The 111,466-nt window shown below is 45.2% G+C and overlaps 2 protein-coding genes across 5 annotated transcripts; both read right to left on the reverse strand.

Moving 5' to 3' along the window:
* Positions 1–2,794: 2,794 nt before the first annotated feature.
* On the reverse strand, positions 2,795–103,745 carry GNB1 (G protein subunit beta 1). Of its 4 annotated transcripts, XM_041770271.1 has the most exons (13): positions 103,489–103,743; positions 61,925–62,000; positions 54,117–54,165; positions 36,645–36,747; positions 31,255–31,293; positions 29,481–29,587; positions 24,266–24,329; positions 23,117–23,279; positions 11,228–11,294; positions 8,910–9,111; positions 7,920–8,136; positions 4,782–4,897; positions 2,795–4,560 (listed from the first exon to the last, which is right to left on the reverse strand). In XM_041770271.1, exons 4-12 carry the CDS (start codon positions 36,699–36,701, stop codon positions 4,791–4,793), a joined length of 1,023 nt encoding a protein of 340 aa, XP_041626205.1. In that variant the 5' UTR covers positions 36,702–36,747; positions 54,117–54,165; positions 61,925–62,000; positions 103,489–103,743; the 3' UTR covers positions 2,795–4,560; positions 4,782–4,790. The 4 variants fall into 4 exon arrangements, with proteins under 4 accessions (XP_041626205.1, XP_041626207.1, XP_041626203.1 ...); XM_041770273.1 differs by lacking the exon at positions 61,925–62,000 and having other exon boundaries at positions 2,795–3,026; positions 103,489–103,745; XM_041770269.1 differs by lacking the exon at positions 61,925–62,000.
* LOC121499546 (ATP synthase subunit f, mitochondrial-like) lies at positions 83,005–83,452 on the reverse strand. The gene has a single exon (XM_041770274.1). The coding sequence runs from the start codon at positions 83,401–83,403 to the stop codon at positions 83,137–83,139; it is 267 nt and encodes an 88-aa protein (XP_041626208.1). The 5' UTR covers positions 83,404–83,452; the 3' UTR covers positions 83,005–83,136.
* Positions 103,746–111,466: the final 7,721 nt, after the last annotated feature.

The raw sequence follows: 111,466 nt of genomic DNA on the forward strand, positions 1-111,466 counted from the left end.
AGGGCAGACTTGTTTGGGCTGGGCGTAGGATGGGGGTTATGCCTCAGAGGATCTCAGGTAACCTTTCCCAGCACTAATATTTGTTTCCTTGTATTTTTCTGAAATGTGACTTGTGACTCCTGTTTTGAGCCTCAGATTCCTAAAACCTAGATGCACTGTCTTCTGAAGGTTGAATGAGGGGGGAGAGCAGAGTGGGTGGGTTAGGTGGCAGAAGGAAGCTTGGGCTATGGAAGGTGGAGCCAGAGGCTGCCTGCTCAGAGGTGGACTCATTCAGGTAGGGTGGTGGTCCCAGATTCTGAGTGCAGCCTGTGAGGCGGCTCTAGGATGGAAGGGGTTCCCCTCAGAGTCCTGCTTCCAGCTCATAGGGAAGTTGGCCTCAACTGTGCCTGGCAGGGGTGAGAGGGGGCTGAACAGAGGCTGCCCAGCATTGAGAAGGGGAAGTGGCCTGGAGCCTGGGTGACAGGGGTGGCACGGAGGGGCCAAGGCTTCTTGTGAAGGAGGGGGGCGTCCTGGGGTGTGCAGAAGTCATCTCATCCATTCCCCAGCCTCAGTCCTCTAGCCAGCACGTGAGGACAAGTCCAGCCCCTCTTGCCTGGCCTTACCTACTCCTCCCCATGGGCCAGGGTCTAGAATTGCCAATGTGGCAGTGTCCTGTTTGCAGTGAGGCAGCCCCTGTTCTTGCAGGCCCGCTAAGTGCCAGGCACATGGTTCAGCAGGGAACAAGACCTTGGAGTAGACTGTAAGCCACTCACCAGGATAGCCAGTGAAGGGGTATGAACTGCTAGCAGCTAGGAGCTCCTGAGGCATAGGCAGTGCCAGCCTGGGCTGGGGGGATCTGGCACCTGCACACAGGGGACTCAGTGGATTCTCACAAGGCTTCTAGAAAGCAGGTGTTCTTCTCTGCATGGTGTGCAGGGTACAGACAGGCCAAGTGACCTGCAGTGAGGTCATCAGGGGCACAGTCTGGCCTTGGCTCTGGAAAGAGCTTTGACTGGACTCATGGAGCAGGCAGGGGTGAGAGTAGACTGAAGCACTAGAAAGAGGGAGACCCGGGATCCCTGGGTGGCGCAGTGGTTTGGCGCCTGCCTTTGGCCCAGGGCGGATCCTGGAGACCCGGGATCGAATCCCACATAGGGCTCCTGGTGCATGGAGCCTGTTTGTCCCTCTGCCTGTGTCTCTGCCTCTCTCTCTGTGTGACTATCATAAATTTAAAAAAAAAAAAAGAGGAAGAAAGAGGGAGACCCTGCCTGGATATAGCACACCCCGTGGGGCAGCCCCAGGGCTAGTGTGGCCAGGTTGAGGGTCAGGCGCTGTAGGAGGTGGCAGGAGAACCTGGTATCCATTTGGGGCGCAACACTGGGTAGGAGGGGACAGGCACCAAGAAGTCAGAGAGGCCTCAATTGGAGTCCAGCCTCCACGGGCTCTGTATGAAGACATAACAGTGGACCTGAAGCAGGTGTGCCCCCAAGGGCAGGGCCATGACTAGAACAGGAGGGTCAGAAGTTGCACGGGCGATCAGAGGAAGACAAGGGAGCAGGGTAGGCATCATGGAGGGGACACCTGGCACAGAGCAAAATGTCACTTCCCAGGACTGTCCAAGCAGCAGAGGCCAAATGCTAAAGGGTCCACCTAGTTCATGCAAGGTTGAGTTTTCCACCTGAAGGTTGAGAAGGAGCACAGTCCACCCTGTAGTACAGGGGTCCCTTTCTAGACGCCCCTACTGATGCCTGTTTCTAGTGACTGCTTTGCTGAGAAAGTGGGACAGTAATCTCAGCCAGCAGAGGACAGCACTATGCAGTGGCCATGTCAGTCTAGGGGCACAGGAGACGGAACAAGAAGACATTTGGGGACGACCAGCCGTGGGCTGAGGTCCCATTTTACCCCATGCCCACTTTGTGTCCATCCTAGGGTGTGCCCCTGGGCAGGCTTACTTGCCTCCTCCTGCTTTCTCATCTGAGGAGAACCTCCCTCCCGAGGACTCAGCTGTCAGCTCCAGGGGCACCTCAGATGCTCTCTGGCATTTTGTAAGACAGCTGACAGTATCTTTGAGGAAGCTGTGGGGGAGGAGGTTGAAGCCAGGCAAACCCACCATTCAGGCTACCGGGTCTCTAAGGCACCCCTGATCCTAACAGAAATGCACAATAGGCCCCCCGCTGCTCCATCTTACTGGCAATTAGAAAACAGAGCCTGAAGTGTGAGTATTTCCCATGGAGAGCAGTCTTCACTAAGTACCAGCATTTAACCCATGAGAACTACCAAGTTACCTTGGACAGCCTGATAGAATAAGGAAGGGACAGGGCCTGGGTGGGGGTCCTTAAGCACACTCCTCTAACTTGTTTCTCACACTTTGGTGGCAGCTGCTCACTTTTCTTCCAAGATGCAATTCTGTTTACTCAGACTGAGATTAAAACTTTAGTCAGAATGCAATTGTGTCTCTGAAGTAACATCCTCAGACATCTTACAGAGAAAGGGGAAGCAAGGGCCTCAGGCCCAGAAGACGAGACTGGAGGGACGGTCACCTGGGGACACTCCACACACCCTGGGCAGTGGCCTGGTGGGAGGCGGAGAGGGCATGGTTTGGTGGTGGCAGAACTGCTGGGCCCCTGCTGAGGGCCCAACCCTCCTTTCACGGATTCTTGGTGATGGAGATGAAAGACATGGCAGAGAAGCGAGCAGCCATGGCACCACCCACACGACCAGATCAAGCTGATGTCACCAAGCAGGGTGGCCGGGGAAGATGGCTGTCGTCACGAACCCAAACAGCCTGGCAAACAAGCAGCCACACCAAAGTCCCTCATGTCAAACTGCTTTATTACATCTTAAATAACAGTACAGTTTAATATAGTATCTATCTTGCATCCAGCCTCCTTGCAATACACTGACTTTAAAATTAAATACAAACAGTGAAGGGCACAGGGTGCAGAGAGCTCTACAGAGGTGTCGATGGAAAGGAAGGAGGGCTCGTGTTTATTCTCTCTGCCAGATCCAGGCCTACTGCATGTCACAGCACAGTTCTGTACAGGATGCTGCAGAAACAGAACAGAGAGAAGCCACCACTGCTGCTGTGGAGTGGGCTCGGGTACAGGGAGGCAGCCCATGGCACTGCCGTCCAAACACTGCTGCCGGACACTGGCCTCCAGTGGGACCAAGGAGGTCTGTGTATTAGAGAATGATCTGCCTCAGATGCAAAAGGCTGGTTCTATGGCAGAGACAGGCCATGAGGAATTTATAGAGGAAGGCCAGGGTCTCCATCCCCTGCCCCCACCCCCACCCACAAATCCAACAACGTTCATTTGGAACAGGGCTTTTTTTTTTTTTCTTTTTTTTTTTTTTAAAGAAAGAAAGAAACAGTGACTAATCCCGCTGCCCAAGCGTGTAGCGCTGCTGGCTGCACTGCTTCCAACACTTGTGCACAGAATAGCAGCAGTGAGTGGACAGAGCCGCAGTGGTTACAACTGTAAAGAGGTTATTTCTTAAAAGAAAAAGAACATCTAAGGACTGAGTCCTATATGCGCTTTTGAGCATTTCTACAGCATGCGATTCTAAGAGTAAACCCACCCAATATGGCAAACGATCAAATTTTTTAAAATTTAACTTAGAAAGTTTGAGATCATTATTTTCAAAACATTGATTTGTACATGGTTTCATACACAAATAATTGACTGACTATCCAAGCACAGGACGGGCGCCTCTCTGGAAAACAGAGGTTCCTGACGGTGGGGGCAGGGCGCAGGGTAGTGTTAGGCTATTATTACGAACTTCCCTCTGACTTCACAAGGAAACCCAAGGCGAGATTAAGAACTGAACTGAGAAGACAGGGAGGACAGGTCAGGGAGCAGACGGTGCCTAATCTGAGTTTACTATTCATCACGCATTCAAGACCATCCATAGCATGTGCTTGGTTCCTTTCCTTATTAGCATCTTCCTTTCTATGTCATGTTTGTGCGTAACAATTATGTGACACGAGACAAAAAAAAAAACAAAAAAACAAGGGACTCAATTTACATCATTAACAATTTCAGAGAGGCTGCACCAGACCCTCTTCCTCTGTGTAACTACTGAATGTAAAGGAATAGATTTTAAAAAGGAAATATGAATGTTTTGCAAAATCCTGTTACAAACACAACCTGAAATTTAGAACCAATTACAAGATAAAATCCTCAACTTGTTTTGCATGAACAGCACAAAATAGGGTCACTGACCTAGAATTCAAATGAACTAGTGAAAAGGTGTGTCTGCCTCACAATTACACTCAAGTTTACCTTCTGGTTAGCACACGTTTATTATAGTATTTCCTTTTAAATTCATCCAAGACAAAAAAGGAAACAAAGACAATGGTCCCGGGAGGAATGCACAATTTGTTTGAGTTTACAGCACAGAGGTTCTTCTCTTCATGGGAATTGTGCTCTTGATTTCAGCAATAAGTGAAGGAAAAGGTCTTGCCCTTTTGAAGTTCTGAGGGGGTGCAGGGCGTCCACGTTAGTAGGGGTGGATTGGAAATGCTATCACTGTAACGCTTCAAGGTTGGAATGATCTTCCAGTCGCCACGACGTCTACCTGCTGTTTTAAACAGAGTTTAAAGAAATGTAAAAAGAAGACCTGAAGTCAGTGCTCCTGGCTCTTCCTACCGCCCTGCCCGTCTGCCGCTGAGGGCACATTTCAGGTGGATACACTACAATTCCAAATCTACAGCAAAATTAATCTAGCAACTGTCAGCCCCTCTGTGCTGTGAGAAGTACACAGAGTTGCATGCAGGGAGGGCACCTGCACTGTTGTGTTACCTGTCAGCGTTAGTTCCAGATCTTGAGGAAGCTATCCCAGGACCCCGTCGCCACGGCCATCCCATCGTCAGTCACCCCCAGGCAGCTGACACGGTTGTCATGCCCAGCCAAGACACCTGAGAGCAAATGACAGGCCCGTCACTCCTGAACCCAGTGGAGCCCCACTCAGCAGTGATGTGGTGATGCTATGCAGGGCTGGGTGGCAGGGTCACACGCAGAAAGGAAAGCCCTGAACCCCAAAGCCCAGAGCCTGCAATGCCTCTATGGCAATAAATGACATTAGGAGGAAGAAAAGCCACGCTCATCTAAGGCAAGTAAGGCTCAATACAGTCCTCTATTGAAATAATGTGAAGGCACCTATAGCCAGGGGAAGTACTCAAACAAAATAAAGATAAATTGGGGCACCCAGTAAGGTTGTTATTAAGACAGCATGATGACAAGGAACAGACACAATAAAAAGACACAAAACACACAGTGAATGACTCAGGGCCTCTTGCACCAACTCCCGAGTATCCTCATGATGGTAAGAAGCTTAAATAAGGAGCACATGGGTGGCTCAGGCAGTTGAGCATCTAACTCTTGATTTCCACTCAGGTCATGATCTGAAGGTGGTGAGATTGAGCCCTGCATCCAGCTCTATGCTCAATGTGGTATCTGTTTAAGACTCTCTCTCTCCCATGGGACGCCTGGGTGGCTCAGTGGTTGAGCATCTGCCTTCAGCTCAAGGCATGATCCTGGAGTCCCGGGACCGAGTCCCACATTGGCCCCAGGCAGGGGCCTGTTTCTTCCTCTGCCTATGTCTCTGCCCCTGCCCCCACCTCTCTGTCTCATGAATAAATAAAATCTTAAAAAAAAGAAAAAAGACTCTCCCTTTCCCTCTGCCCCTCCCATTCATGCTCTCTCTAAAATAAATGAATCTTAAAAAAAAAAAAAAATTCCAACCATTCCAATCTCAGGGCAATTATAACCAATTTTCATTTGGGTTCTTCATTTGTTTATAATCCCTAAAGCCTAGCACAGGGCACAAAACACAGAGGGCTGGTACAGATGTAAGAGGGAGAGGGCCAATGGGATGTTACACAGTAACCTCATGCTGACCTCAGAGTTAAATAAGCCTCCTGCTGATACTCAGCATCTGTGCTTAGATAATTATCACTCAGGACACTCCACATCCATCCAGAAGAAGCTGATGGCTAATTTCAGAGGACCCTTGTCCATTTCCTATACTACTTAGTGTCACAGCTGAGTAAAGAGACAGCTTCAGCCAGATGCAACAGTAACCTCTGCTGTGGCACCATGACCAAGGAACTATCAGGGCAGAGATAGTGGGAGCAAGGGGTCTGCGAGAAGGAGCAGGGGGAGCAAAGGGTAAGCTCAGCCCAGGGTGGGAAAAGATGCATCAAAAAGTGGGAGGTCATGGGATCCCTGGGTGGCGCAGTGGTTTAGCGCCTGCCTTTGGCCCAGGGCGCGATCCTGGAGACCCGGGATCGAATCCCACGTCGGCCTCCCGGTGCATGGAGCCTGCTTCTCCCTCTGCCTGTGTCTCTGCCTCTCTCTCTCTCTCTCTCTCTCTCTCTCTCTCTGTGACTATCATAAATAAATAAAAATTAAAAAAAAAAAAAAAAAAGTGGGAGGTCAGATGAGAACCCTAGAAGATCCCAAGCCATGCTCCCCTTCTTCCCCTTGCCAAGATTAACAGAGTTGAAAGATTCTGAAAGTACCAGTTCAATTCAGTTACCTGACATGTTTAATGCAGGAAGTTTTTCATCTTTTGTGCAACTTGTGTTTTATTTTTTTTAAGATTTTATTTATTCATTTGCGAGAGACCGAGAGAGAACACAAGCATGAGTTGGGGGAGGAACAAAGGGAGAGGAAGCCCAGACTCCCCACTGAGCAGGGAGCCCCAAGTGGGACTCAATCCCAGGACCCTGAGATCATGACATGAGCTGAAGGCAGACACTTCACCAACTGAGCCACCCAGGTGCCCCTATTTTTTTTTTTAAGATTTAATTTATGGGGTACCTGGGTAGCTCAGTTAAGTGTCTGACTTTTGGTTTTGTCTCAGGTCATGACCTCAGGGTCATGAGATTGAGCCCCATGTCTGGCTCCACACTCAGTGGGTAAGCCTGCTTCTCCCTCGCTTTCTCTCTAAAACAAATAAATCTTGGGACACCTGGACGGCTCAGTGGTTGAGTGTCTGTCTACCTTTGTCTCAGGTTGTGATTCTGGGGTCCTGGGATTGAGTCCTGCATCAGGCTCCCCATGAGGAACCTGCTTCTGACTCTCTCTCTCTGTGTCTCTCCTGAATAAATAAATAAAATATTTTTTAAAAATTAAAATTAAATTTAGGGATCCCTGGGTGGCGCAGCGGTTTGGCGCCTGCCTTTGGCCCAGGGCGCGATCCTGGAGACCTGGGATCGAATCCCACGTCGGGTTCCCGGTGCATGGAACCTGCTTCTCCCTCTGCCTGTGTCTCTGCCTCTCTCTCTCTCTGTGACTATCATAAATAAAGAAAAATTAAAAAATCAAATAAATAAATAAATAAATAAATAAATAAAATTTAAAATTAAGTGTAAAAATCTTTAAAAATATATATTTTATTTTAAATTCACCCAACATGGGGCTTGAACTAACAACTCTGAGATCAAGAGTTGCACACTTCACCAACTGAGTCAGCCGGGCACTCCTGTACAAGCTGTGTTTTAATGCTTTAAAACTTTACAACCACAACTTGCCCTTTATGTGTGAACTTTAGACTTTGTACTTCACTGGGCACACCACAGTTCTAATGCATACAGCCAGAGGGGAGAGAAAGTAAGGCAACAGTCTCAAACACCCAGCAGTTCACTCTGTCCTGTGCACTGTGGCTGTGTGCACTGTACAGAGTCCGTGTAGGGAGAGCTTCTGGTCCTAAAAAAGCCCACATAAACCCGAGTAAGAATACCCTGGCCTGTCACCCATCTCTCTGCTGGGGCACGCCACGGTGCAGGCAGGTGTACCTGGGCTCGGCACATGTTTCTTAGCAGCATGATGGGCTACAAACCTAAACATTTCAGCCTTGGTGCATTATGGTCATCCTGAAAGGTGTCACCCAGGAGGAGTGCCCAGTAGGCCCAGGAAGGCCCAACAAGTACCTACCTGCTCTGTCGGCCTTGAGTGCATCCCACACATTGCAGTTGAAGTCATCGTACCCTGCGAGGAGGAGGCGCCCGCTCTTGGAGAAAGACACGGAGGTGATCCCACAGATGATATTGTCATGGGAGTAAGTCATAAGCTCCTGGTCTGCACGAAGGTCGAACAGCCTGCAGGTGGCATCATCCGAGCCAGTGGCAAATGCATTGCCATTCGGAAAGAACTAGAAAGCAAGTCAAGAGAGTATGCAAATGTACAAAGAGAAGTACCGGAAACAGGCCTGCCCAACAGCAGGGCTGCTGCTGGCACAGGAGGGAAAGGTCAGCAAGGACTGGGCTCTAGCAGACACAGAGGGGGTTGGAGTGGCAGCTGCCCAGGTACCTGGAAGTGAGGGCATTGGTACTGGGGCAGACATAGCCACTGTCCTCCCAAAAGAGAAGACTTCATTTCATGATTAACTGTTTTCCAAGAAGCAGGAAGAGCATGGTTACCCCTGAGGGCAACGAGCAGCCAGATTAGCCTTGTGGAGAAGGGACCCCCAGACCCAACCAACCAGATACCATGCTTCACATCTCACAAAAACCCCTTTCACATCATCGGCTATGCCCCAACCACTGGGCTGAGGGCATGAGGTTCCTGCTCAAAACTCAGCCTCTGCTTCCTGTTCCTAAGAGGCTGTATTGCCTTGTTTGCCAAGGCAAACGAGAGGGAAGCCAAGTACCAATCACTGGATTGTCCCAGAGCTGGGAGCAGATCCCTGCACAACAGGCTCAACGCCAATGTCTGTGAGATGAACGAGTTAACACAGAATTAGCTGGCTTCACAAGGACAGACCATATCACACTTTTCTATAAAGAGTTTTTGTAAAGTTGGTTATAGTTGATAGAAAAAAACAGAACATCTAACCCTGAAAACATTTTATGACTTAATGGTGTGTTCTGCAGCACACAAAAAGTAATCTAACTTGCAAACAGCTGTAAAAGGACCCCGACTCACACAGATGGCATTGATGTCGGACTCGTGGCCAGTGAAAGTTTGCCGGCACATCCCTTCTCGCACATCCCAGAGTTTGGCTGAAGCATCACAAGCACCAGAGACAAACAGTCTGGTGTCGGGAGCGAGTGAAAGGCTCATAACATCCCCAGTGTGTCCAGTGAACGTGGTTGTCTGCTGGCCGGTCTCGATGTCCCACAGAGCACTATAGCAGGAACACAGGACAAGCAGTCATCTAACTTTGTCAGACAACCAGTCATGTGACTAACACTCCTTCAAACTACCCAGGACCACAGTAAACCTCCGCACTTTTTTTCCTGACAAATCTAAATTTTGTAATGTGACTTTGTTTAGAAAAGAAGCAAAGCAAACAAAATACAGATTAGAATGTGGCCCCAGGGTTTGGAGCAATGGTTATCTCTATGTCAACTTAAACACCTGCAAAGAGGGAGCCAGTGACCTGTACTGTGTGTGGGCTTGTCAGGAGCAACAGGGAGCTCCTGGAGGTACCCCCAATGGGGCAGAGAATGTGAATCTACTGCTGCCAGTATCAATGCCAGAAGCTAGGACAGAGACAACACCAGGTAAACAAATGGTTCAGAGCAACACTGAGGTCCCATGGCCCCTCCCTGGAGCAACAGACAGGAGATGGCTAATGTGCCATGGTGGCAGCCCTGACTTTGGTGCTCCCCGCAGCTGTCAGTGTGAGCAGCTACTTGAGAGCTGCAAAAGTAAGATGTGGACAGTGCTTCAACCCTAGGAAGCACCAGCACTGAACACTGCTCTGCTCATTCCAGCCTCCCAGGAAATCTGGTTGAAACGCAAATCCAGTCACACGGTTTACTGGATACCATGCAGGGGTTTCCGTGCCAGGGACTGCGGGACTATGAGGAGAAAATAAGATGTGCCTACGACTCTGAAAAACACTTACTCATAAGTGAAAAAGCTTTAAAAAGTATTTTCTAGGTGCACCTGGGTGGCTCAGTTCATTAGGTGTCTTCGGCTCAGGTCATGACCTCAGGTCCTGCATCAGGCTCCCAGGAGCAGGGAGCTTGATCTTTAAAAATATATATCTTCTAATACAGAAATTCTTCCTAAAATTGATGTTGATTATAAACCTTTTATGAACTTATAAAATTTATACGAAGAGAACACTGTAGAACAGGAAAGGCTGGATATGGGAGTCAGGACCTGGTGCAGGGCATGTCTCCACATCATGCCTCAGAGACCAGAAAAGCTTTCAAGGACAGCTTAAATCTAAAATGACTCATAAAATACCTATTGGAACCAAACAAACAATGTAAAAACCCTTAAGTCAAACTTCTGGCCTTAGCAGATGGCTTACTCTTTTATTTTTTAAAGATTGTATTTATTTATTGGAGACAGAGCAACCATAATTGGGGTGAATTGCAGAAGCAGAGGGAGAAACAGACTCCCCTTTGAGTAGGGAGCCTGACGTGGCGCTCGATCCCAGGACCCTGAGATCATGACCCGACCCCAAGGCAGAAAGAAGCCTCAGGGACTGAGCTGCCCAGGTGCCCCTGGGCTTTTAAACAGGAAACTAGGGGATCCCTGGGTGGCTCAGCGGTTTGGCGCCTGCCTTTGGCCCAGGGCGCGATCCTGGAGTCCCGGGATCAAGTCCCGCGTCAGGCTCCCGGCATGGAGCCTGCTTCTCCCTCTGCCTGTGTCTCTGCCTCTCTCTCTCTCTCTCTCATGAATAAATAAATTTAAATAAACAAACAAACAAACAAACAAACAGGAAACTATTAAGAATGTGTTCTACATCCAAAACCAACCAACCAATCCACCACCTATCTGATCATTTAAATTGTATGCTCTGGTGACACAAATGAAAATTCTAGAGATTCTTTAAGTGGGCTTCTAACTCTAAGTGAGGTAACAGCTCAAACTCAGGAATTCTGACACAGTCAACTTGAAACAATAAGCTCTGCTCCTCAGCCCTGCTCAGTGTCCACATGGCACAGTGCTAAGAGGGGATGGAAACACACTCACTCCCCTCCACCCCTCAAAGGGCTGCTGAGTGTCACCCAGCCAGGGAGTGTGTGCTGGGGAAACAAAAGCAGGCACTTCTAGTACAGTTGCAGCTTCAATGGCCCTGAGTCAGTCCTCCCTTGTTCCAAATTAAACTGAGCTTTTAAATCTACACAGTACCATGAACTCCCTAACACTCACACACTTGTGTTTGATGCCTCACAGACACTTTATCTTAATAAAAAATTGGCCTAATTAATGTCAAGAATCTTATTTCCTACACATCCAAGGCAGGCAGTATAAGAAAGGCATGGCGCTCGGATGCTCACCAAGTGGTGTCCCCAGAGCTGGTGACGATCTGATTGTCATCCAGGAAGCGGCAGCAGGACAGATAACCTGGAAAACAAACAAAGATGATGACCCTGACCTGATTCTGAGGTCCTGTAAATAGAAACACACACTGGCAGAATGATTACACCTCAAAGTCCTACATGAAGGTGAAGACTGCTGCCTCGTCAGGGACCCCTGGCCCTGGTCTCCCACTCAGTAATAAATAAAGTAGCGAAGCCCTCAGGCCATTGACTGACAGCACACAGTGCGGGGGGTGGTGGTGGTGGTGGTGGTGGTGGTGGTGATGGTGGTAGACAACAGGGCAAAAGGCAGGCGGTGAGCAGAGTGGCCCACACACTGGCAGACACTGAGCAGGTGCAAGAACTCCTTCCATCTCTGCTCCTCTGATCCACATGTGGGGACAATAGGTTCCCTTCCCACTCAGACACCCACTCATCCCACAAGAACTTAACCCTGGCACCTGGAACACATAGCGATTAGGAGTGCTTCTTTCCCTCCTGGAGCCCACACTCCAGTAGGGAGAGAAAGTGTGTGAAGGAAGGGGAGAGAGATACCTGCTGAGGCCTCCTGAACTCTCCAGGAAGACATAGCCAGAGCTGCGATCGGGGTGCCAAGCAGAGCAGTACAGTTGTTTTCTACAGGACACTCTAACAGGCAAGTTGGCGAGGAAATGGCTAAGTGTTGCCTGAGCACCCAACCTGCCAAGCGTGTGGGAGGTGAGGCAGAGCTGTGGAGCTGAGATGTAGAGGGTAGGAGGTACTGAAATCCCTAACTTTGATCAGCTTTTGGTATGAGGAAAAGTGAAACAGAAAACCAACTCTGCAGTACCTACACATTATGGTTTCTAATTAGTTAAGCTTTGTTTAGTAGTTTATAGTTTTGTTCTACTATGAGTGCCCTTAAGGACTAGAAGTGCAGGGTAAACAAATCTAACCCCAAAAGGAGTGTGCCCAATGGGCTGGCCAGGATGGTACCAGAGCTGTCCCCACCCCAGCTGGCTAGGCAGTCAGAAGGAAGGTGCAGCAGCACTTGCCACTCTTGCAAAGATGAAACACCCTTGTAAGGTATGCCCTGAAACCTTTCTTCTCAGTCCACACGAGAGCCATGTATGATGTTGTGCAAACCAGTAAAACAAACAAAATACAAAGAAGAAAGCTACAGAAGAGTTCTGGTATGTAAAGTAAATATTTGGAGATGATAATTTTTATTTTTTATTTTTTATTTTTTATTTTTATTTTTTTTAAATTTTTATTTATTTATGATAGTCACACAGAGAAAGAGAGAGAGAGAGAGGGAGAGACGCAGGCAGAGGGAGAAGCAGGCTCCATGCACCGGGAGCCCGATGTGGGATTCGATCCCGGGTCTCCAGGATCGCGCCCTGGGCCAAAGGCAGGCGCCAAACCGCTGCGCCACCGAGGGATCCCCGAGATGATAATTTTTAAATATTAGCTATGTGTCTAAAAAATGATGTATGGTCAAATACTTCCCAGAGCCCATGTCATGTCAATCCACAGGGACATTAAGGACCCCAGCAGTGAATCAATGTCCAGCTGGGTGAGGAGTGGCCTTTGCTGAAATCGCCTGATGACAAAGTCACACTGTGCACCTGACCCATGGCCCCCACGGCATGCCTCTCCAAAAACAGCATTTGCTTCTTGGTGCCTTCTTATATTGTTCAAGTCAGCTCAAACTCCCCTCCTTTCCAGAAGTTGGCACTGCATGTCCAGCCCCATCTAGTGAGGTACGCAGTGGACCCTACACTGACCCTTACTCTGCACCATCATAGCCTCTGCCTGAGGAGTGCAGGGAAGGTGGGATAGAGTCATGGAGACACCAGCAGGGCCAGGCAGGACACACGTACGCCAATGGCCCAAAGAAACATGACCTCTGGGTGCCTGGGTGGCTCAGAGGTTCAGAATCTGCCTTTGGCTCAGGGCATGATTCTGGGGTCCTGGGATTGAGTCCTGCATTGGGCTCCCCGCAGGGAGCCTGCTTCTCCCTCTACCTAAGTCTCAGTCTCTTTCTTTCTGTCTCTCATGAATAAATAAATAAAATCTTTAAAAAAAAAGAAAGAAAAAAATATGAGCTCCAAGACAGTGTCTGTCCACCTCATGTATCATGCAGGTTGTGGTCTAGCCAGGCAGAGCACATGAACGTCCCACCTCCAGGACCAGAGATGGCATGCTGACACATCAGCTCCACCGCTGGTAAAGTCAGGTGGACTCTGTGGAGCCTCAGATGATCAGCAAGTGTCAGGTAAGCTTAGGGGCCGGGAAGGTCATGGGAAATTATTACATTTACAAAACAACGTATGGCCCCAGACAGTCATGGAAACTCTCCGCACTAAGACCCCTCAGGTGAAGAGAACGCACAAGACAATGTCCCCTCTCTGGGTCCTAAAGGCCTGCTGGCAGCACAAACAGTGCTCATGCAGACAGGGGTGGGAGGCACTGTTGGGGAAGGTGGCTTTTACATTCATTCCCTGTCTGTAGTTGGAGCTTTCAAAATACATACACAAATATTACTTTTAATTAAAATCAGGGTTGCCTGATCACAATCTTGTAACTTACTTCTTGGTCCTCTTTGAATTTTATACATTGAGAGACAAAAAAAAAAAAAAAAAAAAAAGCCACATAGATACTATATATATATATACACACCTGTATTTTTTTAGATATTACATTGTTTGTTTTTTTAAGATTTTCTTTATTTATTCATGAGAGACAGAGAGAAAGAGAGAGAGGGTTAGACATAGACAGAGGGAGAAACAGGTTCCTCGCAGGGAGCCTGATGTGGGACTCGATCCTGGACCCCAGGCGGGAATCACACCCTGAGCCACACACACCAGATGCTCAACCACGGAGCCACCCAGGTGTCCTAGCCAGATATTATGTTTTTTTTTATAACGTTTTATTCTTCCATAAAGAAAAAGTAGAAACCTAACTTTTAAATAGGGCTAACATACAAGTATTGCGCATCAGTGTTCAAGAGCACTGTGATGGGGCCCATCTAATACAAACACTGGGTCGTCTGGCCTGTGAGCATGGCAGATGGTATGGGCGACAACAGTCTCAGAAGGGCCCAACAGCGCTCCCTATGGGGACCAGGACAGCCTCACAGGAGCCATCTGGCTGAACATAGTGGCTTCAGAATGTGGGCTCTGAGGGGGCATCTGAGTGGCTCAGTAGGTTAGTGATCGACTCTTAATTCTGGCTTAGGTCACAATCTCAGGGTAAGAAGGCTCTATGCTGGGCAGGGAGTCTGCTCCTCACTTTTGCTCCCCCCAGTCTCACTCCTCTTTTTTATTTTATTTTTTTAAAGATTTTATTTATTCATGAGAGACAGAGACAGAGACAGAGACAGAGAGAGAGAGAGGTAGAGACACAGGCAGAGGAAGAAGCAGGCTCCATGCAGGGAGCTGGATGTGGGACTTGATCCCGGGACTCCAGGATCACGGCCTGGGCCAAAGGCAGGTACTAAACCACTAAGCCACCCAGGCAACCCTTGTTCTCTCTTTCAAAAACAAACAAACAAACAAAAGAACAAAAGAATAGGGGGCAGCCCAGGTGGCTCAGCGGCGTTCTTTGAGGAATTGCAGCCTCTTCTTGAACTGGGGATGGTCTCAGGGAACTCTTGGGAAGATCACAGCTATCTGTGCACTCAAAAAGTTCTAACAATCAGTGGCAGTGACCATCTTTGTTAATGAAGAATGAATAAATTACCTGGAGGGCTGTGTTTACATATACATGTGTATATGTGTGTGCGGTGGGGTTACCTCGGGTGAAGAAGGCCCCCCACCAGAGGTGTGTGTGTGTGTTTGTGTGTATGTGCGGGGGTTTGCCTCAGGTAAAGAGAAGCCCCTCCCCAGGTTTGAGTGTGCTACAGAGTGTGCTACACAGTGGCCAGCCAGTGGTGCTGCTGTCCTTTGGAAGCTTAGAGAGCAGCTGGGAATACAGACCCCCAACAGACATGGGTGCCAGGTCTAGAGATGCAAGGGCACAAGGGTGTCCCTGTGCACCTCACAGAGACCATGGGTGACAGTAACAGGACATGCTAGGGAACAGCCTTGTCCAGAGACAGGAGGCTTGAAATGAGGCAGTACAGAGAGTAGGTACTTGGGTCAAGGACCATGGGGGGAGACCCAGGGGTTTTGTCTGTTGAGGCCTGGAGGACAGAGGCAGGATGTCCTGACAGAGTATGTTGCCTGCTTGGGAATCTGTTGCCAGAGGAGCAAATACACTTACTTCTGCATGTAGAGAAGCTACTGGCCCAAAGAGAGCAAAGCCAAGAGTACCAATGTGGGTAGAAGAGTGACTCACATGGCCTGCCAAGACCAAAAGGCCCAGCTAAGAAAATGGCTATAAGCTGAGGGGTCATTCATCCATAAGAATGTTCACACTACGGACAAACTGGAGACTGCAGACATCCAGCAACAGAGACGCATCAGCACACAATGGGACTCTCAACTCTTCAGAAACATCATAGTTCTGGGTGAGACTATAGATTAAAAACACAAAAGAAGAGAATTTAAAGTTATTTTCCCAAATTTTCATAGTGAGCACATTGGTGGCTTCAGCCAGCCTACCCCTAGAAAGCACCAATGCACCAAACTGGGTGCCTGGGCTAAGTCAAAGTTGCAGTCGGACACACAAGGCCCCACCGTGGGTGGCCACCAAGCAGGTACTTGTGCAGCATCCGATGCAGCTTCTGTTCTGGGAGGGAGTACAGTTCAGCCCAGAGATAGAGGGAAAGCCAGCTGCCCCACACCCTGGTACACATGGCAGCCAGAGAGCAAAGACAGTGAGAAAACACTGTTCAAGTAGTTTGGTTAAAATGGGGTAAATACATGATGAAGTAACCTAAAGATGTGAGAATGAGGAAATGCCAAAGAAGGGTTTTATTAAGAGTTAGGAGAGCTTAGGAGCGCCAGGATGACTTAGTCGGTGAAGCATCTGACTCTTGATTTAGGCTCAGGTGGTGATCTCAGGGCTGTGGGATCGAGCCCCGCATCAGTCTCTATACCAGGTATGGAGCCTACCTGGGATTCTTCCTCGCTCCTTGGTCCCTCCTCCCCCGCCCTTCTCTAAAATAAATGAGTTAAGAGAGTTTATTTTTTATTTTTATTTTTTTTATTAAAAGATTTTATTTATTTATTCTTGAGAGATAGAAGGAGAGACAGAGCCAGAGACACAGGCAGAGGGAGAAGCAGGCTCCATGCACCGGGAGCCCGACGTGGGATTCGATCCCGAGTCTCCAGGATCGCGCCCTGGGCCAAAGGCAGGCGCCAAACCGCTGCGCCACCCAGGGATCCCAGTTAAGAGAGTTTATAAAGCATTAATGGCACTAGATGAAATCAGATGAAAACATAAGCAACCTAGAAACACCTTCAGATGCATTCATAAGGCTGTGTGGCCTCGTCCTCTCAAAGCTCAGGGTTTTGGGCAGTTTGCCATCATCCTTCCAGGATGGTATGAAATCTGGATCCAGGTAGTCAATCCAGGAGGCTGGATGGGGTGGGTGTGGGACCCAGTGTGGCCCATGGCAGGCACAGCCAGGACTTGTGGCAACCCTAGGAAGAGGCTCCTTCTGTGTATGGCTGCTGAGCAGGCAGAGAGGTGGCAAGGGGGCCATCCAGAAGGCAGCCAAGGGGCAAGCAGCACACATTCCAGACAGGACCATGAGCCCCTGCACCCAGCCAGGCATCAGGCAGCCGGGCTCCCCAGGAATGGTCCATGAGATTATTTAGTGAACAGTGAGACCTGACTTTCCCAGACTGTAACACTAACACACACACACACACACACACACACACACACACACACACACACACAAACCCTAAAGCATGTGTCCTGTTAAATCTAACTAACTGCCAATGAAGTGGGTGCCAAAGAGCAGCCCTATTATAACCCCTGAGGCAGAATTATGGGGAGACATCTTTCCCCCTATAGCCAAGTGTGCTGCAGTATGCCAGAAAAACAAGCGATTAGCAGACAATGTGTCCAGTTCACTGTGCTTTCACAGGAGTGTAAAATATTCAGCTTCAGATTATAGGAATAAACTATCCCTAGAAAATGAAGTTGCCACCACAGCTGGTTTGGCAGGAATGATAGGCAGTCACTGAGCAACATACCACAGTTGTATACCCAGAAAAACTCTGGCTAAACTCTTATCAAAATGTTTATACCTCTGAGGCCATCTTGAGCAGATGATCCTGGGAAGGCAGTGTGTCCACACTGCAATGAGACATTGAGGAAGGAAGGTACCTTTATGAGCAAGTGTCAATTCTTTCCTTGTTAGCATGAAGGGACCTGCTCTGAGAATAGATCTGTGACACCAGGTCTGACACTTCCATCAGATGTGAGTCCTCAGTGAGTTCCTCATTTCTTAAATATAGGGATTTCCACCAAAACAGCAGTCAGAAAGTTGTACTCTGTATGTAATACATTTATACTAGTGATAATAAATGTCCCATCTCAATTTCCATGAATTCAGTCCATTAGCCATTTCCAGAGGGCATCCTTTACTCTGTAAGACAGAGCAGCACCTGAGGGTTCCTCTCTGAAGTACTGCCAAAGAACTTCCAAACCCTGGGTAGCTGTTTATTCCATATGGGCCCTTACATCCCATGGAAACAACAACAGGAAACAACTGATTACCAAGAGCCTTATCCCTGAAGCTGAGTGCCTAGGATTCCTGTCCCAGGACTATCAAACATGATTAGGAAGGATTCAGTACACCTGATAACGGCACTCAAAGGCGTATTTAGTGTAACTGCATTTCTAAGATGATACAAGAAAATGTCCCTACCATGGCTTAAACACGAGTTCTCAAGCTAATGCTCAGGCCAGAGAGACGTATAAGTGATGAACGGACATTCAGGCCTGAGACAAGACAAAGATAGCAAACCCTCAAATGTGTGGAACCCTTTAACAGTTCACACTTTAACCCTCTGACTAAAACAAGACTATTTTAAGCTTATGAAATTGTAACCTTTATTGACTTGAAGCTGAAAATTATGTATCATGTCTGAAGAAAGCAACACTCTTTTAAGGGCCAAACGTGTTGTGTGTGTGTGTTTTTTTTAAAGATTTTATTTATTCATGAGACACACAGAGAGAGAGGTAGAGACACAGGCAGAGGAGAACAGGCTCCATGCAGGGCGCCCAACATGGAACCTGATCCTGGGACTCCAGGATCACACCCTGAGCCGAAGGCAGATGCTCAACTGCTGAGCCACCCAGGTGTCCCTTAAGAGGCCAAATGTTTTTAAGAAACCACTCAACTCCCAGGAAGTAAAATTTTATGACATATGAAGGAAAAAAAAATTTCAGAACATTTCCTCTAATACTAATTTTGTTTTTGTTTTGATAAGTGCAGTGTTAAAAACCTAAAGTCTTAATTAAAAATGCAATCAATGTATTGAATCTGATTATAAATCAGCAATTGATAAACATTAAGAATGTATGTGTGTTGGAAGTTCATCAACGTGGTAACAAAGTGGTTTATGAAGTGTGCTCATTAGATAGAATCACCCTGCTTGCAAGGACCATGTAGATATAGTCTACCCCAGCTTCTGGCAGGGGGGTAGCAGTTCTATCCACAGGAGCCAATTTCCAACAGAAAATAACTATGAGCTCTGGATAAACATAAAAACAAATAGGAGCACGTGGTTAGGTCATTCAGTTAAATAAATAGCTCTTAATCTCAGGATCATGAGGAGTTTGAGCCTCATGTTGGGTTTGAGACTGCTTAAAAATGAAATCCTTAACACAAAAAACAAATATCTAAAGACACAGGAAAGAGAAACAGACAAAATGAAGGGAAGCCTACACTTGGAAAAAAAAGAAAAGTACTGAGTTTGTTTTTATGGCAGGTCCCCATCTGAGACACCACATGGGTAAGACCTTCTTGAATCGCCAGCAGACAGATTTGCGGGCAACCACAGTCAGAAAGTGAAAGAAGAGAACCTAGAAAGGAGAAAGCCACAGAAGAGGAGACTTCAGTCATGCACCTAAGTGCTTGAAGCTTACATCTGAACCACACAAAGAGCAGGCTCCACATGACCTGGCTGATGGGAAAAGGACAGACGTGGCTTCTGTGGCTGCCTGAAAGGACACAGCATGGCCATGTCAGAGCACAAGAACACAGTCTCTGCAACACAACACTTCACAATATCCAGGGGATAGTTCAAAATTACCGATCGTACTAAGAGGAAGTGTCACCCCCTACTGAAGAGAAAAGAGTCACCAAGACCAACCTCTAGAGGGATTAGCTGCTGAAATGGCAGACAAAAATTCTCAAGGCAGCTCTCGTAACTACAATGAAGGATACCCAATATATATGTAATAAAAAACAAGACAGGAAATCTCAACAGAAACGTAACAAATATGTTTTTAAAAAGCAAACAAAATCCTAGAATCTAAAAACAGAACATCTGACATATACAGGTTCCTCAGTGGTGAGAGTATTGGGGGTGACAGAAGTCACATAAGCCCAAGGACAGATTTGTAGAAGAGGGAGACTACAGGAAAAGGCGGAGAGCCACAGGAACCCACAGGACCATAGGAAAACCCACACACTGCAGTGCAAAACGAGGGGAGGCTACAGAACAGAAAATATATTTGAGGACATGGCCTAAAATGTCCTCAATTTAGTAAAAGATAAAACTTTACAAATTCAAGATGTTGAAGCATAATAAATACAAAAAAATCTAAGTGCTAAAAGAAAAAATGTCAACCCCAGAAATCAAAATATTCAGCAAAAATACTATTCAAAAATGAAGGAAAACAGGAGCACCCGGCTGGCTTCATCTCAGGGTGCTCAGCATGGAGCACCCAACACTTCATCTCAGGGTTGTGAGTTCAAGCTCCATGTTGGGTGTAGAATTTTCTTAAATAAAATAAAGGGGCGCCTGGGTGGCTCAGTGGTTGAGCATCTGCCTTCAGCTCAGGGTGTGATAACGGGGTCCTGGGATCAAGTCCTGCATCAGGCTCTCCCCACAGGGAGCCTGCTTCTCCCTCTGCTGTGCCTCTCATGAATAAATATATAAAATCTTTAAAAATAATAACAATAAAGTAAAATAAAAACTTAAAAAAAAAAAAAAAACCTCTTTGGCGTCCCTGGGTGGCTCAGTTGGTCGAGTGTCCAACTCTTGGTTTCTTGCTCAGATCATGACCTCAGGGTGTGAGACTGAGCCTAGCGTTGGGCTCTGTGCTGGGTGTGGAGTCTCATTAAGATTCTCTCTCCCTCTGACCCTCCCTGTTTGTGCTCTCATTCTTTGGAAACAAAAAAAAAAGAACTTTTAAGAATGAGGAAGGGTAGGAATGCCTGGGTGGCTCAACAGTTGAGTGTCTGGCTTTGGCTCCAGGATTGAGTCCTGCATCTGGCTCCCTCCCTGTGAGAAGCCTGCTTCTCCCTCTGCCTATGTCTCCCCTCCCTCCCTCCCTCCATGTCTCTCATGAATAAATACATAAAATCTTAAAAAAAAAAAAAAATGAGGAAGGGCATAAAAATAGGCCTTTCCAGCTGCAAGACTCTACTATTTTATATGAATTGATACAATATTAACTGAGTGGACCGTGAAAAGTTATGAATGTACATTGTAATCCCTAGATAAACCACTAGAAATTACTGCAAAAAGGAAACCAAACGAGCCAACAGATAAACTCAACTAGTATTCTAAGAATTTAGGTTAGTAAACTAACCCAAAGGAAGGCAGGGAAGCAAAGCAAGTGGTGACACGACAGAGCTAAATCCAACTGTATGCACATCACATGAAACAGGAATGAACCAATACCACTGACAGGCAGAACCCTTTAGAATGGATAAAAGGCAAGACCCAATTATATGCTGTCATAAGGAACCCTACTTACAAAGATACAGTTATGTTGAAAGAAAATGGATGGAAAAAAAACCATGAAAACAACAGAAATCAGGCGTGCCTCTATTGACATCAAATAAAGTAGACTTACAACAAAAAATATTAATAATATTCTGAGAGGAAAAGGGGAATTTCATCATGTTAAGAGGAACAATTCATCAGGAAGACATGACACCCATAAATGTATATGCTCTACTAACAGAACTCAAAACATATGAAGCAAAAATTGCCAAAATTAAAGGAAGAAAGTATTAAATCCATAATCAGGGCCCTTAACATCTACTGCCAGCAGGTCACAGAGATGAAGTTTTGGGAGATGTGAACAGGATCAAAAGTCTGGCTTGAATGAATACACTTGGAACATTGCCCAGCAACTGCAAAATAGACCTGGTTTCCAAGTGTATGTGACATGCTCATCTTGACAGACTCTCTGCTCCATTAAATACAAGTCTCAACAAACTGAAAAGACTCGACACAGAATATATTCTCTGAACATAATGGAATTTAATTATAAATAAATTATTTAAGGAATAAATAAATAAAAACTCCAGGTACTTGAAAATTAAACTTCATACTTCTAAATAACCCATGAATCAAAGAAATAATCAAAAGGGTATTAAAAATACTTCAAGCTGAATGATAATACAGTTAAAGCCCTGTTCAAAGGGAAATTTATAGCTTTAAGTGCTACTATTTGAAAAGGAAAGGTCTAAGATTCCACCTTAAGAAGCTAGAAAATCAAGAAGAAAGCAACCCCAAAGCAAGCAGAGGGTGGGATAATGCAGGGCAGAAATTAATGAAATACAGGGAGCATATCTTTTTTTTTTTAAGACTTTACTTATTCATGAGAGACAGAGAGAGAGAGAGAGAGAGAGAGAGAGAGAGAGAGAGAGAGGCAGAGACACAGGCAGAGGGAGAAGCAGGCTCCATGCAGGGAGCCCGATGTGGGACTCGACCCCAGGACTACAGGATCAAGGAGGGCTGAAGGCAGGTGCTAAACCGCTGAGCCACCCAGGGATCCCCCCAGGGAACATATCTTTAAAAAGGATAACTGTATGATTTAATGGTGGTGGCCAGAGGGGAGGGTGAAGAGGGAGGGAGGAAACAGATAAACAGGGTTAAGCACACTTACTGTGGTGAGCACTGAGAGATGTATACAAGTGTTAAATGATTATACCTGAAACTCTATTATATTACACACCTAAAACTAACAGAATACCATATGCTAGTTATACTTTAATACAAACAAAAAAAAAATCACACAAATTAAAAAAAAAGGGACCATGCACATATTCTTATCTGGCTAAAATTAATTTAACAGAAGGCTTAACTAGAGTCAAAAGTAGTATTATTCATTACTTTTGATCATTTCTTTGGCTGCAGGTGTAGTAGGTGAGTCTAGCAGGGTGTAGACGGCCATATAAGTAAAATATTAGGATGAGACCTCTTTTTGTTATGAACAAGTGTCACAGGTAAACTAAACTTGGCAAAATAATAACCATTTAACTCTTAAAGCTGGCTGTATTCAAAGGAACAGCCTACAAGACTCTTCTGTTTCCTTTTCAACAAGAGTGCTCATTGGTACAAAGTGTATTAGAGGACCAGGTTGGATCCATACATGTATATGTGTGTGTACACATATGTATATATGTGTATAAATGCACGTGTAGATTAGGAAACCCTCCTGGAAAGGCACTCATGAATACAAGATGGTTTAGAAGAAGGTAACAGATTAAGCAATGTTTCTATAAAATAAAAAAAGGTGGCTGTCAGGATGAGGCAGTGATCCCTAAGATCCTCAATCCAAAGGCTTCTTCCCAGTGAAGGCATATCAAAAGCCTATCTTTGATTTCATTTTCAGAATGTTTCTCGCTATTATTACAACCAACCTTATTAAATAATTATTGATAAGAGTTGAGTGTCCAAAGCATATAACACACAGCAGGCAAACATCTCCAACTATGAGGTTACTGGTGAGAACATGTACCTGTATGTCCGGCCAGTTCACGGCTCACACGTACATTCCCTTCACGAGTTTTCAGATTGTAAATGGAGCAAATGTTATCCAGGCCACCACAGGCCACATAGTTCCCAGAAGGGGCATATGCACAGGTCATGACCCATGAGGAACGCAGAGGGATGGCATGGACCTAAGTGACAGAACACAGATGAGGCAGACACACTCAAGTTCAAAAACATTAACTAGGGACACTATGATTCTATTTCTAGTCTACAACTTTCATAGCATAGAATGCAATAGAGCCAAACAACAGCCAGAGTCATTTTGAAAATAATTTATACATGTGACTAGTCAGATAAAGTACTAATTACAAATCCACGTGCCGCCTGGGTGGCTCAGCTGGTTAAGCATCTGACTCTTGATTTCAGCTTTAAAAAAAATATCCACTGCTGCACAACAAATTTAATCTACAGTTTTGTTAAGGTCACAATTTATGGTTAGGTATGCACCTAAGTAATAGCTTTAGAGCCTCCTAATCCAGGTTATATGTTAAAAAGAAAACAGTTCACTGGCCTGTCAAAATGGCTCTACACTGACTTATGAAACAAAATGTTTTTAGTGAAATAACCAGACTAGACATTGTAATTAATCCTGCCACAGACTTCCCCATATTTAGGATAGACTCATTACAAATACTGCAATCTTAGATCTCCAGTAAAATACGACAGAGTCTGATCTTCTAATATATATGGACCCAGTGACAGTACTTTGGACTGTTTAAAAGGATATAATTTATACTTGAAAGTATACTTACTGCCTTTCAGGTTATCTCTTGTAAAAACTAATAACTAAACGAAAAGCTGGATTTCTACATCTTTAAATAAAACATGAAATTTCTCAGCCTGAGCTAACTCTGGAATCCATATCTCTCAGAACTATTAAGGAGGGACTTACCTCCCCCGCTGCCCTGCAACAAGACCATGAAGTGCAGCAGAAGAGACCAATAGCATGCTAAACTAGCATGCACTAGTTATCTGATTGGGCTTCACACTAAAAACAAAATTCACTGTGATCCCCTCCCTATCCTGTATGATGTGTTTTACACAAGTGGACAGGAAGTTAGAAGCCTACTGCCTCCTGAGTGGGTTTGTCAGGAAGGGACCCTGCCATCCTTACCTTGTTTGTGGTGTAGCTATCCCAGATGATCAGTTTGCCATCCTGTGAGGCACTGACCAGAAGCCTACAAGGAGAGGACAATAGAAAACTCATCAGTACCAGAGCAACACAGGTATCACACAAAGTCAACCGTATAAACTGAATCTTAGTGACTGTGAACACACACTTCAGTGTCACACTTGTTTGAGACAAAGCACACTGATTTATAAAATAAATAAAAAGGTCTAAATTGTTAACTCAACTTTGAAAGCATGAAAGAAAATACTCCCACAAATAATAGTTCAAATTCAAGAGTGCTTGTCTTCAAATGAAGACTAGATCACCAAAGCCACTCTGGTGAGCTAAGACAGGTTTGTTTGTTTCTTTTTTTTTTTTTTTTTTCCTTTAAATTTTTATTTACTTATGATAGTCACAGAGAGAGAGAGGCAGAGACACAGGCGGAGGGAGAAGCAGGCTCCATGCACCGGGAGCCCGACGTGGGATTCGATCCCGGGTCTCCAGGATCGCGCCCTGGGCCAAAGGCAGGCGCTAAACCGCTGCGCCACCCAGGGATCCCTGTTTCTTTTTTTAATTAAAAAAAATTTTTATTTATTTGACAGAGAGAGACAGACAGATAGACAGACAAACACACCATGCCCACAAGGAGGGGAAACGGTAGGCAGAGGGAGAGGGAAAAGCAGGCTCCCTGCCAAGGAGAGAACCTCACACGGGGCTCGATCCCAGGATCCTGGGACCATGACCTGAGCCGAAGGCAGACGCTTCACTGACTGAGCCACTCAGGCGCCCTAAGACATACAAATCTTTCAAGAACTAAAGGTGGCAGAAAATATTCAGTATATAACTTTATGTTCCATTTGACACATAGAAAGCTTAGATAGTAAAGAATAATCAGCTTTTAGATATTCCAAATTTGTGAGACATTTCTCATAAAAAAAAAAAACCCAAAACGAAACAAAACTAAAACCATGAAAATTTCCCAGACAGAGCTAAATCTGGAATCCAGGTCTCCTAGAAACGTTAAGGAGGTGCTTAACCTCCCACCTGCTTTGCAAAGAGATGACAAACTACAGCAGAATCGTGTCTTGTCCGGCAGTAGAGAATAGTAACTATCATGAATTTTCTTCAAGACTATTTTCTTGCTTTGGGTAACTGCTAAGTTTGGGATCCTGTGTTGAAAAGTTGCTGTCTATATTTGTAGAATTAAGTTAGGATACTGCAGAAGGAAAGCATGACTAATGGGCAAAGGGACAGAGTAATTCTGGGAACCAAGCTACTCCTAAGACTCCCTAAGAACTCTGTCCTATAGAATGTGCTATTTTGAAAGAATGGCAAGGAGGCTCTATTCATAATGCTAGGCAGAGATACACCACAGCATGGTAAAATAACAATAGATTAAATTTTTTTCTTTTTCTTTTTTTTTTAACATCCTGGCCATGCCCCCAGGGTTTCCCACCTCCCCCAAGGACATGTGCACAGGGCCAGGCTTCATATGGCCCCTCCTACTACAGGAGAGAACAGTGGCAGGGGCAGACCAGGGGGAGAAGGACCAGGCCTCTGAACACCCCATAAGCCCAACTGTCCCAATTGGAGGGGAACAGGTGCCCCCATCAAGGGTCTTTAAACCTCTGCCCCAGGACATCTAGGTACCTGCAAACAGGACATTGGGTGAGGTGAGGACAGGGCCACATGGCCACCACCCCAAGAGATTTTTAATTGTAAAGATTTTAATCAAACACAGGTTTTGATCATTTCAGCCAAGAGCATATTTGGCTTAATAAACTGATCAAAACCTAGAGGTAAAACTTACTCAAGATATTCTGACAGCTGTGACATTTTCCATCAAATTCCATGTTCTGATGCTCAAACTTCCTTTATAAGGAGTCAACAATGAGTTTGGCAAATAACACAAATGTTTTCAGTGGTGCACAGCAAAATTTATCACAGAACCAAAGTAAGTGCAGGTCAAATCCTATCATTTTTCAGATGCAGTTTCTTAAAGCCAAGTCCTGCACCTGGGTTCAGTGACAAACATATTAGGCACTTAAAAGCGATTTCCTGCCACATAAAAGAATAAGGCTCACTCTGCTGCTCAATTTCTGGCTAGCCCTTTACACAGGCTTTGAAGGGAATATTCAAGCCAATGTAAAGAAGCTCATCCTCTAGGAGGGTCACCTTTAGAAAAGGTCTCCTGGTCAGAGAGCTTAATATATGCTGACTCACCCAGGGGTTAGAGAAATGTTAAGCTGTCTGATGATCCTCCAGAAGGTGACAGAGGACACTTCTTAATCTGAGACAGAACAAATGCTGGAGAACTGGGTTCATTCTACCCCTGGAGCCTTCAGCTATTCACAAGTCAGTTACTATGAGGCACCATCTACCCAGGACACACAGGCAAGAACCGGCAAGGAAGTGAGGGCTCCAGGAAGCTGAGAACAGAGGCTGAATAGAGGCCCACATCCAAATGCCTCTGACCCCTCATTTACTTGGAGGACGGAGGGCTCTCAGGCCTAGCTGGGCCAGCTGTTTTTCCCTCTCAATTATAACAAGAACTTCAGCAGACTTTAGAAAGGGGAGAAAAAGTTTCACATTAACTCATGAAACTGAAATAGACTCAACTATTCTAAAAAGTAGAATTAAGTATAAATTATTATGTTGATAAACATAAAGATATACATAATATACATCGACACATGCATATGCACGAATCTCTTGTGGGCTCTCCTTGTGGTTTTGAAAATAAACTACTAATCAGTACAACAATTTGGAAGTATCTATAAACTATACAAACATGATAAGAAAATTGGTATTCGGGATCCCTGGGTGGCGCAGCGGTTTGGCGCCTGCCTTTGGCCCAGGGCGCGATCCTGGAGACCCGGGATCGAATCCCACATCGGGCTCCCGGTGCATGGAGCCTGCTTCTCCCTCTGCCTGTGTCTCTGCCTCTCTCTCTCTCTCTGTGACTATCATAAATAAATAAAAAAAAATTAAAAAAAAAAAAAGAAAAAGAAAATTGGTATTCATGAATTTACAGCCTTGTATCACGAAAAAATATTTTGGACTTTTTAAGAGACAAAAATTTACCTATCTGGAAAAATACAGCTATCCAGAAAAAATAATGTCTGAAAGGCTCTGGATAGTAGAGATCCTCTGTAATATCATTTTTCATTTTCTTTTGTTTGTAATTATACAATAGGGTCCTCACATAAGGGTACTATGAAACACAGCTGTGCAGTTTCAAAAACAGCTATAAAACAAGTACACATGTGCCCACCACGCCATCCAAGAAACAGAACAAGACCATAACACCACCCACCAACCCCCACAAGGTCTTCCATGTTACCCCCCCTTTTTATTATTATTATTTTTTTTAAGATTTTATTTATTTATTCATGAGAGATACACAGAGAGAGGGAGAGGCAGAGACATAGGCAGAGGGAGAAGCAGGCGCCATGCAGGGAGCCTGACATGGGACTTGATCCCGGGTCTCCAGGATCAGCCCTGGGCCAAAGGCGACACTGAACTGCTGAACCACCCGGGCTGCCTTTTTATTTTTATTTTTTTTTAATTTACTTTGATCGATCGATTGATTGATTTTTAAAGTATGTTACCCCTCCTTTAAGGGGTGACCATCATCCTGAATTTGGTGATACTTATTCATGCCCTTGCTCTTCTTCCTTCTGACTCTGAAGCTTTCAAAGTGCAATTTGTGTTTGAATCAGATGGAACATAAAGCCTTGCACATGTGATTGGGAAGCTAGATGATCTAGTGTCCATCTGCCCTCCTGCCTCACGCTGTGCCCTCTCTTCATTCGCAGAAGTGCCTGCAGATTGCCCTGTAGCTCCCAGTGACTCTGAGACACAAGTGACATGTCACCTCTGCAACTCCCCAAACTAGAGCCCAGTTGTTGCAAGAAAGCAAACTGCTTAGTGAGCCAAGAGTACCAGCTTCCCAAGGACTGGGCTAGACTGGCTCTTAGTTTAACCGAGCTGTAGTACTACCTAGTAAATGTCCTGTCAGACCAGGACATTGATATTCCAACAGATGGAAGAAAAGCCCTGGAGGCAATATACCATTTGGTTACTGTCTTCTTTTGATAACAAATTCCAAGGTAGACTGATTAGCAAGGGCATTTTCTTTCCCTTTTCTTAGTTTTTCTGATTATTGCCATCATTAAAATGATCAAAGTTAGCTCTCATTTGCATTTGAAATTGTATGGAACAGTGTATAGAACAAACTAAAGATAGATTCTTTTGTTCTGTAGCTGTTTACACTCTATAGCAGACAATTTCATGAACAAAGAGAAAACCAAGCAATTCCTCTCTGACACACACACAAAATAATGCGACTCAAACAAAGGCATTTTGAAAATCATACATCGGGTATTAGAAAGAGCATGTTATAGCCACTAAATCACACAGCTTGTTATTTAATTATTCAGGTGGAAAAGGCAGAAGAGAGAGATTCTCCAGCAGCCTCTAAGGGAAAGAAGTGTGGAGAGGGATGGGAAGGAAGGACCAGGTCATGATGGAGATGAACCACCCAGAGGGAAAGAAGTCCCAATAAGGAGAAGTTAAAAGCAAAGAGCATCTGAGGGGGATTTTCTTGTTGGGACAATAGATAAAAGGAAGGTAGGCAGACAGGCCAGAGGACAGAATGATGGGAGCAGCTAAGACATGCACTCCCACACGTCTGCTCTACATGGGCTCCAAGAAAACCAGTAGCAAACCTGTGCACAGTGCTCAGGATGCTTTTACTCGCTGCTATAAGGCTCAACACACTTAATCTTCCTCACACCACTGGGCAGGTTTATGATCCCTGAGCCAGGACCCTGAAACCACAAGAGGGTAGGGGCCACGGAGTCATGAGGAACAGGCTGGAGAGACAGGGAGCCATGGCGTAGAGATGCTGTGTAACCTTCTCAAGGTCACACAGGCATAGCACAGTGGAGCTGGGAGTGCAAAGGTGGAGGTCACAGCTCATAGAGATGTGATGAGGGTGGTAAAGAAGTGACAGTGTACCATTAGCCCAGGTGAGTGGAACCAAGGACAGGGAATCTGCATTTGTGATGCTATCTATACCTGGCCTGCCCAGATATCTGACAACCTCATTTTTCCCATATAAGTAACAGCAGATGAGTTCAGGTTGTATTTCCTCAAAATCCAGAACAATCCTCGAATGTATCAAGCACTATGTTTTGTTCATGTTCCCACACACCTGGAATCCGTGCCCCAATGCATGGCATAAATTTTGGCCAAATGCCCCCTCAGCGTTCTCCTGGTGCGCATCTGGATTCTTCCTACTGGGTCGATGTTGTTTGTGATCTTAAAAATAAAAGTTACCGCAAATTAACAATCTGTCCGAAGTGACCTCACCTGAGGCCTCCTCTCCTCTCCCACCACCCTCATTCTGGCTATGCAGCTCACTCATGGTGCTGTGTCCACCCCTCACCCCCACCCCTGGTTCCTGCCAGACACCTAGGCAGCTCTGCACCAGGACTTCTCCTGTAACCCATGGCACCCTCCTTCCTGTCCTGATGTGTATAAGGTCCACTGTTCTACTCGTTCTTCAGGATCTCTGATCCCCCAACCCCTGTGTGGGTCCATAGGTGTGTTGACTTCCCCAACGCTCCCTCCTTCCTCTAACTGTTTAGCCAGGCCCAACTCCTCCTGCCCCTAGTCCTTGTACGCTTGCTCTCCTTCCAAATTACAGTTCCATCAGCCTCCATCACACTGAACACAGGCCTGCTGCTCACACACTATCCACAGCGACCAGGCTGGGCACTAATCTGGACAACACCCAGCAGTGACTAGAAATAGTGTTGCTTATGGCACAGAATTGGACATGGAAACCTGCGAACTCACCCCAACATGTAAAGAATGGACATTAACAATTCTCAGTTGCCAAATGGACTAAGTGTATGACAATAATGGTTTGTGTCTTAAATTTAAGGTTTTATTTTTAAGTAATCTCTACTTAAATCCCCAATGTGGGGCTCAAACTTACAACCCCGAAATCAAGAGTTCATGATCTATTGCCTCAGCCAATCAAGCACCTCAATAATGAGTTTAAAAAATGTACAATTCAAAGTACACAAAGTATATATGAGAATTCAAATTTGGGAACTCTATGCAGTGTAAGTTTCTCTTTAACTTACTGTTTAACCCCAATTAAAGTGCATACCCTAAAGCACTGGGACGTAAAACATTTAATCAGCCTCAGAAGAAGTAGGAATGTAATTTTTCTTTCACATTTCTGTTTAATTCTTTGGATAAAAACTTTTTTTGAGATGAGATTCACCATTTTAAAGTGAACAGTTCCATGGTGTTTAGCACATTATCACCTCTGTACAACCACCACATCACCTCCACCTAGTTCCAGCATGTTTTCATACCCCAGCAGGAAACCCCATAGTCATTCTCCACCCCATTCCTAACTCCTGGCACCACTCATAAACTTTTTGTCTCCTTGGATCTGCCTGCTCTGGACCTTTCCTATCTGTGGGATTCTACACTATGTGACCTTATATGTCTGCTTTCACTGGGATCTTGTTTGAGGTTCATCCATGATACTAAACATATCAGTAAAGCATTCTTTGTTATGGCTAAAGAATATTCTGCTATGTGAATGGACCACCTCGTTATTCGCTCTTCTGTTCACAGAGACTGTAGTTGTCTCCACCTTTTGGAAACTGTGAAGAGTGCTGTTGCTAAGAACATAAGAACACATATGTACATGTACTTGTCTGAGCACCAGTTTTGGGTATATATCTAGGAGCAGAACTGTTGTTCACAATTTATGTGCAACTTTTTGAGGATCTGCCAAACTGGACTTCAGAAAGGCTTGTGAGACATTTATTTTTCATCCAAAAAACACTATTTCCTGTGCCTTCTGAATGAAAATGTCTCAAGCACAGATCACTTTCAAGGTACTAAGTGTAGGTAGGCCAGCCCAATGCCAGGCAGGTGCCTCTGCATAAATGGGTCCTTACCTGAGAGAGAGTTGCATCTGCACATGCTTTTCTAGCATCCTAAGAAATAAGAAGGACAAAGGGGAAGTTAGTAACGTTTCATATATGTTCAATCCCAGGTCTTCACATCAGAGTTTCAGAGCACCTCTACAAACTGTTAGAAGCAAAAGTAGAAAGGAAGAGGATGGCATCCTCTCTCCATTGCTCTGTTCAGACACAGTCTAGGGCCACTGGCAGTCCTGCTATATGTGTTCCAAGTTACAATGAATAGAGTATCAATGGCACCCAATACATTTGAGGCCAGCAGATCATCTTATAACCAGTACAACACCTCTGTGACTCCAGAAATGGAGCCTGTGCTGGGAGGACCACACTGGAAGCTGGGTGGCATCAGAGAAACCCCACAAGTGGGTGCTGCTTCCTCTCCTGCCTGCCAAGCCTCCTGTACTTTTCCACAGACCTGCATGTGGACCTCGCTTACTTTAACAGCCCAGGAGCCACGGGGCCCAGAGAAAAAAGTCCAAAAAAGTACTGGATGTCCCTCCGATCATGTTAACTAAGGATTTTGCTTCCAAGGCCAACAATACCTGACGTTAAAGTCTATGAGCAAAGGATCTGGAGTCAAGATAGTCAAATTCAGGTAAGACTTTCTGGCTGTCATAGCTGTTATCTGTGTTTTCTTTTCTATTTTTTTTTTTTAAGATTTTATTTATTTATTCATGAGAGACACACTGAGAGAGAGGCAGAGACACAGGCAGAGAGAGAAGCAGGCTCCATGCAGGGAGACCATGTGGGACTCAATCCTGGGACTCCAGGACCACGCCCTGGGCCAAAGGCAGATGCTTAGCTGAGCCATCTGGGGATCCCCCTGTTATCTGTTTTCTTATCTATAAAATGATATTGTGAAGCAGGTAACAACTATAAAGGGATATTCTAAGGCTAACTAAGAAGTTTTTATTGTTCCTAAGTGATCAAATTTACTAGGAAATACACAAAATAGAAAGTCATACATTATGAAGGAAAATGAAACAATAGTTTGAAAGGGGTAAAAATATGAGTGCAGGAGTAATTTCAAAGGAAATTATGACAAATTTCTAATATGAAAAAATGTTTCTATTATGCAGTCATCTCATTATGTACTTATGAAAGTGTGCATTTGCACATACCTACAGGCTCGCAGGTGGTGGGGACTGGCGGGGGGTGGGGGGGGTCCCAAGACACCGTTCTCTAGGGACAAACTACCTTACTGTGAATTATTTTTATTGCATGAAACTGGAGGGAATATTTATTAGCAGAGAACATGGAAATGTACTCAAAGACATTATTATAAACATACCAAAGATCTAAATTTCAAATTCAGCTTTTTTTTTTTATTTTTTATTTTTTTTATTTATGATAGTCACAGAGAGAGAGAGAGAGAGGCAGAGACACAGGCGGAGGGAGAAGCAGGCTCCATGCACCGGGAGCCTGACGTGGGATTCGATCCCGGTTCTCCAGGATCGCGCCCTGGGCCAAAGGCAGGCGCCAAACCGCTGCGCCACCCAGGGATCCCTTCAAATTCAGCTTTAATTATCCTATTAGAAGTCATTCTGCTTAATTAATTCTACTTAATGGATTAAATAATTAAAACACCAAAAATTGTATCATCAAGTACTTCTATGCCAGCACCTAAATTTGGGGTAAGGAGTAAGCAGATGGAAGGTCCGGAGTAGCAAGTCTTTCATCAGGGGATCTGACAACTACTGAGTTTATTAACTTTATTTCTGAACACCACTCTTACTAATGTTATACATGGATTTTAGTTTTAAAAAAGAATAATGAGAATTTTTTAAGTGAAAAAATAAATCAAGGGACTTAAGCAACTTCACCTTGATTAGCATCCAAAGATCAACCTGGATTTCACACTGCACCATACAACAGACCGTGGTGATACTATCGGTAAAAGGAGGGAAAAGCCATTTTAAAACTAAACACCAAGAACCCTAATTCAGTCTTCATTTTAACCAAATGTCTATGCCACTGAGTGCAGCATTTCTCAGAACAAGCTGGAAGAATTCTCCTTTTTTTTTTTTTTTTTTTGGAAGAATTCTCCTAATGGAAGAAATCTCTGTTAACTGCTTCCTAAAGACAAATTTCTACCATCTTTCAGATTAATTTCCAATTGAATGGACCGGTGAAAATGTGGATAATGGATAAATTATTTATGCAAAGGTTTCTATGCTGGCTGTGATGAGAAATGCCATTGAAGACAACAATGGCCCTCTCTTTTGTTTCCTTAAACCAGAGTACATCCAAGGCAGTGACCACTCAGTTCCCTGCAGAGTGAGGTTTCTTCCTACTTGGCCCCAGGGAAATCACCTGATCTGCTCAGTTGCTGGACAGTTAACACTTGGGACTGTCACAAACTCAGTCTCCTCACTTGCATGGGTTGGTACAGTGGCTTTGTAAACAATTTGCACCGTACATTTCCGAGTTTTTCTATAATCCATCAATTAGCTCATGTACTTTAAGTCATGCAATGGTTTGATCAGTATCTTTTTGAGAATTTGTGTTCCCTCACAATCTAAAGTGGGATGAGGGCTGCCTCAGTGGCTCAGTCAGTTAAACGCCCAACTCTTGATCTCAGCTCAGGTCTTGATTACAGGGTTGCAAGTTCAAGTCCCGTGCCAGGCTCCACACTGAATGTGGAGCCTGCATGCACGCATTCATAAAGAAATAAATAATGGGATGAGATGGCCCTTGGCATCTTTCAGCTTAAAAAAAAAAAAAAATCTAAGAAAACCAAAGCCTCGGGGGATCACTGGGTGGCTCAGCGGTTTAACGCCTGCCTTCAGCCCAGGGCGTGATCCTGGGGTCCTGGGATCCAGTCCCGCGTCGGGCTCCCTGCATGGAGGCTGCTTCTCCCTCTGCCTGTGTCCCTGCCTCTCTCTCTCTCTCTCATCAATAAATAAATAAATAAATGAATAAATGAATAAATAAATAAATAAAACCAAAGCCTCTTAGAATCATCCACTACTGCTTGTTTGATTTCCTGTTCCCTGCATTCTTTAACAAGTATGTATTTCTTGGGCATTCAGGAAAAAAAGGGCATTTTTTTAAAAATGTTTTCTTTCTGAAAGAAAGTCACCTATTTGGTGCAATAGACTTTGCTGTCCGACCCTGTGCTGTAAAAAGAAACCAGCACAGACTTACTTAGCTCCTGAGACTGGCCTGGGCTGGTGGGTGTACAGAATGCTGCAGTTCAGGAGCAATCCTCAGGATGGTCCAGAGTGGAGCCACAAGAACATGAAATATAGCAAGACAAGCTGAGGCCTGTCGTTCACTGTAGGACACACTGAAATCTCAAGGCTTGGTATAAAAATAGGAATATGAAATAATAAAAACACCTATTTTTAAATTTTTATTTTTAAAAGATTTTATTTTGGGGGTGCCTAGGTGGCTTACTTGGTTGGAAGTCTGCCTTTGGCTTGGGGTCATGATCTCAGGGTCCTGGGACAGAGCCCTGCAAGGGCTCCCTACTCAGTGGGGAGTCTGTTTCTTCCTCTGCCCCTCCTTCCCACTCAAGAGTGCATGCACTCTTTCTCTTTCAAATAAATAAATAAATAAATAAACAAACAAAAATCTTTTAAAAAAAATAATAACAAAAAGATTTTGTTTTTAAGTAATCTCTACATCCAACATGGGACTCGAACTTACAACCCTGAGATCAAGAGTTGCATGCTCTTCTGACTGACCTGGCCACATCTATTAAAAATGGATTCCACATATTTCTCACATTTTTATTTTTAATTTTTTCTAGATTTTAAGTAATCTTTCTATCCAAAGTGGGATTCAAACTCACAACCCCCAGACCAAGAGTCACATGCTTCCCCAACTGTGCCAGCCAGGCGCCCCTCTATTCACACTTTCAAACCCCACAGCTGGCTACAGGATAGCCCTGTCTCCTAGGAGGATGGCCTGCAGTTCACAGTATAACTGGCTCTACAAAGTGGGAAAAAATATAACATTAACTCTCAGGCTTTCTCCCCCGCCCAAACTTGGATGTCTTTCACCTATGCCACACAAACCTCCTTTATCTGCCATGAACAGATCCAAATCCACTAAGAACAACTTCTAAGTAATAATTTATAGCTACTAGAAAAACAAAATTCTGATTTCTATATTCTGGAAGGTAGACAGCCATATTAAACAAGTCTGATCAGAGCAAACCACTAAAAACACCAAGTCTTCCTTATTTTTATTGAGCTATATCCAATCATTTGAATGTTAGGATTTAAAACCTGAAAGACACTTTGTTTTCTCTTGGCTGTAGATCTTTAAAAAATTCATTATCTTTTCTCAAGCTTAAAAAAAAAAAAAAAACTTGGCTACCCTGATGCTGAGGCTCCTTTCCCCAGTTATCACCAGGCTTTCTGAACACAGAGCTGGTCCTTTTGGAAGGGATTGGGCTCCATCCTTACAGTGGACTCAGAAAAATAAACTGCTATTTAGACACATACTGAAAAATGATGCTCTGAGAAGAGCTGGGCCTGAGAAGCCCCTTCATCAAATGGACATAAATCTGCCTCAATGTCCTCAGGATGGTTTTTCTGGGGGTCCACCCCTCCTTTTCTTAGTCTTCTTATAAACAGTGTGAGAATAGGTACAAGTACTTGTATTTAATGTTTCTCTAGAAAGTGTTCATTTCAAGTACTGTCTCACAAAATGGGAGAACAGAATCCATGACTTCAGATTCCTCCCAGTCCTGCCTTTTCAGAAGTGTATGGGCTCTACGGGGGGACATCACACACCAGTGACAGGCTGGGATTAAAAGCTGTAGAACTCTGGGAGCTACTTGTTGTACAGGGTGGCTAAATGACATGTAGGTGTTTGTATCTCCAGCTAGATGTGCCTGCTCTCATTTAACAGCCTACGTAAACTTGCAGGTGCCAGCATCCAGCCCAGGATCCTTGGATACCCTGGGCACACCTGAGACACCTTCCACCATCGTTGTTAATACTCTTTCTTTTATTTTTTTATTTTTTTATTTTTTTTTAATATTCTTTTTTTTTAAACAAGTTTCCTGTCCTCAACAGTCACAAGGGAGGAAAGCAAACACCACATTCTACAGTGACCAAAATAATGTCATGAATGAATTCCCAAGGTTAAGAAAATAATATATAGAGAGACATTTACAAATTCTATGAAAACATTGTAGGTATTAACCATATACTGGAAAACAAAACCCTGAAAACCATGTGCTAGGCCAAATATCTGGTTCTAATTAGCAAATCCTGGGCCAGTGAAAATTCAGTTTCAATCCAAAACACTGAATACTTATTTTGAAATCCACCTTTCCCAAAACAGATAAACATCTCACCTGAAATCCAAATGATTTATAAAATAAGCTAAGCACACATGTAGCTACCTACCCTAATTTGGTTTTTAAGCTGCTCGGCCTCCTGCCGTAACTGGTCAAGTTCACTCATCTTCGGTTCCTAGTGCTCTTCAATACCAACTCAAGGAATCTGAGATCTGAAACAGAAATACAAGCATAAAAAAATTAATAAACAATGGTTGAGTAACTTAGGAAAGCAGACGACAAAAGGAAATTGGGATTTTAAGAGCTGTAATTTTATTAGAGGTCAGAGCACTTTTCTTCAGCATTCATCAGAACTTCTAAAGTGCCTACCAAGGGCTGGATTAATAAAATATGACTATCATCCACTAGCTTTTACAATGACAATGTCTAACAGACCACTCAATAGATGGTGGGGGGCTAAAGAAGGAAAAATCTGATAAGCATTTTTCATGAAGGATCAGAGTCTCATTATAAACCCAAGAACATAAGACTGACATTAGATCTAGAAGATCTCTCATACAGAAAACCAGGGATAGTCAAGTTCAGGAAACGAGCAGAGTGGCAACTTGACAACCCAGTACCTCAATACCATGTTGACAATCTTGAACCCGTGATCCCCACAGAGGATGTCAGAATGTTTACAGAGCAATTCTGAAAGGACTCAGCATGGTATCCAGCAAGCCTCTGGGTCAGGGACATCTCACTCTCCCACCAAAATGGGCCCTGAGATCCCAATAAACTCAGAAGCAGTAACTCCATCCTTACAGTCATAGGCCAAATTAGGCTCAGTACAAGTACCCCTAACCCGGTCTCATGAGACAGTGTTCCTGAAATCAGACTCAAAATAAAATCACCCTTTAAGCTAGACACTTATTTTCTAAAGGGAATGTGGTAATCAGGGTTTGCATTTCTGACTGTTAAATCAGTGGTAATTATGACCAGTGTATCACAAAGCTGAAGATAAAATTACCAGCCTCTCTTTAAAAAAAAAAAAAAAAAAAAAGATTGATTGATTGATTTAGGATAGACAGAGAGAGAGAAAGAAAGAGAGAGAGGCAGAGACACAGGAGGAGGGAGAAGCAGGCTCCATGCCGGAAGCCCGACTCAGGACTCGATCCCGGGACTCCAGGATCACGCCCTGGGCCAAAGGCAAGTGCTAAACCGCTGAGCCACCCAGGGATCCCCCAACCTCTCTTAATCACTTAAGACTACAATGAGCTCCTACATGCAAATATTGCTTATCCAAGGGCCTCAACACCCAATGCAAACACATATCAGAGATTTTATGCAAAACTGACAGAGTTAATATTGTATACACCAGATACTTATTTAACAATAGCTATTTTCTTGAGATTGAAATGGTTCGGGGAAATTGTCTGGAGGACCCAGGAAGTATTATTTGTTAAGAGTTACTAGATAAACTTCCCTACTCTGCACAAAAGCATTCAAATAAATTTACCTGGCTTACATTACAGAAACTTAATGTATACTTACTGATAAAAACAAAAATATCTTTGCCAATAAGGAATATATATATTTTTTAAATTTTTTAAATTTATTTATATTTATGATAGTCACAGACAGAGAGAGAGAGGCAGAGACACAGGCAGAGGGAGAAGCAGGCTCCATGCACCGGGAGCCCGATGTGGGATTTGATCCCGGGTCTCCAGGATCGCGCCCTGGGCCAAAGGCAGGCGCCAAACCGTTGCGCCACCCAGGGATCCCAAGGAATATATTTAAAAAGTGTGTTTGTTAGTTATTGCTTTCAGCTATGCTGCCTGTTCACAGCTACAAAACAGGACAGGCAGGAGGCAGAGGGGTGATTGCGGTGCATGCTGAATCTCCAGAAAGCAATCTCAAGTTGCTAGCACTGACCTTCAAAGTCTGTAGAACCATCAGGAAAGGCCTTATCGGGACAGGATGGGATGTGAAGGCACCTCTGGGAAGGCGATACACGGTGACACAGTTTCAGAAATATTTCTGACCAAAATAGTTGTTTCTAAAGGCATTATTTTAAGTGGATGCTGGAAGCATGTAGAAAGCTTCAAAGAATATCTCGCCAAAAGGAGCGCTGCTGAAGCTTGATGTAGGAGAGGCTACACTGCAGACACTTTATCCCTGTAACATCATTGTTAATACTCTCTCCAGTCTTCATATACAAACTCTTCAGAATTGCAATTTATGAATATTAAGGTATGCAACAGTCACAGTGCCAAGAAAATACAAGATAATTTTTAAAACAAAAAGCTGTGATGATGTGTCCTCTGAGTTTATGGACTGCTTTGTGTTCTTTCTGCCAGCCAGGACATCCTACCACCACTCACACACATTTATATGTAATCCTATTACACTCACACACAATTATGCAGGGTTGGGGGTAGTCTTATTCCAGCAACACCACCCTACCCCTCATGGTAAAGAAGGTCTGTAAAGCCACTTTATTCAGGGGATCCCTGGGTGGCTCAGCGGTTTAGTGACTGCCTTTGGCCCAGGGTGGGATCCTGGAGTCCCGGGATCGAGTCCTACATCGGGCTCCCTGCCGGAGCCTGCCTCTCCCTCTGTGTGTCTGCCTCTCTCTCTCTCTCTCTCTCTCATGAATAAATAAATGGAATCTTTAAAATAAATACATATATAAAAATAAAAAGCCACTTTTTTCAATCCTTCCAAAATCAATGTTGAAGAAAAATAACAGCTTATGGTTGTCATGGGGTAAAAACTCAATTGTTAAGTTTTATAAATAAGTACTTTTTTTTTATTTTTAAAGATTTTATTTATTCATTCATGAGACACAGAGAGAGAGAGGCAGAGACACAGGCAGAGGGAAAAGCAGGCTACATGCAGGGAGCCCGACATGAGACTCAATCCCAGGTCTCCAGGATCACACCCTGGGCTGAAGGTGGCACTAAACCGCTGAGCCATCTGGGCTGCCCTAAATAAGTATTTTTAAGAGGGTGGTGGTGCCTGGGTGCCTCAGTCGTTTGAGCATCCAACTCTTGGGTTTCAGCTCAGGTCATGATTTCTGGGTCCCATGTGGGGCTCCGTACTCCGTGGGGAGTCTGCTTGAGAATATCTCTCCCTCTGCCCCTCCCCTGACTCGTATGAGCACTCTCACTTTCTCTCTAAAATAAATAAAATCTTAGATTATCAGTTTTATTTTTTTTTTAAGATTTTATATATTTATTTGAGAGAGAGAGAGAGCAAAGCACAAGTAGGGGGCAGAGGGCAAGGGAGAAGCAGGCTCCTTGCTGAGCAGAGAGCCTGATACGGGATTCAATCAGGATAATCATCACCCAGTTATACTGTTCTAAACTAGAGAAATGAATTAATTGAAAACCTAAGTGTCTGGGGATCCCTGGGTGGCTCAGCAGTTTAGCGCCTGCCTTTGGCCCAGGGCCCGAACCTGGAGTTCCGGGATCGAGTCCCACGTCGGGCTCCTGGCATGGAGCCTGCTTCTCCCTCCTCCTGTGTCTCTGCCTCTCTCTCTATCTTTATGACTATCATAAATAAATAAATAAATAAATCTTAAAAAAAAAAAAAAGAAAAGAAAGAAAACCTAAGTGTCTTTAAAACGAGAAGATCCATTTAACTCAGTACTCCACGGAATTTCAGAAGCAACATACCAATACTTGCTGACTTGAGTCTTTACTCACGAGCAAAGAGAACAAAACCAGATCTATTTCTCTTTTATCAGTAAATAGCATAAATTATTAATGCTACCTTTTAATTACAGATCCCTTTATAATCAGTGTCTACATTTGAGTCTCAACAGAGAGACTCAAAATCCCCATTTGTTCATTCTTAAGAAAACAGGTATTCCTATGGCTACTAGCAATAAAAATAAATGTCCTGTAAGACCCTATTTAATCTATACTATTGGCTGGGTGAGAAAGAGAAACCTAGTTAAACATCTGAAAGTTTTTTTAAATTACATTCTCTATTCTCCATGTCAAAGGTGTATTTTCTGAAATCGAATCTGGAAAAGAAGGTTTTTTTTTTTTAATAGATAGATGGACTTTCACTGATGAAGGGGCACTCAGGATCTCCAGCACCCTGGCCTTCCTGCCCCTGAGTGAGCACTGTCTAGGACCTCCTTGATGAGATATGTGTGCACATTCTTTGCTCGAAGCCAATGGACACTGACCCAGCACTAGAGCCTGAGCATGAAGAGGCTGGACAACACAGAAAACCAGGTAGTCAATGCTCCTCCAAAGCGAAACTGGCAGCCCACAGACAGCAAGGAGCACACATACTCAAATAGAGTGCAAGTAAGAAGAAGCAAAAAACGTTCTAACCCCATAAATTAAAAGCTTACCCCAAATGCTCTTCTATGAGGACACGGTAAATAGACAAGGTACAGAACAGAGTATAAATGATGCCAAGTTGCTCTTTGTGGACCTAAAAAGGATAAACATCTATGCTAATGAGAGGAATGTTTCTTCTCTGCATGTGAGAAAATATTAATACTGGTTGTTTTCAGAGAATGATAGGAATAGTGGGGGATGCCTGGGTGGCTCAGTGGTTGCGCATCTGCCTTTGGCTCAGGTTGTGATCCCAAGGTCCTGGGATCAAGTCCCACATGGGGCTCCTCACAGGGACCCTGCTTATCCCTCTGCCTGTGTCTCTACCTCTGTGTGTGTGTCTCTCATGAATAAGTAAATAAAATCTTAAAAAAAAAAAAAAAAAAAGGAATAGTGGGGCAGCTTTTACTTTTCACACTATCTTTTATGCATATACTTTATCTTTCAAAAAAAAAAATGTTAACAGGTTATCTGGGCCCTGAAACCAAGAAGTGTTCATATTATTTTGCCCATACTTTTCAGTTTTAAAAACAAAACTACTTGATGTTAACTTTTATTTATTTATTTTTTTTTAATTTTTTTTTTTTAATTTTTATTTATTTATGATAGTCACAGAGAGAGAGAGAGAGGCAGAGACACAGGCAGAGGGAGAAGCAGGCTCCATGCACCGGGAGCCCGACGTGGGATTCGATCCCGGGTCTCCAGGATCGCGCCCTGGGCCAAAGGCAGGCGCCAAACCGCTGCGCCACCCAGGGATCCCTGATGTTAACTTTTAACTGAAAGAACTATTACATATTGCTAAGAACAATAACGAAGATGGAATAAACACCTGGAAAAATGCCTGACATATATTAAATCAAAATCAAAGTTGTGTGTAATAATCTTAGCTATTTTACAAGATTATTTTAGTATAAAAAAGGCATTTAAAAAGACTAATAGCATTTTGTTAGATTATTGGCCATATTTTCCTCTTCATTTTCCAAGCATTGATTACACAGTTTATGTTACTCGGACAAAAAAAATACGTACATTTTAAAAGTCTTACTTACATGGAGTCACTATGCTTTTCTCTTCACTATCCTTAGATCCCCAGAGCCTTCTGAAAGCCCCACCATCAGGTTCCCAGGGCCTGGGCTCCTTCTCTTCTCCCGTGCCAAAGTCGCGGCTAAGCTCTGGCCTTGCTGACTCAGTGCATTCACCAGTCTAATCCACTAAGACAGGACCTGCTGAGAGCCTCACATCTGTTCTTTATGACCCACATTGCCATTAGCTTCTATTTAGAACTTCTATTCTAGATATACTTTTCATAGAAATTTAAATAACTTAAAAGTATATGATCTACCCTAATTTAGATTAAATCCAAGGTACCTTTGTAAGTCAAAGTGTTAACACAAATTTTTTATTCAAATACTTCACATTTGCAATATACCGTGCTTCTGGTGGCCCCCATTGCTTCACTTCCCTCTCAGAGACCCTAGTAAGGTATGGGAAGAACTTCAAGGGTGCCCCCAGCACCCCAAAGTCACTAACAATGACATTCAGGCTCCAAGTTTGTTAATGACAAAATGGGGTGATTATATAAAAAAATGATTCCAAGTTTTGGTTCTGCCACATACAAAGAATTGTGACATTAGATCACTTTTCAGTCTGGTCCGTCTGCGAATGGGGTTATCTACATCCACAGAGCTGAAATGAAAATTAAATGAGACAGCTAGAAAGTGCTCCATAAGCCTTTCAGCAATTAGACTATGAAGTATACTTACCTTTCAACAGAGCAGCCACAATGCATACATGTGGTTTCACAGGCAAAGAGAGGGCAGCCCAAGACATTAGCAACTGGCATACCCCTGGGCCATGGTGGTGCTACATTGAAACGTAACAGCAGTAGCACCTGTTAACCTTTAAAATAAAACTGCTATTTTACCACCAAAAGATGGGTTTACTGGGGAACAACAGAGAATTGCCAATTCCGGACAAGCAAGCCACAGCAAATCCAAAGGCAAGTCCAACAAATACAGGAAAGGAGGAACCTGGGAGGGTTGTTTTGAATGAACGTCCACTGGAGAGAAGCAGGGGTTCAGCATAATGATGGCTTCTCACTGGCTGAGTTGCAGGGCCAGTGGATCTCTTCTCTTCTCTTTCTCCCTGCCATTGACATTGAGTGGCACCAGCTCCCTCTATCAACTTCCTCTTCTAGTACCCCCAGACTATGTTTGTGAGATTTCCCACAATGTTCACACATCTCTGAAACTTCATAAATCAAAACCAGCCCCACCGAGCAACCCATCACATGAAGCAGAAGGTGGCTAACTAGCTCAGCCACAAAAGTACCACAATTCAAAGCTGAAGAAGCATTTTGAGAGAAAGGCATTTGCATGAGGAATTTAAATCAATTTCATCAGTTTTTCTATTTTTCATTCATTCCCAAATCCAAGTTAATCTCCAAATTACAACCATGCAAATCTAAAGGGCAATAGAAAGTACATAAACTCTCTTTATGTTACACTCTTACTGTCCTGACAAAACGGGGAGCAGCACAAAGCAGCAGAACAAGGACACCAGGCTCAGTAAACAAGTGATATGCCTGAGCAGATCCAGTGTCGTACACTGTGGACACTCCATCCAGGACTTATCCACAGCCTTCGCTGTCACTTAGAAGTATACAGCAACATGTCTAAGAAAACTTCAAATGAAGTTTGCTTTACAACAACCAAAAAGGAGGAAAACAGGCGAAGGCATATATATAAAACAAGATTGGTTGTGAGTTGGTTATTGTTGTAGTTTGATGATGAAGTTCCTATACTATTAACTTTTGTATTTACTTCAACTTTTCATTAAAAGTTTTTTTTTAATGTTAGATGATGGATCTTATTCAAAATCCAAATATACACACTTTATTTTTTTAAGTGTTTATTTATTCATGAGAAAGAGAGAGAGAGAGAGAGAGAGAGAGAGAGAGAAGCAAGTTCCATGCAGGAAGCCCAATGTGGGACTTGATCTCAGGACCCCAGGATCACGCCCTGAGCCAAAGGCAGATGCTCAACCACTGAGCCACCCAGGCATCCATAAATATACACATTTTAGAGAAAATCAGAAAATCTGAATCTGGTTTGGGTGTTTGGTGGCATGAAAGAGTTGCTGTTCCTTTGTTTGGTGTCACAGTGGGAATAAAGTCCATGGTGTTAGAAATATTCCTTACTTATGCGTGAAATGATGTGATTTTGGGATTTGCTTTAAAATACTCCAGAATAGGGGCACCTGGGTGGCTCCAGTCATTGTGTCTGCCTTCAGCTCAGGTCATGATCCCAAGCCTGCTTCTCCTTCTGCCTGTGTCTCTGCCTGTCTCTTTCATGAATAAATTAAAAAATATATATTTAAAGAAAATAAAAATAAAATACTCCAAGATAAAAAGGAAGGAAGGAGGGAGAAGATTAAACAAAATTAGAAAAATAATGTAAATTTTGGAGATGAGTGATTACATGTTTTTTTATCTACGTTTGAACATTCCCATAATACATTTTTTCAAAGTCAGTATTTCCTGGTATGGTCTGACTGTATTATAAACCTATATTAAATCTGTCATAAGCCTCTTGATTTAGAAGTCTGGAAGCACAGGGGCACCTGGGGGGCTAAGTCAATTGACTGAATGACTCTTGATTTTGGTTTGAGTCATGATCTCTGAGTTGTGGAATGGAGCCCCACACTGAGCTCTACGCTGGGCACAGGGTCTGCTTGGGATTCTCTCTCCCTCTTCTTCTGCCCCCCACCTCTGCTCTCTCTCTCTCTCTGACAAATAAATAAAATCTTATAAAAAAAAAAAGTTTTTTGTTTTGTTTTTTACAGAGAGAGAGAGTGCACAAGCAGGAGTGGCAGGCAGAGTAAGAGGGAGAAGCAGGTTCCTTGTGAAGTAGGGAGCCCAATATGGGGCTCAAACCCAGAACCCTGGGATCACAACCTGAGCCGAATGCAGACATTTAACAGACTGAGCCACCCAGACACCCTAAATAAATAAAACCTTAAAAAAAGAAAAATAGTCTGGGAACAAAGGCATCCTCCAGGCAGATCATGCAGTGTCCTCAGACTTTTTTCCTGCAATGACACAGACTGCCTGCCACTTCAGCCGGTTTTGAGAAGGACTCAATCCCAGTAATTCCCAAATATGTCTGAACAACAGAATGGTCAACCTTAGAGGCTTATATATCCATGTTTCAAAAGTGATAAAAAATAGTATTATTTTGATGATATATTACCACCAAATCAGCTTCTATAAAGTATCAGATACCAGAATATTCAATGAAATAAAAAGTAAACCATAACTAGTTTTTATATAGGGAACCAGATGGTAATGAAGATACAGAAAGGAAATGCAACCACGTGTTACACCCTCATTTGGCTCTGGTTTAACGATCCAGCAAACTTTTACATGTTATTTGAAAAGTACTCTATTAGGATGCAGTATATTTAAATAGTCTGCCCTCAACATCTCGGATGTCTCCTCAAATTTCCCTGCTTCTCAATTTTCTGATGCAAATTTTAAACAGCCCCCTGCTTAAATGCTTACTATTAGATAATGCATACACAAGCAACTTCTCCTTTGCACACTTTACATTTATGGACAATGGAGTTTATAATTTTCTTAATTTACTGCTTAACCCCATTTTAAAGCACATCCCCTAAAGCATTAGGACAAAGTAAAAAACTTAATCATCCTCAGTAGAAATAAATTCACACAACAATCATCTTTTCTGTAAACAGAAAAATAAGACGTAAGAAACAATCTCTACATATGCTGAATGTACCTACTAGCCCTACAAAGAATGTGACCGCTCCTGGGTCCCCAGCTGACATTTTAGAAAACAGGAGGAACCTCACTCACTTCAGTTTACTACCTTTCAAAAATAAAAGTTCTTACACTTTTCAAATGTCAACAAAACCTTCATAGATAATTCATGAAGTTACCAGTAGCCAAATGCCACTCATACTTAAACTGAATTTTTGGGAACCTAACGTGTCCTTCTAGAAGTCTGTGCTCAACCCTGACACCAATGTAGTGGAAAAGCCTGCTGCCCTGTGAACAGCTGCAACACCACTCTGAAACACATGCCCCCAATTTTCTAGCTCTCTGCCAATGTTCAAGTGAGGAGTTATAATAGAGCCTATGTGCACCAAAAAGAACTGTCTGACAAAAATCAACCACGCACCTGGGAACAACAAGAAAGTAATCCAGCTCTATGGAGATTATACAACAGTTTCTCTTACAACCAAAAGCAAGACAAATCAGTTTTGTAAGATACCCCTACCCCCTCTAAACACAAAGATGTGCTTGACTGAGGTGGCAATATCAATAATTACAAATTGAAGATTCCTTTATTTTTTTTCTTAATTTTATTTTTTAGCAACATCCCTTTAAACCTATTACTCAGGGGATCCCTGGGTGGCTCAGCGGTTTGGTGCCACCCTTTGGCCCAGGGCGCGATGCTGGAGTCCCGGAATCGAGTCCCACATCGGGCTCCTGGCATGGATCCTGCTTCTCCCTCCTCCTGTGTCTCTGCCTCCCTCTCTCTCTCTAGGTCTATCATAAATAAATCTTAAATAAAATAAAATAAACCCATTACTCAGAAGACACTATTTTTACCTATACGTGCAAGTTATATACAAGCTGCCATGCAATGCTACATTTAAAAAATACTTTAAAGAATTTATACTTCAGGGCAGCCCAGGTGGCTCAGCGGTTTAGTGCCGCTTTCAGCCCAGGGTATGATCCTGGCGACCCGGGATTGAGTCTCGTGTCAGGCTCCCTGCATGAAGCCTGCTTCTCCCTCTCCCTGTGTCTCTGCCTCCCTGTGTCTCTCATGAATAAATAAATAAAATCTTTTTTTAAAAAAATAAAGAATTTGGGATCCCTGGGTGGCGCAGCGGTTTGGCGCCTGCCTTTGGCCCAGGGCGCGATCCTGGAGACCCGGGATCGAATCCCACGTCGGGCTCCCGGTGCATGGAGCCTGCTTCTCCCTCTGCCTGTGTCTCTGCCTCTCTCTCTCTCTCTCTCTGTGACTATCATAAATAAATAAATAAATTTAAAAAAAATAAAAATTAAAAAATTAAAAATAAAAAAATAAAGAATTTATACTTCAGAACATATTTAAATTCAATCTATGGCACCTGGATGGCTCAGTTGGTTAAGTGTCTGCCTTCAGCTCAGGTCATGATCCCAGGGACCTGGGATTGAGTCCTGAGATGGGCTTCCTACTCAGTGGGGAGTCTGCTTGCTTCTCCCTCTTCCTCTGCCCATCCCCCTGCTTGCACATTCTCCCTCTCTAAAATAAATAAATCACCCTTAAAAAAATATACAGGGGGCGCCTGGGTGGCTCAGTGGATTGGGCATCTGCCTTTGGCTCAGGTCAGGACCCTGGTGTCCTGGGATCAAGCCCCTGCACCAAGCTCCCTGCTTAGCAGGGAGCCTGCTTCTCCCTTTCTCCCCTGCTTGTGCTCTCTCTCAAATAAATAACTAAAATCTTAAAAATAAATAAATTAAAAAAATGCTGGGCAGTACTGTAAATATATTTTCACTTTCCTGTGATTTCCTTAGTAATGTTCTCTTTTCTCTAGCTTATTTTATTCTAAGAATACAGTATATAACACATTTATAAAGTATGTGTTAATTGACTTGTCCGTAAGTCTTCTGGTCAACAGTGGGCTCTCAGTAGTTATGTGTTTGGAAACTCAGAAGTTATATGCGGATTATCAACGCACGAACTGGGGGACTGGCATGTCACCCAAGGGTTAACTGTATCCTAGGACTATACTAATTTTTAAAAAATATTTTATTTAGGGATCCCTGGGTGGCGCAGCAGTTTAGCGCCTGCCTTTGGCCCAGGGCGCAATCCTGGAGACCCGGGATCGAATCCCACGTCGGGCTCCCGGTGCATGGAGCCTGCTTCTCCCTCTGCCTGTGTCTCTGTCTCTCTCTGTGTGTCTCTCATTAATAAATAAATAAAATGTTTTTATTTTTATTTTTTTAAATTTTTATTTATTTATGATAGTCACACACACACACACAGAGAGAGAGAGAGAGAGAGAGAGAGAGGGGCAGAGACATAGGCAGAGGGAGAAGCAGGCTCCATGCAGGGACCCTGACGTGGGACTCGATCCCGCGGCTCCAGGATCACGCCCTGGGCTGAAGGCGGCGCTGAACAGCTGAGCCACCCGGGATTTTCGATAATTTTTTTTTTTTTTCCGATAATTTTTTAAACAAGAACACTTATTGGGTGGCTACTTGTTGAAATCCTTATGAGGAGCTGGGTGCCGTGACAGCTGTCCTCTTGGGTTGAGGTGCTGATCCTTCATGGAATCCAGACCTAAATCTGCAGTGCACAATTTTTAGTTGGCTCACTGAACTAATCCTAACAGTTCCATCTTTCAGCCTTGATACTCCAGGTCAAGGTCCTTCCGCGTGGCAGAGCTGCCACTTTTACCATAGGTTGACTTCTGAAGGCCACAGGCCTCAGAGACACAGCGGTAGGCACGTGTGCAGCTTACCAGAACACTTTCCAAATGACAGCAACCCCTTCATCATCTACTGTCTGCAGCTGAGACCAAAGAGGCCAGGAAAGAAGGTACTTTATTATTTTCTGTCTGTACTAAATAATTTTAAACTCAGGCTTATTTAAACTTGAACTAGACAAGGACTTGAAACTTTGTCCACTTCATATTTCTAGCTGGCAGAACACCAAACTGAACCTGGAGGACCCCTGGGGACCTCCCAGCAATTGACAGAGTCCGAGAACTGAATCCAGAGCCTCTTCTGCAGTGCTGCCTCCTGGAGGGGGGGTGGGGGGTGTCATGGAAGGGGAAGAGACCACTTGTGCCCAGCTCCAGCCTCGGTCTCTTACTCAGCCCCCGCCCTACAAGTCCCAGGAAGCCAAAGGAAGTGCGACATGCTGATGATGGCTTGTCTCTGCCCAGGAGCTTCTAGGGACATCCTTCACACTCTCCCACTCCTTGCCAAATATCCCTCAACTTATAACAGCCCTTCTGCCCCCAATATGCAGCTCCTCTGATGTGCCTCTTCCAGAGCCAGATGTATAAGCTCATTCATGGAGACTCTCCACCTGTGCCCAGGCTGTCTTTACATTGCCTTCTAAGGCTGCCATGATTCTTCCTTCCCACCTGAAGGCAATGGCCAAGGACTGTCCACGGTTTGAAAAGCAGGCCATGAGAGGAAAAACACATACGTACAGGCTGCATAAATACATTCCTATTGACAGGGGTCAAAGATGATCTAACTGACACCCCAGGGAACCAATGTCTAGGTGAGCAGAGCTATCCTAACCTGTTCCTCTCAAAACTGATTATAAATTCAGAGAGCCCGTAGCTTGCATCAACCCCCAAAATTACAGAAGCCGAAAGCATGACTCATAGTCATCAATATATATTAATTTCTTCTGAATATGTCTTCATTTTCATCAAACAATGCTGTGATACAACACCAGATCATTTCTGTTGCAATGGTTAACAGGCGCAGCCTACTTGCTTCCTGATCAGGCGTCATGTCCAGTTTGAGTTCAAAGAACTAGAATTCTTCTTTTATTAGAGGCTCTATTAGCCTTGCTTGACAAACACCTTATTCACTCACTCACATTGGTTTATTAACCACCTGCTATGGACAGAGGACACCATGGTGAAAAACACAAACTCTGTCCTCAGGAATCAGTATCTAAAAGAGCGACAGTCAAATGTCCTCCTAAGGATCTGGCTCAGAAAGTCTCTATGGTTTCACCACTTGGATACCTAAGCACTTTGAAGTAACAGGAGTTTTACAATCTACTCCCAGGTTATAGCTGTGACTCAGGAGCACATACTGTGTCCTCACACATGTCTTCACCATCTCAGGAAGAGGTCCTATCAATGGTACACATGGTAAACAAGAGATGTGGATGGAGTCACAAAAGGCAAGGCCACGATTCTGCTTGCAGGCTACCTCCTGAGTTACCTATGCCAGGCGCTGTACAGTCCGACTAGCTGGCAATGTTCACAGGACCATTAAAAAAAAGTTTCACTTCCTTGTCACCTGCACCCACTATTACCCCACCAGGGCAAGCTCTCTGACACTGATGCAACAGAAGTTAACACCTCAAGACAGCCTTCTGACCTGGATAGTGTGGAGACCTTTCTTCTTCCTGTTGCAGACACTCCATCAGGGGTAAGAGATCTTAGTTTCTCCACTTCTAGGGGAAGCATCTTAAAATTGCTTTCCAGCTAAATATCATCAGTTCAGGAGAACCTCAATAGGTGTAAGAGTTTCTGGATATCACTCACCAGCCCCCACACTCACAGGCTCCTATATCTCATTCAATCGGCTTGCCAGTGCTAGTGCTGTCCAACAGAAACACAATGTGAACCACATATGAAAGTTTTCAAAAAAAAAAAAAGTTTTCATTCTCTAGTATCCATATTAAAAAAGTAAAAAGAAACAGGTTAACAGTAATTTTAATAATATATTTATTTAAACCAATGTCTCAAAAATGTTATTCCAACACGTAAACAATATAAAACAATTATAAATGGATATTTCACATTCATGTGTCATACTAAGTTTTTTATATCCAGTGTGTATTTTACATTTCGATTTGGACTAGCCTCACTCCAAATGCTCCTCAATCACACTTGTCCACTGGCCACCAACTACCACAGTGGCCAGCAGAGTAGTGAGCCCTTCCTCATCTCTTCATTCCCATGGGAGAGCCTCAACTGGGGGTGAATTCACTTCAGCATCTTTCTAGAAAAGCAGGAATCGGGCTCTCCCTCTACAAAGCCAATCCCTGTCCTCCCAATCAGAAACCAAGAGAGGCACAGTTCCCATACATCCATTCTGCGGTATGCCATTCCCTCTGGCATCACCTCTTGTGCATCATCTGACCAATCACCCACCCAGCAGATGGTGGCAATCAGGGGTAACAGTGGTGGGAGACTGTACAATACTTGGGGAAGGGCAGTTCATGGAACAAGATGAAAAGATCAGGATGAGTTGGTGTTGGAGAGCAGGTAGGCATTATCTTCACTGAGGTCACTTCTCCCTCTGGAATCACAGGAAATGGCCAGTGAGACTTTCTCCTCAATCCTATGTCTGGTGCACCATGAAAACCACCTGTTATATACATGTTCAGTATCTCACCCCATTAGCTTTTGGCATCTTTTTGCTTCCAAGGTTAAGCAAAGAACCCAGAACATACTATTTGATCAAAAATTGAACTACAGGGATCCCTGGGTGGCGCAGCGGTTTGGCGCCTGCCTTTGGCCCAGGGCACGATCCTGGGGACCCGGGATCGAATCCCACGTCGGGCTTCCGGTGCATGGAGCCTGCTTCTCCCTCTGCCTGTGTCTCTGCCTCTCTCTCTCATAAATAAATAAAAATTAAAAAAAATAATAAAAAATAAAAAAAATAAAAAATAAATAAAAAATTGAACTACAGTAAATTCTCACTAAATAGGACTCGTAAAAGTGGTAGCAAGATTTTTTGGCCTAAAATGATTTAAGAAAATTACCTCCTCCTTTATCTGCCAGACTACCTGTCAGTGGAGTAGGCCCCACTGCAGAAATTAAGAACACAATTAACAGTGGCAACCAGTGAAACAGGGAGGGGTTCACCAGGTTCATCACTTTCTAATTGTTCATTTAGTTTTTATTTAATTTGTTTTTATTTTTTAAAAGATATTTATTTATTTATTCATGAGAGACAAGAAAGAGACAGAGACACAGGCAGAGGGAGAAGCAGGCTCCCTGTGGGGAGCCTGATGTGAGACTCGATCTCAGGACTCTGGGATCATGACCTGAGTTGAAGGCAGATGCTCAACTATGAGCCAGCCAGGTGCCCCCTGTTTTTTTTATCCTAGACTTTATTAGACAGAGAGAATGGGGGGTGGGGAGAGAAGCAGACGCTCCACTGAGCAGGAAGCTCAATGCAGAGATGCAGGGATGCGGGACCATGCAGGGATGCGGGACCATGACCGGAGCCAAAGGCTCAACCACTGAGCCACCAAGGTACCCCATTCATTTAGTTTTTAAAACATAAAATATCTTCATTGAAGTGCAAGTCACACAATAAATATGTACAACCTAATACCTAACACATGTCTGAAACCACCAACACAATTCAGGTAATGAACCTACCCATTATCCCCAGAAGTCTTCCTTGTGCCCATCTGGAGTCCACTCACTCCCTCCTCTAGGCAGCATTCATCTGTGTTCTGTTACTCTGCACCAGTGTGCACTTCCAGAATTTTATGTACACGGAGTCACATCGTATCTACTTTCTTATGGGCTGGCTCTGTTCATTTGACATTATTTTGACACTTAGCCATGTTACTGCATGTACAAGTCTTTATATGGACATCTGCTTTCGTTTCTCTTTGGGACACACTGAGGAGTGGAGCATATATGGTAGGTATATGCTTAACAGTTTAAGAAACCGTCAAACTGTTTTTAAAGTGCTTACACCATTTTCACCCCAAAAGCAGTGCCTGAGAGTCTGGTTCCTGCATGTCCTCGTCAGTACTGGATGCAATCACCTGTTGATCCATCAAGTAGCTGGACAGTGGTATCTCCTTACGGATTTAATTTCCATCCCACAACAGCTAATGATTTTAGCCATCTTTTCAAACATGCTTATCTGCTATCTCTCTATATACTCTCTGGCGAAGTGTCTGTTCATATCACTTGCTTCCTTCACATTGAATTTTAAGAATTTTAAGAGTTCTTTACTTATGCCGTATACAACTCATCTAGGACGTGTCACATGTTAGCACTTTCTGTCAGCCTGAGGCTTGTCTTTTCATTCTCTTAACAGTGTCTTTGAAGGAGCAGAGGCTTTTATTAATCTTGACAAAGTCTAATCTATAAATGTTCTCTTTATGGATTATATCTTTGATGTCATAATTGAGAAATCTTTGCCAAACCCAAAGTCTTAACAATCTTCAATATCTTCTGTTTAGGGTTAATATTTAAGCTCTATGACTCACTTTTTTTGTCTAGGTGCCAAATTCACCTTCTGCATAGGGACAACCAATTGTTCAAGCAATGAAGTCATTTAATATAGTTTTGCTTTTTCTTGTTTGTTTCTAAAGATTTTACTTATTTATTTGAGAGACAGTGTACACGCACACACAGAGGGAGAAGCAGAAGCAGGCTCTCTGCTGAGCAGGTGGCCCGACATGGGGCTCGATCCCAAGACCCTGGGATCATGACCTGAGCCAAATACAGATGCTTAACCAACTAAGCCACCCAGGTGCCCCTAATTTAGTTTTGCTTTTCAAAATTCTTTTCTTTTAAGATTTTATTTATTTATTCATGAGAGACACACACAGAGAGAGGCAGAGACACAGGAGAGGGAGAGGCAGGCTTCATGCAGGGAGCCCAATGTGGGACTCAATCCCGGGATCCCAGGATCATGAGCTGAGCAAAAGGCAGATAACTCAAGCACTGAGCCACCCAAGCATCCCTCAAAATTCTTTCAACTTGGGCTGTCTGGGTGGCTCACTCAGTTAAATGTCTGGCTCTTGGCTTCAGCTCAGTTTGTGATCTTAGGGTCAGAGGATCAAGTCCCACGTTGTGCTCCCACCTCAGGGAAGAATCTGCTTGGGACTCTCTCCTGTTCCCTCTCCCTCCCCTTCTGCCCCTCTCTCCACCTGCGTGTGCAGTCTTGCTTTCTCAAATACATAAAATCTTAAAAAATAAAAAAAAAAAAACCTTTCAACTTACAAAGTTGTAAGAATTACAAAAAACTGTGTACCCTCAACTAGATTCACTGACCCCTGACCTTGTGTCACATTTGCTTTATCATTCCCACTTCACACAAATTTATGGGGACTTTTTTTCTGAGTCACGTGGCTTCACTTTTATCTCTACCATCTGCTGTTATTCTAACTAAGATCTGATTTGAAAAGAAGGCTCTCCTGTTTCCTAATGAAAAAAGTTAGGAGAAATTCTGCTCTTATCCAGAATGTGAACCATAATCTCTGGGACCTTAATGCTTCTTTCTGAACACTGGATAGAGCCTTTCAAGAAAAAAAACATGCTTCCCAGGAACAACTGTTCTGAACACCAACCATAGGCTTAAAAAAGAGATGGGCAAAACTAAAAAAAAACAAAAAACAAAAACAAAAAACGCAAATCATTAAAAATAAGAAACCCTGAAGAAATTTAAACATTGTACTTTAAAGACTGACAAGGATCAATTACACCAACATTACCTTAATTCAGAAGTGCTTCTGGTCTGGTCTCCAATGCATGAAAAATTGTCTGCAACAGACAGAGAAAAGACTATATATACATTGCATTCAGGTTGCGAGGAACATTCCATACATTTGAAGGAGTATATAATCATCCCTTCCCTATCACCATTTCTTGCCCCAAATCATTTCACTTACTACTTTGTATTTGGCTTTCCCGTGTGGAAAAGAACTCTGATCTCAATTTCTTTTTAAAAATCCTTAGCAATGGGGATCCCTGGGTGGCTCAAGCGATTCAGCGCCTGCCTTTGACCCAGGGCGCGATCCTGGAGACCCGGGATCGAGTCCTACGTTGGGCTCCCTGCATGGAGTCTGCTTCTCCCTCCTCCTGTGTCTCTGCCTCTCTCTGTCTCTCTCTCTCTCTCTCATAAATAAATAACAAACAAACAAATACATCTTAAAAAAATCCTTAGCAATGCCTCATGGAAAATACTTTGAATCCAAGTGAACAGTACTATGGAGAAGGCATGTTATTAGAAAAATTACAGTAACAGTAAAAACAATCACTGCAATTCAAGAATCTATCAAAATACTCTTACCCAGACTCTGCCATTCAGCATGTAAAGGACCTCACCTGAATCACAAAGAAGACCTGGACAGTTTCCAAGTGTGACTGGTCTACTAGGGTACACATGCAACCCCCACCCCTGGGGCCATTCACACCACCAGCCTGAGCCCTGGTAGCCAGGAGGCCCTCCGGAAGAGCCTTTGATTCTGCTCTCCCAGAACCAAAGTACACTTAGTTCTAGATTTCTTCTGTAATATCTGCTTGTTCTTTCTCAGAAACTAAGTTTCAAAACATTGAAATAGTCTTTTGTGATCTCTCCAAATTAAACTAGGTATGAAAAGCACCCCTACCCCCAGCCCAAATCCCATTCTGGATGTTTCACAGACTACCACCTGCCTGTTGATGGAGTCACCATCTCGTGAGTCTAAAACTCCTAGTGATACATGGTCTGGCGATCAGGAGAAATATTAACAAGCTGAAATGTCCTCCAGTTGAATTATGAATTCTAAGGCATTTATTTCACAAAATAGTTTTATTTTGTAATTATGTTGTATGTATGTATTATGAGCTAGTGCAAGCTTTTCTGACAGTAAAAGTGTGGAAAGAAAATAATATAGAGGTTCTTCAAAAAGTTAAAAAACAGATTTGACATATCCTGCAAGCCCACTCCTGCAAGCCCACTCCTAGGCATACACCTTAAAGAACTGAAAACTGGTATTCACACGCATACAAACATTTCATAGCAGCACTACTCATAATGGCCAAAAGGTGGCAAGAGCCCAATGTCCATAAATAAATAAATAGATAAATAAATGTTATTCAGCCATGAAAAGGAGTGAAATACTGCCACAATACAGTATGGATGATGGTCCCTGAAAACACTATGCTACATGAAGAAGCTAGACATAAAATCATAAAGTATATGATTCCATTTATATGAAATATCCATTTTATATGAATTATGAAACATTCTGTTTATTTGAAAGAGGCAAATCCACAGAGACAGAATGCAGCGGTTGCTAAGGGCTCTGTGTACGCATGTGTGGGATGAAAGCTGCTTAACAGGTATAGGGCTCCCTTTGGGAAGAAGGAATCTTCTGTAACGAAACAGAGCTCTATGTTGCACAACATAGTGAATGTGCTAAATGACATTACATTGTCCACATTAAACTGGTTCCTTTAATGTTATACGAATCTTACCTCAAAAAAGAGGGAGGAGGGACCCCTGGGTGGCTCAGCGGCTTAGCGCCTGCCTTCAACCCAGGGCGCGATCCTGGAGTCTCAAGATCGAGTCCCACATCAGGCACCCTGCATGGAGTCTGCTTCTCCCTCTGCCTGTATCTTCTCTGCCTCTCTCTCTGTCTCTCAAGAATAAGTAAATAAAATCTTAAAAAAAAAAAAAAAAAAAAAGAGCAAGGGACGCCTGGATAGCTCAGTTGGTAAAGTGTCTGCTTTTGGCTCAGGTCATGATCCCAGAGTCCTGGGATCAAGTCCCACATGGGGTTCCTTGCTCAGCAGGGAGTCTGCTACTCACTCTCCCTTCTCCTGCTTGTGTGTGCATGCTCGCGCTCTCTCTCGCTCTGACAAATAAATACTAGCATACATTTTTCCATTTTTATTTTTTCCCCTCTATCTCTTGATGTGGCAAGTACTTGAAATTATCCCAATCTTCAAATACAAATCCTTTCAGGTACTTGTCACATTGAGACAGAAGGGGGAAATTTTTTTTTTTAAGATTTTATTTTTTATTCATGATAGACACAGAGAGAGAAAGAGAGGCAGAGACACAGGCAGAGGAGAAGCAGGCTCCACGCAGGGAGCCTGATGCGGGACTCAATCCTGGGACCCCAGGATCACGCCCTGGGCCAAAGGCAGGCTCTAAACCGCTCAGCCACCCAGGGATCCCCAGAAGGGAAAAAATTAAAATGGAAAAATGTATCAGAGTTTGGTCTAATTCAAATACCTAGCCTGTCTTGTGGCTCAAGGCATGAAACAAAGTTAAAGTTCCCTATTCTTTTTCTTTGGAAGAAGAAAATGGGGAGCTGATCCCAAATGAGCAGTTGCCATGAAGCTCCTATGGGTATGACCATGGTGCGAGAGAGGGCATGGAGACTGTCTCAGCCTGGATTCACATGTACAGTTGTCTGAACTCGTTTCTGGCTAAAAATAAGACTCAAGTGGGGCTCTTCTGACTATCTAGCCCAGAGGACAAGATCACTATCCTAGACAGCAGCACACATTAATGTGATCCGAAACCAGGAGCATCACCCTTGTAGAAAATCAAGAAACTGGGGATTTAACAAAACCAAAGCCTTAGTTTCACAACCCTACTCTGCCTCCTGGAGGCAAAGTAAGAGGAGAGACAAGGCATATCTTTAGACTCTGAGGAGCTGATGACAGATCACAGAGACTAGCTGACTCGCATCTAGGGAGCACAAGGGGGGAAGGGGCATTGCCTGCCCAGATGTGAGAAAATATGTTTCTCAGGGCAGGCAGGGAAGGACCCTCCCTGCTTACAAGGAAGAGATGTTGCTATAGAAGTGGAAATAAGGAGTGACATACATACATGCTGAATTTTTCTCTCATCTTTTTAAGAAAGCAATCCATAAAGGAAGCTGGAAGAAGATAAAGGAAGATTTAGACATAGAATTCAAGAAAAATGTTAAATGGTTTATACAGCCAATTCTAATAAAAAATTTAAAATAGGGATCCCCGGGTGGCGCAGCGGTTTAGCGCCTGCCTTTGGCCCAGGGCGCGATCCTGGAGACCCGGGATCGAATCCCACATCGGGCTCCCGGTGCATGGAGCCTGCTTCTCCCTCTGCCTGTGTCTCTGCCTCTCTCTCTCTCTCTCTCTCTCTCTCTCTCTCTCTGTGACTATCATAAATAAATAAAAATTTAAAAAAAATTTAAAAAAAATTTCAAATCAAGCAAAGGTACATTTGCTGGGCATGATTTCTTCTATATCAACATAACTCTAAGACAGAAAGAACATTACTTACCTGCAATTCTGAGACCACCAAATCAGAGCAGAACAGACACGAAGGCATTCATTGGTCGTGATCCTATTCAGTGGGGGCAGTTATGTTTTATCAGAGGCTTTACATTGTTTGATGACAAGCCCTGCTGGAGGTAGTGTGCATCTGTGATACAAACACCACTTTATCTTTCTAAACACTGAAAAAGGCAGAACTCTAGAACACATCCAGCCTTCAGAGTTGTCCATGAAGGACTGGGGGCTTGTAAGAAACACAGTAAGCTTCTCATTTCTGAATAATTCTCTAGTACAAAGATGTTCTGAACAGGAAGATGAAATGATAATGTAAAAGAGTCTCCTAGCCGAATTGAGGAAAATCTGAGGGTAAAATGGAATATATTTTTCTTTTAAAGATTTTATTTATTTACTCATGAGAGACACAGAGAGAGAGAGGCAGAGACACAGGCAGAGGGAGAAGCAGACTCCCCACAGGGAGCCCAAAGCGGGACTCGATCCTAAGACCTCGGGACCACGATTTGAGCCACAGGCAGACACTCAACCAATGAGCCACCCAGGTGCCCCCAAATGGAATATATCATTGAAAACACACACAGTAACACTCAAAAAATAAAGAAACAAGAGGAAAGATAAAGCTTTTCTTTATGAAGGAACACAAATGGACATATAAGGAATGACAGACCTAGAAAACTATGTGGGGGCCCCTAAACTAGTAACACGTTCAGGCAAAGATCACGGACAGAGTCTACCATGTGCTAGGTTAGAAGATACAAGGTCTACAAGTGCCACTCATAGATCATTTCCTAATTATAAAAAGGAAAAGGTATTATCTGACAGACACCACCTTTTTTTTTTTAATTTTTTAAATTTATTTATGATAGTCACACAGAGAGAGAGAGAGAGAGGCAGAGACACAGGCAGAGGGAGAAGCAGGCTCCATGCACCGGGAGCCCGATGTGGGATTCGATCCCGGGTCTCCAGGATTGCGCCCTGGGCCAAAGGCAGGCGCCAAACCGCTGCGCCACCCAGGGTTCCCTGACAGACACCACCTTAATCAAATGATTATACTTAGTATTACCAAGAATGGAACAAATTAACATTAGGTATCTCATGATATGATTAAATGAGAAGTATTGGTCACCTATAGAGCATTTTTGCCAAAAATGTTGAGCCTGAATCCAATCACAAGGAAACGTTTATTAAACTCCAGAATGTGAGGGGTGCTTAAGTGGCTCACTCAGTTAAGCATCTGACTCTTGATTTTGGCTGGGGTCATGATCTCAGTGTCCTGGGATGGAGCTCCACTTCTAGCTCTCTGCTCAGTGGGGAGTCTGCTTCTTCTGTTCCCTCTGCCCCTCTCCTGCTCACATGCACACACGTGCTCTTTCTCTAAAATAAATAAATAAGCCTTTTTTAAAAATCCAGAATGTGAGACATTACAAAAAACTGGTCTAAACACTTCAAAAATGTCACTGTCGTGACAGCACAAAAGGTGGGAAGACTACTCAAGATGTGGTGAGCCTAATAAGGAGACATGATAATCAAACATGCAACCCATGAATTTGATTATGCCCTGAATGTGAAAAAGAGTATGAAGACATTTGAGAGAACACTGAAGAATCTTAAATGTGGACTGGATTAGGCATTATTGAATCTATGTTAACGTTTGGGATATAACGATACTATTACGGAAATGTAAAAGAATATCCTTGTTCTTGAGACAGTAACCTGGAGTTATAAGGAATAAAAGTATCCTGACGTCTGCAACAATCTAATGGTTCACCAAAAAGCACTGAGAAAGAGAAAATATGGACTTCCCAAAAAGTTACAAACTACTTGGTAAAATGTATAGAATGGGGATGGATTCCTAGGGTGGCTCAGCAGTTTAGCGCCTGCCTTTGGCCCAGGGCGTGACCCCTGGAGTCCCGGGATCAAGTCCCACATCGGGCTCCCTGCGTGGAGCCTGCTTCTCCCTCTGCCTCTGTGTGTCTCTGCCTCACTATCTCTCTGGGTCTCATGAATAAATAAATAAAATCTTAAAAAAAAAAAAAAAGGTACAGAATGTTCACTGACCTTTTTTTCAACTTTCTGTAGCTTCAAAATTATTCAAAATTAAAAGTTAGGGAGAAGGATATAATATCCTTCAATGAAAAGAAAATATAGGAATATAGCGGCACCTGGGTGGCTCAGTGGGTTGGGTGGTTGGGTGTCTGCCTTTGGCACAAGTTATGATCTCAGGGTCCTGGCATTGAGAGGAAGAGTCCTCCCTGCTCAGTGGAAAGTCTGCTTCTCCCTCTGCCCCTTCCCTTGCTCGTGCTCTCTCTCTCAAATGAGTAAATCTTAAAAAGAGAAAAATATAAATTTTCTTTTAAAATACCCTTGACCGGGACACCTGGGTGGTTCAACAGTTGAGTGTTTGCCTTCAGCTTAGGGCGTGATCCCAGGATCCGGGATCAAGTCCTACAACAGGCTCCTTGCAGGGAGCCTGCTTCTCCCTCTGCCTGTGTCACACTCTGCCTTCTCTCTCTTGATCATGAATAAATAAACAAAATATTTTTTAAAAATAAAATAAAATGCCCTTGACCTTATCTTTTTTTTTTTTTTTAATTTTTATTTATTTATGATAGTCACAGAGAGAGAGAGAGGCAGAGACACAGGCAGAGGGAGAAGCAGGCTCCATGCGCTGGGAGCCCGATGTGGGATTCGATCCCGGGTCTCCAGGATTGCGCCCTGGGCCAAAGGCAGGCGCCAAACCGCTGCGCCACCCAGGGATCCCCCCTTGACCTTATCTAACAAAAGATGAGACTGCCTACAGATCAATCAGAGGAAATTACTGTTGTTTCTGTAACTCTCTCAACTCCTCACTGCCCGCCCTCCTCCCCAACTGATGGAACCAGGGAAGCTCCTTCAGTAGCCAGGAAACTTGGCACAGCATATGTCCCTGACTTACTGACACCATCAGTGAGCACATTTTGGTTTCTAAGGCCACTTTGAAAACCAGATGAATCAATATTTCATGTTTAATTTTCATATTTAATTTTTCCTCCTTTTAACAGTGCTTCAGTGTTTTTTCTCAGGCTGGCTAGAGATGTATCAATTTAATCTTTTCAAAACACCAATTTTCAGTGTCACTGATTTTTTCTGCCATGTCTATTTTCACTTTCATGGATGTCTCCTCTTACCTTCATTATTTCCTCTTCCTGCCTGCTTTGTGTTCAATGTGCCAGCAGGCAACAAAGCAGAAGCTTAGCTGGCTGAGGCCTCATTTGTTTCTACAGCACACACTTCATCGCATCACAGCCTCTGTGGCACAGCTCTCACCAAGACCCACAAATGCTGAGGGGTTTGTTTCACTTTCACTCAAATGAAAATATTTTCAAATTTCCCTTATGACGTCATCTTTGACTTTGATTTAATTTCTAGATACTTGAGGATTTTCCAGACAGTGTTCTGTTACTTATTTCTACTGTAATTCAACAACCACCACGTTATTCTGAAGCCTATCTGACAGTTCCCACATCTGGGTCACCACCAATGTCGCTTCATGGATCTCTCTTTCAACAACAGATCCCTTTGTATATATTGCACTATTTTTTGCTGAGTGCCAAAGAAGATCAACAGCAACAGAAACGAACAGTGTCTGCAGAGAAAAACAGCACACCTCTTCCCCTGCCAGGCCTGGTACAGACAGGTTAAGTCCACCAAGGCTCTGGCTGAGCAGCATCTGTGTGCACAACAGGCTTCAAACCACTCCCCAGTAAGCTGCCTTAACCTTCACACCAGAACATTTTTCTCACAAATTATCGGCCAAAAGAGAAACAACTTCCACATCTGCTGCAAGCTGGACATGAGGCAGAAAAGCAAACCCTTCTGCGCTCAAAATTCATACTCACATCAAGTCGCCTCACTGTAAGGATGTGCCTTCATTTTATTTTGACAGAACATGAATGTCTATTAAATTGAGAGAGCACGCAAAGGACTCAGCAACAAGTGAGTGTCCTATACCGTGCCATGTACGTGGTCTCCGGCTCATTCTCCCTGCCCCACAGCTACAGGGCTCTCCCACGACCCCATCCTCCCAACGGGCTGAGGCTCTGCCTCACTTCCCTTGTGCATCCAAGGGTTCCTCAGTAACTGTCTTCAGGAGCTACACTTTAGACTGTACAAACCTACACCTGCCTGGAAACCATACCAGCCGGACTTCCAAACTCAAACCCTACAACGACTTCAAACAGTGATACATTGAGAATCTGATATTCATACTCACTTTTTCTCCAGCCTTGAGAAATATAAGAACACACTGGAGCTGCAGTCTCAACCATCAAAGTGTGGGGTGAATCCGGCTGTGTAATAAGGGATGCCAGGGGATGTTAGAAGCACATTTAAACAGTAGTGATAGTTCCTATGTGAAATAATTTTGGCTGATCCTAATTGCTAATTGCTAAGTAATAAATTTCTAAACATGTTCAGTTGTTTTTTTTAGTTATCCTGTATTTTCCTATGTTCATAAAAAGTTTTGTTTTTTTTTTTTTTTGACACTTATTTCATTGTAGTTTCTGTATGGGACAAAGTAAATCTTTTAAGGAAGAGTTATGTTGGAAATGCTTTATTTTTTACAGAAGGGTATTGATTATGCATTAAGCACTGAAAAGATCTCTCCAACTTTCTCTCAAATTAGGTCTTGCCTAGATGAACAGCTCAAATTTGGCAATAAAAAAGCAATTTTGCCATCAAGCACAGTAGTTACCACTAAACATCCAACATGTTTTTGGAAGAACCAAGAAAATACATCAATAGGAAAAGAGTATAAAAGGCAGCAATACACTCAGAGCACTTTAAACTCAATAAAGAACCAGGGATGGGGATCCCTGGGCGGCGCAGCGGTTTGGCGCCTGCCTTTGGCCCAGGGCGCGGTCCTGGAGACCCGGGATCGAATCCCACATCGGGCTCCCGGTGCATGGAGCCTGCTTCTCCCTCCGCCTGTGTCTCTGCCTCTCTCTCTCTCTCTCTCTGTGACTACCATAAATAAATTAAAAAAAAAAAAAAAAAAAAAAGAACCAGGGAGGCACGAGCAAGACACCACCTCCTGTGGCTGAGGACTTCCTTCTAGAGGCACCTGAGGCCCCTCCAGACTGAGAAGACCCACCAGGACCAGCATAATGGATGAAAAGAGACTGCCCTCAAGACATGTCATATTTCAGAACACTAGGGACACAATTAAGATCCTACAAGTATCCAGATGGAAAAACTGGTGATACAAAAAGGACCAAAAGTCAATGACATCCAACTTGCCAACAGCAACACTGGACATTGGGAAGAATACAGGACAATGTCTTGAAAGAATTCCAAAGAATTCCATACTCAACAAAATTATCAAGTGTAAGGTCAGAATAAAGAGATATAAAGCTTAGGATGCTATTAGGGGATATTTCCTCCCCAAAGGGGAACAAATGGGGAAGACACCCCATCCTTAACCAAGGAAGGTCCAGAGGAGACAGGGTTGTCTTTAAGATTTTTTAATTTATTTATTCATGGAAGACAGAGAGAGAGAGGGAGAGGCAGAGACACAGGCAGAGGAAGAAGCAGGCTCCATGCAGGGAGCCTGACGTGGGACTCGATCCCCGGACTTCAGGATCACGCCCTGGGCTGAAGGCAGCGCCAAACCACTGAGCCACCCAGGCTGCCCGAGGGTTTTCTTTCTTGGTCCCTCCTAGTTGATGGGCCACAGTGTTCACGAATGCAACAGCCACACAAGGAAGAGCTGATCCATGTGGCTATCAGGTGTCTCTCAGGCACTGCTACATGCATCTTTGCTGTCATTCAGTGAAGGCACAATTTAGTGAGTAAGCCTTATGAGTAGACTGTTATGTTAGGGATCACTAAATAGACTTAGCCTAAGCTACCAAACTAGATTTTAAAAGTATAGCTAGAAAGAAGATACAGCTTAAATTATTTTTAGTCAACCTTAAAATTCATCAAGGACTTATATGCCAGCTGTTACAGTACTAAGTACTCTTTGCATCACCTGATTAACCCCTCAGGAACCCAATGAGTATCAATGGTCATCATTCCTTATAATTTTAAACCTGTAAAATCATAAAAGAAAAATATCTGAGGTTAAAAAAAAGGTCAGAACTAGCTCAAAGTTGTTCAAACAGTTAGTATTACACCCAGCAACTAGACAAGCCCAGGGGCTTATGCTGACACTACACTTACTCTCATTTTAAGACAATGAGTCTACATATAAAAGTTTTTTTAAACATTTATTTATTTAGGGGTGCCTGGGTGGCTCAGTTGGTTAAGCATCTGCTTTCAGCACGGGTCCTGGGATTGAGGTCTATGTCGGGCTCCCTGTGCCTTGCCTCTCCCTCTGCTTATGCTCTCCCTGTGAAATAAAAAAATAAAATCTTTTTTAAAAAAAGATTTATTACAGGGACGCCTGGGTGGCTCAGCAGTTAAGTATCTGCCTTCAGCTCAGGGGGTAAACCTGGGGTCCCAGGATTGAGTCCCACATCAGGCTCCCTACATGCAGCCTGCTTCTCCCTCTGCCTGTATCTCTGCCTCTCTGTGTGTCTCTCATTAATAAATAAATAAAAATTCAAAAATTTGTTTGTTTATTTATTTATTTGGAGGGGAGAGATAGCACACAGGAGCATGAGTGTAAGGGGAAGAGCAGAAGGAGAGGATCTTCAAGCAGGAACTCTTCCCCCTCAGTGTGGAACTCGCCAATGAGGTCGACAATGACAAGGACAACAATGCAGGGCTTGACCTCACAACCCATGAAATCATGACCTCAGCCAAAACCAAGAGTCAGACACTTAATTGAGTGAGCCACCTAGGTGCCCCATGTCTATATAAAATTTTTAAAAAGTAAAAAAAAAAAAAAAAAAAGTAAGAGGGCACCTGGGTGGCTCGGTGGTTGAGCGTCTGCCTTTGGCTCAGGTCACAATCCCAGGGTCCCTCTGGGGAGCCTGCTTCTCCCTCTGCCTGTGTCTACCTCTCTCTGTGTCTCAAATAAATAAATAATAAATAAACTCTTAAAAAAACTTTTAAGCAGGAAAACAGATGAAAAAATGAAGACTTGTCCCCTTGCTCATACTTTTCCCAAGTCTAAATATTCTTTGTCCTCTCCCTCTTCCTGCTGGGAAATATCATTCAACCATAAAATCAGAGCTTAAAGACACATCTTCCCTAAATGTTCCTGACCACCCCTCTCCCAGCTAACCACCCTCTTTTGCGTTCTCCTGATCCATTTCTATTTTTCTATCCTACAAGGTTGTAAGCAGGGACTGTGCCTTGCCTTCACTGCTATTTTGGACATTTGTTTTGAGTTGGGGAGTGATCTGTTCACCTTATAAACAACCTTTTCTAGGAGCTACCCCATGGTTCCTCTTCCCAACCTGTCCTGGGGTGATCCACCAGCTCCTGACAGCATGTTTACACTACACAAACCTGTCTCCTCACCACTGACCCAGTCATAGCTGACCAGACCAGGAATAGGTACCCAGCTCAAGTCAGAACAAACTTTATCCCCCGATAATGTGGAAACGGAAACTGCTAATGGGGCGGACTGTCCAGGTCTGGAAGTGGGACATGAACTTGAGAACTGCAGCTGGCTACCCTTCACACCTTGGACACAGCTCTCTTAGCAGCAGAAAGAGCAACACAGATGCACAAGAGGAGCACACTTGCTACTGTCTCTGTTCCTGTGTCTGTTCAGGCTCCTCTATATTCTAGTCATTGTCATTAATTCTTCCTGTGTTTTGTTAATCTAGAGCTTCAGTTATTTGCTTCTTGCAATCAAGTAAATCTAATAAAATGATCTGTACACCATATCTGTGCCCTCACCAAGAACCCATTTCCTAGGTGCATGCAAAAAAGTACACAAACTCCTCATTTTATGGCTTCACCAATGGTCTCTGGAAGAGGTCTCCCAAATTCCCACTGGTCTTCCTTTCCAAGCTGGAATGCTTTGCCTGCAATTACATACCCTATGGTCTGTCTCCCACCTGGATGATGGCAATATCTGCCATACCTAATCCCTTCCTCCTCCTTGAGTCTCATCTCCAACCGGTTTAAAGGATACCATTCTCTAGTACTTCCTATTCCCCTGACCACACTCAATTTTTAGAATCCTACACCCTGCAGTGCCCTGCAGGTTCAATCTCCTGCTATCTTTACAGGCCTTACCTTTCCAAACTGACTAATGGTGGCTTTACCACACTCAAGGACAGACTCAGACCCTTCCCAGCAGGCTGCCATTCAATTCTAACAGTCCTGTCTCCCACCCTCTGCACTCCACCCCCACTGCCCCTGGCCTCCATCTCTGACTAGCCTGCTCTGACTTGCTCCCCCAGCTGTCTCTTTCCCTCTTCAATCCACCCTACACATCACTGCCTGATTTATCTTCCTGAAGGACAGCTCTGACATCTGACTCCTCCGCTCAAGTCTTCAAACACTCCTCCCACGGAAGAAAATCAAACTTTTCAGCCCAGCCTAATTTAAAGCTCTCCACCTTACCCACTGTGTCCCAGGTGTCCCCTCCTCCCCAGGGCTCCGAGCATTAAGTCTGGAGACGGCCAGACAGATGTACACAAACAGGCCAAGAAAGTCTGCTACTCTGCCAGATTTGGACCAAGATCCTGACCACTTCAACAGATTTCTCTTAAACATAAGTCCTAGAAACACAAATGCATTTTTGCCTTAAAGAACTAAAGACAATTTTTAAAAAGTATGATAAACTCCACAGTGAAAATTAAGACATGCTCCCAACACGTATGAGCTGAAGACACGAGTATCAGATTTCCTTTAAAAACTACAAAACAAGGCGATCCGTGGGTGGCTCAGCAGTTTAGCACCTGCCTGCCTTCGGCCCAGGGTGTGATCCTGGAGTCCCAGGATCAAGTCCCACATGGGGCTCCCTGCATGGAGCCTGCCTCTCCCTCTTGCCTGGGTCTCTGCCTCTCTCAGTCTCTCTCTCTCTCGAATAAACAAAATCTTAAAAAAAATAAAAATAAAAACTACAAAACACAGAAAGCACTCTGAACTGAAAGTGTTTCTATAACTCATTTTCCTAAATCAGTTGTGACTTGTGGTGGGAACTGGAAAGAAGCAAGAATACAGATTCTATACCTTCAGACTATTTAAAATTATGCACTGTTCTTTACTGTACAGCTATGTAGACATCTATATCTATTATGTGGTCACTGTTAGAAAAGGATTTACTGAGCCCATCCTTGTGCCAGGCACTCGTTTAGGCCACTCTGAAGTAAACAGGAATATTCCATTCTGAGGACATGTACAAGCCATACTACACGATAGCACTAAAAGTGGATGGAAGTTTTAAATTGTTGATAAAAGATTTAACAATATAATGGCCTTGATATCTGGGTTCATATTTGTGAGTCCAGCTCACATATTCATTCATTCAACAAATACTCACCAAACCTCTCTTATCCATGCACTGAAGCAAGTATGTTCCTCAGTAAACAAGACAGTCCTTGCTGCTAGGGAGCTTACTTTCTAGTTCAGGAGGGCATAAGTAAATACACTATGTATGATGCTGTCCAGTGTTAAGGAAAAACAAAACTGGGTGAGATGGTGAGGTGAAGTGGGATGAGGGGATCCTTTATAAGGGTGGCTTAAGAAAGTGTGGAGACGATTAGAGTCCGAGGAGTGGGGTAAGTGCAAAGTCCCTGGGACACCAAGTTCTTCCTGCCACTCAAGTTCCTACCTCCTTAGAGACTCGCTGATAACCCTGTCTCTCACTTATCTCTGAATGTGACAGCAAGTTGACAAATTAACTTTTTTTTTGTCCCTCTCTGGATGTTCAATCCAACTGCTATCCCCCCCTCTCTTTTTTTTTAAAGACTTTATTTATTCATGAGAGATACAAAGAGAGAGAGAGAGAGAGAGAGAGAGAGAGAGAGAGAGAGGCAGAGACACAGGCAGAGGGAGAAGCAGGCTCCATGCAGGAAGGACATGGGACTAGATCCCAGGTCTCCAGGATCACACCCCAGGCTAAAGGCGGTACTAAACCGCTGAGCCACTGGGGCTGCCCTGCTATCCCTCTCTTAAAAGAAATCTTGTTGGTACAAAAAGCTAAGTCATAAAAAATGGGGGAAGGTAGGGGAACATAGCAAAGCAGCAAATATTCAAGTAAGATAAAATTCCTTGATCAAAGAATCCTTAGTCATTAGGAATTCACCAAGGAGCTTACTGAATGTAAGAAAACCAAATTCCATCTAAGTTATTCATTAATCAGGAATGTTTAAAAAGCCAAGGAGACAAACAAGACCCCTAGAGAAGGGATAACAGATAGAGTCACTGTGAGCTATGTAGGCAGGAAAGCACTTGGAGATCATTTGCTGTTTCCTGGCTTGGTGGGGGGCAGGGGGGCCCTTCCACAGAACTGGATAGTGTGAAGTGAGGTGACTCTGAGCTGGGGGAGACTGCAGGGAGGACAGCACCTGGACAGTGGTGCTCAGGACCACGGCCACTCCAGCTCTGTCTTCATGCAGTTCTCAGTGTCTGGGCCTGGCACCAAGCAGCCTCCCAAACATCTAATATCAGTTTACTCCTTTCTTCAGTGAATGATTTTGCCTCCTCTCAATCCTACCTAATGTAGTAATTAGCAATGTGATGACGCATTGGGCCAATCACGCATCTAAATTCTGACAATAGTTGATTTTTCTTTTAAAGCCACAAATAGCATTGATTCAAAAAGCATAAGAGGCTCACATATCATTGAACCTTCTGAGGAAAAAGTCCTAGAAAACAATGACATAGAAAAGGCACCCAAGAATGGTTCCAAAGAGAGCATATTCTGATTTTTTAACCACTTCATATATTTTCATGGAATAAATTCATCTGATTATCTGTCCTGTTTGCCAATAAAAAACCTCACATTGGGATCCCTGGGTGGCGCAGCGGTTTGGCGCCTGCCTTTGGCCCAGGGCGCGATCCTGGAGACCCAGGATCGAATCCCACGTCGAGCTCCCGGTGCATGGAGCCTGCTTCTCCCTCTGCCTGTGTCTCTGCCTCTCTCTCTCTCTCTGTGACTATCATAAATAAATAATAATAATAAAAAATTTAAAAAAAAAACAAAAAACCTCACATTAAAAAAGAAATGTTGGGGGCAGCCCCGGTGGCGCACCAGTTTAGCGCCGCCTGTACCCCAGGGCCTGATCCTGGAGACCCGGGATCGAGTCCCACGTCGGGCTCCCTGCGTGGAGCCTACTTCTCCCTCTGCCTATGTTTCTGCGCCTTTCTCTCTCTCTGTGTCTCTCATGAATAAATAAAATCTTTAAAAATAATGAAAGAAATGTCATTAACAGCTCCATCTTTTGGGAAATGGTTAACTCTAGAAGTGAAAAATTAAAATGATTCCTATTTCCTCCTAACTACCCTGCCTTACCCCCCAAAAGTTAACTGGCCTAGTCAAGGCTCTCTTGTTTGCTAATAAGAACTCCCACTGGGGGATCCCCAGGTGGCTCAGCGGTTTAGCGCCTGCCTTCAGCCCAGGGCGTGGTCCTGGAGACCCGGGATCGAGAACCACTTCGGGCTCCCTGCATGGAGCCTAATTCTCCCTCCGCCTGTGTCTCTGCCTCTCAATCTCTCTCTCTCTCTCTCATCAGTAAATAAATAAAATCTTAAAAAAAAAAAAAAAAAAAAAAAGAACTCCCACTGGAAACTGAAAAGGGACCTCACAGTTACTGAAGCCAGGAAGCATGGTGGGCTCCAGGAAAAGTTTCTGTTTTTCTGGGTATAATCTCTCTATCCTTCTATCACCCTCTCTCCAGACCATCTACTGTCATCTTGTGCACAGTCCAAAGCCACCTACAATTCACATCCTAACCACCATCCAATGCCAGCCATGTCTGTTTCTAGAGATTCCTCTGCCCCAGCTCACTGGCTCACTGTCCTCAGACCAGGCGGCCAGCCAGCTATGCCACAGGAGAAGATGGCAGGCCCTTCCACAGGTGCTACAGATGGGGTCTGGAGAAGGGAATATGGGTAGGACCAAGCAGTAACTGGTATCTTTACTATAATAACAATCATCCCCCTTTAAGTTATATAAGCATTTATTCCTTTACTCAGTCACCATTTAACCAGTTGAAAAGGATGAGTCATAAAGTACCATATACAAATCCAAACACATAATTCGGTTCCCCAAAACTTACGGTTAACAGATAACATGTGGCACTAAAAAATAAAAAAGACAAGTAAAAGATCTCTTTAAATCTTTTTTTTTTTCTTTACAGGAATTCATGAATATCCCCAAGGTCTTATCCATTTATTGTGCCAAATCTAGGAGAAAGGGCCATGGCCAGAATTGGAGAGCATCTAAGAAAAGATGCCACTTGCTCTTTTCCTACACCACACATTTTCATGTTCATCTGTCACAAATGTCAAGAAAAACTAGACACAACCTCCCAAAAGACCATTTTTAAGTAGTTTCTTGGAAGATAAATTCCATTTTTCTCTAGAAGCTACGTTAGGAATGCAGGTGAGGTCTCTTTAGTCCACATCTGCTGGTTGTTTCTGAGTGTCCTCCAACTTCCCCTCTGCACCAGACAGCACCAGCAGGACTTCACTTTGACTTCTGCCCTCACGCAGACTTCCGGTGGGCTAGCCCCTTCTCATAGGAACACACCACCTCCAGGCTTCAGTGACTAGTTTAGGCCAACCATGAGTCGTGAAAACCTCAGCTCCTCAACTGCAGTGAGGTGCCTGGGACATTGCAGTGAACTCACGGCACACCCGAAGATACTTTATTTTTATTTATTTATTTATTTTATTTTATTTTATTTTATTTTTTTATGATAGTCACAGAGAGAGAGAGAGAGAGGCAGAGACACAGGGGGAGGGAGAAGCAGGCTCCATGCACCGGGAGCCTGATGTGGGACTCGATCCTGGGTCTCCAGGATCGCGCCCTGGGCCAAAGGCAGGCGCCAAACCGCTGCGCCACCCAGGGATCCCCCCGAAGATACTTTAAAGTTGACACACACTCAGCGAAACCCACCAGATGACAGACGGCAGAGGGAGCAGGCTAGATGAGCGTCTAGGTCACAGCTCCACCAGCAGATGGCATTACAGCCTCTGTGATGACGTCACATCCTCGCAAAGCTAAGTTTTCAGTGGTTGCTTTGAGAAAAAAGCAAGCGTTGCAAGAAAATCAACATGGAACAGGAAATGAAGGTGGCGGTATCCAGTCTCAATGAAGTCTGAGAAGCTATACAGACTATTAGTTAGCAGTGGTTTATTTTAGAATAGGATAAAAAAAACAGGTTTTAAAAATTTATGGATAGGGCAGCCCCAGTGGCACAGTGGTTTAGCGCTGCCTGCGGCCCAGGGTGTGATCCTGGAAACCCGGGATCGAGTCCCACATGGAGCCCACTTCTCCCTCTACCTGTGTCTCTGCCTCTCTGTCTGTCTCTATGAATAAATAAATAAAATCTTTAAAAAAATAAAAATAAAAACAAAAATGTATGGATATAATTTTTCTTCAAATAACTACTAAGCTCTTGGGGCACAAATCCTCCAGTTGTTTTGAACTAATGAGTCAGTAAATAAATACCTAACTTTAGGTATTTATTTTGGTGTAGGGGCACTGTGAAAATTCTAGTGGCACTGAAGGGGCCACAAATGTGAGAATCTTTACATTAAGACTCAAACATAGGCCTTGGGAAGATGGGGAGGGGGTGCGGCACCTCCTGAACCTACACCACCACACTGGGCTCCAACTCCATTCAAAGAGCCTCACCTCTCTCCCTGCTCCCCTGCTACAGGTGGGCTGTAAATCAAACAATAAACTATAAATTCATCAAGAGTGGGAACTTTGTATTCTCTGAACAAAACCCAAGAGGGACTTAGTAACTGCTTACTGAAAGACATGTTCCCAGGGGAAGCAAGATCTGCAATGCAGCCTTGAGGATAGTGCATATCAAAGACCGTAGATCCTTGGGGAGACAGAAGGGCTGGAAAGGAAAGGAAAGGAAAGTCACGGAAGAGCTGAAGCTGGCTTCCCAGTGGGCCCCACATAAGCAAGGCAGCTGAAGCCAAGAGCTGGCACAGAGGAAGACAGGAGAAACAAGCCAAGCCTTGAGGGTTTCAGACATGACCCTTCAAGCAGCGCAGAGTACCAGAAACACTAAAGAGAGACCACCGGGGGACACAGCCTTTCTATGGTCTTCTGCCCAAAATGCAAAACCTGAATCTAACCATTAGGAAGCCCAAACAGATCCAAAGTTGGGTCAAAACCAGCCTGTAATCTTTAAAATGTCAAGAGCAAGACAGACAAAGAAAGAAAGGCTGTTCCAGATTAAAGAATAGACATGATCTCTGAACGTGTAGGAGTGCCTGGGTGACTCAGTTGGTGAAGCATCTACCTTGGGCTCAGGTCATGATCCCAGGGTCCTGGAATGAGTCCTGTATCAGGCTCCTTGCTCAGCAGGGGGTCTGCTTCTCCCTCTCTCCCTCTCAAATAAATAAATAAAAATCTTTTTAAAAAATAATAGAATAAATACAACATGTGTTCTGGACTGATGACCCCAGAACAGGAAGAACTGCCATAAAAGGCATTATGGGGACAATTAACAAAACATAAAATAGAAAACAGCTTAGTAACAGTGTTAATTTACAAATTTTGACGAGTGAACTGTGGTTTTATATAAACACATCTGTGTTCTCAAAAAATACACACTGATGTATTTAGTGGTGGTGGTGGGGAAACTGATGTGAATTTTGCATTCTACTTCTTAGTAAATTCACATTTTTTTTAAAGATTTTATTTATTATTCATGAGACGCACAGAGAGAGAGAGGCAGAACATAGGCAGGCTCCATGCAGGGAGCCAGATGTGGGACTCGATCCCGAGACTCCAGGATAACACCCCCAGCAGAAGGCAGATGCTCAACCACTGAGCCACCCAGGCGTCCCTCACATTTGTTTTAAAACAAAAGTCATGTACATTACAGGAGAGCAACCTGGCAATCACGTGTAGGATGAACTAGACAATGAGGAGCACATCCTCTGTTACCCAGTCTGCCACTCAGTGACTACTGGGGACACCCTCTCCTCTCCCAGTCCTGGCAGCAGCCCCAGAGCCACCCCTTCTAGCAGGAAGGAGGATCTCAGCCAGAGGGGCTGGCTCCCTGGTTAAGAATGGAGTGCTCTGAACACAAGCCAACAAGATTGGCAAACTGGGCAATCAGGAGACTAACAACAATCTGAACAGGGTGTGGCCACCCATTAATACCTCCTCACAGCATGGGGACCATGCTCCCCACTTCCTAAATATACTACCCAATGGTGCAAAGTACTTCATTTTTATGGAAGTAGAACTAATGAGCTCAGCAGGAAGATAAACCAATGAAAACTCAGTGGAGTGCATGGAATCATCCCTTGGAGACTTGCAGAAACATCAATGGGAGGGAAGGCAATGCAATTCAAACTGCAGTGGACCAAGGCCACACAAACCGCCTCCACACACCGAAGGGGAACCCTACACAGCCCACAGTCCTCGACCCTACAAAAGCACACGGTAGACCGCAGGCACAAAACAGGTCCCCGCCAAGGCACTGCTCACACTGGGAGGTCCTGTGTACTGCAGGGAGCTGGGCAGCACCCCTGGCCTCTACCCACTAGATACCAGGAGCACACCCTAAGTTGTAACAACCCCAAATGTCCCTCTGAGAATTCAGTCACTGTTCCTCTCTGCAGCCTATCAACAGAATCCATGAATGGGCTATAGTTTTCCAATCAACCAATAGAGTCTGAGCAGTCCAGGTGGACAGGCTGAGGAGAAATGCTGGGTAGACACAGCATCAAGGGTAGAGAGAACAGAGTAAGTGACAAATGCCCAACCCCATGAACTGTGGGACAACTTATGACTGATATAAGTGATACTCTAGGTAAACATGAAAGCACAGCAGCCAATCCAGAAAACTAGTGACACCTAAGTGCCTGCCACACTGGAAAGGAGGTGGGAGGAGACACCGGCCACACTACAGACATGTTTACAGACTTAATACCTTCTTTACAGGAGTGCCTCCTCAGAGATAGGAATGCTGTTCTCATGCCTAAACCCATAGTGATTAAGTCCCAACATGATCCAGACATTGTCCAGGGAACTACAAAAGAATTTTAAAAAATAAATACAAAGAACTCACTCCCCAGGGGATCCCTGGGTGGCTTAGCGGTTTGGCGCCTGCCTTTGGCCCAGGGCGCGATCCTGGAGTCCCGGGATCGAGTCCCGCGTCGGGCTCCTGGCGTGGAGCCTGCTTCTCCCTTTGCCTGTGTCTCCGCCTCTCTCTCTCTCTCTCTCTGTATATCATGAATAAATAAATCTTAAAAAAAAAAAAACTCACTCCTCATCATCAGTTAGTTTTTCAGACCCTCCTCAGTTCAACTGTCCCAGAGGGATTCTCCTTCCAAGAAGAAGGGACTTCCCTTACATGAACTTCCAAATTTCAAACATCACAGTAAGCCTCCAAAAGAAATTTAAACTGGAAAACTTTAGAAAACCTATCTATAGTTCTTTGTATATAAAATACTCTATTAACTTTGTGTTAGCACATAACTGATAAAAGAACATATTTTTAAGATTTTGCTTATTTATTCACAAGAGACACACACAGAGAGAGGCACAGAGGGAGAATCAGGCTCCATTCCACGCAGGGAGTCTGATGTAGGACTCGATCTCGGGTCTCCAGGACCACACCTGGGGGCTGAAGGTGGCATTAAACCACTGAGCCACCCGGGCTGCCCTAACAGAACATTTTTGAAGGTAAACAACTCACAGCAGTGTTTCTGTGGAGGTCGTGCTGCACAGCAGGTTGCTCAGGGTCTGAGATCAGAAAGTGTATTTGGGTCCCAACTCTGGGACCCCAGGTCAACTGCTTAACCCTCACACCTTAGCTCTGCTGCTAAGAGGTCAAAAGATGCCTTGCTGGTCAAGAGCTCAGAGCAGGAAGGGCAGTTTTTTCCATAGAGGGCTAGACAGCACAAGTCTGAGCCCCTGAAATACTATAACTAGTCAGTCGTGCTATGGATTCCGCAGTCACAAAAGCAGCCACAGACAACACGTGAGGGATGGCAGCTGTGCTCTGTTACGATCTAAACACAGACTTGAATTTCTCATAACTTTTGCATGTCATAAAGTATTCTTCCTTTGATTTAATAATTTAAAAACTTTAAAAAAATAAAATAAAAAAATAAAAACTTTAAAAATAATTCTTAGTTTGTGGGCCATACAAAAAGGATGGCAGACTGTATGTAGCTTGCCAGCTTCTGGTTGAGAGTATATAATGTCCGGCACCCAGCAGGCAGTCAATCCACAGTTACAGTTACTACCTTGAAAGCTTACAGAACACAATAACTACGTGCTGTAAATCACAAATCTTAGAACCAAAAACGGATCCCCAATATCCTCAAGAGCTGGGCTGCTCCCACCTACCAATTCTGTTCCTAGCCATTGTGCTTTGCAGTGACTTCTGCTGGCCTGAAGAATAAACTCACTTCAGATACACCTAGCAGGGGCAGCCCGGTGGCTCAGCAGTTTAGCACTGCCTTCAGCCCAGGGCGTGATCCTGGAGTCCTGGGATCAAGTCCCACGTCGGGCACCTTGCACGGAGCCTGCTTCCCCCTCTGCCTGTGTCTCTGCCTCTCTCTCTCTCTCATGAATAAATAAATAAAATATAAAAAAGATACACCTAGCACTCCTCCACTCCAAGAAACGAACTTTTGATTCTTTAAAATTATGTCATCTTGCTAATCAATCTGGAAAATATACTATATGAAAGACTCCCCCCCACAAATTTATACTTTAACTGGAATTCTACCTCTAACAATTTATATGTAACCAAGAGGTTACATTTTAGCTGAACATCTACCCATATCTTTTGCTCTCTACATCTTAGGTCCATGACAGGTGTTGACACTTCTCCCCTTTCACATGACCTAAAATCTTCATCAGCCACACTGGGCTTCACTGATTAAATGCCATTTTGTCTTTGGTTTGGCCTGACTGCCTTGTACAGACTGACTGTACAGTGCTACTATCTGACGTCAACTGAAAAGTATGGCTATTAAAAAGCACCAGGGGTGCCGGTGGCTCAGTCAGTGGAACATGCAACCCCAGATTTCACCTCAGGTCCTGATCTCAGGGTCAAGGGATCAAGCCCCAAGCTGGGCTCCACACTCAGCAGGAGTCTGCTGGGGTATTCTCTCCCTCTGTTCCCCGCCCCCCTGCTGGTGTTCACACCTCCTCTCTTAAATAAATAAATCTTAAAAAAAAAAACAGAAAAAAAACACAACTAAAGATACCAAGAGAAGAAATACAAAATCTCAATAGTTAATTCCTATTTAAAAATTAAACATAAAATGTAAAACATTTCCATGAAGAAAATTCCAGGTCCACAGGGCTTAACTGAATTCTTCCAAATAATTAAGTTAGAATATCAATTTCATGTAAAATCTTCTCAAGAATTATTTTTTTAAAGATTATTTATTTATTCATGAGAGACACAGAGAGCGTGCGAGGCAGAGACATAGGCAGAGAGAGAGAAGCAGGCTCCATGCAGGGAGCCTGATGTGGGACTCAATCCCAGGACTCCAGGATCACGCCCCGGGCCTAAGGCAGGGGCAGGCGCTAAAACACTGAGCCACCCAGGCGTCCCTCTTCTCAAGAATTAAAATAAAAGTTCATTTAATTTTATAAGGCCAATATACCTACACCTAAATTCTGACAGTGACATTACAAAATAGGAGAATAGGGATCCCTGGGTGGCGCAGCGGTTTGGCGCCTGCCTTTGGCCCAGGGCACAATCCTGGAGACCCGGGATCGAATCCCACGTCGGGCTCCCGGTGCATGGGGCCTGCTTCTCCTCCCTCTGCCTGTGTCTCTGCCCCCCCCGCCTCTCTCTCTGTGTGACTATCATAAATAAATAAAAATTAAAAAAAAAAAAACAAAAACAAAACAAAACAAAAAAAACAAAATAGGAGAATAGGCCAATCTCTCTCACAAATACAGTGTGCTTGAGACTCTCTCTCCCTCTGTCCCTCCCCCACTTTCCCTCTCTTTATTTTTTTTTTAAATAGTAGCTGTTGTTTTTATTTTTTTTTTCTTTATTTATTTATGATAGTCACACAGAGAGAGAGAGAGAGGCAGAGACACAGGCAGAGGGAGAAGCAGGCTCCATGCACCAGGAGCCCGATGTGGGACTCGATCCCGGGTCTCCAGGGTCAGGATCGCGCCCTGGGCCAAAGGCAGGCGCCAAACCACTGCGCCACCCAGGGATCCCCTTTCCCTCTCTTTAAAATATGAAAGTTAGAATCTTCAAAAACAAAAAAAAACAAAAAAACACCAGACTGCAGTTGTTATATGTCAATTATGACAATTCCCATGGCATCAATTCTTTTGCAAAAAAATAATGAAAAAATGCAGGGGGAAAAAAAAGGCAAGCCATGAGCGTAAGATGTACTGAAAGAGCAAACTACAGCACCAATAAAAACTTTCACCTTGGGACACGTGGGTGGCTCAGTGTCTGAGCGTCTGTCTGCCTTTGGCCCAGGGTGAAATCCTGGAGTCCCAGTATCAAGTCCCACATCGGGCTCCCTACATGGAGCCTGCTTTTCCCTCTGCCTATGTCTCTACCTCTCTATGTATCTCATGAAATAAATAAATAAAATCTTTAAAATAAAATATGGAGAAAACAGTATCTTACTATAACATGTTCCTTGCCCCCATCAACCCATAGGAGTGAAGATGGGCCTGTATTTCTTCCAGACTTTGATTACACAGGTGCATAATTTTTCATGAATGAATCAAATGATATATCATACATACTCTGAAAATTCTTCTCACCCCCGCATTTACTACACTGTGGTCATCTCATAACCATAAAGAAGGGTCATTTTAAGTTTTTTTTTAACAGCTGTACAGTATTCTGTGGGTAGCCAATTCCTACTAACAGGCAGTTAGAGTCAACCATTCATTCATTCCACAAATATTTGAGATATACTACAGCAAAAGCACTGTCAGAGTATGTATCATGGAGATCTCTGCCCTTGTAGAATTTATATTCTAGTTACCACTGACAATTTTTTGCTTTTACCTCAAAAATTTAAGGTGAGGGGGTTTCTAACAGAGACTTTTTAATATTCTGTTTTTGTAATTAATAAGTAATTTTTCCCCTTTTGAAAGAATTCTTAAAACTAAAATTGCTAGAATAACTTACTTTGAAAATGCCTCTTTTAATACTAAGGATATCCACCCTTTATCATACGTATTTCTAATATTTCCTCCAATATGCCTGCCTTTGAGCTATAGTTCAAAGGTCCTCTATGAGGTGTCTTTTGGTATAGATATGTTCTGAGTATTTCAGCAGATAATCTTTTTATGGCTTATAGCCTTAATGTCAGATGAAGAAACCCTTGCCCCATACACCCCACCTCAAAGGTTGTAAAATATACCCCCAATATTTTTCTAGTACTTGTTTTTATAATTTTTAAATTTAAACCTTTTTTTTTTTTTTTAATTTAAATCTTTAACCCATTCTGGGGATCCCTGAGTGGCCCAGTGGTTTAGCGCCTGTCTTCAGCCCAGGGCGTGATCCTGGGGTAACAGGATCAAGTCCCACATCGGGCTCCCTGCATGGAGCCTGCTTCTCCCTCTGCCAGTGTCTCTGCCTCTCTCTGTCATAAATAAATAAAATCAATAAAATAAGATCTTTAAATAAATAAATAAATAAATCTTTAACCCATCCAGAATCTGTATGTGCTATGAAATGTAGTCTTCCACTTTTATTTTTTCCAGCATACTACCACTTGATCCAATATCTTTCACATCATAATTCATCCATTCCCAACTGATTTCACTTTTTTTTAAAGATTTTATTTATTTATTCATTAGAGACACAAAAAGAGAGAGAGGGAAAGACATAGGCAGAGGGAGAAGCAGGCTCCATGAAGGGAGCCGGACATGGGACTTGATCAGGGGACTCCAGGATCACACCACACCCCAAGCTGAAAGCAGGTGCTAAACCACTGAGCCACCCAGGTGTCCCCCCAACTGATTTCAGATGCCATACTTATTGTGAACTAAATTCCCATAAGGCTACAGATCATTATCTTGACTACCTTGTTCCACCTACCTATGTTTTATAGTACTTTTAAATGGAATACTTTCCCTCTCATCTTTTTTTTTTTCCCCTCTCATCTTTTATAGAATGGACTCCTCTCAAATATTTATTCCTCCTAGGGGTGCCTGGGTGGCTCAGTCAGTGAAGCATCTGCCTTAGGCTCAGGTCATGATCCCAGAGTCCTGGGATCCAGCACACGTGGGGCTCCCTGTTCAGTGGGGAGTCTGCCTATCCCTCTGCTCCTTACCCCCATTCATGCATGCGCTCTCTCAAATACATAAATCTTAAAAATATATTCATTTATTCCTCTCCAATTAAGGGCCATTTTTAAAATATGCCAGCCTATGTATGCAGGAAAACTGCATTCATATCTATTCAAGTTCTCTTTTCTTTCTTCAAGAATGCATCTAAGTTTTCTTCATACAGTCTTATGACTGACTTAAATATGCTTTTCTCTTTAAAAAGAAAAGATTCAGGCCTAATAAACATAAAAAATGAGAGTAATCTACTTGCCTAATATAAAAAGTTATTTTTAAAGTTAGTATTTATAAAAGAGTAATTTACAAAAAAGCCAACTTTTTTTTCTTTTTAAGATTTTATTTAGTGGGACGCCTTGAGTGGCTCGGCAGCTGGGCATCCGCCTTTGGCTCGGGTCGTGATCCCAAGAGTCCGGGATCTCGAAAGGCAGAGATGCTCAACCACTGAGCCACCCAGGAGTCCCCACAAAAAAACAAATTATAAAGACTCATGGCTCTTGTCATGAACCTCTGCTCCTTTGTGTTTTCTATTCATTATTTAAGACACATGACTTAAGTTACTGACTTTTGTAATAACACTAAAAACAGAACTTCACTAAAAAGCAACAAGGGCAGCCCAGGTGGCTCAGCGGTTTAGCGCCACCTTTGGCCCAGGGCGTGATCCTGGAGACCTGGGATTGAGTCCCACATCAGGCTCCCTGCATGGAGCCTGCTTCTCCCTCTGCCTGTGTCTTTGTCTCTCTCCCTCTGTGTGTGTGTGTGTCTCATGAATGAATAAACAAAATATGATTGATAAATAAATAAATAAATAAATAAATAATAAATCAAGCAAGCAACCAACCAACCAGAAAGTTTATTTCAGCTAAATATCCAGGATGAACAGCTTAATTACAGGCTTCCGTGGTCTTTATCCTTTTGGTTATCTCTAAGATGGGATAAGGTCAATGGAAGGGGCAGGAGCACCAATACAGGTGCACCTGGAGCTGGAGCCTTCTTATTGTCTTTGCTTCCTCCCTTGGCCAATCTCAGCCATCTCACTCACAGAAATAAAAAGCAAGAAAGGCAAGGGGGTGTCACTAAGAGGAACCTGTTTGTCTAATCACAGTTATTCATCATGCTGGTACCTCCTTTCTGCCTCTTCTTCCAGATGATCCAAATACGCTCCAACTTTCTTCCCCAAGAATGTCCCCGATTTTATAATAGGTCAATATGTGTAAGACTTCAGAGCTACTTATATTCAGTTTATCAAGGAGTATCTAAAGTAACCTGCAGGGCGGCCCAGGTGGCTCAGCGGTTTAGCGCTGCCTTCAGCCCAGGGCGTGACCCTGGAGACCCGGGATCGAGTCCCACGTCGGGCTCCTGGCATGGAGCCTGCTTCTCCCTCTGCCTGTGTCTCTGCCTCTCTCTTTCTGTAACTCTCATTAATAAATAAATTTTGAAAACAAAACAAACAAAAACAAACCTTTTGTTTGAAACTCAATCCCACCCCCCTCCCAATCATCAAAGCCATCTTTTTTTTAAGTAGGTTCCATGCCCAACACAGGGCTTGAACTCATACCTACAGACAAGAGTCACATGCTTTACCAACTGAGCCAATGTGGCACCCCTTAAAGCCAGCTTTCTTAATCTCACTGTGTCTCTTCCACAGCTTCAAATCATGAGTTTAGGGATGCCTGGGTGGCTCAGCGGTTTGGTGCCTGCATTTGGCCCAGGGCGTGATCCTGGAGACCTGGGATCAAGCCCCACATTCGGCTCCCTGCATGGAGCTGCCTTCTCTCTCTGCTGATGTCTCTGCCTCTCTGTCACTCATGAATAAATAAATAAAATCTTAAAAAAAAAATCTTGAGCTTATTAGCAAACACACTATGCAGATTTATGCACAGGAGAGCTGCTGAAATGACAATAAGGTACTGTTTGCTAAAAGGTCATTGGTTCAACCCACTGCTCAGATATAAAACAAATTTTATATTAAGTCAAACTGCTGCTGAACCTCACAAGAGTTAATGATAACAGGTCTATCACAAGTCCCAGGTCACAGCTAACTTGTTCAACTGGACAGAAGAGCATACTGATTAGGACATATCTGAAAGCTGTGAGACCAGCAGAAATGAAAGGCCAATCCAAAGAGCTGGCACCAAGGATGAGATATACCTGGGGTTATACAGACAGATGAGAACCCCCTGGCTTCATGGAGGTTAGCCTGCTGTTAACCCCCTTTCTCCACCACACCTATTTCCTTTACCAGTTATTTCTATCTGTGCTTGCTTCTCAGTGTCCAGTTCAGGGACCAGCAATAAGCCAGAGGCACCCTGGGGCCTGTTAGAAGGCCAACTGGCCCCACTCTACTAATTGAATCAGGATCTGCATCTTACAAGATCCTGAGGGATTCATATGGACCCAAATAAATATACGGCTTAAAAGTCTCCCTCTTCAAAAATACAACACTCTGTACCCACATGACCTTCCAATGCTTCACCTCTCTTCCTGCCCCCTTCCATACAAAGCTTCTTGTCACCTCATCTACATAGCTGGCCTCCCCTTCCTCATTTCCCATGTTCCAACTCACTCCAATCGACTCTGCTCACCACGCCACCTCGAGGGCCCTCTAGTACCTGTAGTCCTTAAGTCAAAGAGACCCTTCTCCAGTCCTTTCCACCAGACTCATCAACAGCACTCTAAGCAGTGGCTACCCACCCGCCCTCCTTACTGAAGAGCTGTCCCTGGGTCCATGCCGCCTGTTTCAGACCTCTGATGGCTATATTCCTGTCCCCTTTCACTACTGCCAGGCACAGGTGTTAGCATCTCCGCACAAGAATCTGAATCCCGGGATCCCTGGGTGGCGCGGTGGTTTAGCGCCTGCCTTTGGCCCAGGGCACGATCCTGGAGACCCGGGATCAAATCCCACATCGGGCTCCCGGTGCATGGAGTCTGCTTCTCCCTCTACCTATGTCTCTGGCTCTCTCTCTCTCTCTCTCTCTCTGTGACTATCATAAATAAATAAAAATTAAAAAAAAAAAAAAAGAATCTGAATCCCATCTCTGATTTCCAGACGGGACTCTAGGCCAGTAACACTGACACTTTCACTTGTCTTATGGCCATTTGGAACTTCAAATGTTCCAATCCTCACTAACAGCCAACAAACCTCTCCACCCATTTGGCCTCATCTCAGTGCCCACATCACCATCCCCTAAGTCTAGAAAGTAACCACTTAGCAGTCATCCTAGATCCCTTCCTTTCTCTGGTCCTCTATGCCTGGCCCATCAGCACAGGTCTCTGGTTAGCTCAACCACCAGAGCAGACCAGAATCTACCCATTTCTTTCATCTCCTCACCCCTTATCCTTAGTCAAGCCACATCATTTCTCATCAACAGTCTCCTTTAAATGATCTTTGTCTGTATTTTCCCCCCTAAACAACCCAATCTGAAGCAATATGAACAATCTTAAAATTCACATCTTGTCATTTCCTGCTTAAACTGTTCAATGGCTTCTCACTACACTGAGAAAAAATTCCAACTTTTTTCCATAGTGTGTAGCCACAATATGCACTGTCCACACCAGAGCACATCTCAAAGTCAAGGGTACTGACGAGACAGAACCCCAGCTCACCAGGCGTAAACTGATACTGTCCTGAGCAGACTGGGTCAGGTGACTGAGAATGTCTTCCCTCTAAGCTTTGGCTATGCAGTTCTCCCCATCTAAAGGCCTTGTCAATCACTGCTCTCTACCCTCACCTACCTGGATCCCTCTCACCCTTCAGATGTCTTCTACTCACCAGACCTTCTCCATTTGCCCTAAACCAAGCCCCTCTCCCTCCATACAGCACTCACCCTAACATTAGAAATTTGTCTCCCCCATGAGAATAAAATTAGAAGCTATTTCCTAGTATCAACAAGCACCATGTATGACTCTAAGTATTTGCCAAGTATTTGGTAAATAAATTGAAATAATTTTTTTTTTTTTTTTTTTACCAATCAACTTTTATTGGATATTAATTGTGAATTAAGCAATGGAAGGATTCAAGGAGGCCAGGCAAAAGTCATGGTCAAGAATGCCAAATGTGCTTCCACACTGGGCCCTCTTCAGTGGTACTTGCGTAGCCGTTCATGTTTGAGCTCTTTGTAAGAACGACAGTAGTTGAAAAGCACATAAGCAGCCAGCACCATAGAAATCCCAGCAACGCCCCCTTTCTTCACATTGATATACTTGTTGTAATACTGGTAGTAACCTCTTTGAAATGCTCCAGCAATGCCCTTAGGGGTGAAATCCCGCATCAGTATCCAGCCTGGCAGCTCTCCTAGTTTCACCTCCATGAGCTTCTTTTCCTTCACTGGTACGAGCGAAGCCATCTTGGAGTCCTGGGTGTCCGCCGAAATAAATTGTTTTTATAAAGAGTTCATTTTTAGACTCCATTCCACATATTATTATTATTAACTGGACATCCTAAAAGATTTAGCTAAACCGCTAAATGCCATGCTATAGGAGGGTCTGTGATGGGTTTTCAAAAATGGCCACAGATTCTTCGCAGCAACTTCAATCAAGATCCAGAGTCTAGGGGATCCCTGGGTGGCTCAGCGGTTTAGCGCCTGCCTTTGGCCCAGGGCGCGATCCTGGAGTCCCGGGATCGAGTCCCACGTCGGGCTCGCGGCATGGAGCCTGCTTCTCCCTCCTCCTGTGTCTCTGCCTCTCTCTCTCTTTATGTCTATCATGAATAAATAAATAAATCTTTAAAAAAAAAAAAAAAAGATCCAGAGTCTATTTCCCTACACTTACCGTCTGAGCTGGACCTTGTAATTTGGCTTTGACCAAGAGAATGCAGCTATGGTGACACTGTGTGACTTGTAAGCATGGCTTTATGAAGCCTAGCAATTTCTGCTCCTGCCCTCTTGGAACTCAGCTACCACACGATGGCTGGGCTGGCCTGCTGGAGAGGTCACATGGAGAACAGAGGCACCCTGGCTAAAAGTCCAGGCAGGTGAGGCATGCAGGACACGCAGACCCCAGCCCACTTGCCAAATGACCGCCAATGCACAAGTGAGCAACAGACAACAGTACGCAGAGCAGAAACGAGCTCTCCTAGCCAAACTCTGCCCTGACACAAAGATGAACTCACTGGCATTGTTACTGGTTTACATTATTATGTTTGAAGCAGTTTGCTGTTATGCAGCATCTGACGTAGGGCCATGATGAATTTCTGTAACTGCAGGATGCACATTAGTTTACATTAGTCCCCAACACTGCCACTGCTGACAACCTGGGCTGGCTGACCCTTTGTTGTGGAGTAACGGTCCTACAGCACACCCCATGCTGTGACAACTACAAATGCCCCCAGACAAAAACCAAGAGCAAAGGAGCACCTGGGGGGTTCTGTCAGTTAAGCATCTGACCCTTGATTTCAGCTCAGGTTAAGATCTTAGGGCCATGAGATCGAGCCCTACTGGGCTCTACACTGAGCCTGGAGCCTGCTTGAGATTCTCTCTGTGTCCATTTCCCCCCCACACCACTTCCCCTGAGCAAGAGAAGAATATTATCAGTAGCTCCAGGGGAACTGGCACTTCCACAAGGGAAGGAAGAATTTGTTGCTTTGGGGGGCACTCTTTGTCTCTTTCCATTAACTTCTGATCTGGGTTGATACATATGTTCTTTTCCTCCTCACTGGTCCCCGAAGGACAATTAGTGAAACAGACATTGGTGGTAGCCTCTCTACCTAATCCTTTGAAAATTACCCAAAAGGCCATCACTCTTCAGTTCCCACAAAGGAAACAAGACAGATGCAAAGAACATGAAGTACCTCAAGGGCCCTTTCAGCACAGTGCCTGGCCCACAATAGATACTCAAACTCCAGCTACTGAGTGAATTCTAAAGACCCCAGGAAGACAAAAACAGCTAAAACTAGCCAAAACCAAGATCTAAGATCCTTTAAATCCAGCAAGTTTAGGAACCATGTATATTAAAAAAAAAAAAAAAAAAAAGTAAAATATTTTAAAGTAAATTAAGGGATGCCTAGGTGACTCAGAGGTTGAACGTCTGCCTTTGGCTCAGGGCGTGATCCCGGGGTCCAAGGATCAAGTCTCACATCGGGCTCCCTCCAAGGAGCCTGCTTCTCCCTCTGCCTATGTCTCTGCCTCTCTGTGTTTCTCATGAATAAATAAAATCTTTTAAAAAATAATAAAAACAAAAAATAAAAATAAATTTAATTAGGGAGCCTGGGTGGCTCAGTGGGTTAAACATCTGACTGTCTCTTGATTTTGGCCCACGTCGCGACCTCAGAGTTGTGAGACTGAGCCCTATTTTGGGCTCAGTGCAGAGTCTGCTTGAGAGTCTCTCCCCCCTGACTGCGCCCCCCCCCCCCCCCCACCCGCCCAGCTCACATGCTCACTTGTGTGCTTTCTCTCTCTGAAGTAAGTAAATAGGGAATTCCTGGGTGGTTCAGCGGTTTAGTTCCTGCTTTCAGCCCAGGGCATGATCCTGGAAACCCAGGATCAAGTCCCACATTGGGCTCCCTGCATAGAGCCTGCTTCTCCCTCTGCCTGTCTCTGCCTCTCTTTCTCTCTGCGTCTCTCATGAATAAATAAATAAAACCTTAAAAAATAAAAAAATAAAAAATAAAATGAGTAAATAAAAGCTGTTTTTTTAAAGTAAATTTGACCTGCAAAATTCCAATTCTATATACGATATAAACTATTCTTTTAAACATACATTTATCACAGGGCTGCCTGGGTGGCTCAGTCAGTTAAGCAACCAACTCTTGGTTTTGATTCAGGTCATGTTCTCTCGATTATGGGATCGAGCCCTGTGTCAGACTCCATGCTTACTGTAGAATCTGCTTGAGATTCTTTCCCTCTCCCCCCCTCTCTGTACCTCCTTCCCCCACCACTTGCATGCATGCCCTCTCTCTCAAAATAAATAAAAATTTAAACATACACTTAACCACATTTGACAAACACCCCAAAATTTACACAATATAGGTTCCTAACTACGATATGCAAGGACTGCTAAATAGAAGTTCTGAATGGGCTTCAATTTCCCAAATTCTCATCCCCCTTAAAATAGAGACTTTTCCTCATACCTCCCAAATTTCTACTAATGGCAACCCAGATGCTCAGTCTAGGACTGTGCTATCCAATACAGTAGTTATTAGCCACGTGTGTGTGGTTTTTTTTTTAAGATTTTTATTTATCTATTCATGAGAAACACAGAGAGAGAGGCAGAGACATAGGCAGAGGGAGAAGCAGGCTCCTTGCGAGGAGCCCAGCCTGATCCAATGTGGGACTCGATCCCGGGACCTGGGATCACACCCTGAGCCGGAGGCAGATGCTCAACTGCCGAGCTACCCAGGCATCCCTTATGTGTTTTTATAAACTTAGGTATATTAAAACTAAATAGGGCAGCCCCGGTGGCACAGCAGTTTAGCGCCGCCTGCAGCCCAGGGCATGATCCTGGAGACCCTGGATCAAGTCCCATGTCGGGCTCTCTGCATGATGCCTGCTTCTGTCTCTGCCTCTCTCTGTGTGTCTCTATAAATAAATAAAATCTTAAAAAAAAAAATAAAACTAAATAAAAACTAAAAGTTTTTTTTTTTTTTTAAGACTTATTTATTCATGATAGACATAGAGAGAGAGAGAGGCAGAGACACAGGAGGAGGGAGAGGCAGGCTCCATGCTGGGAGCCCGATGCGGGACTCGATCCCGGGACTCCAGGATCGCGCCGCGCCCCGGGCCAAAGGCAGGCGCCAAACCGCTGAGCCACCCAGGGATCCCCCAAAAAACTAAAAGTTTCTTAGTCACTTGAGCCACATTTCAAGTGCTCAATAGCCACATGAGGCTAGGAGCTACCATACTGAAAGATGTAGATGATAAAAGATTGCCATCACTGAAAAAAATTCTATTGTACAAGGCTGATCTGAAAGAAATTAAAAGCAAAGTAAAAAAGCTTTTTACTGGAGATGGAGAAATGTACTACTTCCAGGAGTGCCACAATGTTTCTTCCATCCAGAGTGCTCACTGCTGCATACCAACACATGTATGGTTATTTAAAAATCTAACATAGACCCAAAAGGTGCACTTTTTATATAAATACCTACATGTTGTTAAGCTCTTCGAATCAAGTATAGTAACCACCGCTACAAGGCTGCTCTGGTATTTAAAAAAAAAAAAAGAATGATTTATCCACTGACTTCCAACATTAATTGCAACAATTTTATAAGCTTTTAATTTTATTATTATGTTTTTAAGTTAGCATTATCTAAATCTGGGAGCAAATGTTGGACCAGAAGAGATGCTATTTTAAAGCTCTTCTTTCACAGCTGCAAGGAACTTCCTCAAAGTGCAGCCTGCTCCTCAGCAGCTCAGCATCTTCCTGAATATGTCAAATTTTAAATTACAGGAAATGTGTGTTGGTCAGTTCCCATATTTTAAGAAACCCACAGAGAGTACAATGGGCACTTACTGATTCAAAAAGCACATTTTAAATGTCTTCCCAATCAGTGTAAGGAACCTAGACTCCTCTACTCTGATTCCAAAAACACCCAGGAAACCTCTCCCACCTCTTTTCTCATATCTCTGGGTCTATAGCAGCACCCACAAACCCAAATCCCATTGATAGGGGACCTAAGTAAAGCCTTGCCAATAACTCTTACCCATTCTCAAGTAAACTGCCTAGAGGTTCATGTCCTCATTATATGGTTTCACAAGCCACGGTCCCCAAACTTGACCGAATATATAGCAGATTCACTTGGGGCAGTTCTCTAAAACACCCCAAGTCCAGGGCTTACAAATGGACACATTTCCAAGGGAGTCCTGACTCACAGGTTCAAGAACTAACCCTGCCCACATAAACAACTCAACTAGTGTGCCCTTTGCTTCCAACCTGGGCTGGTTAGGGAGAAAAAGAGGCAGGGCGTCACCACTACCACATGAGGCAAGTGCCATGAAGGGGTACCTGTGGTCAATGTGACCAGGAACAGGGGGGACCAGGAAAAGTCTATTTGAGGAGGAGACACTCAAGCTGAGACCTAAAGGATTAAGGACAAGGTACTGCAAACAGCAAAAGGAATTGGGATGAGAGGTGAACAAGCCCTATGGATGATCTAGGAGTCAGAAAGGCTAGAGAAAGTTATAAATTTTGGAGTCATCAGAACAATCAGTAAACAGTATGTGAAACAGACAACAGATGGGAACAGAAATGATCACCTAAGCAGAGCCCAAGAACAGAGAGAATCCTGGACTCAAGACTGAGAAATGCCAGACAACTGAGGGTATGCAAAAGAGGAACCCTGGAAGAAAACCAAGGACAAACAAAAGGTAAGCATGAGAACCAGGAACTAAGAGAGAGGAGAGTGTTTTAAAGAGGTGGTGGTAGTCAACTGAGTTCAATGCCAAGACACAGAATATGCTGAAAAAAAAAAGGAGAGGGGAAAAAAAGACCATTTCAGAGAGCTTTCTCACCTCAAGCAGAAGCAGAGTGCTTCCAGACAAGGAAAATAGAAAGGAGATGGGCAGAAACTCTCAAATGTTTTTTTTCATCCCCGACCTGAAAAGCCCAGCTCTATTCCTGAACTTCAGTTCTGTGAGACGAGAATCCTTATAAAACATTTACCTTTCTATTTGAGTTCTCTCTTAATGATTTCTTCAACTTGCAACTGAGACTTCTGTTTACAACTTTGGCCATGAAGGGAAGGGAAGGACAGAGTAGACAGGGAGTTAGAAACCCAAGGAGAACAGGGTTAAGGATGAAGTTCTAGGTAACTATAGTGGGCTTTTCTAACAGTATCCCCGGAAAATTACTGTCCATCTCTAAGTGTGACTTTATTTGCAGAAAAGGTCTTTGCAAATATCATTAGCATGGGTCCTAATCCAATGACTGGCATGCTTATAATAGTAGAAACATGCATTGAGAGAAAGTCAAGTGAAAACAGAGGCAAAACTAGACTGCTGGCAACCACCAGAAGCTAGAAAGAAGTATCAGAGGGAGCTGCCCAGCCAACACCCTGGTTTCAGACTTCTAGCCTCCTAAATTCTGAGAGGGTAAATCTGTTTTCACCCCTCAATTTGATAATTTATTATAGCATCCACAGGAACATAAGAGAGTAGTACTGTTTCAAAGTCAAACACAAGAACCCCTGAAAACTTTAAGAGAACAGGAAAAAAGAGAATGGGTCCACCTGGAGAAGCACCTCAGCAAAGGAGGAAGGCAAAGGGGCCAAATATCCTAAGTAGCAGTGGTAATGGAAGCAAACATTCCAGCTCTTACACCATCTCATTTAATCCTCACAACTGCCCGAAATGAGAAAACTGGGACAGAAATAATAAGCTTAAGGGGTGCCTGAGAGGCTCTGTTGGTCAAACATCCAACTTTTGGTTTCAGCTTGGGTCATGATCTCGAGCCCTGTACAGACCCATGCTCAGTGGAGAGTCTGCTGGTTTCTCTCTCCCTCTACCCCTCCCCCTGGCTCCTGCTCGTGAGCACACATATGCACAAGCTCTTTCTCAAATAAAATTTTTAAGATTTTATTTATTTATTTATGAGAGACACAGAGAGAGAGAGAGAGAGAGAGAGAGAGGCAGAGACACAGGCAGAGGGAGAAGCAGGCCCCATGCAGGGAGCCTGACGTGGAACTCGATCCCGGGTCTCCAGGATCACACCCTGGGCTGCAGGCGGTGCCAAACCACTGAGCCACTGGGACTGCTCCATAAATAAATTTTTAAAAAATAACTCACTCAAGGCCTCAAAGCTGAGAATCAGCAAAATCAGGATATCCTGCATACATGTATAGCTAATCTACAGGGAAAAGGGAGACCTTTGCTATAGTTACTAATGTTTTCAAAGATGAGTATTATTCAGAAATATATACAAAATGCAACAAAGCAGAAAAATTAAAATTAAAAAGCCTATATATGAAAAAAAAATTTTTTTAAAAAGCCTATATATGGAGTGTGATCCCCCCCATCTGGGGAAAACATCTCTGCACCCATATGTATGAGCAATACAAAAGAAATATATGAATATAACAGATAATATATAGTAAATAAAATGTAACAATCTTGTATTTTTAAGATTTTATTTATCTACTAGAGAGAGACCACAAGCAGGAGAGAGGAGTAGAAGGAAATGCAGACTCCCCACTGAGCAGGGAACTTTTTTTTTTTTTTTTAATTTTTTTTTTTAATTTTTATTTACTTATGATAGTCACACAGAGAGAGAGAGAGGCAGAGACACAGGCAGAGGGAGAAGCAGGCTCCATGCACCGGGAGCCCGACGTGGGATTCGATCCCAGGACTCCAGGATCGCGCCCTGGGCCAAAGGCAGACGCTAAACCACTGCGCCACCCAGGGATCCCCTGAGCAGGGAACTTAATGCAGGACTCAATCCCAGGACCCTGGGACCATGACCCAAGCAGAAGGCAGCCACTTCACCAACTGAGCCACCCAGGTGCCCCAAAGTGTAATAACAATCTTATGTGGTGGCAGCCCCAGTGGCTCAGCGGTTTAGTGCCACCTTCAGTCCAAGGCATGATCCTGGAGACCCAGGATCGAGTCCCAGGTCAGGCTCCCTGAGTGGAGCCTGCTTCTCCCTCTGTGTCTCTGCCTCTTTCTCTCTGTGTGTCTCTCATAAGTAAATATTTAAAAAAAAAAAATCTTATGTGGTTATTTCCTGAATCAGAAATTATATTTTTCCCTCATTTTGTGGCCCTAATTTTCTTTTTCTAATTTTCTATAATAAACATTTTATTTTTAAAATGTAAAAGTTAAAAAAAATAAAATAAAATACAAAAGTTAAAGATGTCAAAAATAAAATCAATTTCCTGGAAAGGACATCTTTTAAAAAAAAAGATTTTATTTATTTGGAGGGGGGAGGCAGAGATCCCTGGGTGGCGCAGCGGTCTGGCGCCTGCCTTTGGCCCAGGGCGCGATCCTGGAGACCCGGGATCGAATCCCACATCAGGCTCCCGGTGCATGGAGCCTGCTTCTCCCTCCGCCTGTGTCTCTGCCTCTCTCTCTCTGTGACTATCATAAATAAATAAAAATTAAGAAAAAAAAAATGGAGGCGGGAGGCAGACTCAGCAGATGCCCCGCTGAGTAGGAAGCCCAACACAGGGCTCAATCCCAAGACCCTGGGATCATGACCTGAGCTGAAGGCAAAAGCTTAACCAACTGAGCCACTTACATGTCCTGAAAAGGACATCTTTATAAAACAACATTGGTGGCTGAGGGGGTATGGGAACAAAGATCCTCAAGAGAACAAGGAGAGGACAGAGATATGAAGCAGTAGAAACAGATCCCCTGCCCAGGGACCGGCTGAAATATACCAAGATTAACTAGAGGGTTAAATTATAAAAGACTTAGTCATCTTACGGGTGTGGGGCTGGCTCAGTGGGAAGAGCATATGACTCGTTTCAGGATCGTGAGTTCAAGCCCCACGTTGGGTGTAGAGATTACTTAAATAAAACTTTAAAAAAAAAAAAAAGGCCTTCTCATGTTTCAAGGTAGAACAAGCCCCAAAAGAAACTAAAAACTGTCGTTAAGTGTTTTCAAGTGGAGGAGTCTTCCCTTTAATAATATATGAAGAAGCAGATGCAGACAGACACAAGTCTTCCAAGATGAAAGAGTAAGGGAGAAGAGCACATGTTAGAGGGTCTAACAGTGTAATAATTAGAGCACAGGCTCTGGAGGCAAATGACTCAAGTTCAAATATGGGTCCCACTGCCTAATCCCCATCAGTTTAACCATCTGTGAAATGGGGTTATTCATAGTACCTGCCTCAGAGCTGAAGTGAGAATCACACGATAATAACAAAGTTCTTAGTGTGGTGTCTGGCATAATATGCACCCAACAAACATGAGCTAATAGCATTGGGATCACCAACAGAGCAAAAGTAAAGTACATCTACTGCCAAGGAATGCCATGTGAGGGTACCACACCAAGGTTTGAAGGAATATATTTCAACAGGGAAATCCTAAAGTACTTCTCCTAATATACTTTATATGTATAAACATCTATGCCAAGTGGAGGTTATCAATCCAAGCATAGTCCTGCCTTAGGGCTTCTCTTTGTCATCCTCCATCTCCTGCTTGCTGCTCAAATACTTTAACCTCTGACTTTAGTTTTTTTTTTTTTAAAGATTTTATTGATTTATTCATGAAAGACAGAGAGAGAGAGAGAGAGAGAGAGAGAGAGGCAGAGACACAGGCAGAGGGAGAAGCAGGCTCCACACAGGGAGCCTGACGTGGGACGCAATCCCGGGTCTCGAGGATCACACTCTGAGCCAAAGGTGGCGCTAAACCGCTGAGCCACCTAGGCTGCCCAACCTCTGACTTTAAAAAACGAAATTCTAGCGGGTGCCTGGGTGGCTCAGTTGGTTAAGCATCTGCCTTCCGGTCAGGTCATGATCTTGGGGTCCTGGGATGGAGCCCCACATTGGGCACCCTGCTCAGCAGGGAGTCTGCTTGTCCTTCTCCCTCTGCCCCTCCCCCCACTGTGCTCGTGCGTGTGCTTGCTCACTGCTCACGTGAGTGTGCTCTCTAATAAATAAAATCTTTTTTAAAAAAAGATTTATTTTTATTTATGATAGACAGAGAGAGAGAGAGAGAGAGGCAGAGACACAGGCAGAGGGAGAAGCAGGCTCCATGCCAGGAGCCCGACACGGGACTCGATCCCCGGACTCCAGCATCGCGCCCTGGGCCAAAGGCAGGCGCAAAACCGCTGAGCCACCCAGGGATTCCCTAAAATCTTTTTAAAAAATTGAAATTCTAGGGGCAGCCTCGGTGGCTCAGCGGTTTAGGGCCCCCTTCCACCCAGGGTGTGATCCTGGAGACCCGGGATTGAGTCCCACGTCGGGCTCCCTGCATGGAGCCTGCTTCTCCCTCTGCCTATGTCTCGGCCTGTCTCTCTCTCTGCATCTCTCATGAATAAATAAATCTTTAAAAAAAAAAGAAAAGAAAAGAAAAAAACTGAAATTCTAGCAACCACCACGGACCTGCTCTGCCCTGTTTTTCAGCATGGTCTTTTCCACCACCTGACAGACATCCTTCTCACAGGGCAGCGTTGACGTCTCTCCTCACTGCCCCAACAGCCGCTGCTCCTTGGCACTGCTCTGCCCTTAAATAAGCATGTTACCGCTGCTCTGCCTTCTCCTCTATAGGGTCCTTCCTCTCCACACCTGACAATGTTCTAGCTACTCTATCTAAAATCAGGGCAGAAAAGAGCCCTCTAAAAAAAAAAAAAAAAAGAAAGAAAAGAAAAGAAAAGAGCCCTCTCTCCTCAGTGCCTCTCCACCCCTTTCCTTCAGAGCCTCTCATTGTTGATCCTAGGCCCTGGGGAATACTGGCACTGAATTCTCTGGTCTACTTCTCCTAGCCAAATTTGCTCCCCTGCCCACCCCTACCCAACCCTGCCCAAGACTATCCCAGGCTCTAACACTATATTCTAATACTCTGACAACTTCTGATCATTCTTTTAAGAGCTGCTCTTCCTCTACTTACCCTTATTTTTTTTTTAAAGACTTTATTTATTTATACATGAGACACACAGAGGGGGTGGGGGCAGAGATAGGCAGAGGGAGAAGCAGGCTCCATGCAAGGCGCCCGATGTGGGACTCAATCCATCCCGGATCTCCAGGATCACGTGCCGGGCCGAAGGCAGCCCTAAACTGCTAAGCCACCTGGGCTGCCCTCTACTCACCCTTAAAGCCACACCCTCCCACACCCCCCAAAGGCTCTGTCCCAAGGCCTCTTGTCAAGCTACACCACTGGGTTTTCAACCTTTAGAGAAATCTCTGGGTTCTTCTCCCTAGGAAAAGGCAATATCCTATACCTATAATGCTCAAACAGCAAGGAGAGGAGGACAGATGGACACATCAGAACAGAGTGCCTATCTCCAGATGAGGACCTCTCTGGTGCCTGCAGGCACCCTGGGCCAATAACTTAGATGTAGCCCAGTGGGTTTAACCACTGCCCTGATCTCCAAATTGCTGCTGTTCAGAAAGCTTGTTCTTAGGCTCCCTCCACACTCTTAAATACTGAGGATCAGAGGGCTTCTGTTTCTGTGGGTTATATCTATGGATATTTACTATTTTGAAATTTAAACAAAGAGGGCAGCCCCAGTGGCTCAGCAGTTTAGTGCCTACCTTCAGCCCAGGGCGTGATCCTGGAGACCCAGGATCGAGTCCCACGTCAGGCTCCCTGCATGGAGCCTGCTTCTCCCTCTGCCCGTGTCTCTGCCTCTCTCTCTCTCTCTGTGTGTCTGTCATGAATAAATAAATAAAATCTTTTATAAAAAATAAATAAAATAAAACAGAGAAGATTTTTAAATGTTTAATAAACCTATTACATATTACCATAAAGAACATTTGTATAAAAATTAGCTTTAGGGGATCCCTGGGTAGCTCAGCGGTTTAGCGCCTGCCTTTGGCCCAGAGCACGATCCTGGAGTCCCAGGATCGAGTCCGACGTCAGGCTCCCGGCATGGAGCCTGCTTTTCTCTCTGCCTGTGTCTCTGCCTCTATGTCTATCATAAATAAATAAATAAATAAATAAATAAATAAATAAATAAATAATCTTTTTTTTAAAAATTAGCTTTAAAAAAATGGGGTGCCTGAGTGGCTCAGTCGGTTGAGCATCTGCCTTCAGCTCAGGTTGCAATCCCAGGGTTCTGGGATGGAACCCTGCATCAGGTTCCCTGCTCTGCGGGGAGCAGCTTCCTCTCCCTCAGCCTACTGCTCCCCTGATTGTGCCTGCTCTCTGTCAAATAAATAAATAAATAAAATCTTTTTAAAAAATAACTAAGAAATAATTCGATGAGAAGAGCAGCAGTATTTTACATTTTAGCCCCCACTTCTTTAACGTCCACCTAAACAAGGAAGAGCTGAATTCAGTTGGAAAAGGAAGAAGTATTTTTAAGAACCTTTTCAAATAAATGTGCACAGCCTTCTTTGATACTACATCAAAACTTGACAAGTGGTAAGTTTCCTAAAGGGAAGTTCTGATGTGGAATCTGAAACTGTGTCAGTTCATTTTAATACCATTATATTAAATTCCACAGGATTTATTCCATTCTTGTGTTCTGAATAGATCTTTTACCATCTGTGCGTTAGTAGCATCACACACAGGCCATTGGGAAACTATCAGTTCACTGAATTAAGCAAATCTTGCAAATGTTGACACATTTTATTACATAATATTAAAAAGAAACATTTCCTAAGTATCACCTACGAGAAAAGTCTTTAAATACTGGGAAGCTGTCAAGCTCAGGATAGCAGAGTCAAGTTTTCCAAAATTCTAATTTCCATTTGAAAGCTCAAATTTTATCACTGCCAACAATATTGTCAGTTACATTCCTTGAAATATCTGGTTCACTTCGTTCATTTTCAAGAAAGTATCTGCCATATAAAGAACACATCTAAAGGACGATCCTTTTCTGTAAGCTGTTCTTTCAGTGCTATGGCAAAGCCGCTTGTCCAGGAGACTGCTATTGTACTTTGGGATACACTGGGATACTGTGATTCTTTCTGCTTGCTTCCCATTTCATCTCACAGACAGGAAAAAATGGGTATTCAGGGTTAAAGTTTAATAAAAATTAATTTTTACACTTCATCAAAGATATTAAACTGCATTTTTCTAACCACAAGTTCATGGTGGTGAAGAATACTATGACTACAATAACTACTATAACTGGTTGGATGCCACACCCTTGGTTTGTGTTAAAGAAACAGCAGTTTTACCTACCACTGCTTCTGTACCATCCATGCAGTGAATATCAAATAGCATCTTGATTACTGTGTAAGTATCTCTGACCCAATGGACCCAATGGGTCTCAGGGACCCCCAGGGTCCAAAGATCATACCTTAAGACCCCCTGCTCTCAGTATCATTATTCCCAAAACTTCAATTACCTTCTAAATACTGTTAACTCTGAAAGTTCTGCCTCCAATCCAGACCACTTCTCCAGAGCTTCACATACACATATACAAAATCCAAATAAGGGGATCCCTGGGTGGCGCAGCGGTTTGGCGCCTGCCTTTGGCCCAGGGCGCGATCCTGGAGACCCGGGATCGAATCCCACGTCGGGCTCCCGGTGCATGGAGCCTGCTTCTCCCTTTGCCTGTGTCTCTGCCTCTCTCTCTCTCTCTCTCTCTCTCTCTCTCTCTCTCTGTGACTATCATAAAAAAATAAAAATAAATAAATAAAAAATCCAAATAATTAATGAGCATCCATTTCAGAGGTTGGTAATATTGTAGTGAACTAAATTCCTGTCTTCATGGAGCTTAAAACTACTGGGGAGATGAGCACAAGGACTAGGGAAGCAGAGCAAGATAAAATGGCAGAGACTGAGGAGATAAGAGAATGCCCTCTGAGAAAGGGGTATTTGAACAAAAACCTGAATGAAGGCAGTGAACTGTACAAAACCAACCTCTAGGAGAAGAGCTTTACAGGGAGAGGAGCCAAAAGCCTAAGGACTGATCTACCCTTGATGGAAGATTTCCTAGAGTCCTCAAACCCAACATGCATAAACTGAACTCATTATCCTCTCCACTGAACCACTGCTCCTTATTTCAGTAAATGCCAAACAGCCACCCAGATGCCCAGGACAAGCATACACTGTGATCATCTTCTCTTCTTGCCTTCCATGCAGCCATCAGGTCTTCTAGTCACCAGCTTTACATCCTAGTCTGGATCCCTTCCTCTCTATACTAGCACCCCATATGGCCGTCTATGGCCATAGTGTTCCTCCTTCATCTGAACATGCTCTGAGCTCAAGTACCATGGCCATGGTCAATCTCCTCTTTAAAATCCTTTAAAGGGGGGGGCGGGGGGGGTAAAAAAAAAAATAAAAAAATAAAAATAAAATCCTTTAAAGGCTCCCAAGAGCCCTCAAGATAAAAGCACTACTCCTTCCTTTTTTTTTTTTTTTTTAAAGCACTACTCCTTCCTAAGGCTCTGACCCTCAGTGTCCATTTCTCACCACCCTCCAGCCCTTTGGAACTTCCATCCCTCATGAGCCGTGCCTTCTTTCATTCAATAATTACTGAGCATCTGGGATCCCTGGGTGGCGCAGCGGTTTGGCGCCTGCCTTTGGCCCAGGGCGCGATCCTGGAGACCCGGGATCGAATCCCACGTCGGGCTCCCGGTGCATGGAGCCTGCTTCTCCCTCTGCCTATGTCTCTGCCTCTCTCTCTCTCTCTCTCTCTCTGTGTGTGTGTGACTACCATAAATAAATAAAATTTTTTTAAAAATAATAGTAATTACTGAGCATCTACCACTACCACACAATAGACACAGTTCTGGGTGCTGGAGACATAGGGGGTGAAAGAGGCTAATTGGTGGCTGCATGAAAAACACTCACACCACCTCCTCAGCTTCAAACACTCCTTCCTGGGGATCCCGGGGTGGCGCAGCGGTTTGGTGCCTGCCTTTGGCCCAGGGCACGATCCTGGAGACCCAGGATCGAATCCCACGTCGGGCTCCTGGTGCATGGAGCCTGCTTCTCCCTCTGCCTGTGTCTCTGCCTCTCTCTCTCTATCATAAATTTAAAAAAACAAAAAACAAAAAAAAAAACAAAAAAAAACTCCTTCCTTCTCCTCCATGCGCTAACTGCATGCCAGACAGGCTCCAACCAGAGGGTCCTTCGGGTTTTTTTTTTTTTTAATATTTTTTTTAATTTTTATTTATTTATGATAGTCACAGAGAGATAGAGAGAGGCACAGACACAGGCAGAGGGAGAAGCAGGCTTTATGCACCGGGAGCCTGACGTGGGATTCGATCCCGCGTCTCCAGGATCGCGCCCTGGGCCAAAGGCAGGCGCCAAACCGCTGCGCCACCCAGGGATCCCTCGGGTTTCAACTTAAAATACACTTCACTCCTGGGGCACCTGGGTGGCTCAGTCAGTTAAACATCCAACTCAGTCATGATCTCTAGCTGTCTCTATAACCTACTGCCCTTGAATTTCTCCTTTGCACCTCCTTGTTAGGCTGTCTATTAAACTATAAACTCAGTGAGGCCCTGGGACACACCCATTCTACAGCAGTTGATAGCCTTAGCACCTACCAGAGAAGGTGCTGAATAAGCACCTGTTAAACAAATTTCCAGTTACAGTATTTTATTGTTATTATCACTATTTGGCAAATCAGAGGACAAGAAGTTTTGTCCAGGTGTCCCTGGGTGGCTCAGCGGTTGAGCATCTGCCTCTGGCTCAGGGTGTGATCCTGGGGTACCGGGACTGAGTTCCACATTGGGCTCCCTACATGGAGCCTGCTTCTCGCTCTGTCTCTGCCTCTCTCTTTCTCTGTGTCTCTCGAGTAAACAAATAAAATCTTAAAAAAAAAAAAAAAATTGGGCAGCCTGGGTGGCTCAGAGGTTTAGAGCAGCCTTCGGCCCAGGGCATGATCCTGGGGACCTGGGATCAAGTTGCACATCGGGCTCCCTGCATGGACCCTGCTTCTCCCTCTACCTGTGTCTCTGCCCCCTCTCTCTCTGTGAGTCTCTCATGAATAAATAAAATCTTTAAAAAAAAATTACCCTAGATAATCTTGACTTATTTTATTTGTTTGTTTGTTTGTTTGTTTATTAACCTCTACTCTCAACATGGGCCTCAAACTCCCAACCCCAAGATCAGGAGTCTCAAACTCTACCTGATCCAGCCAGGTGCCCCTGGTCTTTTAAATCCATGTTTGTAGAAATAGCTTTCCCCAAAACTTTAATAAGTCAAATAACTGAATACTTACTAAGTCTGAGAAAAAGAAAGCAACAGAGACAACTGGGTGGCTCAGTGGTTGAGCGTCTGCCTTCGGCTCAGGTCATGATCCCGGGGTCCTGGGATGGAGTCCCACATTGGGCTCTCCGCAGGGAGCCTGCTTCTCCCTCTGCCTGTGTCTCTGCCTCTCTCTGTGTGTCTCTCATGAATGAATGAATAAAATCTTTAAAAAAAGGAAAAGAAGAAAGCAACATTGCTCTATTAAAGAAGCTTTTCTATTACTAGAAACCAGCAGGAATTTCTTTCCACCAATTAGTGTGGCATCTAATGCAAGATACTACCACAAGAACAGGACTAAAAGGTTTAAAAAGCTTTTGGCATTCCTCTGACCAATTTGGATGTCTATAGACTGCCTATATTTCCTAAATAAGAGCTCTGGAACAAAATGCATAGCTTAGAAAGAAATGATGCTTCATTTTTTTTTTTTTTACCAGAATAGTCAACATGATGTTGCATTACCCAATGTATGCACACCCACCCCACATACATTTAGACCAGCCCTTCATTCCAGCATTACACCTTCTGTTTGTGAAATGTGTCTCTGACCTCAGTGTCAACTTAAGCTTCTTTTTATCCCTTCATTCTATGTTCACTAAACCAAACACTTAACTCACCCATCTCACTTCATAATTTCTCTAACCATTCAGCAATGAATCCAAACCAGAAATCTTTTTTCCCAGGCCTAAAAGATCCTGTTCATTGTCTTACTCGACTTATGCTAACAGAGGTTTCAAAATAATATAGCATGCCATATGGTCAAGCCCAGATAATAACATTGAGAATATCTGTTACCAATCCACTAATGCTTTTAAAGGCCAAAGTCTGTAGACAGTAAGAATTTAATCCAATTTGGAGACCAACATGAGCCAGAGAAAGCAAAATGGGCAAAGAAAAAACAATCCAATGAAAAAACTATAATAAATGCCAATACTGTATGTCTAAAATAAAATCAACATTAGTCATTAAACAATGTATTAGCTAAAAAGCCAACTGGGGATCCCTGGGTGGCTCAGTGGTTTAGTGCCTGCCTTTGGCCCAGGGCGCGATCCTGGAGTCCCGGGATCGAGTCCCGAGCTGGGCTCCCAGCATGGAGCCTGCTTCTCCCTCTGCCTGTGTCTGCCTCTCCCTCTCTCTATGTCTATCATGAATAAGTAAATTTAAAAAAAAAAAAAATCTTTAAAAAAAATACAAAATAAAAAATAAAATAAATAAAAAGCTAACTGATAGTGGGTAAGTCTACAGATATCCTGAAGACCTCTTTTTTTTTTAAGATTTTATTTATTAATGAGACAGAGAGAGAGAGAGAGAGAGAGAGAGGCAGAGACACAGGCAAAGGGAGAAACAGGCTCCATGCAGGGAGCCTGACATGGGACTCAATCCCGGGTCTCCAGAATAAGGCCCTGGACTGAAGGCGGCACTAAACCGCTGAGCCACCCAGGCTGTCCGTGAAGAACTTTCTCAAGGTGATTTGGAGAAATACAACTTTTTCAATCAAACCAATGGATAGCATAGAAATTTTTAACAAAGTAGGGCGCTTGAGTGGCTCAGTCGGTTAAGCATCTTCCTTACACTTTGACTTGGGTCACGATCTTGGGAATGAGCCCCTGTTGGGCTCCCTGCTCACCTGGAGTCCTCTTTTCCCTCTGCCCATACCCCACCCCCGCTTGTATGCTGTCAAATAAACAAAATCTTAAATTAATTTTATTTATTTTTTTAGCAAACTAAAAAGTAACAGAACAGAGCTTTGAAAAATAAGTTAACGCCTTATAAAATCAGTCCCATTCTCAGGCTGTCACTCTTGAGTCTACCAAGGTGATTTAAGCTTTACAATCAAAGTCACTAGGCATGAAAAAAATCTGAAAAGAACTTTTAAGTTTTACTCTTAAAAAAAGGGAGTATTGGGGGATCCCTGGGTGGCTCAGCGGTTTAGCGCCTGCCTTTGGCCCGGGGCGCGATCCTGGAGTCCCGGGATCAAGTCCCACATCCGGCTCCTGGCATGGAGCCTCCCTCTGCCTGTGTCTCTACCTCTCTCTATCATGAATAAATAAATAAAATCTTTAAAAAAAAAAAAGGAGGGGGGGAGTATCAGGGCACCTAGGGGCCTCAGTCAAGTGTCTGACTTTGGCTGGGGTCAGGATCTCAGGGTCCTGCCCTCCCTCACATTCAGCAGGGAGTCTACATCAGGGAGTCTACTTGTCCCTCTCCCTCTTCCCCCACTAGTGCTCTCACTCAAATAAATATAACCATTAAAAAACAAATTACTATGCAGTCTTTTAACAGTCTTCTAAACCTGTTCTCTGATGAAAATTATATCTGAGGAAACTTACTTCAACTCCTCTCAAAACAGAACTCAAAATATTAAACAAAGATAAATCTTTATTAAGGTATCATTAATGTCCTTCAAAGGACATTAGACAGCTGAGTATTTATGTGAGGATACATATACAGCCCCTTGGTAAACTCCAGTATCATACTGCAGGAGTAATTTTTGTCCAAGAGGTGTTTGAGAGAGTATCAGTTCTGAGTCAGAACTACATAGTTGGACATGCAAACTCTGGAATCATTCCAACAGAAGAAGAAATGTAGCCCCAACACTGGTCCCCCCACAAAAAGGGGAATAAGCCACAGGCAAAAATCACAAAACTTTACTTTGCTTTCCTAAATTCTCACTGCTAAGAAAAACTTGTAGCACTTACAATACCCGTGAATCTGGACACAGGTAAGCCTGGAGTCTCCAGCTGGACAGAGGCCTGGAAGTCCAGCCTCAAGGTGGGGGAGATCCCACCCCCCCACCCCCTACAAGGTCTGACAGATTGGCCTCTAACCAACCATTCCAGTTGCTTTCCATTTCTAGACAGTTCTAGTTGTTAGAAAGTTAGACGGAGCCAAAAGCTACCATCCAGTTGTGCTGTGCAGAGTTCTCAGACCTGTTTCCATGTTGGTGGCACCAACTCTGTCCCCACCCACACACCCAATATTAGTAAGGAAGCAAAAAAGGAACTGCCTATTCACTTTCTTGTTGCAATACATACCTTCCGGAAGAATCTAGAATAGACCCTATCTTAACAGAATTCGAACTAAAACCTTACTTTCAAATAAAGAACCCCTCTACTCCCAAAAAAGACTAAAGTAAACCTTCAAATTTGAAAACAAAAAAATTCATGTAAAATTATCATTGATAAGAACTCTCTAAAGACCTTACCAGTATCTACCGTTGAAAGAACTTTTTTTACAAAGCTAATGCTTCCATTTATTTGCTAATCATAACAACGTACATATTTTCTTAGTTCATAATTTAATAAGCAGCTGCTTCAGCCATCAAATACCGAGATCACGGCAATCAGATGGAAGTAGAATGAAAACATACAAAAAAGAAGTCCCCCAACTAAAACCACAGATGCAGGAGTCTACATCCCTGACGTATAATTCAGTATTCCTAGCTATCGCTGCCCAGCAGCTTCCTTCCCATCATAAAGATTCACACATGCTGTTTTTCTCCAGTAAATGGATCTCACCATCCCAACTGAGGAGCTTCCATAGAGGAATTGAGCAGATACAGCTGATACCACTTCGTGCGCTGTGTAATTTAAAAGACTTGAGACACGTCTCAATAAAACACCTCCTCAAAGAAGCATACCGGGGGGGGAGGGGGGGTCCCCCGAGTCCAAGCGCGGCCACCACCCGGGCGGAAGGGTCGGCCCCGCTCCTCCCCCACCCCGCCCCCACCCCCACCGCCGGGGCGGCCAGCAGGCGCTCGCCGGGCCGAGGGGGACCCGCAGACCGGGGTCACTTCCTCCGCCCCCGCCCCGCCCGGTCCTGCTCCATAATGTTAACTGGGCCCGAACACAATCGGGGCGCAGGAGGCCGGGCGCGCGCGGCGGCTGACAATGGCAGCGGCGGCGACGCGCCATCTTGTAGCGGGCCTGGCCCCGGCCATTCATTCGGCACGGGGACCCCGGGGACCCCGGCCAGGGCCCCCGCCCCCCGCCCCCGCCCCGCCGGCGCCGCACCGGGCGAGGGGGGACCGCAGCGGGCTGACCGCGGGGCCGCCTCCCACTTCTTGCTACAACCCCACAGCCGACCATCCCCGCTCGGCCCTCCCCGCGCCGCTCTTTGTCCGCCTCAAGTCCACCCCGAGTGGCCGGCGGCAGCCGCGCCTCAGCTTCCTCATTTCACGGGCCCTTCCTTCGCCCCGTGGCCACCAAGCACTAACTTCAAAGTCCCCAGAGGAGCTGTGTGGAAAGCACCGCGTCCCTCCGAGGCCAAGGGCGAGCCTTCAGCCCGCCGCAGGAGCCCGCCGCTCCCTTTGTTCTCGCGGCCCCAGCCCGGCCGCCCAGGGACCCCGGCCCTCGACTCTCGGGGCCCGGACCCCCGGATCCAGCACCCGGGACCGCGGGCCTGGGACCCAGACCCCAGAACTCGGACCCACAGACCCACACCCGGGACCCCAGCCCCCGGTCCTCCCGACCCTTGCGCCGGAGCCCGAGCTCCCGCCCCCGACCGCAGCCAAAGCCCGCAGGGTCCCCGCCCGCTCCCGGCCCGCGACCCCACCCGGGCGGGGCAGGAAGACGCTCGGCCCGGCCGCGGGGTGGGGGCGGGGAGGGTGGGGGCGGGGCGGCCCGGGCGGGCAACTGCGGGGGAGGGGCCCGGGCCCGGGTCGCGGGGCCGGGGCCGGGGCCACCGCGCTCACCTCCGTGCCTTGTCCCGCCTGACGCGCCCGCGCCCCGCCGCCTCAGCCGCCTCGGCCGCCGCTCTGGAGGTGGAAGCGCTCGGGCCGCTCCGCGGGCGCTGCGGGCAGGTGCGCCGGCGAAGCTCGCTCCGGTCCCGCGGCGGCTGCTCCACTCCCGCGCCCGCTCCCGCTCCCGCTCCCGCTCCCGCTCCGCCGCCGCCTCCGTCCGCCCCTCAGACGCCTCCAGCCATCGGGATGGGCGCGGCGGCCCCTGCCCGCAGCCTCGGGAAACCCCACGCCGCGTCACCGCGCACACCGCGCGCGCACGCAGGCCGGGCCGCGGCCCCGGCGCGCGCACGTCCGCGCTCTTCCTCTCTGCGCCGACCCCAGGAGCGTGTGCGAGCCGCTTAAAGGGGCCGCGCCCGCCCTCGGGGAACCCGCTCGCGGAGGCCCTCAGGCAGGGGCCGCCCCTTCCCTGGGCCCCAAGGGCAGAGAGCGAGGCTCTGTGCTACCTCAGGCCTTCCCACTGCAGTGCTGCCCAGCTTTCCAGCCAAGGGGACGTGGGTACAGGCCACAGGATCACAGCTGAAACTCTCCCGGCCCTGCACCCGTCCCCCTTACACGCATCTCGCGCACATGCAATGTACTCGCACCTGGCACTCTGCACCGTGCATTTGGCACCCTACATCTGCACCCTGCACCGTGCATTCAGCACCCCACATCTGCGTTCTGCTCGGCTACCTGCACGTGCACATTCCCAGCTCAGGCCGGCCCCCAGGCGTAGGGGTGCAACCGAGCTGACCAGATCCCAGACGACGGGGTCCAGCACCACGGAGGCAGCTTCTGCCTGCCAGCGAGGGGACCCCCGCCAACCGGGCGGGGTGGGGGGGTGGACAGGGCCAGCCCCCGGAGATGCCGGTGGGGCTCTTGTGAGCCTGGGCAGGTGCAGGCAGTGTGGTCTCAGGAGGTCAAACCTACGAAGCTCCTGGTGGGAATGGCCGCCTGGGCAGGGAGGTGTGACTACGGAAAACAGTGTCAGCCTCTGGGAAGGCCGCTGAGAATTGAAGCCCCTCCAGTGGGAGCAGAAAGGTGAGCGTCGGTCATATATGCATAGCCAGTGATACCCCCAGGAATATCACTGGAACAATCCCTGATCCACAACCACCAGCAGATCCCTGGCTCCCCAGTTCCAACAACTAATCACCCATGGTCTCCATCCCTTTGGATCCTGCAGCCCTTGACCCTCCTCACCCCAAGGTAGATCCAGGACCCTTCTCCTTCAAAGATGTGTATCCTTCCAGCCTGGAGCCCATAACTTCCCACCCAGGTGTGGGCTGTGTTCCCCACCTCTCCCCCTCCCACTCTCTGGGACTTTCCTACCAAGCATGCAAGCATGTCCCTATTGTTCCTGGAGCCCAACCTCACATCCTTGTATAGAATGCTCCAGGTTCAATGTATACCCTCCCTGCTCATCCCTGAACTCAGCCATTTCTGCAAGGATCTCTGGGTCCTTTTAGCAGGGAATGGTGTTTCAAAACCAGGATCAGGGCAGCCCAGGTGGCTCAGCGGTTTAGTGCTGCCTTCGGCCCAGGGCATGATCCTGGAGACCAGGGCTCGAGTCCCATGTCAGGGTCCCTGCATGGAGTCTGCTTCTCCCTCTGCCTAGGTCTCTGCCTCTCTCTCTCTCTCTCCTTCTCATGAATAAATAAATAAAATCTTTAAAAAAATAAAAACCAGGATCAGGGCTCCGGGTGTGCTCACTGCTATTAGAATGCCATTGCTTCAGCATACAGAGCTAAGGCACATGTGTACCTATGAGCATATGTGTATATATACACTCACGCACACGAAGTACCCCCTGCCAAGTAATCAATCTCCCCTATGATTGATTGCTGCCACCCCACATGGGCTCTGACCTCCGCTGGCCCACCACAGTCCCCACCTCAGCAGGGACATCTGCCTTGCTCAGTGGACATGACAGTTTCCATTGTCCCTCCCACAATGTCCAGGTTCCTCTGTCCTCCTCGCTGTTCAGCATTCTGGCTCCTCTCTGCTCCTTAAACACACAGATCACCAATCCCATCCACACTCAGCCCTTGTGGCTCCATCGTCCCAGGAGGATCCCCGCCATAACCTCTAGGCACCTCTACAGAGAGGTTTCAGTGGGGTCTCTGCCCCTTTGTCCTCCAGTGCCTTGTAACATTTCTCAGTAGCTCTCATTCCTGAGACCTCACACGGATTAATTTGTGCTACTCTGCTCCTTGCCCATTACCCCGACAAAGACGGTACTTTGACTCCCCTGCCCACCAAATGGGCTATGAGGCACACAATGGGTCCTCAGGGAAGGCTTATGAGATGGGTGGAAGGGCTGTGAGTGAGGCTCTGTGTTCTGAATGAGAGGGACAAGACTCAGCATGAGGACCAGTGGCAGTGGGGAGCGTCGGCATCAAATGGTCACTATGTCCAGAACAAGGCTGGCAGCTCTAGGGACTCTGCAGTGCTGCCCACTGCTCCAGAGGAGAGGTGGGTGATGCAAAGTTGGAAAGATGAGTGTCCTGAGCACTGGCAGGTGGGTCCCAGAAGCAATGGACCAAGGCCGAAGACTCTGGCCAGAGACATCCCTCTGAATCCAGCAGGTCTGATGCCAGCCTTCAGTGACTACTTAGGTCCAGGACTTAGAAAAGGGAAAATGAGAAGGGAGACAAGGAAAATGAGACAGGAAAGGAGGAGGAGGGGGAATGAGGCAGGGCAGGGCCAGCAGCAGAGCAGAAGGAAATGGGGGTGAGTGGTCTCTGTGGAGACCACAGTACTCCCATGGAGATGAGAGGAAGCCTGGAGGATCCTCGGAATCCCTACTCCGCCAGCCTGAATCCTTTCACACCTGCCCAAGGGCCATGGTGGTCACCATGCTGCAGGCCTGACTGGGCAGCTAGGGTGCTAGCAGGGCTTGTCCAGGACTCCCCTGTCCCACAGACCACTGTAGGCCTGATTGGGCCCATCCCCAGTTACACCAAGGCCACAGAGCAAGGCTGCACATGAGAACACCAGGCTAGAGCCTGCACAGGCCAGGTGAGGTTGTGAGTATACACCTGGAGCCCCCAGCTAATCTGTAGATCTTAGGGGTAGGGCAGTGCTTTCCCTGGAACTTGTCCTGTAGCCCAGGCCAGAAACCCTCATTTACATATTTATGGAGAAGAGTGTGAGGGCAAAGTCCAGGAGAAGGCAGGAGGAGAGGAGGGGAGAGCCCTGGGTTCTTATTTCCAGATCCCTCCACAGCCTGGGGCCTCACCCCCTTCAATGCGTAGAAACCACAGGTTCCCAGCGCTTCTTTCTCTACTCCTAGGCCAGTTCCCAAGTAGCAGGGCCCTCTAGCCCTGGGGACACGTACCCTGGCAGCTCTCAAGAACCCACAAGAGCTTCTAGCTTCCAGCCAGAGAACTTTGGACCTCAAGAGTATGAAGGGCTCACTCTGGAAAGCCTGCCCTCCCTCTCCTCCCCTTCCCACCACCTCTTGCTCAGGCCTCCTGAAGTTTGGGCCTCATCTGCTGCCCAGCCCCCTCCTCAGTGGGGTATAAACCAGGGCCCATGGTGGACCTGCTGCCACAGCAAGGAGAATTTGTGCCCCGCTGGCAGGGAACTTAGGCTTCTCCTGATTTCCTGTAGACACTCCCTCCTCTAGATAAGTGGCTTAGAGATCAGCCTGAAGTCCTGAGTCCAAGCTGCACCCTGTGAGCCACAACCAGCTGAAGGCCAAGCCAGCCAGGTGGCTGCAGGGCTGAGCAGGGCCTGAGGCTGAAAGCAGTTGCCCTGGTGCCTGGCTCAATGCCCAGCCTGCACTAAAAACCTAGGGTGTGCAAATGCATTATTCAGATGCCCCCCCTCCATCTGCTCTCTAGCAGGAAATGGTCTGACCGGAAAGTAGGTCTTTTTAAATCTGAATTATTCAAACAATTTGTGCACGTGACCAGGACCCGAGCCCAGGGGCTACACTCCAAGCCCGGCTTTAAAGGGTGTCAGAGCTGTAGGGGCAGCTCCCTTCCAGCAGAGCACTCTCTGTTCCTCTACATCGTAGCCATCTTGCCTTCACTTCTACTAGATGAGCCTAGCTTCACCCTGGCCCCTGCCCCAGAGGACAGGACTGGGACAAGGAAGGGAGGATGAGGGTGCAGAATGTAGGTAATCCAGAAGAAGCGCTAATTAGTTCTGCAGGCTGCCAGAAGCAGGGTCTGGTGACACAACCGGGTCAGGAAAGTGAGGAAACTGGCCCCTCCTGGCTTCTCTCAGCAGACACTTCCCAAGTGTCCACTGGGTGCCAGGAAGGCCCAGGTCCACCCTGATGCAGGCAGGTATACTGGAAGGGACAAGGGGAGAGCTGGATGACTGGCGAAAAGGGGACAGTTGGAGCAGAGCCATGGAGTGGCTGGCATTGGGGCTTGGAAGAGTACGCAGCTCAGAGCCCAGGAAAGTCGAGGCCTGAGATGGCAGGCACAGTGTGCCTTGTGGCCTTGGGGAGGATGCTGCCATTAGACTGTGAAGGAGCCCTGGACCCTCACCCTATGCAGCAGAAGCAGCCCCTCTCTCTCCCAGGCCTGTCCTGTGCATCTCGTGACCTGACCTCCAGGTCAATGATCCTCCTGGTCACCTACCTTTGGTCACAAAGCAGACATTCCCTCATGGGGGCCAGCAAAACTTGAGGGAGAATCAGAAAGTAACAAGTGAAAAAAATAAAAAAAAGAAAGAAAGTAACAAGTGAGGGGGCAACAAATGCAGGGCATGTCTTCCCTGAAATTTGGAGCAGACAGGTCCAGAAGGCCTTCCTGCCACTTCCCGAAGGAGCTCTCCCCAGTGCATTGGGACAGTGGGGTCAGGGCTGAGCTCCAGCAAATAGTGGAGCTGCCTTCCCAGGACACTCCTAATTTGAGAGAGCCCAGCCTCCTGTGCCAGGTTCTCTGTGGGGGGCACATCTGGTTACATGGCAGATGGCGGGGGAAGGGCTGCAGAAGTAGAGCTGGAAAGCCTGGCTCCATCTGATGGCCCTGATGCTGGGTGCACAGACAAGCCCAAGTAGAGGCTTTCCATATCATCATTTGTGGAGTGAGACAACCTTGGTTGAAAATACAAACCTCTCTAATGGAGAAAATGCATCATTATTGAGGAGAGTGGTATTCCCCACCTACACCCCAGAAACGTGTGTGCCCACAGGTGTGCACAAGATGCGCACATGCTAGCAAGTAACAGAAGCTTAAACCAGCTTATGTGAAAAGGCACAACTGGCTCACTCAGGGTATGAGTCTCTGTGCAGATAGCTGGACTTCAGGTATGCCTGGATCCAGGTGTCCAGGATGCTCTCAGGGCTCCTTCCTGTCTGCTTCCCCAGGTCTGCTGCCTCCTTTACTCTCTCCACCTAAGAGGCAAACTGTGGCCAAGGAGGCTGGTCTATTCATGATCTCAAGCTTGGCAGCTGCAGTGCTCGGAGGACTCTGTTGATTGTTGGTTCAAGGCCCACAGACGCCCCGGATCCCTGCTCCTCCTGGTGGAGGCCCATCTGCCCCAGCCTCTGGCCTGCTCCAGCCTGAAACTGGAGCCTAGCCTCCCTGGCTGCTCCACCCCCAACCCCACAGCAGTCTCTGGCATCTACCGTCTACTGGGGCGGGGGGGTGGGGGGTGTCAAAGCTGTCCCATGGGGCAGTCACTGCTCACTCCCATCCCAGCCCCATTTCCAGTTCTGGCCTGCGTGGCTCCCTTGGCAAGGAGGCCACAGTTGTTCCCCCAGCTGCCTGCCCAGAGCAGGACAGTCACCCACCTGACTCTGGAGTGCGGCTGCCCACAGTGCCCCCCACCTCTCCTGAGCTGCCACCAATGGGCCTGAGCATGCTTGGGGGTGTCTTTGAGGCCAGGAAGTGGGGACACAGCCCCAGTGTTCCACCTAGCATGGGTAGGCCACACTGGCTTGGGGGTCTGTGGACCCATGCAGGCAGAGGCTTCTGCCCACACCCCAGCCTGAGCCCAGGCCTGACACTCCAACGCTCCCCACCCCGAGTGAGGGCAGCTTGCACACCACCTACCTGCTGACGTTCTGCTGCAGACGCAATGAGCAGGGACCATAGGGGGTGGGTGGTGTGGGGATCACAGCAACTTGCTCAGGAGAATGCTACACCTGTCCTGGTCCCTGCCTCAGGGATGGGCCGTCTGGCTGTTCTGGGGGTTCATCTCCCCACAGACTGGGACTTACCTCCACCAGCACCTGCCAGGTAAACAGCTTGCATCAGTGGCACCACAGGAGGAGGATGAGTGGGCCCGGGTCTGGGGTGCCTGCTTAGCCTTCCTGAACCCCCTACCCTGTCAGGCCCTGCCAGGGAAGAGGCAGCCCAAAGATGGACCCAGGGCCTGAGCCACATGCACTCCAACTGCCCTGTCCCTGTCACCCCCAGGAGCCTGAATTGAGGTCATCTGATAGGAAGATGCCACCGGAGGCCATTTCCAGCAGGCGGGCAGAACTTGAGCAGCCTTCCTGGAGCTGGAGAAGCAGAACAGCTGGAGTGAGGACCAAGGGCACAGAGGGGGGATGGGGTGTGGATGCTCAAGCCACACAGGCCCAGAGCTGGCCCTCACACGATGTGCCATGTTGTGCCATGTTGCATTATGTACTGAATGATGCCACACTACGTGCCACATTATTTGCAAACTGCTAGGTCACATCTAGCATCCGTGCCACCTGGGTTTTGACACAGTGGCACATCCTGACCCTGGGGTGCCTGATGAGAATGGCCCTATCCTCTGGGCCTGTATCCTGGTCATTGTTCTCTTCTCTGGTACAGACTTGGAAGGACTGTCCTCTCCGACTAAAAGACCCCTCCATGCTGCCTGTCCCGGAAGGGGGCAGGGATGCACCATCATGGCCCAAGTGCCAGTGTTCCCACCCCAGCTCAGCTCAGGGCACCAGGTCTCCATAAAGATCTTCCTGCCCACAAGGGGCCCCAAATTCCCCTCACCAGAGGGAGAGACCCCTCTAGAACCCCCCTACATAGGGTTCTGCCACAGTAGTTTGTTTTAAATTACAGTAAAATACACATCACATAAAATTTATCAGACCCTTTTTTTTTCAAGATTTTATTTATTCATGAGACACACACACACACACACACACACACACACACACACACACAGACACAGGCAGAGGGAGAAGCAGGCCCATGCAGGGAGCCTGACATGGGATTTGATCCCTGGTCTTCAGGATCACGCCCTGGGCTGAAGGTAGCACTAAACTGCTGAGCCACCCAGGCTGCCCTAGACCCTTTTTAAAAAAAGATTGTAGGGAATCCCTGGATGGCTCAGTGGTTTAGCGCCTGCCTTTGGCCCAGGGCGTGATCCTGGAGTCCCAGGATTGAGTCCCACGTCAGACTCCCTGCATGGAGCCTGTTTCTCCCTCTGCCTGTGTCTCTGCCTCTCTGTCTCTCATTAATAAAATCGTAAAAAGATTTTGACAGAGAGAGCACAAGCAGGGGGAGTGGCAGAGGGAGAGGGAGAGAGAGAAGCAGACTCCTCAATGAGCAGGGAGCCCAATGCACGGGCTCGATCCCGGGACCCCAGATCATGACCTGAGCTGAAGGGAGATGTTTCAGACTGACTGACTGAGCACCCCCATTTAGATCCTTTTGAAGTGTACAGTTGACTGGCATTTACTACATTCACATTATTGTGCAACCATCCCTTGCGTCTCCTTCCAGAACATTTTCATCAGTCCAGAAGGAAACTCCCTGCCCACTAAGCAGTCACGTCCCATTCCATGCCCCCAGCCCCTGGCAACCACTGATCTGCTCTGTTTCCATGGATGGGTCTATTCTAAATGCTTCATATGAGCAGAATCATATAACAGGAGACCTTTTGTGTCTGGCTCCTCTCAAGGGTTATCCACAGTATAGCAGGGGCCAATGCTCCACTCCTTCCTGTGGCTGGATGATTCCATGCACCGATACACCATACTTTATCCATTCTCCTG

This window comes from Vulpes lagopus, chromosome 10 (genome assembly GCF_018345385.1).
Source record: "Vulpes lagopus strain Blue_001 chromosome 10, ASM1834538v1, whole genome shotgun sequence".
NCBI classification, from domain to species: Eukaryota; Metazoa; Chordata; class Mammalia; order Carnivora; family Canidae; genus Vulpes; species Vulpes lagopus.

Excerpts from the sequence above, each read along its gene's own strand:
- GNB1 (XM_041770273.1), bottom strand. The coding sequence starts at position 36,701 with ATGAGTGAACTTGACCAGTTACGGCAGGAGGCCGAGCAGCTTAAAAAC. Across the intron at positions 11,295-23,116 it reads TGAACTGGCCGGACATACAG|GTTATCTGTCCTGCTGCCGC; the intron begins GTACATGTTCTC and ends TTTGTTTTCCAG. Across the intron at positions 9,112-11,227 it reads AGCTCTGGGGACACCACTTG|TGCTCTGTGGGACATCGAGA; the intron begins GTGAGCATCCGA and ends TTCCTGCTATAG.
- LOC121499546 (XM_041770274.1), bottom strand. The coding sequence starts at position 83,403 with ATGGCTTCGCTCGTACCAGTGAAGGAAAAGAAGCTCATGGAGGTGAAA.